The 122963-nt window shown below is 39.2% G+C and overlaps 9 protein-coding genes, 1 long non-coding RNA gene, 1 other non-coding gene and 1 pseudogene across 12 annotated transcripts; 7 read left to right on the forward strand and 5 right to left on the reverse strand.

The window, feature by feature from the left end:
• Positions 1-8002: 8002 nt before the first annotated feature.
• LOC146457311 (neuropeptide Y receptor type 2-like) lies at positions 8003-10651 on the forward strand. Its single transcript, XM_085092169.1, has one exon. It carries the CDS (start codon positions 8430-8432, stop codon positions 10059-10061), a length of 1632 nt encoding a protein of 543 aa, XP_084948295.1. The 5' UTR covers positions 8003-8429; the 3' UTR covers positions 10062-10651.
• An 8048-nt stretch (positions 10652-18699) lies between these two features.
• On the forward strand, positions 18700-22777 carry LOC146457312 (orexin/Hypocretin receptor type 1-like). Of its 2 annotated transcripts, none has more exons than XM_085092165.1 (2): positions 18700-19946; positions 20176-22775. In XM_085092165.1, exons 1-2 carry the CDS (start codon positions 19838-19840, stop codon positions 21453-21455), a joined length of 1389 nt encoding a protein of 462 aa, XP_084948291.1. In that variant the 5' UTR covers positions 18700-19837; the 3' UTR covers positions 21456-22775. The 2 variants fall into 2 exon arrangements, with proteins under 2 accessions (XP_084948291.1, XP_084948292.1); XM_085092166.1 differs by having other exon boundaries at positions 18701-19946; positions 20488-22777.
• Positions 22778-27927: 5150 nt separating this feature from the next.
• On the reverse strand, positions 27928-32448 carry LOC146457313 (galanin receptor 2a-like). Its single transcript, XM_085092058.1, has one exon. It carries the CDS (start codon positions 31983-31985, stop codon positions 30789-30791), a length of 1197 nt encoding a protein of 398 aa, XP_084948184.1. The 5' UTR covers positions 31986-32448; the 3' UTR covers positions 27928-30788.
• A 297-nt stretch (positions 32449-32745) lies between these two features.
• LOC146457314 (galanin receptor type 1-like) lies at positions 32746-36305 on the reverse strand (annotated as a pseudogene).
• A 3910-nt stretch (positions 36306-40215) lies between these two features.
• LOC146457315 (uncharacterized) lies at positions 40216-41996 on the reverse strand. Its single transcript, XR_014858500.1, has 2 exons — positions 41841-41996; positions 40216-41486 (listed from the first exon to the last, which is right to left on the reverse strand). It is a non-coding gene; the product is annotated as an uncharacterized LOC146457315 (long non-coding RNA).
• A 354-nt stretch (positions 41997-42350) lies between these two features.
• Positions 42351-44635, forward strand: LOC146457316 (galanin receptor type 1-like). The gene has a single exon (XM_085092045.1). It carries the CDS (start codon positions 43179-43181, stop codon positions 44469-44471), a length of 1293 nt encoding a protein of 430 aa, XP_084948171.1. The 5' UTR covers positions 42351-43178; the 3' UTR covers positions 44472-44635.
• A 3705-nt stretch (positions 44636-48340) lies between these two features.
• Positions 48341-50861, forward strand: LOC146457317 (galanin receptor type 1-like). The gene has a single exon (XM_085092089.1). The coding sequence runs from the start codon at positions 48565-48567 to the stop codon at positions 50065-50067; it is 1503 nt and encodes a 500-aa protein (XP_084948215.1). The 5' UTR covers positions 48341-48564; the 3' UTR covers positions 50068-50861.
• An 11333-nt stretch (positions 50862-62194) lies between these two features.
• LOC146457318 (galanin receptor type 1-like) lies at positions 62195-64404 on the forward strand. Its single transcript, XM_085092064.1, has one exon. The coding sequence runs from the start codon at positions 62685-62687 to the stop codon at positions 64149-64151; it is 1467 nt and encodes a 488-aa protein (XP_084948190.1). The 5' UTR covers positions 62195-62684; the 3' UTR covers positions 64152-64404.
• Positions 64405-69927: 5523 nt separating this feature from the next.
• On the reverse strand, positions 69928-72291 carry LOC146457319 (galanin receptor type 1-like). The gene has a single exon (XM_085092068.1). It carries the CDS (start codon positions 71648-71650, stop codon positions 70373-70375), a length of 1278 nt encoding a protein of 425 aa, XP_084948194.1. The 5' UTR covers positions 71651-72291; the 3' UTR covers positions 69928-70372.
• A 5989-nt stretch (positions 72292-78280) lies between these two features.
• On the forward strand, positions 78281-78353 carry Trnaa-agc (transfer RNA alanine (anticodon AGC)). Its single transcript has one exon. It is a non-coding gene; the product is annotated as a tRNA-Ala (tRNA).
• A 7151-nt stretch (positions 78354-85504) lies between these two features.
• LOC146457321 (uncharacterized) lies at positions 85505-88383 on the forward strand. The gene has a single exon (XM_085092059.1). It carries the CDS (start codon positions 85776-85778, stop codon positions 87918-87920), a length of 2145 nt encoding a protein of 714 aa, XP_084948185.1. The 5' UTR covers positions 85505-85775; the 3' UTR covers positions 87921-88383.
• A 5020-nt stretch (positions 88384-93403) lies between these two features.
• LOC146457322 (galanin receptor type 1-like) lies at positions 93404-97541 on the reverse strand. Its single transcript, XM_085092167.1, has one exon. The coding sequence runs from the start codon at positions 97125-97127 to the stop codon at positions 95967-95969; it is 1161 nt and encodes a 386-aa protein (XP_084948293.1). The 5' UTR covers positions 97128-97541; the 3' UTR covers positions 93404-95966.
• Positions 97542-122963: the final 25422 nt, after the last annotated feature.

Genomic DNA, 122963 nt, shown 5'->3' on the forward strand with positions numbered 1-122963 from the left:
TTAGCTTGCATTCTATCTAGATGATACGCCATGTGAACATTTCAGTGCATGTTGCTGACAGCGAGTGAACTTGATTCAGCACTAGAAAACATTGCAAACTGAAGCTGAGTGGAGTGCTGCGTTGCAAATGTTCCCTGACGTCAAATGATCACCAAATATTGTGTATTACTTAACACATTGTAACACTTGCCGCACTGAATATTCGTCGTCCGTAGTCAACAGATATCCTGCGATATACGCGCGTAATTTCGTGTGTCGGGAAGACAAAAGGCAAAATAAAGATCGCCTCCAGCTTTTCTTCAATAAGACTGTGCTTTGTTATGATGAATTGAATAATAAAAAAATTATCCAGCCAACTCGGCCTACGGCCTTGTCGGCTATAGTAGATAGTAATTTCAGAAAATATATTTCAGAGTTGATTTTGGGAGTTAAATAGTATCCACACTGAAAAGAAAGCCTCGCCAAAACGTTCATACATTGCAAGTTGTAAAACGCAACCGCTATGTGTCAGGGTCCAGAAATGCCTGGATATGCTACAGAACGCAGTAGAACTAGGGTGGAGACTCCAACCATTTACACGGAACATCTGGGGACACTGCAAATGATACGGTTTTTTTTCCCGTGAAAGCGATTTCGCTGGTCCGATTGTTATGTAACTGTACGGTTTCTCCCTCCACAGCGCGCGCATTAGTTGGCTCGTTCATGGTTACGCGTTCAGTTGAACGAAAGTGTAGATTTCAACCATGTACACTGAACATCCGGTAACACTGCGAATGATTCGAATTTTTTTTCCCGTGAAAGCTGTTCGGCTAGTCCGTTTTTTACGTAACTGAAGGTTTTTTCCTCCACAGCGCACGCGTTCATTGGCTAGTTCATGGTCACGTGTACACATATCAAACTCATTGCGACATTTGCCCTATGTGGTGTAGGGTGACGTCGCCGGACTAATCAGGACAATCAGGAGAAAATCGCTCTAAAACCCCGCTATTTTTGAAGGGGTTTGTCTTTTGGTGAAGAAAGAACAGCTTGCAAACTGCTACACCAATTTTGACGAAGGTTAAAAAGTGTTGACAGGCCAACGCGACTCCAGCAGTTCGGAATATAATGTAATAAGGCCCTTATACCTTTAGCTCTGCCGCTTAATGATCAGTTTTATCTCAAGTGATCATGAAGGAAAAAAATCAAATATACTGTCAAATTGAGGTTTTCTTAATGATCGTTCCGAGCTGTTAGGATAAGTTTTTCATATGCCATTGGGTATGCTAGCTCTGTGGCATTTGTTAAGGTTTACCGGCACGGATTAACTGCAAGATATCAGACAGGGCTAAATAAATGCTATCTATGAAGACATAGGATTTCTTAACTCGTGATTTCATGATTATATGCTGTGAGATTGCAAGATGTTCGTTTATCATGACTATCACTGAGGAAAAATTTTCTTGCAATTTTAACCCTTTTTTTAATCTAACACGGAAATACATCGTCAGGATCGTCTATTTATTTATTTATTTAATTTTAGAACGAACGAAGTGAAGATACACGAAATACATTAGAGAGATTTAGAATCGCGTATACGGCAAACATGAAATTCGCGTTTATGTTTTCCAGATCTGAGTACATAGATGAGAATCGTATAAACGAATTCTGGCCTTTCATGATAAAGGAAAACTAATCAATTTTACTTAGAAACTGAAAACACGGAGCGGCAAATGAAAGATAAACATGGTCACTTGGTCATTTCTGCTGTAAACGTAATTCTAGGGGTTGTTTACATGGAGGGAGGAAGATCCAAGCACTAGGAAGACCCTAGAAGGCGGATCATCCTAGCGCCATGTCTTCTGTATTCAATTTACACGTGAAAAGTTGTACTTGACCCTAGTGCTAGGATCTTCCTAGCTGATAGGAAGATCCTAGCACCATGTAAACTACCCTCGCTCGGAAGATCCTAGTACTATAGGGTCAAGAAAAACAAACATGGCGGTGGCCAGGCGTTCAACTGCTAAAGGCCGACATTTTCGTCTTGCTTTCCTTCTCCACTTGGTAACCACTTCGACCAAAATTTCCGTCTGCATGTAAAGCAAACGAAAAGTGTTTGCGCCTCAGTAGGATCTTCCTAGTGCTAGGACCTTCCTCCCAAAACATCTGAACTGCGGATGAAAGAATGAAAAAATTAGAGGCCGTCGCAGTTATGCTCGGAACGTTTTAGTTCCGTATATAGCAAAAGTTAATAGTTTTGTAAAAACAGTTGCAAAAAGAAAGCCTGAAAAAAGTTCCCAGTTGGTTTGCTGCGGTATCGCGGAGGCCGTGAATTTGAATCCCGTTCAAGCTAAATTTTTTTACATTTTTTTTTCAGGCCGTCTCTTCGCAATTGCAAGGGGATATGATCATACCTTTTTCCTTTTAATACAATGTGTATAGGGTCAAAGAACTCGAATAATCCTCAGAAAATGTCTGCAAAGGGAAGATGTTTACCCCTTAAGATCCCAAGACTGTTTTAAATCAGCTTAAATCTCTTGTTAATGTTAAGGTCACTACCCGACGCGTAATATTTTATAATAAGGAACAAATTAAACGGAAGATTTAATTATGAGTTGAAAATACTCAGTTCCTTATCTCCGATAAAAATTTTGGCGCTGATTTGTTAAGAGTGCCAATTGAAATTTCTGGCGTCAGATTGCCGGGTTCAAGGGAGCATTACTGAAGGACTTGCTGTCTTTAAAACGGAAGGAAGAATTATTTGTCTTTCTATGCCCTCCAACTCTTAATTAGTAGTATGTGAGTCGCCTGAGTCGTTAACCACCTTAGGGAAGATTAAGATAGACCACCAGAACTTGAATCAAGCACACAGAGGATAGTTCGTGCTGAACTAGTACTGCAATTACTAGAACTATTGCTTCGGTGGAATCGAATGGCACGTCGACGGAATTCGTCGATCTTTCGGGACGTTCAACAATCTCACGCGTTTTTGACTGGAACAAAATTGGCAGTTTTCCTCTATCTTTGGCTTTTTTAAAAATAATCTTGGGGAATCGGAAGGTTAATTCTGCAAACTAGGTTTCCTGATACTCTGATTACGATCTAATCGGAGGCTCGTGCTGATAGTAATGAAGTCGGGTTTAATCTGACAAACCGATTAGAGCTGTTGTATTGAAACTTAATCAACTCAATACGTATACACGAAACGTTGGTCACATTTACGACAAACAGATTTCACTGAGTCAAAATTAAAAACAAGCCATCGTCCCATGCGCGACCGTCCGCTTAACTTCGGAAGCCTTCGGACATCGTCGGAACTCATCGATTAATCGGGATATTCTGCCAATCTCAGGCATCTAACTTGACTGGAAAAAGTTGGCAGTTATTCCTCTGTTTTTGGCTTTATTCGGAATCAATCTTGGGAATTGAAAGGTTAATCCACTAAACAGCTTTCATTTCTCTAAATCAAGACTCTTGTGGGAAATAAGCTTAACTTTACAAGCCGATTAGAGCTGCCCAGTAGTAGCAAACCCAATACACGAAATCAGTCGGTCACGCTTATAATAAACGTTCTGGTGCGTGTGTCATTCAAGTTGTTGGGAGAGAATAGAAGAGAACTATTGGTTTGAAAACTGAGGAAAGAAGGCACGTTACTCATAACAGCAAATCGCCATCCCAAACAACTAGCAAACTGGCTTCTGAATCCTCTGCAATCGTAAAGAAGATATGATTTTTGGCCAACAACTGAGTAAGACAAAATTGATTGAAAGTAGTTTATCTCCATCCTTTTAAAGCCTTATTTGACACTTTCACTGACACCGTGATAAATATTTCAAATCTCAGAGTAGATAATAAAATATTTATTGGTTAACGTTAACCAGGAGTATTTCTCAATCTTTTCCCCTCGCATAGACGTATTCTCTTGCAGTTCTTCTCCCTTCTCGATTGAAAACCCAGCAGATCTACATATATCCCAATTCAATCTGTATATCAAAGTATGTCCTGCACCAAAGCCAATCCGTACCCCTTGTCAAAGCTTTATTTTCACTGGACCCTGATAACCTGCAGCTGCATTGCTTTTTAAGGGTTGGGAGCATTGTTCTGTTGTTCGTTCTTTTGTCCTTTTGACCAACCATGTAAGACGTTACAAACAGGGGAGATCAACCGCCCCATCAAAGGTACCTCAGCATTAACTGGACTCATCGCATTAGGTTTCTGTAGCTCCAATCTGTGTAATTGTATGAGTAAATTGTACTGAGGAATGCATCTCAGAAGTAAACTTTGTGGCAAGTTTACCATTGACATGATAAATACCCAAGAAGCCGGCGGAAACCGGCCCATGCTTAGCAAGTTCAGTGTTGTGTAGATTAAGAAGTGGAATTAAAGGTCTTCCGTAAGATTTGAGGAACGGTATAAAACTTACGGTAATCTTTTCATCGTGTTAAATTTGCTGGGAAGCTGACTTTGAACGGACCATGTCAACCATATCTTTTAAGATATAAAAGGTCTTCCGTGGGATTTGAGGAACACTATGAAAATTACGGTAATCCTTACATCGTGCTAAATTTGCTGGGAAGCTGACAAAATATATTATGGGTGACATGGTCCCTTTAGTAATACTTAAAAGTATTATACTCTAAAAACCTAAAGACACTGATATTAGAATGAAACGAAACCCAAATACAGTGTTTCAGCTTTGTTTAAGATTAGTTTAATTCTTTTCTCTTTCTACAAATAAGTTTCTATAAATATTAAAGTTAGGGATGGTCACAGGATGGAAGTTGATTGGGACTTGAATAAATTGGCCAATTTTATCAAGTACGTTTCTTGAAAAAATCGCTTAAAAACCGATTGTTGATTGTTCTCCCTTTGAGAAATCATTTGATATTTTCTCTTAGCGTTCCAGAAGAACCTCGTTCCCAAGAAGAAAATTTACCTCGTTTTAATTTCATTACGGGTTTGGCCAAAACGTGGAAAATCCCCATGAAACATGGGCAAAGTCTTTAAAAAAAGCCGGAGGCTAGCGCTAAACGGATCGTTACGGGATTTAAGAAACGAAATATAAATCACGGAAATCCTTTTATGGAGATAAATTTGCTGTAGGGGATCCTTATTTTTTATTTATTTATTTATTTATTTATTTATTTATTTATTTATTTATTTATTTCTTTGTTTCTTTATTTTTTTTGTCAGTTGAATTTGATCCTCCCCTTCTATGACTGAGTCAACACTGTCCGGTAATGAAAGTGGTTCGAAGTGGCTTAAAATGACGACCAGGTTTAACTCAGCTATAATTATACTAGTAATGCCTCCCAGCAGAGGACTTTTTATAAAGATGTGCAATGCATGCAAGCGATCGATGTTAATCCATACATTCGACGATTTAAATCAATTAAAAAGGGGTATCGTATCTCTCAGAAAACGTGCTGGATTGACCTGGATAATCTGGCACACTAAGTGGAGTGCCCGAGCTGCATTCATCATTAGTTCAATCGACTTAACTCACCCGGTGTAATGGAAAAACCGGCTTTTTTATAATTTCTATGAACCCCTTAAGCCCCCAACACCCCCACCCACCCACCAACCTCTCCTTTAACCTCATTGCTCTGTATTTGATAAATTCTGTATATAGTTTAAAAGTGCTGTTTATCCTGTGTGCTGATCAATAGGAAAAAATGAAACCGATAACGTATTGATAATGAGAAGGATTCTAAAAGTTAACCAACCGATAAACTGAAATGAAACTTGCAGTTGAAACGGGATTATATCCAAGTCACCCAAAGTACCTTGCACAGCTCAACTGCGCGGTCCGCCGCGCCATTTTCTCTTATAGTGGAAATTCAAGTTTTTCAGTTCATAGCCGGGATTGAAATCCTCAGCCAGTCCCTCTAATGCAGCCTGTTCGGGTTTTTAGTTACCATCATAAGGACACGTCGTTTTTAAGAACAATTCTTTTGCCCCTACCCTTCTAACGACACTTTTCTTAATTCTGGTATGGCACTCTATTAGAGCTTCGGCCGACTGTCCTGTAATGTAGGTAGAACTAGGATAATTTTCAGCGCACATCGTGCCATGCTAGCTCAGATTTTTTTCGAGCATTTTAGTGAAGTAAGAGCATTTTTTTAAAGCACTATTCGAAGTTTTGTGCGAGTTTCCTGGGAATTAAATCAAAGCAATTTTTTTCTGACAGAAAAAAAAAAATTCAAAATTGAAACTCAACAAACAGTTTTAAAATGCAAACCTCAAACAGCCGGGTTGATCAAGTAACGATTAACAATAAGCATGAATAATATAAATGTGATGGTATATTATTAAGCCTGGTGAATGAAATAGGATGAAGTATTATTCAAAGTGTCACTTTGAATAATACATCATTCTCGATGAATAAGCATAATTCAGCGGGCATTTCATTAACTTTCCGGGGGGGGGGGGGGGGGGGGAGGGAGGAGTGTGTGTGGAGCAGGCCGAACATTTTGCTGAGAGCATTTTATTGGAGCGTCAAGATGGAGTATCTTGGCGGACTCGAGAAAAAGCGTACTGTACAAAAGCCTAGTGCAAAGAGTGTAATAGGAAAACCCTGCTGTTAAATAGTATTCTGCGTTTGAATGGTCACACTTAAATTGATTAGCAACTAAAACAGACTTAAAAGAAACAAAACACTCGCTGAACAAACAATCAAAACAAACTGTTTACTCACAGTTGTTTTGCCTCGTTATTTAATGCGTGTACGATGAAGAGGAATGTTTGTTATTTTAGAAAATAAATCACTCGCTAATCAAATACTTTGTGTAGGTCGTGATTTGCGCTAGATGATACATGAGAGCCAGATAAATAACTTCCCCCGCCGTTTTTTTTTTTTTCAGTTTGGTTTTTGGATCGATCCGTTCTTTGCTCAGGTTACGGCTGTGCTACTCGGTCGCAAAAGGCCAGTAACTTTTGTAGCATGCATATGATTCGTATTACACCTAAAAGCCCGCTTAAAAAGGCCATATTTTGTATTTGTTTTAAACTGACCTCTCAGTAACAGAACCACGGAGCCACAGCGTAGACTCATGAATAGCTATACTTGCCATATTTTATTCAGTGTAGAATAAGCACCCGATTTACATGATTGTTATTCTAACATGTATAATACTTCACCCGGCCAATACTTCTATTAGCCCTCCGGGGATGAAGACGAGCTTGTGGGCGTTTTTTTCCCATGTAAAAAATAGTGAAAACAATAACACGCAAAACACACGAAAATACTATCCAGTCAATGGATCGGCTACAACAGTATTACACTATCGATGCAGATTGCAAGCAACCTCAACCAAAAAAAAAAAAACACCAGAACTGGAACTAAAAAATCTCAGCTTGCTATCCCGATTAAACGTAAAAACGGGGAAAGGAACGGATGTTCATTAAGTAGAAATCCTGGAGACGGAAGCCGTTCGTTCCGCAGGCTGACCTGCGCTAGCTGTTTTTAAGGAGTCATACATCATAGACCAGGACGAGACAGCGCCAACTCGTTGGGTATGGACATTCGTCTACAGCTTCGGGATGGAAGGAGGATACTAGTTCATTTTTACTGGGTCGTGGACGCTTGAGAACAGTGGGCATGCTTGCGCTTATCTTCGCTTCAAGTTACGTGTCATCTCATCGTGTTATCTTAGATTATTTGGCCAGCTGCCTCCATGCGTAAGCGTTCACATAATACCCACTTGACATCGGTGAGCTATTAGAATTTCAGTCAACAAGTAAAATACAAAACGGATGCATGCGTAGTCTATTTTTCGTTGGCTATCAAATTCAATCGTGAAAAAACGTTTGTACTTGGAAAACAAAATTTATCTTGGGTTAATCGGACTATCGCTTTTAAAATGGTTTTATTAAAGTAAAATGTACACAACGTTCGTAAATTATGCGTTAATTGCACTAATTTCAACAGATTAAAATCTGCTAAATCGTACCACCAACTTTGCATATATCAACGGTAGACAGAACCGCGCTTTCCGCTGAAACGTTTTATTGTATTTGTTTACTTTGTACGTTTAATTACGCTTCTCTTTATCAAGCTATTAAGCTTTCTCATACAGTTTATTTTTGCGTTGTTTACTCAAGAAATGAGAATTCAAAATATTCCCTTTTGTGTCGGATGAGCGGGCACCGAGATCTTATCTCAGCCGTTTTTGTCAACTCGTCTCCGTGGTTTATCAAAGCCTCAACTGCCTAGTCCATGGATTTAGATTTAATGCTAGGTTCAGCGACGAGGGTTGCGGAAGAAAGTGCGGGACCGCTGAAACCACAGGAAGTTCTGGTTTTCTTCAACATATCATTTAAGCTGCCTTTCCGTGATGACAATGCTGTCACGCCTTTTGCCGGAGTTTAGACCTTGTCAGATAAACTTGCCTGCAACTACTCCGCTTGGACATCGAACGATAGTTTTCTGTTCTCGTTTGTGATCTTCTGAAATGTTCCCCGCAACTGAAAACGCCAGTGATGTTTCAACGCGCGCCGAATCTGCGCAAGACGCAACGACGCAAACGCCTTCCACGGTAGATTTGAAAGCGGCAGGATACTGCGTCTTTGGCTCGATATTTCTGTTTAGCGTAACTGGTAACACGTTGGTTATGTTGACTGTGCTGTTACTTCGCAAGATGAAGACAGTACCCATGATCTTTATAGCGAACTTAGCGGCCTGCGATTTGACGACCACCGTGTCAAGCATCGCCTTTGATCTACCTATGGAGGAGTTAGGGTACTGGCCTTACGGCGCTGCTCTGTGCAAAGTAATTTACCCACTAGCTACGTTCTCTACCAACGCAGCCGCCTTAACTCTTGTAGCAATCTCGATCGATCGCTACATCTCGATCATTTGTCCACTTAACTTGCAGTACCGAATAACGAGGGGAAGGTGTTTGAAAATGATCCTGGCAATTTACTGCATCTCAGCGCTAGCGGTTGGGCCGTATGCCGTATTCTTATCTCTCCGGGAAGACGAGGTCGGCCCGCACTGCGAGGAAAATTGGCCCGAGGGGTACAATCTCGCCAAGATCTACACGGTTTTTTTATTTGCCCTACAGTACGGACTACCGCTTCTTGTAATGTCCGTGATTTACACGCTTATTGGGCTCAAGCTTTGTAAAAACACTGGTAAGGCGGCGGCACTTAGCTCTGGACAGAGCAGATACAACAGGCCGGCTGGTCACAAGCTAGAACATAGTGCATCTGCTGCAATGGAGATCTCGCTTCTTAAACGCAAAAGACAAAATGAAAAGACAGCGAAAATGTTTCTCTTCGTGGTTGTGATTTTCCTGATCTTTATGATGCCGCATCAGCTACTGTGGCTAAGCTATGATTATTTTGCTCACACACAAGCTTTCAAGGTCAACGAAGCTGTGATCGTGTTCGTCTGTCGAGCTTTCACTTATGCAAATTCTGTTCTAAATGCTATTATCTACGGTGTGTGTAACGGGAATTTTCGCCGAGGTTGTTTGTCGATTATAAAATGCCAGTGCAGTAAGGCTAGCCAGAGAAGCCAGGAACAACGAAAGAGGTCGGAATCTATGCATGTTGCCAAACAACGACATCTCCCTCGGCATAATTCGTCTTGCCGTAGCACAACTACGATTGACTCTGTTAGTATGATGAAAGAAAGGAGAGAGCGCAACCCGCCCTCCAAAGAAGCTTTTCAAAACACAACCACTGCAAATGCGATTAAAAACTCCGTGCCGTTTTCAAGCAATGGCGACGTCGCAGTACCGCTGATAAGGAAATCTAAAACCAGGGAAGTCTCGGAAATAAATGGCAATTGTCTCTACATGAACAAGCCACCTCAAAAAGCTTTAATCAAGCCCGACGCTTACAGATCTTTGTATGAAAACACTTCCAGTGGAGATTTGTTTCAAAGAGCCATGATGAAAGACACTACTCATTGGCTAAGTGAGACAGAAGCACTTTTGAATAGACTTTGTATGGAGCTTGACACCACGGGAGAGAAAGCTTGGCTTTTTGAACAGCAACAGGAAATTTCACCGACCATGGAGAAGAGGAATTATACGCCCAGCATCCAAGAATGCGGCGAAAAAGAAACTATTCTTTAAACAAATATAAAAAACGATATAAAGCTTTTAGTTAATTAAGCTGTCTTTGGGAGAGCTTGAGACGAGAGTATACTCACTCATATATTTTGCGTGCCCGCCCAAAGATGAATGACTAATCGGATAAAATTATCGAGCGTAAAGGTTGAAAGACAAATTGAAACGCGTGCGAATTGACACAACCTAAAAAAAAAACATTAAGGTGGCCGTTTTTGCAAATTTTCACAAAAGCAAACATTGCCGTCCGACGGCATTCTTTCAAACGGCCCGCATTTAGGGCCTCTTAATCCCCAACAGTGGATAAAAATTAGGGTAACTCAGCGTGGAGAGCATCAACAAGCTTAGCGGCTTCTCCACAGGAAAGTTCCGCTCTGAAAGTACAATTTGGCTCGCTCAAGGTTTGAGAGGCTAGCTTCATTCACAGACTGAAACTTTACAACCGCATTTTGTGCAGTGCTATGCGAAAATACGCGTTACTTACTTTGATATGGTCATTCTCTCAAAGATTTCATTCACAGACTAAAAGGTTAGTTCTTACTGCAGCCCCGGCAGTAGAATTATGAAACAGCATCGCAGGAAAACAGCTCTCAAATGCAGTTCAAACTTGTTATCTGAGGGCGAAAGGGTGAAGGTCTTATAAAAACCGAGACGTGCAGTCAAAAATGCCATCTTAGAATCTCGTTAGGTATACTATATGCTCAAAAAGCGATTCTGCGATTCAAGTCATAGACCGAGATAGCGGACAGTCATGTCAGTGATCCAAGGCACAGGATGTGTGTCAGGGTCAGCGAAGATTCTTTTACCGAGCGATGCAAGTCGGCTGAAGCGACTGCTGTTACGTTAAGCGCGCGGGTTCGGACCTTGCAAGAATTCCGTGTTAAAAATGTTACATATTTAGCACTTATCGTGTTAATACCCACTGGTATAGACTGGTTTGCGAGGAGCAAGATTATCAGAAAGCAAACATTTAAAAGCGAGCATTCAGTGCGTGTAGCAGAGAAGATGGTTTCTTCTGGTGGTGTATTCGCTCATTGCCAAGTGTTGACGGGCAATTTTTTCACAATTTGAAGTTCATTTAATTTCCGAAAGAACAGTTTATCTGTAAATTGTCCTACGTTAATTGATTCTGTTTCTGGTAGATGTCAAACTGCCAAATTACAGGTTGGTATTGGCGTCCGGTTTACAATCGTTGAAAATTATTTAAGCCATTTAAGCAATTTTTCAGCCAAGTAGGCTTTTCTGTGATCTACTGTCATATCCAGGGCTTACGTACGACATTTTAAAATATTTAAATTGAGCTAAGTCACTAAGTCTTTCCAAAGATTGTCAGATTTTAAGTTCAAGTATAAATTACAACTTTAAGAACGTAAAGTATTTAATGAACGGATCTTTATCTACAGGGACAACCCAAAAGTCAATGACAGACGTTGTAAATAGAAAGGAAGAATTTATTTTCAATCTGTCAGAGGGTTTATGCCAAGGACCTTAAGAAATTCCAAGTTTTAATTTGTCGACATGATTAGCTTTACATTAAGAAAAGAATCTTACCTCGGCTACATGAAATAAACGTTGGAGTTAAATAATAAATACCTTTTGAGGTTTATTCTGCTCTCAATGTTTATGAATCATCGATTAGCATCGCACTGTTAGGTAGCATGTTTAATAAAATTAGAGAAAGCTGAAATTAATTAAAAACGGAAAACGAAAACAAACTAAACAAAGAACTCATTGATCACGTAATAACAAGACACAATGGCATCAGATCTTATCAGATATTCTTTTCTCCACAAGACGGAGTATTGGTTATTTGAAATACGATAAAATAACAATACGTTTATCAGTTGTCTTTGCATCTTTTACCGCTGTCAAAATAACGTGTCGGCTCACTTTGCAAGAAGGGAAACGTTTTAGATCCCGTATCAACGGTTTTCGATAAGGAAAACATTAACGATAGGGGGAAAATGTTTGCTGTTTTTTAAAGAGCACCTTGCGTCACTGTTTGAAGCCTGAATTGCCTTCAAGATGAATGCTTCTACAGTAGCTAGTGTGTAAAAATAGAAAAAATTTGCCCTTGAAATGAAAGCCGGGTCCTGCTGTCTAGGGGTGGAGTGTTCTTTTCACCTTATAATTAAAAAGCTTTGTGATCGTTATATAAAAAACGCAAAACAAAAAACAAACAAAAGTTAACAAAAACATATACCTTAAGATAATTTTGAACTAAATTCCAGTATTTATTTTGGCTGTCTTGCGTGCTCGGAAAACTTTCAACAAATCTCGTCATTGCCAGTAAAACTTTGGAAGCCAGGGATTTAATGTTTCCTGCAGATGCACAGAAATTGAAACCCGAGCAATTGCTATCAGTTTTATTAGATCCAGGCTAAATGTACTATTAATAAAAAAAAAAAATTCAAAATCGATTTTTTAACTCTTTTTTCTATTGTATACAAAGGTACTTGATAAGCTGGCGCTCTGATACAAGTTGCGTGCAGAGTTTGCGAATTTGTGAAACTGATTTTATGCATCAATTTTTAGCGCATAATTGGAAACAATTACTTGGGGTCACGGTCGCGGTTTAGTTGCATCAAGATAAACATCACGTCTTTAAATATCCTGTGTTCCTTCACCGGAAGCCGCTCGGACCTTTCTCCGAAAAACAAAAATCTCGATAAGAAATAGAAACTTAGATAACAGTGAATGTTTTAATAATGGACCTGCAACCAGATGGATTCATGATATTAAAATAAAACATTTCTCTGATTAAAAATATATATGTATACAAAACCAAATGTGTTTTTTTTTTTTTAAAAAAAAACCCTAGCGTTTCTGCTAAAACTTCACTCTTCATCAGGGAGAAGTGATAAGAATTTTTTACAAAGGGCACGATGTTTTTTTTTTAAGAAAAATGCAAATTTTGCGCTAATATTTGCAAAAATCCGTTCAATCGGGACGATGGCATTCATTTGCCGCTTGAGTATTTGAATATAGCTCTAAAGGACATGAATTAATTGGCTAAAAATTTGCATTTTTCTTTATATACATCATGGTGCTCTTTGTAAGGAAAATTCGTATCACTCCCTCCTGATAAAGGCTAACGTTTTCGCCGAAATGTTTGGGTTTTTTTAAACATTTGATTTTTATACATATAGGTGGTTTGCAACCAATCCCTAGAGATCCAAAAGAGAGTGGTGTGGCAGCCATGTCGGATGACAGGACCTTTTGTTTTGTCATCCAACATGGCCCCCATATCGTTATCTTAAGGATCTCCAGAGATTGGTTGCAAACCACTTTTATAACCAGAGAAACGTTTTATTTATCGGCACAGAAAATATCGCTGCTTTGAGGGTGTGGATTCATGTGTAGGTGGCCAATCAATCCACTTCTGAACGGATGCCCACAACAATGGAAATAAAGTTATGAAGTGAAACGTAATTATATATAACGTTTCCCTATGCCCATGACACACTGTTGGGTTGGTCACTCTTGTCCTTGTCAAAACTATGGAACATAAATCAACTATCGCTACAATCGTGGACAGAAGTCCTAAAGAAAACAGGACACTTACGGGAAAAAAAAAACTTCTTTACTGCATCTCCCTTCTAAATTCTAACCACAGTTACTTCTTCCTCCCCTCCTCCACCACCTCCCCCTATGCAATGTTGATTTGGGAAGTGGTAATTGCCAGGAATCTTTTCATGAATCAGAAAACAGCATTAGTTACCGGATTTGCGAGTGAGAGCTAAATACTTTCGAACAATTTAAGTCAATCAGACTGCTGAACAAAACGATTCACAGTAAGTGAAAGTGTTAGTGAAATTTCGTTTTTTAGTAATTTGGAGAGTTGAGTTATTTTTATTTGCATGACTTAAGAACTTGTGACCGTCATGTTAATCTTATGATTCCGGCAAGGTCTAGGTTAATCTTCGCGAATGATCTATTTGATGGATTAATTTGGTATGTTAACAATAGCTCTCGAGATAGACATGTTTGGCAGTTCTTGCTGACCTTGGCTGGACCACCGTGAAAAATTCCAGTCCTTAGTGTATTGTCTTTAAACTGTTGCTCTTTCCAAGATTTTCATTGGATACTTGTTATTTCAATGTGTGGTCGTTTATTTGGGTTTTCTTAGTTGAGTGGTAAACAGGATTCTGTAAGTTCCCACGGTCAGTTAACCCAAACGTGTCTGGAAATTAGAGTATTTAATCGCGAACATTCGAGCTTGTTGTTAGAGTTATATTTAGGTGAAGGTTGTCATTTTATCAAGTCGAGTAAAGAGAAACCTAAAAATGTAATCAGAGTCTTCTCAGAGTCTTGGTACCTCTACCACTTAAAGCCAAGCGAGTGTTCAACAAAAGTAAGGCTGGAAGGTTAAGGGGGTTTATCACTGGAAACAATACGGTTCCGAGGGAAGCGGCCGGTTCAAGCCCCTAGACTACCAATCCTGTTTATTTCCGTGTGCTCAGACAGCCGCCATCTTGCTTTGGTATGTTGAGTCGCAACCTGGCCTGGAGAGATTGCCAAAACTACCGTGTCGGGTGGGGTAGGGGGAGAGGCACTCAAAACAAAAAATTAAATACAGTCGAAGATCTCCTTGCGACTACTCTCGTAAGCGACCAGCTCTAGTTGCGACCACCATTGTGAAACCCCATTTGAATTGTCACTTAAACTTTGTAATCGAAAGCTCTCGTAAGCGACCACTCTCATAAGCAACCGCGACCACTTTTGGGAATTACCAACTGGCATTTTCTTTTGTTTTTAAGCTCTCGTAAGCGACCACTCAAAGTTCTGATACGTATTACGGCAACTCTTTCATAAAAGTATACACTTCGTGATCACATTTATTGTAATACAGCACTGCCTAATAATGCGCTTAGATAAAGATCTCGAATCTAAAATTCAAGATGATTTACTTCTGGACCTGAGACCGAGGTAGACAGCTTTATGCAAAAAGCTCTGGTAAGTGACCAGCCGTCTATTGTTTCAGCTTTTGGCCGCTTTCAAGATTGTATTCTCGTTAGCGACCAGCTCTAGTTACGACCACTTTTTCCAATTCCCGAGGTGGTCGCTCACGAAGAGCTTCGACTTTATAGTAGCTCAGTAAATGGAAACGCCGGCCCGCGAACTCCCTATTTATTTTTGATACAATGGAACAGTGGTGATACAGTGACCGGCACGGTCAAGAGAGTCCCGCTCAGGTTCAAACCCAACAACGAACTTCAAAACTGTAACGTCCTCCGCCATTTTAGTCCTACAAGTTAATGTATGGCGGCAATTTATGCAACGATTTGACCGCGCGTCTTCTCCAAATGACGCATTCATGTTATTGGCTGTATCAAGGTGCACATCTCGTTGATGGTACTTGATTTGACGCACTGTTACTGAGCTGACAAATCAGTAGATGTGTAAGACCTCACGAATTTTCTTAATCAATTCCCCAATTGGTAAGCTAGCTATTTTTGTCTTCGTTACTTGTTTGTTTATCACGAACATGCAAATGTGTGACCCATTTGAGAATTTTTAAGCCTGATAAGTAAACGTGAACACGATGTCTCGTGAACACGATTTCTAATCTCATACCCAGATCTCCCTGCGGAAAGACTGTGGGAGATCTGGGTACGAGATTACACGATTTCATCAACAAAATGTGAACATCCTTTTAAAGTGAGGGTTTCTTTTTGTTAGCTATTAAGTTATTTTATTTCCCAGTCGACAACTAAGCGCGATAGCAAGCTTTGTGAGGCGACCAGCACCGTTTGCAACGTCTTTCACGGTTGGTCAAGAGGACAAAAGAACGAACAAGAGAACAATGTTACGAGCCCTAAAGAACAAGGAAGCTGCAGGTTTTAAAGGGTCCAGTGAAAATATAGCTTTTGGAAGATGCAGGTCTAGTGCGCTTTATGGACTAAAATGTCATTTGGTCTATTTAAACGTAGGGGATTGGAAACATGGTTGTCGGGTTGTATGCTACCATGAAACTAACTGAATCCCTTGAGAACAATATGGACTTAAAATTCATTTGGTCGAAACTGGGATTTGAAAATTTTTGCCCTGTTGTATATAACGAATGAGGCTTTAGATCAGTGAGAGCAGATAAAATGGCTGGTGAACTGATCATCAAATAATTTAGCTTTCAATTGTTGATCAACCATTTTTTTTTGCCCTCACTGGATAAAAGTTACAACATTATTTTGTACATTATTCCAACACCAAATGGACATTGGTCCTACATCTGTCTCTCAGTTTGCATATCATTCCAACGGCAGTTGGACATCATCATAACACCATTTGGGCTTTAACCCCTCATTACAGCACCATTTTGGGCAACATTTACTGGTATTATTGTAACTCCATTTAACTATTTGAATATCATTTCTACACCATTCTAACATCATTACATCTTTTGAACAATGCTTATCACGGCACACCATTTGGATAAATTCCCAAAATATTTGGACATCGTCCCAACAACATTTGAACACTGAACACTTGAACGTTTGTACATCTCATTTGGACATCCGTCTAAACGTTATCCTTACACCATTTGAGGATCATTTCAAGCACCGTATGGGAATCATTCCAAACACCTTTGGGACACATTTACAACAATACTTAGACATTGTCTAACAACATTTCGACATCATTCCTACACCACTTGAAAATCACTCTAATACCATTTTTAAGTTGGAAATCATCCCAACATTATTCTCTTTTCATTCATTGAAATAATAATTTTGAACCCTTTTGAGCATTTTTCATATACCTTTTTATCCCGTGATTATTGCAATAGCATTTGGCCAACGCCTTTTAGACATCCCGATGCTCAGAACATCATTTGAACCTCAATCCAAACGGTCATCATTACAACACATTTGGATATCATTCGGAATCTATTTGAACGTTCGGACATCATTCCACACCACCTGGGCATCATTGCAAATACTTTTTTATATATCATTCCAGTACATTTGGACGTATCGTTTCAACGCCTTTTGGACATCATTCTGGTATCATTCCATCTCTATTTGAATATTTGAATATCTATCAAACGACATTTCGACATCATTCAACTCCTTGTGGAACATAACTGAACGACTTTTGGAGATCGTTCCAACATAGTTTGACATCATTTATACACATTTTGGTTGTCTCAACGAAACGTGACGTTATGCAGAACAATGTGGACATCATCCCAGGAATGAATAAAAATGATGTATTTTTCAGTGAACGGACACAGGCATACTCGGAAAAAGGAAATCCGTATGTTCCTATCAAGCCTGCGAACGCAGACGTATTTCCGGCTGTCGCTTCTCTCCGCCGAGAGAGAAGCGACAGCCGGAAATACCTCTGCGTTCGTAGGCTAGCTCCTATCAGGAGTCGAACTTAAGACCTTCCGATTAGTAGTTCGGATTCTCTACCACTGAGCTACAGGAGACTCATGGGATCTAAGGCCATTAAACAAGGATCATGGGGCAAACATCCTACATAATGGAAAAAAGAAAACCCCAGTTCTCCCAACAGGAGTCGAAGTAAGACCTTCCGATTGCTAGTTCGGATGCTCCACCACTGACTAAGCTATGAGAGACTTGTGGGAGATAGGCCATTAAACTATATAGATTCACTTGACAAACATCCTGCATACCGCTAGGATGAGTGGATATGACTGAAAGAAATCTGATGTTATACAAAACGGTGTGGACACCATTCCAACATTGTTTGGACACCCTGCCTACATCAATTGAAGGCCACTCCAACACTATTAGGACATTTGGGCATCATGCCTGCACCATTTGTACATAATTTACGGATCGTTGGAGATCTTTTCAACCCCTGCCCTTTGAACATGATTACGGTGATACCAATTGAACATCATTCCAACACCAGTTGAGCATCATTGCCGTGATACCATTTTGGGAACATCATTTTAAGAATCAGATATCATTAAGTGAACATCGCAACAACATTTGCGCGCATGCCTGCACCATTTGCATATCATTTAAACATCGTTGGAGCATTATTCCAACAACAATTAAACATCATTGGAGTGATACCACTTGAACACCATTTCAACACCATTATGGCAACATTACGACATCCCACGGAGATCATCGCAACACCATCTGAATGTTTGAATAGTATTCCAACACTATTTGAACATCATCCCATGCAACACCATTTTAACTTTACCCTATACAAAAAAATTTAAGGTCACCCCATGCAACAGCATGAAACGCATACGATTACACCATTCCCACACGATTTCTACATCATCATTGGACATCTTCAATGTATCTTCAACAATGTATGTACACCACCAAACAACACTGCAGAACATCATTCCAGAATCATCTTGATGTCAATTCATTATCATCTTTGGACATCACTCCATCACTTAACAGGTTTTGCTTCGCTTCGTGACGTCCCTTCCTAATCGTGGTTGTAATCACGATGACTTCAGAGATAAATGAGGTAAATTAATAACAAAACGTCGAAAGAGCTTTCTATGTCTTCTATGGGTTGTTGAAATCCCTTGAAGTATTTAAGCGTCTATAACTGTTCACTGTGGAGTAGAGCAGAAAAAACCTCTTATTTATTTAGTTATTTATTTTGATTTGGTTTAGCCTAAATCACAAGTATGTAGGAATAAGTGTAACTTTAGCAAAATAGGACTCACATATCAATTTACCTTACTCAAAGAACAGCGGGAAAAATGTCCGTTATAATCTTATGTTTGGTTAATATATACGTAATTAATAGCCGATATTTCAGTAGAAAAACGCTACATGCCTTGTACCCATCTAGATTTCGATGTCACCGTTTTGACACCCCCACAGTGAAACAATGCTACAATTTATAAGCTAGAACTTTCTGTGGGTGATTCCCTTGTAAGTTAGTCTGGAACCTGTAACTTGAAAACAATTGCACAGGGAGGGGGCCAAACATTACTGAAATGAAAATGAGATGGTAATAGCTTGTGAACAAACAGCAAGGTCAGCCATCGATTAGAAGTTTCATGAAGACAGTTTTCTAGAGCATTGAGTTTATTAAGTATAAATTTAATTAATTCAACCATGCACTTAGAGATAGATTTAATTTAGTTATACAGAGTACAAAATAATGATGAAAGAATTGTAAATTAAAATTGTAAAGCTTGCTCAGCGATGTGCGTGTATTTAATACAAAACCCTACGGAAATATCGGACGCTTTTAAGGATAACACAGTGGTTGACCTCTTTAAAATAAACAACGATATCTTCATCATAGTGAAATGACGTTATCTGACATGATTTATAATAAGAGCCTTTATGCTAACCTTCGAACTGACCCTTTCTCTTTTTAGAAAAGACGCGATCAGTGATAACTAATAAGCGTTGCACCCTTCTAGTTTGATTGATAGAAATAATTTTCTTACGTAAATTATGAATATTTGTAAAACTCTCATTACCGATTAACGTAATGTCCACTTCCTGTTTATCTGTTGTGCTGTTATGGCACGTGAGAAAATGAAAAGAGCGCACTGTTCTGCATATCAAGATACGTCATTGGCGGATCTCAGAGACTATGTGCATGATTGCCATTTGAGTGTTGGTAAATACCAACGATCTAAAACGTACTGAATATGACACTTACGATCGGGATTGTTATATCACTAAAGCTGTTTTGATTGAGTGTGAACGTCCAAGAGAAATGATACATGGTGTACAACTTCGATTTTTATTAGCGGAGATTGCACGCCATATTAAACTGAGGGGCATCAGCACAACAGGTTTGTTTTGAGCAATTACATGCCTGCTGAGAGTTTGAGCCAGACATCTGAGATATTCTATCAAGAATATATACAGGACAATTTAACTTCGTGTTGCCACTTGAAGGATGACGAATTCAAGCGATCTGGTTAGCGAGGTAAGCTTTTACACCGAACCTTTGCCATTCAAAGTCATCAAGGTCTTCCTCTACACAACTATCCTCCTCTTTGGCACTGTCGGTAACACCGTGCTTATACTGATCATCTGTAAGTTCAAACATATGAAAAAGTACCCTGGAAATCTTTTCATCCTGAACCTCGCTGTGTGCGATCTACTAACACCATTGATAAGCATACCATTGGATTTAATGTTGGTAGAAAGAAACTACAGGTGGCATTTTGGAGCAGCGATGTGCAAAGTGTTGCCATCGGGGATAACTTTCATCGCCACATCATCCGTACTGACTCTTGCTGCAATCTCATTAGATCGCTACAGAACACTGCTACATCCATTCAAACGGCGTTTAGATTCAAGAACAGTGAAACTTCTCATAGCCTTAGTGCACATTTGTTCCGGTATACTTGTTCTTCCTCATAGTGTCACATTGGAACTATCTCCAAGTGGGTACTGTGCAGAGGTTTGGCCAAACGACATGCTGCCAAAAATCTACACTCTCGTCTTGTTTCTAGGACAGTATGCCCTGCCACTTACGTTTATGACTGTCATGTATATTTGTACTGTGAAGACGCTCCTTGTATCAACGGAGAGAGCGCGTTCAATGTCATTCAATTCAAAGACATCAACAGGCAACAGGTCCATAAATGGTTCCAGAAACAACTCATTGTCACTAAACGAGGCGAACGGCTCCCAAGTAGATAGCTCTCATGAATCTTTAGAGAGACACTTTCGTAAAGAAAGTGAACACAATGCTCAAGTCACCAGAATGTTTATTGTGATAGTAGTTGTTTTCGCCGTGTTGACTCTGCCGCTTGAAGTGCTATGGATGTGGCTGGTCTTTGGTGGAGGAGGCAATAATCGATACCATCTTATTATCGGAGTTGCATGTCGTCTATTCACGTACGCAAATAGTTGCATCAACCCTATCATTTTCTACAAGTTTAGCGGTGATATTCATAGAGGGTTCTTGGCCTTCTTCAATGGGTGCGCCCCATGTTGCGGAAATGACAGCGCGCTTAAACGCTCGCGGCTGGGTGCCACAAGTGGCAGATTCGGCACGTGGGACCACAACGACAGAAGGACCCATACATCGCGGCCGACATCGCCCTTGCTGACCCCGAAAGGGTCGTTTCATAGCACCCATTTAGCAAACTTTGCGGATCAATTGAAAATGCCTCGTGATACCCAATTGGAACATAACTTAAGCGTTCCTTGTTTTAAACACAACTCCTCCCACAGTAACTCATTAGCCGTTGAAATGTTTAATAGAATTTTAATCAACAAAGAGGACACTGATCGAAAGAGCGATATCACAAATTCCTTACAAAGTTCTCTCTTTCAAGTTCCATCCACGTGTACAGAGAACACATTGAGTAATAACTGTAACATATCAATAAATGTCTTCTTCTGTGATGGCGATGTAGAAATCGAGAAGAGTAACCTTGAATCCCTGACAGTTCTTCCACAGACTGAGTGCTAGGTCAGTCATGATCAGGTGTTACTTTAATGTCTCGTAAATTAAAACAGTAATTAGATTTTACGACGCCTGAGCTTCCGTCATCGGTTGTCTTAAAAAAAAGAAACAAACATTTTGATAGCATTTTTCATGTTCCCCTCCTAGTACTGCCAAAACCATTAATACTAATAAGTTAGTTGTTGATTGATTTGGCTTCTTAAAGTGAGCCCAAACGTCTGGAGATGTACGGAGACAAAGTCGTGAACATAGGATAAGGGGAGTTTCATGTGCAAGATCTCCGTTCTTTGGAATCAAATCGCTTTACACTTATCTCGTTGCTACTTAAAGACAGGATCTTGCTGTAATTTCAGACTGAGTGAATTGGTTGAGTGAATGGCTGACTAATTGACTTCAAGAGATCAATTTCCTGTTTTCATCTCGCTAAAATGCCTTCAGTCTAGCAACTGATTTTTCAAGGGCTCGCTTGCTCAGAATAAAAAAGACTGTACATAGTTCTACCTAGTTCTTTCCTGAGTGATTGCTAGAAAAATCAGTCTCGTTGAGGTCTAAGTAGCCCGGTATTTGAGGACTGCTCAAATGATCTGTTTAGCAACATAAATTTATTATTTATCAGTGTCAGAGGAGGCAGCTGCAACTTAAGATTAGAAATAGGACTGCAGTTCTCGAATCATCTGATGCTGCTATATATGATACGATAGGCTCGGAGCAAGCAATTAGTAAACAATCTTATCTTCTTCTGTTTTTTCTACGGTTCATATAGAAAGGATTTGCACACAAACGTTACCCACGACTGCTCGATTTCTGTCACATCGGGTCTGCATAAATTCATTCTTAAAGTATTGCTTTAAACTGTAGTCAGTGCTGTGCAGTTTTGACTATTCATCTCTATTTGGCGGCCATTTTCATACATCTTGCCTTTTGTTTTATTTGATGCCTTTTTTTATCCTGCCTTCAAAGTATAATTTTAATGATATGTACATGAGTCTCGTTACGTGCCTCTTGTAAGTGCTTAAAATAACCTGAATACTTCTAGAAACCGTTTTGCAAAACAGCCGATGCTTAATTATTTTTAATTATCAGATTAAACATGTTAAACAGGCAAATAAAAGGATGTCTTGTTAACGGCTTGTCTGTCGTCTTATATGCAAATTTGAACAAAGTTGTGGCCGACATTGTCTGTAACAACTCAAAAGGCAATAAGCAATATTGTTTTTCAGTGATGCTCTAAAGGAACAGTGTCACCTATTTTTAGTGTCCCTTTGAATTGAATAGCGGAAAAACATATTTGTATCGAAGGAAACGTTAAAGTAATGGTACAATCAGTTATTAAAACTAACGCTACTAGTGCACATAAACTAATCATTTCTGTCTGCAGATGGCTAGGGTAGAAATGGATTACAACTTGAAAAAATTGGCCAATTTTTCAAGTTCTCATGTGTATTTTGGAGAAATTGATAAATACAGATTTTAGTCATTTTCTTCCTTGGAGAAATCATTTCATAATCTTTAACAGCTATTTCACGTTAAAGAAGGGTTCTTTGTCAAATATTTGAGCTGTCTTGGCCAACATACAGCAAAATTCTCGTGACACTGCCCCTTTAATACGAAGGCAAAGTTAATATCGCGTGCTGCAGTCAAGAGGTAACCATTGAGAAGTGTCAATGCCCCGGCAGGGGGCAATCTGAAGTGATAACCGCAGTTAAGTAAACTTTCAATATACAGAATGAAAACAAAACAAATTGCTTGAGGGATAAGTCTCCCACAAATTCAATTGAAATTACACGGATTAGCGCGGGTTATGTATATTATACTCAAGATATTTGTTTGTGATTGTTTTGTTGATTGAATTGTTTAAAAACACGAAGGTAGTTTTGATTAATTTGGTTTTCACGGATCAGTGACATGATAACCAACAGTTAGGAAGATCACGAGATGTTTTCAACGTGGACTGAAGTTGTTAAAATCACGCTTGGGACTGAAATAAGCTTTTTAGGGACATAATTTGAGTGAGTGATGTAAATTTGTCAGGAGGGAATCCTTAAATGTATGAAAACAATGAATAGCATCTGTTATAAGGCGAAAGCTTTTGAGAGGCGTATTGGCCTTCCCAAGCCTCACTTCTCTTTCGACACACCCCACCCTCCCCTTCCCTCCTCTGCCTCCTTCTCGTTTGCAAGCCTTGCTTTTCATCCTGTTTCGTATAATTGCATACTAGTCAACCTTTTCCCTTTTTTTGATTTATGACTTCGGATTTCTAATTACGTGTACCGACGATCGTGATTTGAAGGCAATCAATCAAGGGACATAATCCGAGAACCCACCGAAACCGGTAATAATAAATCAGTTATAATCTGCCATGCCGCGCCAAGTTTAGATCCAAGGAAATATGTAGCCTAGCCTATTGCCTAATTAGGTCCAATTTATTGAAATGCTTGATTTCATGTTAAAACTGATGGTTTCTTTTTACATGTTAACCTAGGAAAGCCTTCGTGAATAAAACTCTTGTCGACTGAGTTCCGATTGCTTTAACAATCTTTTCCGTTTTGAAGCAATTCCAATGCAATTACGTACAAGTTGTTGAACTAGAAATACGACAATTCGGTTTTATAAATTTTAGCTGGTAAGGTAAAGCAGTTATTCGGTTCAACGGGAAAGCCAGTTACGTGAATAACATTGATCACTGCAGAGAGCTCTAGTAGGTAATCACAGACAGAAACAGGTTAACCAAGTCACAGATGATTGTGTTTACCAAGGGTGTTACCTCCAGCCAAATCGAGTTGATGACAATCGGTATTAAGCATCAAAAATCGATGTCAATCTATCGATTGATAGAAGAAAACTTACGACATGCGTCTCTTAACTGCGTGAGCCCTTTACTTGCACTAGCTATAGTCGCAGTTCGTCGAAACGTGCTCGGATTGGTAGAAACGTTGGCGACATGACGTATCTTGTTGACGCTAAGCTTACGTGTTTTTTCAAGGGTGTGTGCTGCCTTAGCTTGCGCCTTGTAGTAGATCTGACTAGGCTTATCTTTAGTTGCACGACATGTACATTTGCAGGGTACAACATTTGATCCTGCACTACACTGGACAGGTCCAGACATTTTAGTCTTCGGTCTCTTTTTCTTTAATATTTTTCAGTAACATTTTGTTTCTCCTGGCACATCGGAACTGAATGATAAGAGAGGAAAACTAAATTCCCTTCTTCCCTTCTCCTCCCCCCCCCCCCCCCTCCGTCCCCGTAGGAGGGACAAGGTTTGGGAAGGCTATTGTGATGTATAGTTGGCCATTGAAGTAAGATAAACTCGAACAGTCACGTTTTAGTGAGTGTTTACGTTTCAGCAAAACAACTGGTGGACGTCGATACGGTGGACAACGATGGAGAAGGGAGGAGGGAAAGGCTAATGCGATATTGCGATATGACTGGGCACTGATTCAAGTAACTTGAACAGTAATCTTTCCTGATGGAGATTTCTATTTTAGGCCATTGTTTGATCTGGGCGATGGGTTGACCGACCAAATTTTTTAGTACTGGCTATCAAAAACATTTCCTTAAAATGACCTAATTCTTGTATTGACAGACCAGACGCAAGCGTAATCCGATAACAAACACGATTAAAAATGAAATAACGAAAACCGAAGATAAATGAATCTGATGGTAGAAATAAATCTTTTGAACTGTGTGAAAATGTCTCGTTAATATTAGCTATCCCTGACACCTTCGGTGATGGAAAAACGAGTTGCTATAGAATGGATAAATGCTAATCAAACATGTAATAAAATTGAACAAGACATGATTGCCTGATTATGTAACCACACGATCATAAAGGTTTGAAAACAACAAACTAACTGTTGAAAGAAATGATAACGAAAGATCTGCAATATGTCAATGATCTCGAAGTAAATCTCTTTAGAGCTACGCGGGAAGCATTGAAAATTCATGCTATCTGGGCTGGAAAGAGCAAGTCTTTGTAAAAGCTCCCGGTGCTAGCTGGAAGAACTCTTACGTACTGCTCTCTTCCATCCGTACCTCCTCTCCCCCTCCTCCCCACATCTAGTGATCTGTCGAGATCTCACTTTTCTGTCCACCCTCAATCCTTACATGAGCGCACCTTGGTCAAACAAGCATATCAGTCACGTGGCATGAGCACAGGCATGTGCTGGTGACATTGACGTGTGCACTAAACTGACGTGATACGTGCTCAGCCTTTGGACCTCACTCCTTTTGCCTGGCGTACAATTAATTAACCATTTAGTTATTAAAAAATTGATTGATTTATCTGAGACTCGCCATGTCCGGACCAGAGCTGTCCATTTTTTTTTTCATTTTTCCTATTTCGTTTTCTCTACGTACTCTCGAACCAAGAGTAGTCGAAAGAGGGTAACCTTTTCTAACCCCTTTCTCTTTTTTGAAATAACGCTTTGTGACACACGGTACGATTTTGATTAATTGAGCCGATTTTTCCGGTGCGTGGAAATTAGTTTAAAGAGCCAAGAGTGTCTAAAACGGTTCCCTTAAAAATGAGTTTCTCCAAATTAAAACGGACTACCTATTTATAGAGATAAACCTTGAACAATATAGATAGAAAGCGAAGAAAACAAAATTCGACGTGATAGATTTTAGCGTGTTTCCTCTGTTTAGGAGTGGAATGTATCAGTTAATTTTTTTTTCGGCGTAGGCAATAGACCTACACCTTTCAAAAGCTCTATTTTCACTGGACCACATTTTTGTGTATGATATATATCAGAAACAAATATTTCCTTTGTTTTTCAACGCAGATTGAATATATATTTTTTAAAGCTTCACGGAACATGTTTATCCACGAAAAATTGAATTCGAGAATTTTATATCTGCTGAAAATGTACATTATTTTTAGGAGTGCATAGGGTTGTGTTAGGAGTTGGTCATTATTATTATTATTATTATTATTATTATTATTATTATTATTATTATTATTATTATTATTATTATTATTATATAATAATGAAAAATATAATCTTTATTAACATAGACCAAGCAGCTGAAATTGTTATTTACAAGTTAAAAGTTGAGAAAAGAACTATTAAAACCTATTTACAATTCATTCCGATTTCGAGACTAATTTTCGAAGCACAAACTTTTCAAAAGAAAATACAAATGTCATAATAATAAAAATATTAAAAAACAACATCTTAATCAACATATTCCAAACTATTTACAAGTTAAAAGTTCCGATTCAAAAAAAAAAAAACAATTCACAGAAAATCATTATTATTATTATTATTATTATTATTATTATTATTAGTATTATTATTAGTAGTAGTATTATTATTATTTTGCGACGTTTGACAGTGCGGGTACCGATATTCTTCGAGAAAAGAAATCGCAACAGAAAACACATGTGAAAGTGAAATATCATATTCATGAAATGAACCATCGGTTAAATCTTTCTTCCGCAAAGTCCATAAATTTCATGATATTCATACATTCTCTTTTATTTTTCATTAATCAACGGGCATATCTCAAACACACAAGATAACCAGCTGCCAGCTGGCTTGATGGTTCAGTTGATAGAACATTGCAGTGGTATGAGCAGAAACATATCCTGAAGTGGAATATTATATGAAATGTCACTTTAACGTACTGCAGAAGAACGATTGAATACTTTAGATGATCAGATCAACACAGTTACGTGTAAACGCAACTTTAAAGAAATCCTTTCATCTATTAAATACATCTTCCGTATTTCATCATTATAGGTCTTTCAGTTTTAATTCTTCATACTAAGCGAATAAATTACGAACCAACTCCCAGTAGGCTTGAAAGCTCAGTTGCATGGTAGAGCATTGTACCGGCATCGCAGATCATGGCTTCATTCACATTCATTGAGCATTAGGAGTTATTTTTAAGGCGAAGATCTTTCGGCATCTATTAAAAGAAAAAACGTAATCCGAAATAACCGATGTAGGTTTCGAATTCAAACATAGAATTAACTGAACTTAGTGTCAGGTATAGGCATTAATCCGGCTAGCTTACAATTAGAACCCTGTGCACCGTCGAGGCTAGGGTCCTCGACGAATGAATTGTTATTTGAAATTTGAAATATTTTCATCTTTAACGTAAATTTGAGTTTAAAGGCAAACCTGCGGAAATCAAGTCCATGGACTTTTCAAGGGCGATACATGCGATGGGGCTAATCTAGAATTTAAAAGTTAGTTAATATTTCTTCGCGGATTGACCTATGCAGACACAATATCAGTTATCATGATCAGGGATAGCGATTTTCTTTTTCTTTTTTTGTTTTTTTTGAAGAAAGATCTGCGCTATTTCTATCATACTAAGTATGAGTCCTGAGAAGCGCGCGAATAACTGTCGTTGACTTGGCTTGCTGTTTGTTTCTTTCTCTCAAAAAACTATCTGACGGTGAGTTCAAGTATCCGGAAACGTTTGCGGCGTAGGTGGCCGGACGTTTGAAAGCCGATTACGCTAATCTGGTAAAACTCAAGAGGTTTTTAATTAGATTTGTTTTAGTATTTCAGAACGTCAATTTTCAGGTGCGTATAAAGGGACACTGTCATGCAGATCTTGCTATCAGTGTTAATCAAAACTGCTCAAATACTTGACTAAGAACCTCTTCTCTAACATAAAATTGCTCTAAGTCAGACTCAAATTTCTGCAAGGCTGATCGGACTGCGTAGATAGCAGGACAGCGACATGATAGAGACCAAACCGAAAATCAACAGAATGCGGCAACCGTGGACAACCGTTTGCATTGGTCTCTATCATGTCGTTGTCGTGCTTAGTTTTCTGCGCTGTCCGATCAGCCTTGCAGAAATTTGAGTCATTTATATTTTTGGCTGATTAGACCTTTTACAGATCGTGCGTATGATTGCAGCATTTTCGTTTTTGCGGTCCCTTGCTTATTGTTTACTTCTAAGTCAGAGCACCTGGAGGAAAATGTAAAATGCGTTCTCTGAGCAAGAATAAACTATAGTAAGTTTTCAGCCATTTTTTCAGGATAGACAGGAGGAACTTGCAAAAATTGGCCATTTTTTCAGGTTGCAATCCATTTCCATCCTAGCCATCCGCAGCCACAGATAAATGATGCACTATAGTAGCACAGTTATTTGTAAGAAAACTGATCAGTTTCCATCGATATAGAAATGTTTTTTTGATAATTCAAAGTGTTACTGAAAAATAGGTGACACTGCCCACTTTAAGTTTTTAAAAGCAATCTACTGGCGGCATTAAAATCCCGATTAAACTTAGATCTGTCAGGGAAAGACGGAAGAGCACGATTTTGAAGGTCACGACAGGAGGCTCAAGCCCTCAACTTCATTACACATACCATTTTAAACTGAAAATATGGTTCCCCTTCCACGTTAATAAAACACGAACCATATATACCCCTTTCAATGTACCTCAAAGACAAGCCCAAGGCTCTTCCTTTTCTGGCGGCAAGCATAGTCTTGGTGCCAAGAGGAAAGGAGCCTTTCTATTGTTTTCAAATATTCGTCTGTGACCGACTCATCGCTACTAGTGTGATGTCACATGGTAACGATGTAAAATCTGCGAAAAGATTTTCTCCCTCTCTAGTACCTTTTCTCAGGCTATTTTTCCGACTCTTTAAAATACTGGGCCCAGTTGTTCAAAGCCCGATTAAGCTAATCCTGGGTTAACGTGAACTTTGATTCGAGTTTAATTACTAATAAAGTTTTGTCAAAAAGATTTAAAATTTTCGTCCCTCAGTTTTGACGTCGCCTTTTCTTTACCATTAACTTACAATTAGCTTTTAAGAATCTTCTTTGCGAGCGTGCTGAAAACCTCGGTTAACTTTTAATCGTGGATAAGAGTTAATCGATTTTCGAACAACCGGGCCCTGAAATTTCAAATTTCGCCACCCTTTCATGATCATAACACGAGGGTGAAAACTGAGGCACCCCTTACCAGTTAGCATCGTACGCGTTTGGTTTCTAATTCCAGTGGAATCTTCATAACTGTTGTTTTTATACATTCTTGTGAAGTTCAGGACCCCAAGTTGCTAGATATGCAGCGTAAATATTCCCACATGCTTTTGTCGGCAAACCACAGACAAATGGTTGTTTGACTCGTGTCAGTTTAAGCTAGCGACTGAAAAAAAAAATTATAATAAATAGAAAACATTTTCGGTCAAATCATTCCATGAATGTCACGATATTCTTAGCAAGTTGCTCACCCACTTCTAGCTTCCAGGAACAACTATCAGTTGGCAATTCGGGATGCTTCCGAAGGTAACCTAACATTCCCCTTAACAATATTACTTCATGGTGTTCATAACTAAATAAACAACCGAAGCAAATATAGAGCAGAAAAAAGGATCTACCTTTGTGACCTTGTTAATTGTGCACAGCCCTTTCAAGTATGAGCTCATTACCGATAAAATTTAACCCTTAAGGCTACGTTTAGCAAGCGTAAACAAACTATTGTAGCCTTAGAAAACGATTTTCCGAAATATACCAGCGATAAGTGCCTTAGCTTATTGAACTAACATCTAGGAATACATACAAACATACAATCTTTAAGCGGATTGTCTGTCCATGGTGGGCCTTTCCAGTGAAAGAAGTAACACAAATACTGAAATATAACCCTTGGAGTCCATGTGTCTGATACCTCTACAATGTGTGGCTGCTGAGGAGTAAGATTGTCCTGGTAGAACATCATTTTTGTCGACTGTTCATGGTCTTACTTGTTTTGAGCTAAGATTTCAGTGATTTGCATAGACCTGAATGTTACAGACTTAACTGATAACTTCCGTTAAACAGCAGCTATCACGTTGAGCAGCAAAATTGGTATTAGAAGTGTCATTTGATTTATCGCGCTGACCTAAAACTCCTTTACAAATCCGGAATTACTAAATATAATTTGCAAAGTATAAAAATATCCTCTCACAGATTTTTTTTGGTGAGTAAAAAAAACATCAGTGACATGGTGATGACGGGGGAATTGTCAAAAGGAGTGATTCAGTAGCCACAATGGCAATCTAGAATTATTGCCCTACTTTATCGTTGACTGGCAAAGCTGTGCAAAATGAGTGGATCAGCAGGATTCCTCAGGACCTTAATTGCCGTTTTCACTAATTTGATGACTGAGAGGAATTTGTCAAAAGGGCTTTTGGAGTTTTAGACGCGTCTGTCCCTTAAACCCTTGCTCTTTTAACTTGCTACCTTGCCTCGACAAATTTTAACCACTAACAAGATCAAACGACTAAAGAAGACGTTGGGATAACGTTAAAGTATTTCGTTCCGAAAAACTATTTGCTCTGACTCAGCAAGTTTTTTGTCACATGATAATACTCGTATGAAACGACAGAAGTTGACTTTAGGATCTGGAAGAAGTCTCTAAGGTTTCAAGCCGGGTTTCGTGTCCTTGCTTGCATCCACTTCTCTCTTCAAACCGATTTGCATTTACAGCTCTAAGTTCAGTTGAAAGTTTTAAAATGTCCTCTTTATCAAAAGCCTTCGCCTTGCGGACCGGTCTTTTCAATTTTTTCTTTCCAGAACGAAATTCCCGGCTGTAGAATCCATAAATGATTGGATTGAGAACGCTGTTTGAGTAGGTGAACAATCGGCAAACAACTGAAATAAGCAGGAAATGTTCGTTGTCGGCACCATGGCCAAAATCTACCCAAAGCCACAGAACTTGGTTGGGAAACATGCTCAGCGCGAAAACGGTGACCACTAAAACAAACATTTTAGTGACACGGATATTTCGCTCTTTCGTAAGGCAGAGCCTCTTCATCGATTGTAGACTTGTTGTGGATGTACTGAACAGGTTGCGTGCGTTGCTTAACACGCTTTTAGATCGGTCTCTAAGGAGGTCATCTTCGCTGGAATGGCCAAAAAGAGTCTTCAATGCCCGAGTATGAAGTGCGATCATGAGAACCAGGGGCATTCCGTATTGCACGAGAAACAGAGCCAGAGTGTAGGCTTTTCTGTAATTGGAAACAGGCGTTGGCCATTTCTCAATACATTCGCCTCCTTCCTGTCTCAGAACAACTGCATAAGGCACCATAAATATTAAGGATATCAAATGAATCGCCAAGATGCATCGCTTGATGTGTGTTTTTGTGACCCTGCGTGCTTTGAAAGGATGAACTACCGCGCGATATCTGTCATAGCAAATCATGGTCAAAGTCAAGGCCGATGAAGTGGAAAACAGTGTTTGCAAAGGCCAGAGTAGTGTACACAAGACCTTTCCAAAAATCCACTCTTGACCAAAGTCCTCGTAAGCCCAGTCGAAAGGGATGCTTAGTGTAGGTGTTATTAGATCGCAAACAGCAAGGTTAAGAACTAACAGAATGTAGGATGTCTTACGAACCTTTCTTCTGGTACGGATGATGTGTATCACTGTCGTATTGCCAACAATGCTTAAAGCCAGAATGATGCCGTACAAAACATGTTTAGCGATCTCAAAGTTGCCGGAGGCTGAATCGATTGGAGGCGCCAGAGTATTTGTCGAAGTCCAGTTGAACTTTGTTGTGGACTGATGAAGCTCCGTCCTTGTTTGATTTTCCATTTGGTCGGGAATGCTTATTCCAGTTATCGGTTTGCGTCTTGGAATCCTATAAGGTAAATAAATGTTTCAAAATGGCTCTTGAAGTCAGCGTGAGAGCTGTGTCTTGCTGAAGGTCCTCTTTCTTTGGTAAGGCTAAACATGTGATCTTATCATTCTGGGTGTGATCCAGCTTATCTTTGTCATGAACCAAAGAAAGCTCGGATGACGTGACTTGGTAGCAATCGGACTAATTAAGACCAATTAGCTCACTTTTAAAAGTTGGATTTTAGAAATGCTACGCTGTATACTGAAGTAATGGGTAAACCCGACCAGTTAAACTATCAACTGTCCATAGATCCTCATGATTATCCTCGCATGGATGTGAATCTACTTGTAGGTGATATAAGGTCACTGACTTTCTAAACAGTAACCGCAGGGTAACCGTTATCGTTCAGGAAGTGACCGCTTATTAAACTCATGAGTAGATAATTGCGTGTATGGATCCTACAGAGAAAATTATTATTTCACTTTTCTGTCTTTATTTTCTATCGTTAAGGTATCATTATTTTTCTAGAGGGATAAGGGAGGTTGAAGTGCTCTTTAAATGTTCACAAGCTGTCTTTAATCCAATAAAATTAAACCAGGCAGAATTGTCGATAATTGAGTCGGCTTTAAACAAGTCTCAGAAAGTGTTCATTCAGTGAAGATTAAACAACGTAAACTAACGCTTCAGTATCATGCATGTATACGTTTAGACATTTTATCCATCAAATAAATCTGACCCGAGTTCTCCAGTTGCGGTCAACATTGGAAATATCCGCCAAGTATGCTTGAGAAATGAGATACATAAAGTCACAATGAATGACCTGGTATCAGTTGGGCAGGATAGCAATGCGGAGCGTCTTAAAATGTAATGCAATTATTCTGTCACAAAAAAAAGAGCCGAGTGCCGAAAGCAATTTGCGTTTGTCTTGGTTTTACTTGACCATCGTTTGCTCCGTGATTGCCAGCAAAAGTCGTGCAACTTTCTCCTATTGAGAACCGACAAAACCAAAACTATTCGTAAAATTACTCGCACGCGCCAAGTTCCCGCGTTTGGCTCCAGTTCATGTATGTGCTTCTTTATATAATTCCGATTGATTTATTTCGTATTTTACGTCTGTTATGATTGACCGAGCATGTTTTAATTACTTTGGTTCTCGCTAACTGCTGCGTAGGTCCAAATTCTATGTTTCTAGCGCTATTACACCAATTTTGAAATCACTCGTGATCCTTGCAATCTGATTGGCTGTCAACAGTGCGATTTATTTACGAATCGCAATAATTTTCTACTTCAAATCGCATCCTCCCCATCAAAATGGTTTCCTGAAGTGGATAAATAAGTATAAATATTGACAAAAAGCCGCGTGATTTCAAAATGGGTGTAATGAAATGGTAATTCCTGTGGTACAATAAATCATACTTGTGATTTCAAATCGGACTGGCGCTGCGCGCTTGTTCGATTTTTAAATCACTCGTACGGTTTCAGACCAAATTGCACTCCACTTAGTTCAATTACCATTATGAATCAGCGAAGTTGTAAATTATGAAATCATGAGCAGCACTTTAGAGTGCAGTTGATTCAGTCTTGCAATTTTCCCAAGCACAATCAGTTCATATTTAACTCAGTCTTACACACCATTATGACTAAATGAAGTTTTTTGCTTTACAAATGTCAGCTGAAAAAATCCGGGATTTTTTTTTCAGTTTAAACTGATACATGAGAATATATAGGAGCCCATGAAATCGTCTAAATGAGCGACGATTAATTATCTGATAACAATAATGGGATTCCAGCATCCTCATCCAAATCCTATGTCAGTCAAATTTTTTTATTTCTCCAAAGTAGGTCAGGATTTGAAGAATTGGAAGGCAAACCGGCTAGACTTCGTGGCCAGTCTCATTGTCAACTATTATAGTTATTTTGCTTATCACATTCGATGTTTACTGATCTTAATGATAACATGACATTTTTATTTTGTCCAAGGTATCCAGCAACAAGTATCGATTATAACATTTCATTCTGTTTCATCTTAAAATTTAAAACACGAGCAAGCAGTCAACATTCAAAATTCTCCTTATTTTTTCAATCCAAAAACTCATTAACAACGCAAGAAAAACTCGAAAACGGATGAGTATTTAAAGCCTGTCATAAAGTTTAAGATACGAAAGTTTGCAGTTAGTATTGCGCCTAGAACACGTGGTTATGGAAAAATGACGTCCTCACTCTCCAGAGCCGGAACCAAACTGATCGGTCTATTGATGGATACCTACATATAGAACATAGCCATGCAAATGCAGAGTAAATAATCAGCAAATTTATGTAACAGGGACTCTCGTAAGCGTAATTGGTGAGAGCTCCTACTCCTCAGGCGATTAGTAAATAATACTGCCGTAAGAATTCATTGAATGGGGCAAATAAACAATGATTGTTTGATTGATCGGTTTGACCCTTCTACAAACGCAGCATAACTACAGCTAGATCTGTTAGATTTGAATTGTTAATATGACATTTGGTTTTTACGGTTGGAGGTCCCCAGGATATTTGTCACACACTTTGCATATTTTGTAAATCTAGTTGTTTCATATAATAAACAACGCGACTACGGTCATAACATCAGCAGAATCGATTTTGTAAACTAACACTCAGTTTCGCGAAGGTCTCCAAGCAGTCTATGCAAGGTGGGACTTAGAAGAGTCTCTTGTAAGGATGTTTCTTGGATAAGGTTCTCCATATCTTCTGCTTTGCAGCTGATACCCGGACACTTGTGAAAGTGAATCCCCTGTGTATGTTTCTCTTTTCTATCGGATGTATGAACAGAACAAGCCTGCACAGGTGGACTACTGCATGGCATAGATCGCATGGGGACAGATACGGGGCATTGTGTCGGACTTGAATGATTACTCGAAACGTTCCTGCTGTACTTCCGTGCAATTCTTCTTGTTTCGTTGCTGATCTTTCTCAAGGGCTGCATACTTGCACGGCCAATCCTAGCAAATCCAGATCTGAATTCCTTGCTCTTCAAGGCATAAATAAACGGGTTTAAAACACTGTTCGCATAAGTACAGAGCCGGCTCACGACCGACATGTAATTGAAGTGGTCGTTGTCTTCTCCATTTCCGAAATCGACCCAAAACCAGAGAACTTGATTTGGATACATACTGACTGCAAATACCACGACCACGATGATAAACATCTTTGCCAAGCGAACGTTCTGTTCCTTTCTTTTGTGTTCCACGTTGTCCTTACTTGCAGTTGATAACTGAGATGATTTGCTAACTCTCCGAGAGCTTCCTTGATGACGATCCCTCGAAACGGTAAGTCTTAACAGGTTTGAACGCAAGCTTCGATAAATAAGCAAATAGGCCATGGACATTGTTATCAAAGGTATGGCGTATTCACAAAGGAAAAGTACAATAGTGTATGCTTGTCTGTAGCTTACTCCGGGCCAAACTTCACCGCAAGAGCTTTCAATGTGGTTATATTTCAAGACCAAGAAATATGGAATGCACAAGCTAATCGAGAAAGCATGAATAGTCAACACGAACAGAAGAACTTGATTATTGGTGACGCGCCTTCCAAATGGTTTCGAAAGAGTTTTGTACCTCTCCAAACTAATAAGTGCAAGTGTTAAGGATGAAGATATTGAACAAGCCGTCTCGAACGGCCACAACACCTTACACATCGCTTTTCCAAACGGCCAAATGTATTTGCTTTCTTCCGAGCGCTAGATCAAACGGAATGCTCAAAGCTGGCGTGATGAAATCACACAGCGCAAGGTTTAAGATCAAAAAGTTTGGAGGCGTCCGCATGTCTTTTGCTCCAACGATGACAATGGCAACTAAACTATTTCCAACGCAGCTGAGAGTGAAGATCAAGACGTAAAGAGTAATCTTTGCAATACGGAACTCCATTGATTCGAAGTTCGTTTCAACCTCTGCTTGGGAGATGGAAGTGTTGTTTCCTTCCATTTTCCAAAGCCGATAACACGCCTGGAGAAACTCTTTAATGGAATACTTTCCTCTCAGTAAGCTACTTAGTCTTCTTATCCGACTTGGAAGACAATGATGGGATTTAATTGTAACCCGGTAAGCGCTACAGATCGCTGGTCAGTCGTGAAGCCGGCGATTAAATAAACAACATGTTATTCACGTTTACAGTTTCATCCGGGCTTTTGCTATCTTAAGAAATGGATATGAGCTATGAGATATACTGTAAACATGAGTTAACAGTTGGTGACATTCATAATTGCCATGACAACTGTCAAGCTCAAAGGAAAACCTCATCAGTGGTATTCTTGTCGAAACTGATTATGTATTTGGGTAACTATTCAGTAATATCATTACTTTTAATTGCTTCTAAGACCATTGAGTTTAATTGAAGAAATGACAACTGTGCTGGCTATCTGGATACCGTGTCCTTATCAAATTAGTATGGATTTTAATCCACTCTCCATATTAGCCTCCGGCAGACGCTCTTTGGGCTCGTCATGCACTCCTCCCCCAGGAATGAGGAGGATTGCGTGACGAGCCCAAAACTCTTTATATAAGCTATAAACAAAGAAACAATACAATGATTGCTTCACTCAGTCGCAGGAGTGCTCGATGCAAAAACATGCAGAGCGAAATATAAATTTAAGATAGAAAATGTAACACAGTTACTCGAGTAACTGTGTTACATTTTCTATCTTAAATTTATGTATAAGCTATACGGATATATGCAGCCTCAATGGGTATGGTGTTGGGGCCACTTTGGTATTCCTAGGGTTAATATGACATGGGTTTATTTTCTGGTCTGAACTTTGGATGGTGCGGAGGGCCGACAGAAAGTGTTAAACAGATGAACATTACAAACGTTCACGATCAAACGAAGCGGCGCGAAGGAGACTTGGAGTAGGTAGCTTCAGGTGTGAAAACTGGTATGAATGATCACTTTTGATCTGAATTTAGGCGTAACACCTCCCCCAAAAGTATACTTTTCAAGGGGTTGCTCCTGTCTTTATCTATAAGAATCTAGACTACTTCAAAATCAATTCTCATATCGGCTGTTCCTGTAATCAATCCTGATCTATTAACAACTTCCATATGAGAAGGAAATATTGAGAACACATTTTTCCTGAGTTGTGTTCTGGTATGGCGTTTCACGAAAACCCTAAAAAAAAAAAAAAACATTCAAAATGAACCTCTTAGATGTGTTATGGAATTTTCCAAATAAGTAGTTTGCTCATTATTGGTTTAATTAATCAACTCTTTGTTCCCGGGCAATGGTTAACATGCACCGTCGCATCGCCTCCTTTTACAATATTACTACTTGACCTAGAGGGAATCTGGTGAACACTGAAATGTTGAAATGATCATCAACTATGAAATGCCTTGAAGTTCAAGCAAATCCCCCAACTGGTACCACATGTAATCAGGGTGGGGAACAGTGAGTGTAACCGGCGTCGTGATGGAAAAACTATTCTGCGACCGATAACTGACTCTTGACTCACCAGAAATTAACAGTTATTTAATCATTCGCGTTTAACTAAAAAAAAAAAGAACCGTAAAATTATAACCTAGATTTGAAGACTTAATTGCAAGTATGGTAATAAATGACAAGCATAGCTTGTTCCTGTTTGGTCTGGAGGATAGCAAAGTAGGCTTCAATGCACTCGTTTTAAAGCTCTAATTTCACTAAACCATGATGACCTGCGGCTGTATTATTTTTTAGGACTAGGAGCATTCTTCTGTCGTTCATTCCATCGTCTCTCTAATTATAATGCGAAACGTTGCAAACGGGTGCCGGTTGCCCCACAGAAAGGATGCATTTCGTAAAAATAACTCTTCAGAATATCTGCGAGAGCGACTGGACAACCTACACGCTAGTAAAAAGATACGAATTTTGATTTGAAGTGGAAAATCTTCAATTTCAAGGGTAAGACGATTTTACTGTAAGGGGAGCCACTTCTAACCTTTTAAATTCAATTAGGACTTAATTAATTAAGAAACTTAAATCGGCAGCCATTTGTTGATTTCTTGACTAAAATAAACCCAGGGTTAACAAGTCATGTTGGAAAATTGTGTCGATTACTTCTCAAGATCAGCCAGACTGTGAAACGTATGTAGGTATTCTCCACTACGAGAAGACTGGTACGAGTGAGGGATTATGGGATTGTCTGGGAAGGCGGATATCGCGGATGGAAATGGCTGATGCCTTTAATTGCAGCAACTTATGGACCACCTTGCTTCAACCTGCAACGACTTTGGGCTCCCAATCAGCCTCTAGAAAACACAGGTAATGGGTCATGATGAAAATGAAGCACCTTCCATCACAAACTATGAAAGTATGAACTGGAAACCGTTCAGAGCTCGATGAACGTATTGGTAAAGCTGCAACAACCCATTGCAGGCTGAAAACGCGAGTCTGAACAACACCAAACAAGCGGATCATCCCAAGGTTGTGCCGGCACACCCTATGGCAGTGAAACATGGCTTTGCTCTCTGCAGGAAACAAGGTTCGCCGCTTTCCAACGGCGCTGTCTCAAACGCAACCCGGGCATCTCATGGAGAGACAGTGCAGCCAACAGCACAGCGCTCGGGAGAGCAGGGAGGATGGACGTAGTCCTGTATGGAGAACTAGCAGAGGGAATGAGGCTGACCGGAAGCTGTGCTTCAAGGACATTCTTAGCGTAACACCATCGAATGATGCACTTGCACTTGGAAGACAATCGCCACTGACCGAAAAACCTGGAGTCACGAGGCCCTGAAAAGACTGTCAGTTCGAGAGTGACTAAATGTGGAAGGCAGAGGGTTATTATCACCATAGGGAGACCCATCCTCTAGCCAAGAAACCTGCCTCGATCGGTCTTCACCTGTCAATTCAATTCCCGAAACTCCTTTCAACACCATTCCATTTCGACGATGCGAAGAAAAACTATTAAGAGAGTCCTCAAGGTGGGGCCAAATTCCCATTTCCCAGACCACATTGGGCCCAGTGGTGGTTGGACACGGTCCGCAAAGCATTCTGGGGCGAGTTGTCGGTTCGTCGTCAGTTGTAACAAACCTTCGTGCTGTGCGGATCTCAAGGGATGACAAATTTTCGCTTCAAAAAGGCAGAAAATCGGTTAATTCGGCAATTTATTCGATAAGTTTTCTCCGGTTACCGTTAGCACACATCGACTGACTAATTTAACGCTCAAAACGTTGGGTTTACACGGCGATCCTAGCGATCGATCGATCGAAAGCCGGTACAGCCGAAACTGCTCCATGTAATCAGTGTGCCACTTCCATACAATTGCAAAACCAATCCTGTCGTCCTTCTATGAAATCGTACCTTTTGAATTATAATGTACGATCACGGGCTCGAAAATCTGGCATTGAAATATTCAGAGTTCATAACTACTGGAGGTGGAAATAGCCGAATATTATAATACGAAATGAAGTAAACAAGGATTGTAGGGAAATGAAGATTTTCACGGCCTTACTGGATAGGAATTTCGTTTAACCATTCTGTATACTGGTTGCCAATGAGACTGGGACATGGAAAAAGGCTCTCACACAAGTTCAGCTTGCAAGAGTCATAGATTTTAGTCACACAGGAGTACTAAATATATGTTTGATATAACAAGTTCTTCAATAATAATTTGTTTTATTACATCACATGTTGCATGAGGGAAATGAAAACATCAGATTGATCTTGAATGAAATAAGTCAAAAAACCTTGTAAACAATGCCAAATACTCTACCCTCCTTTACTGGGCAGACCCTTACTTTGCACGGAAAGACAATGTATTGGATCAAGGTGAGGGGCCCTGGGTGCATGCTCCCTCTTTAATTATATATTTAAAAGAAAATAAGGCCTTTTAATACAAACATCAATACACAAAACAATGTTATGGAGATTATGTACATAAGCACCCTCAAACATAGAGAGTGTGAAAGCCAAAAGGTAAGGTGGTAAGGAATCACAAATGAACAATAAAAACTGAGAGTAAGTACAAATAGCTGCTCAAAAATGATTACTCGTGTTCACATGTTTCCATAGTCCAACAAACTATGATAGAACACAAGATAAAAATATTGACTTCACAAAAGTTTTGCCCCCCCCATCCCCCTTTCCCATTACTACAGTGGTTCAGCCTTATGAAAAACTCCAAAAAACCTGTGAGCAATATTCTCTTTGATCTTGGAAGATTTCTAGTTCAGTACTAACAAGACAGACTACCAACTATCAAATCTATGTTTTTATTTTATTTTAATAATAACAACCACATTAATAATGAAAACTGCTGTACATATTGCACATGTAATTCATAACTTGGCAAAGGGGCACAGTATTATAGTCACACTAGATGTCCTCCTCTCCTTTACAGGTACTAGTCACTTTAAATCTACAACATATCCATTATAATTATGTTATTGGATAATTTGGAGAAATATTGAAATACAAATTGAGGGGAACTCTGCTCACAAGGTATGCCCCCCACTCATAAACTAAGGGCCTGTTTACATCGAAGTGTATCTTGTACACCAATTTGAAGGTGGACGACTCGACATAGTTTGCAAAAAGAGCATACCAGAGATTTCAGCCACTGACAATAGTCAATTACAATAATTATTGACATCAAACTTGGAAAAGGGGCACAGTATTATAGTCACACCAGATGTCTCCTTCTCCTTTACATGTACTTGTCACTTTAAATCTACAACATATCCAATAATTATGAATTGGATTGGAGAAATATTGAAATACAAATTGAGGGGAACTCTGCTCACAAGGCATGCCCCCCCCACCCCCCCCCCCCACTCATAAACTAAGGGCCTGTTTACATCAAAGTGTATCTTGTACACCAATGTGAAGGTGATGACTCCACATAGTTTGCCGAGCATATCAGAGATTTCAGCTACTAACAATAGTCAAGTGCAATTGAGATCAAATTAGCATACATCTACTTTGAAGGTCATCTTGCAAATCAGCTGTCAATCCCTTTTATTAACAACACAAATTACATACAATAAAAAAATTTATACACAATTATATATTTATACAATAAGCACAGAGGTAATAAGCCAAATCATCAATAGAGATTTCATATATGCTTGACTTTTGATGTAAAATATATGCCTGAAGTGACCAATTATTTTTTTTGTATGGGAATATATGGAAATATATACAGTCAGTTAACGCATAGAGTGTATAAATATACAGCTCAGGCATGCAAATTGTTGTACAAGCATACAAGATATACTTTAAAAGTATAAGTAGAATGTAATTTCTGCACAACTGATTCTTAATTTATGGAATTAAGTCGCAAGTGTTTGCCCTTTTTAGTTATTAATTTTTCTGTGGATCTGTGCTTGTGATAATAATATTTCTGATATTTTAGTCGACATCTACCAACAGTCCATAGCCCTGAAGCCTCAACATTTTTGTCCTGAGGTGAAATAGCAGGTCATTTAGAACAGCTGGCTAGAGCTTTCACTTGAGCTTTAGTTGTAAACCTAGAGACAAATCAAGCAAAGAGGAAAACGTCACAATAAATCTTTATGTTACATCGTGACTCGCTCATTGTTTGCTCCTCACAATTGCCAAACTTTAAACGCACATGGCAGAAAAACGGCGAGAGGTGCGATGGGGTGCGATGCCTTAAAATCCAAGAGCAACTCTTTATTAAACAAATGGTGTAATTTTTTTTCTTGGAACCCTAACGATATAGCGTCAAAAAGCAAACGCGTTCATTGATCATTGCACGTGGAGAAAAGCCGCCATATTGGACAAGCTTGCGAGGAAGTCGAATATTGACGACAATAACTACGGAAATTATGAGAAAATACAATCACTGATCACCTACATACCTCGTCACTTGTTGAATCCTTTCATTTGGAAGAAAAGCCGTCTACACGGTGAATAAAACAGTAAATAAGACGAAGCAATTATTCGCGTGAAGATCCTTCCTAAAAACGCTAGTGAAAGAATACGATGATGTGATTGGCCAATTACTGCTACCATGATGCTCTTTGGACCGTGTCCAACCACCACTGACATTGGGCCCGAATACTACTTACTCCCCAGGGAAGCGTTTTCAATATCCTGGGTATTGATCAAACTATCGGCTTCAAACGCAACTATGCTTGCCATGAATGTGTCAGATCTTGGTTGTCGGGAATCCTTTTTTATTTCCGCTCGTCATGTACATGATCTGATACTCTATGCAACTGGTGAAACCTCCTATTAATGAAATGACAAAACTGAATACTTGTCATTAAACTACAATATGTTAGAAGTTTTTAAGGAGGCCGCGTGGCCCAGTGGTAAGGGCGCCGGACTTGAAATCGGCCCCGCTTGTAAATAGCCAGCTGGTTTGCCTCCTGCCAGTTTGGGTTTTTAACATGTTATGTTCGATTTGATTATTATTTGTTTCCTGTTATTCCTGAGTGCAATGCCTGTAAACAAGCTTTGGGTAGCTAAGTGCATTTCCACTATAAACAAAGGATTTATTTTATTTAGGTGTTTCTACCCTTATCGTCATCTGCTTTGGAAACACTGCCGCTTCGAATTCGTGGTATCCAGCAGTTAAGTAGTCCGGGCCCCAGTCCGGTATTTACCCAATGTCGTGACGGGGTTGTTGGCAGTTCATTAAAAATCCGGCCCCCATGTGCTCACTTGCAAAGTCACGAACATTAAAATCTTTCAAGATCAATGAAATCAATCATTAGGTACTGTCAAAAGAATTGAAAAAGATAACAAGATTCTTCATGCCTCCTTCACGCTGGTTTGTATTTCTCACTGAAGCTATTGACCGTAAAATTGCATTTTTCCCAAAGTCAACACTTCAATTCATTATTTGTTCATCATTTTAATTTAACATGTATGGACCCCCTATTGGGTTTCTCAATAAGCACGGTATGATTTTAATTTTCATAAAGAAGCTGTTTGATTTCTGTTATTTTAGTAGGCCCTTATTGATCACGCACTTGTCGCTCGGTCACATCTAAAGAAAAATAATTGCGTCAATTACTCAAACGTGTTTGTTCAATTTATAGGTCTTTAGTGCAATTTACAATGTTCGAAACACGATTGTTGATACAGATGAAAGGAATCCGCATTGAAAGACAGGCGTGGTGAAGTGGAACCTTGATAAGTAAAGCATCATTGCCTAACGCATATATGAATGACAATCGACCCACTTGATCATGGAACTGAATAGGACGAATATTACGGAACAAAGCCACGCTATTTACCTAGAAAACAGGGACTTTAGAATGGCAAAAATTGCCTTTTATTCTGCAATCTTCATTCTAAGTTGTGTGGGGAACAGTTTGGTGGCTATCATCATCGTAGGAGCCAAAGATATGCGGACGCCATCGAACTTCTTAATTCTGAACCTCGCTTTGTGCGATTTTTTAACACCAGCGGTGGGTATTCCGTTTGATTTTGCGCTTGAAGAAAGCAAGTACATCTGGCCTTTTGGAAGCGTGCTGTGCAAGGTTCTATGGCCTTTCGAGACAGCGTGCTCAACCTCTTCATCTTTGACTCTGGTGGTGATAAGTTTGGAAAGGTTCCGAACCCTATCAAAGCCGTTTGCGGGACGTATTAACATGTCTCATGTTCTCCTGTTCATATTGGCAATTCACACTCTTTCAATATGCCTGTGTATTCCCTATTATTTTGCCCTAAAATTCAACGACTCTAAAGGCTCTTGCGATGAACGTTGGCCTAGCGTGGGATCCAAGCAAGCTTATACTGTTGTGTTGTGTCTAAGTGGCTACGTTTTGCCTTTAACAACAATGTCTGTGGCATATGTGCTCATTTATCGAAGTTTGCATTTAAATCTGTTAAGGCTTATTTCCAAGGATTCGTCTCACAAAAGGCGTCGAAATGTAAGCAAAACATATGAATCGTCAACTTTAAGCAGGGACAGCATGGAACACAAAAGAAAGGAACAGAATATCCGTTTGGCAAAGATGTTTATAATTGTGGTGGTCGTATTCGCAGTGAGTATGTTTCCAAATCAAGTTCTTTGGCTCTGGGTAGACTTTGGAAATGGCAAGAAGAAAAAACTTTTTCACTACATTTCGGTCGTGAGTCGGCTCTGTACATATGCAAACAGTGTTTTAAACCCGCTTATTTACGCCTTGAAGAGCAAAGAATTCAGGTCGGGATTTGCTAGGATTGGTCGCGCAAGTATGCAGCCCTTAAGGAAGATCAGCAATGAAACCAGAAAATTTGCCCGCAAAATAAGCCGTGCTACAGACAATCAACATGCAGTTTCGACACAATCTGCTCAGGTAATGCCACCTGCTCAGGACAACCAAACTGATGACGATTTGAACAGATCAGTAATTCATAAATTCCGAGTTTCCAAGAGTGCAAAGGATCAAAACACGACTCCTATAATATTTGATGATATGTCTATGGACATATCAATCCTTGACACACTTTTATATTTAAACGTACTCGAGGAGCTTCGAGAAACGGATTGCTAAATTAATTACAAGCTGTTGACAACTTGCAAAGCATCCATCTAGACTGAACACAGCTGTTTGCAAAAGCTAAGCCTCTGGTGCGTATGGCTATTAAGTGAAACGAAGTGAGACAAAACTGACTCCTAAATCACTTTATATATCATTGGTGATATCAGCGCTTTGGCTTCAAGCCTAAATAAAATTGCGGTGCATAATTGTATTAGTAAATTCTAAAATTAATGCTAATTGGGCATTGATGTTGAATAATATTATTATATTTGCTATGGCAATTCAAAAGAATTTCAATTCCGGAAATGGGCAGTCCATGTTTCTTTTTGCCTTTACTTTGAGCGACATCATAAATCAGTATGCTCACGGGAACTGATTAAGAAAATAAAATACAAAATGCATTTCACACTGCGCCTCGTTCTATTACCATTTAACATTGCCATCTTTTTTAAAATAACTTTTGCGTATATATGTTAAGTTGTGTATGGTTTTCTTGGCGTTGAAAATGGCCTCGGAAAGGTTAAGACGTTGTTCTTTTTTATCCCTAGTTTTTGTCACAAAATAATGGGAATTTCGGAATGGGAATTTTTTTTGGTAGATTCCACGAGGTGGCTCTTCCATCCACTGTTTCCAGGTCGAATTGGAATTTGGAAATGTTCGTTTTTGTGGAGGGAGGAAAACCGGAGTACCCGGAGAAAAACCCTCGGAGCATGGACGAGGTCCAACAACAAACTCAACCCGCATATGACGCCGAGTCCGGGAATTGAACCCGGGCCACATTGGAGGGAGGCGAGTGCCCTCACTACTGCGCCATCCCTGCTCAGCCCATAATGATGATAATATTTTAAGACTGCTTAAGATTGTAGAAAGTGATTGTAATTATGAAAGACTGATTAAGCGAACGTAGGTGCAATAACATTGGCCATTGTAGCACAAATGACGTTCGGCACATCTAGTTTTCCCCAAATAAAAAGGTGCAGGTGCCTTCATCTTCTATTGGTTAACTTGATTCTATTAGGATTGTTAAAGGTGCTTTCGGATAGGACTGCGCAAGGGTGGTGGTCGTCAAGCGTTCATACAGTTGTTGTCGACCCCGATCTCGAATTATCGAACTTTCAGTGTTGAGCTTATAATTGCGCCCCGCCCTCCAACATGAGGACCTCCGGTCGCGGTTGAAAGATCAACATAAGCGAGCGACCTCCGTGGGAACAAAATCAGACACGGATCTCGTTTGATTTTCTCCGTTTAGTGTATGTTGACAACTAAAAGTGGGAGGGCCCGACGATAATGCAATTGGAGTAAACCTGCCAAGAGTAATCTGCCCCCATCAGTAAAAATATCTTTATTTCTATTTTTAGATTTTTGATTTGTTTCCCCTACACAACTGGGTGAACTCGAGGGCCATCGATGAGTCCATTCGGTTAGATAATGGGAAATTTTTAAACAGTGACGCAGTCGCAAATCTTTTAATTCAGTGCAGGTATGATTTTTTTTTCTGATCACGAGAGACTGATCGTTGACAACATTACAAAGAGCAGTTAGGAAAACGATGTTATTTCCAAGCGCGGATCGGAAAGAGCTAGTTAAGATTGTCTCGATTACGGTACTTTGGCAATTGGTGATCTTGTTCACTTGCGTTTTCATCACAGAGATGAAAGTAAAAACGGAGAGTTACATTACGAATAAAACTTCTCTATACTATATCTAGACAGTGAATAGATTACAAAGCAGTTCTTGTCCTAAGGCAAGGACTTGGCTTTTACGAAACATGCTAGATTAAGAAATTCTACAATGACGTTGACAAATTGTTTGCCAAGAGGCTGTTCTTTGTCGAATTCCATTCTATAGTTTGTCTCGATTTTGGCATGCACTGAATGCTATGAAGTTATTAGACGATTGATTCTTACTGCAAGTTGGGTCAACAGATAATTCTCAGTTTCAATCCTGCAGCCCGTCCTTCATACTTTCACCTAACCTTTACCGCACTAGTTAATTGAAGGTTAGAGGTGGAGGCACTTGGATTTTTTTGCCGGGTATGGCTGTGTCACTGACTGTTGAAATACCTCTATGTTATGAAAAACAAGAATTTGTACTGATTAGTTGAATGAAAAGCGTTTGGTGATTCTATGAAGAGTACCTTGTTCAAAGATAAATTTTAGTTCTAAATTTTTGCGGCTTTCCGTACAGATAGGAAACGCCAAAGACCACCCGCCAGGCGCTTAATGGGCTCCTGTGCTCGTTTGCTGTGCTTTTTAAAATGCCGTGATTGTGAAGATTGAAGTGTTAAGCGATTGGTTTGGATACGTATTTGCCATTTCGTAATTGCCATTCAGTTTTTCAACGTGTCACAGATGTTCGAGCGGACACTGTTGCGTTATGTCTCCTCCCTGTTTCACCTATACACAACTGAAAATAGCCAAGAGGGCGAGCTAAGAAAGTGAATGGAAGCATAGCAAGCTGGAGCAAGCATATCAGCCTGGGTGAACCATCAGCTCGCCTCAGCTCGACTTGTAAGAAAATGACAGGAAGCAAACGATCAGATGTAGCCGAAGACGGGAGGGTGTGGTGATAGAGAAATCCTTGTATAACCACTGCGTGTATACTCTAATTGCACTCTGTTTGAATTGGTTGGACAGTTGAAATTTCTTTCCACAGCTTTTTAGTATTAATCTCAATACCTTACTTATATGGCTTCCGTTTCCACCTAACTTCTGTAAGTCCGTGGGAACACGGAACGTTCAATCGGCTTTTTGAGTGAACTCCTTGTGGATTTAAACCCTGATTCAAGTAATGTGGTAAGGATTTACGATCTTGTTCGGCGAAATGAAAGCTAAACAGAACTTTCCCAGGAGCTTTGTGTAAGGTGATGACATTCTAAGGAGTCATTCTATAAATAAGAAGGTAATGGACAGCTATTCTTAGTTTTCAGTGCACAAAATGTTCATATTCCAGAAAGAGTGTCAGCGCCGTTTTTTACTGTGACTATACTGATTTTTTTATTATTTTATTCACTGCGACAATCAGTTTAGAAGAATTTAACTTCTCAAAATAATCCTCGTGTTTGGAATATAAAGGATTGATTATTTTAGAGACTACAGACAATTGCAACTCTTAGTTACTTAATCATAATCTCTCGCAGTGTACGGTTAAATTTTAAGGCACTGCAGACAAATTATCATTCCATCTCGAAACGATTAAAGATAATTTATCTCAAGAGTACGATTAAAATTCTTCCCCTCCAGAGATGCGGACACAAATGCTTAAGAATCCTTTCAGTTTTGACTTAAGCACCTCGTAGGAGTGCAAAGGTTGTGTCATTTACATTGTTGTTTGTCATAAAATTACCTTTCCCTGAGTAAAACTGCGTGCAGAAGTTCGTCAAACGTCCATTTTTGTGTTCCGCTTTAATCTCCTGTCATGGCGGAGGCGTGTTGATTGTTTATTAAAAGATACTTCTAAATTAACGACTTAATAAACGCTGCGCCACAAGCACTCCCCCTACACACTCACGGCATAGGTCACGAAAATTAAATTTCGTTAAGAGCAGTAATTTTATTTTTAAAAAGAATAATCAAACACCATTGGCACTTGTCCAAGTTTCTTTTCTTTTCGTGAGAGCTTTTCCTACTTCACTGACCCTTGCTCTGCAATCTTGTTTTGTTTATGTTTAAGCCTCGATAAGTTCTAAATTTTATTGTGTTTGTTCGGTCCACAATAGAAACCACATGATTTTATCTGACGAAAATGCGCTGTGTCGGTTTCAACAGACCCCCTAATGCTTAAGGAAACAGCTATTGGATTTAGGTCATCGTAGATAAGCTAAGCTGCGTCCGGTGACTAATCAGAGCCTAGTAAATTGTTTATTGAAATTCAGCCGGTGTTTGGCTTTTCGCTCCACGGGTAGCACTCGAAATTGGTACTCGTTGGTTTATACGAGCTTTCTCAGGACGATTGTTTTTTTTGTTTCCTTTACAAGTTCAAGTTCGTTAGCAAGTTCTAACAGATTAAAAAGTTTACGCATCGTGGACAGCCAGACGTCACTTATCTCTACGGCAAGCTTGATCCGAGGAATCCATCCGTTCATCGCATACCCTCCAGTGGAAAAATGATGGCGGCAAATAACAGTACAATACAAGAAGAAACTGCAACAATGGATTTGGAATACGTGGAGTTCAGAATTACAAGAATAACACTCTATGTTGTAATCTTGGTTCTAAGTTGTTTTGGAAACAGTTTAGTCGCTATTGTAATCGTGAAGGCGCGAAGAATGCGGGCTTCATCAAACATATTTATCCTGAACCTTGCTTTATGTGACTTTATCACACCGGCGCTCAGTATACCGTTTGATTTGGCTCTTGAAGAAAGCAACTACATATGGTCCTTCGGAAAGGCAATGTGTAAAACTTTGTGGCCATTTCAGACGGTGTTTTCAACGTCTTCCACCCTTACTCTTGCGGCAATAAGCTTGGACAGATTTAGAATTCTCGTTAAACCCTTCACTGGACATATCTCCACTGGTAAAAGTGTTATGTTTTTGTTTATAATTCACGCTTTTTCGATCGGCTTGTGCATTCCCTATTTTATTGCTTTGGATTATAATGAGTCTGAGATGTCCTGCAGCGAGAGTTGGACGAGCGTGCACTACAGACAAACTTATACCATTGTACTTTTTCTCTGTCAATACGCTTTACCTTTGATCACTATGACCATAGCATATGTACTAATTTATCACAGTTTACATTCAGATCTGACCAGGCTTTTATCAGTGGCACCTGAGCGCAGAGATCGCCGCTCTCATAGCAGAACATCGACTTTCAGCAAGGACAGCATGGAATTTAAAAGAAAGGAACAAAACATTCGCCTGGCAAAAATGTTTGTAATCGTCGTGGTAGTCTTTGCAATCAGTATGTTTCCAAATCAGGTTCTTTGGCTGTGGGTGGACTTTGGAAATGGGGCAGATCATAAGTATTTCCATTACATTTCCGTGGTTTGTCGTATCTGTACCTACGCCAACAGCGTCTTAAACCCTTTCATTTATGCACTGAAGAGCAGGGAATTCAGATCTGGGTTTGCGAGGATAGGGCGGACAACTGTGATGCAGCCCTTAAGGAAAATAAGCAGCGAGACTAGAAAATATGTGCGAAAGGTTAGTAGGAATGTACTGGACAGTGAACGACCCACTATAATTCATAACAAGCCTTCAATTTGTCGACTACCCGTAGATACTTCCGATGACTTGGAAACATTTGACGTTTCGCCCACGGAGCTGTCGCCCTTGCCAGGTGCGAAGACCCGATTTACATTTGAGCGCAAGCCGCCAGTTCCTCGTCGAAAATTTTCATGTTATGAAATGGGAGATGTTAAAGAGCTGTGTGAAAAGAGCGACTTTTCGAGTGCAGCACCAAGTCAAAACGGTCCTGTAATGCGATATAATGGTCAAGAAAGGAATGACATCGTACTTAGTAAGTGCATCAATGGAATTACGTTTCTGCATGATAGACTACCAGAAAACTCGGATGGTATCAATGTAGGCGAGTCTATTCTAGAGATACCTTTTAGTGGCAGCTCGTATCGATATTTCGCGGAACTGCGAGAAACTGACTGTTAATGTGGTTCCGCCTTCGTAGTCTCATGCCCAAATGGCCATTCCAATGTAAATAACTGATCATCGCAACACTTTCCTTTGTCGCTGTACACGAAGCTTAAGAATGAAAGATTCCATCAGGAGTATTTTGTGAAACCTTTAATGTACCTTTTTGGAGCTAAAAGTTATATTTCAATTCAGGTACTATCTCCTTATCGCTGTAGGCGATTAATTTATGTTGAAAGATGCTGCACGATTCGTCGTGGAATGTTGATAAATTACTTTCTTAAATTCTATTTGCTTTATTCAATCGAATTTCATCGCTGTAATTTAAACTTAATTGAAACAAATAGCAATTCAAGCATTTGTTGATGTAGGGGCAATCATTGTAGGTGTATAAAGTATAACATACAACATACAATGATCGTTTATGGTTAAGTTGTTGTCTTATAAACAGTTGTTAGTAACATAAGCAGACTCTAATGAAAACTTCACCCAAACTCCTCGACCCTCGATTAGTCCACAAGGTCAAACTGTTTTCCGTTCTGTTGTCCTTCAAATGACGCACCTTCTGCCACAAAACAAACAGAAAAAGGATTCCCGGGTTTACCTTTCATATTTAATTACCTGAAGTTATTTTACTATGATTTAAGACTCGGGTATGGCAGCTTATGGGTTTGCTGCTTATCGTAAAATGTTCCAGCGATTCCCACAAAAATGGAACTAAATTCGGAATTAAGCGGATCATGATAATTATCAAATACTTCAGTGTGAAATGTTCGTGGCTAATCTGACGCGGCGTTTCGTCTCGGCCAAGAGACTCTTCAGAGACCTTCAGAATTTTTAGGCAAACTCGTTGAGTATCATATCACGCCCAAAGTCAAGATATTAGCAGTCTGGCCCTCTATTGCAGAGTTGAAATTTATACAAGGGTCTCTTGGCCGAGACGAAACGCCGCGTCAGTCTAGCCACGAACATTTCACAAGTATTTGACAATTTTTCAATTCTTTATTGCATGATAATTATGTTTTCCTTTCATTGATTTCCCAATAAAGAAACATTAATGTGTTATTGGGTCAGCTACCGCTAAACAGTGTGTCCCTTGTTTTACTTCAAAAGGACAGCCTTATGCCCTGTTCAGACTATTCTCGGCACGGGCACTAGTCTGAACATGGCCTTTTTCCGGTGCCCGGGCAAAAATGTCGACACCGTGCCCCAGCACGGGCACAACCTCCAAGGATAGTAGTCAAGCACGGGCGACCGTAAAAGACAGAACAGCGGAATAAAATAAGTAAATAAATAAAGAAAGAAAGAAAGAAAGAAAGAAATAAAGAAGTAAATAGGAATTTCAGTGGAATTTACGGAGTGGCTCTTCTCTCCACTGTTTCCAGGTCGAATTGGAATTTGAAAATGTTGTTTTTTGTGGAGGGAGGAAAACCGGAGTACCCGGAGAAAAAACCCTCGGAGCAGGGACGAGAACCAACAACAAACTCAACCCACATATGACGCCGAGACCGGGAATCGAACCTGGGCCACATTGGTGGGAAGCGAGTGCTCTCACCACTGCGCCATCCCTGCTCCCACGGAATGGCGGAATGGCGGAAAATCACCCCAAAGCAAAACACAGAACGGGTTAGGGTCAGGTTTTTAGTGTATTTGGAGTCATTTTCCGCCGTTCCGTGTTTTAGAATTTGGGGTGATTTTCCGCCATTCCGCCGTTCCACCGTTCCGGCTTTTAGGGTCGTCGGTCAAGCACCGTTCCTGGGCACGGTACAGGCACTGGTCTGAACTCAACACGGACCGAGCAAGGCTGCCCAATAACGGTTTCATAATTGCAATTATTTTGCAGAAGCAATCTCTAGCAAGCGCCTGCCTGCAAAGAACAAAGTTCAGTACATTTTTCACTCCATTTTATTACACGACGTGCGTCCTGCCAAAATGGTTGACAAGGGACTCAAGAGAATACAAAAACAGTTCTGTTAGTTACAAAAACTTTAACGTAGTAAGATGAGGTTAATTCGTGAGCGGGCACTACCTCCAAGGATAGTAGTCAAGCACGGGCGACCCTAAAAGCCGGAACGGCGGAATGGCGCAAAATCACCCCAGAACAAAACACGGAACGGGTTAGGGTTAGAGTTTCAGTTTATTTTATTTATTTCCGTGTCTTAGAATTTGGGGTGATCTTCCGCCATTCCGCCGTTCCACCGTTCCTTCTTTTAGAGTCATCGGTCAAGCACCGTTTCTGGGCACGGTACAGGCACTGGTCTGAACTCAACACGGACCGAACAACGCCGCCCAATAAAGGTTTCATATAATTGCGGCTATTTTACAGAAGCAATCTCTAGCAAGCGCCTGCCAGCCCTGTAAAGACCAAAGTTCAGTGCATTTTCCATTCCATTTTATTAAACGTACGCGTCCTGCCAAAATGGTTGACAAGAGACTCAAGAGAATTCTAAGATGAGGTTAATTCGTGAGCGGCCCCGGCTCAAGTGAACGCCACGACAATAGGTTTGATGAGCAAAAACAATTGCTTTGAACGTGTGTTATTTATTTTGGTACATTTTTTGTCGTCATCTCTAAAACGCAATGTGAGAATCAGGATCAACGGCCTAAACTATTTACAGAGAACTGGAACACTCGACGGTGAATGTTTCGTTTTATTCTCAGTGCGTTTGATCTCCCGGCGTTCCTACTTCTGATTCAGTTGCTGGATACCTGTAGTCCGGCTTCATTACACAAGTCAAGAATTAATTGGAAAAATCGCGAAGAAGATCAGGTAACGTAAATTTTACTCCCGTCCTGGTGCTACCTCGTGCCCAGGGTCTCTCTTCTTCATGTCCCAGGGAGCGAGAGAGGGAGAGACTGCAGAAGAGACCCTGGGAATAAGGTTGATCCTGGTGTAAGTCTTAACTTAAGCCATGGAACTGATGACTCAGACTCTTTGCAGTCCGTTCCCAAGCTCCTGTATTCGTATGAAAGCTATGTTAATACAAATAGAAATTGAGATGTATTTTTCCCTAAATCTGTTTGTTTTTACAGATTTTACGCTTTTAATTTAAGTCGGCGTCCTCAGTAGGAATAAATACGTTAAAAATACATTTTTAAGTGCTGACAGATGCTCATTGAATATTGCATATTTTATATCCAAGGAAATAAATTTGACGTCTTCGTTGACTATGCAAGAATCTGTAAATAAAAATCAAAAGAAGACAAATTATTTTTAGCTATAGTTTGACCGTCATCGGCCAATGTATTTGTTTCGTGTCTCAGTGTTTTAAGAATAGACCAATACTCCGGAGTTGTGTTTTTTAATCCGAACTAATACCTTTCATGTCTTATTAAGAGTAATACTTTCCTTAAGCTGCATGAATGTTCTTGAAATAAAGATGTTTTTTTTTGTTTAGCGTCGTGAAAATATTCGTCGAATTTCAAGTAGTAAAAAACATCTATTTATGTTTTCGAGACAATTATCACTTACAAAAGGAAGATAGCTGAAAAGAGAGTTAGAGTTAAATTAAGCCGATTATACGAAATAATTTAAAACCATGCAACAACTGAGGTACCGCATTGGGATCAGCCGACTGTATGAAGTCCACGCACGCAAGAAACAGAATATTCGACAGTACTCGAGCTTCCTTGAGGAATTCCTTATATTGGGTGAAATGCTGTGTCAAATGATATAGTCAAATTCGTCACTAAGTGTGACGGGGGAAGTGTGGTTTTGTTTGTTTTTGCTGTGTTACAGTTGTGCTAAAATTATTTTGTCTGAACTCGCTCTTGGCGAAACAATTCGGCCCAGAATTATAGAACACATGAATTTGACACTTGAAACAACCTTGACACCATCTCAATTTTTGAGCGGTTTCCAAATGTGTAAGACGACACAGCTTAGTCAGATATCTGGAATTAGAATATAAAAGACTATTTTTCCACCATGCAGCATTTGGCAAATCCCATTAACATCTGGTTCTTTTTCAGAGTTGTGGTCTCATTCACTCAGAAGCCTTTCAGAGAATCACACACCAAACCGACCTGACATGCTGGCACTGGCTAGTGGTCACAGCTAGCGTTCGTTTCGTCCAAACTGGTTCTTTTACGTTCCCAAATTGATTTCAACTGGTCTTTCAAGCTGCGTGAAGGTCTAGAATCATTTACAGGTGTCAAAGCAAAGCCAGCACCTTCTCATCAGTTATTTTAGATCCTGACCGTTGGTCTGGCCTGGGCTCGTAGCAATCTGGCGTTCTTCACAACTGAGCTATAGCTAACCGGGCGGTTGACAAGTTGAAAAAATTAGGCCAGCTTTTTCCAGTTGCTTACGATTTGTATCCGAGTCGTGCACAGCCAACGAAGACTACAAGTGTTTCTAATTTTAAGAAAACTGCGCGATTATATGCACGCCAAGTTTTTTTCGATGCAAACTCACAGAAATGATATGTCGCTGAGTGTACACAATTCCTCTAAATTTTAACTAGCCAGAATCGTATGTTCTTAAGCAGCCCAAATATTTGCCCATCTGAGATCGTGCGACTGAACTCTAGAAAAAAGCACACATCTTTGTCACTGGGTTATTAAACCTCCCGCCTCCCATTATCAGTCCACTGCAATTCAGCATTTACTGTTGCAAATTGTTCAAAAATTTAACCACCTCAAATAAAATGGTGAAAACGTAGTGAATGATGCCAAAAGAAAGAAAGAGCTGTGGAAGTCTTCAAACGATTGAGTACTCCAAAACATGTGAAAAAAAAAAAGATCAGTCCTTCTCATATCAGTCGTAGTGCTGTTTTTCATTTGTGAAAAAGTTCACATTTGTTGACTTTTCTAAAATATTTCATCTCATGCCGGCTTCAAAGAAAAAAGATCCCGCAAAAGCATCGCAATATGAACCCATTGAATATGACCAGGCTTCTTATGCATGCGTTTATCATTTCAAGTTAAGAACATTTCCGACCGTTTAACATCTGAGGCAGTTGTGTATGTAAGCTACATAATGCCATCGAGTCACACAGATTTCTTCATTCCATGCAAGCTACGTGACCAAGTGCTTTCCTCTCATTTAATGATTTCCAATTTTGATTTACAAGCGAAAAAGGCAAGGCTATACCTGCCTGAAACTATCTGGAAGACGGACACGTCTACAATATCTCCATTTTCAGTCATTCTTTTGTTCCGTTTCCTTCAGTAAGTAATCTCCTTTTCCCATCTTCTGACCCTTTACCTTATCGTGTGAGTTGGCTTGTGTTGGCTGCTTCACTTTTCTTTGATTCTCTGGTCATGCGGGGGTGGAATCCGATTAGAAAAAGTTTTCTCTAACATTGCAAAAATCTCACCCACATGCCTACGCTAATACAAGCATCAAGAGTTTCATTTCAGTTTCCGGTTGGGTTGCAGTGTATTGTGGGATGGAAAGCGGGCACCGCCTCTGAAATATCCGCCATATTGGATTCCTCGCTGTGTGTTTCAAGGTGTCCTTCTTGATGATATTTGCTATCTGAACGGCAGAAAATCGACTGCACACTTCGACTATAGAATCGTGATTGGTAATACTATAAGCCGATTTTAACACCTGTGTCATAAAGCTGCGAAAAGCACGCAAAATTTGCGATCATTTTTAACAATGTAACATGAGCGCGACTTAACAGTCTCATTTTTCGGTACCTTTTGACAGTTCTATTTGTGGTTTTCTATTAATGAGGCTTTCGGTGATTTGAGATTTTTGATCGCCATAATGGGCTGTCCAAACAGTGGTAATACGTCAAATAATAACTGAATGCTTTACGGCCATATGTGAAGTCCACAAGTATGTTCGTGGAAAAGATGCATTTGCAGTTGTGAGAGAGCCACGACTCTCTTTAGAGACGTGGACTGTTTCTTCACCAAACGGCACGGAACGAGCACTACGGCTATTGTTAAGTCTGTAAATACCAAGATAGATGATCCGTTATTTAATAAGACTGCATGCTTTTTTTATGGTACCTTCCGACAGGAAATATTGAATTAAAATAATGGCACCAATGAAAGGGCCATAGAATTTTGATAAATTTAAAATGATTGCATCCATGCAACATGTCCGTCTGATATCTCCCCTACCTCTCTCCTGTCCCATTAAATGACAGCAAAAAATAGTAAACTAATAATGGACCATAAAAGAGTTGCAGTTAAAATGCACTTCAGCAAAAAAAAAATATATATATATATGTGCAAATATATGTAATGAATGCAATGATAATATGAGACAATTTATCGCCACCCCCAAATTGCACAACCCTCAATCAATGGCTTACCTAGGTAGGCCATTTTTGTTGAATTCATGCCCTTTATTTTCGACTCCAAAACACGGTCGTAAATTCCCATACAAACCCTTATAATTTACGCCATTGCGTAACACTCATCGCGACACTTAAATTACAAGGTTCAAACAAAGGTCTTTATTTTAACGCTCATACAGCTTGGGCTTCCTGTGGTCACAAGCATTAAAACCTACCTGACTATGCACAAGGGCCGGGGCTTAAAACCAGTTATTATTTGTCATACTGGAATCCACTCAGGCAGCTATTGGATCATTTCTAAAATTATACTGTTTTTGGATTTTGCGTACAGTAATAGCCCACGTATAAGAACCTGAATTTTTCAATTTAGCCTAAATAGGTTCTTACATAAATGGCACTTAAAGCAAATTTAGGCTACCAAGGTTCTTAAAATAGGTCCTTATATTTTTATATGAATTTCATCTGAATATGCTATATATATTATAAATATCATCTCATAATACAGTATAGACATACAACATTTTACTTAAGCTTGAAAGAAAAAAAAGTTATGTCAAGTTTCTTTCAAATAGATGATGATTTTCCACTTTAACAGCAACCCCATTGATAAGAACCTAACTTAAAATTTTAGCCTAAATAGGTTCTTATGTGGAGGGGGCTAAAAATGAGAACTTTAGCCTACCAGCTTCTTAAAACCCAGGTCCGCTTATACGCGGGCTATTACTGTACTGCCTGCACATTGTTATATATAAAAAAATAATACTACAAGGTTGTTCAGTTTTGAGAGAATTGCATTATAAAAATCCTCTTACAGTCCAACTGTCAAATTGAACTCAGCTAAACAGTGATTTGGGTAATCCTCCAATTTTTCGCATTAAGTAATTTCCAAATAGGACAACTTTTAGTTAGGAGCATTAGAAAAAAAACCTGCAAACAAGCACTCGCTGATTGGAATTTTTGGGTTGGCAGAAATTTCTCAATGAAGGAAGAGTTGTCTCCGACTAGAGACAATCTTCCACAAAGGCTTCCCTGGGGTTTCTGTCTTCATAATAAATGTAGAAATGTTTTGCTTCCCCTCAGTTTTTGATACAGATTCTCGTGTTCTCTGTGAAGGGTCCTTGTCAACAATTTCATATGCCCATCCAAGATCTAATGTCTGTCTTCCTTCTTTGTCTAAATCTCGTTTTCCTTTCTATCTCTCCCTTAGACTTTAACCCTTAAATTCATACAAAGGTTTAAGACACAGCTCTTAATTTGATACACAAAGTTACTTTGTTTACTGTTGTTTTAATTGTGTCAACTGCCCACTACCAACCATGTCTGTCCCTTGCTGTTTCATCCTCCCTAGCCTACCCTCTAACATTTGACATATACATTTTTTAATACTGTAGCTATATTGAACACCACCCCTTAGGTAAGTAGTTTGTAACAGTGGGTTATTAAACAGCAAAAATGGTGTATTTAAGTAAAAAAATTGAAAGATGTCCGATAAACTATGAAATAAAAATGAACCTTAACCAAACTTAATTATATGTTGACCACTTTTCACTGTAAAACCACAAGGACAGCCATATGTATAAGCTTACATATCTGCACATTTGCTATAGTAAAAATAAAATTTCCATTATGGAAATTTATAGGATGTTCATTCTTCCGGGATAATCGGCAATGAAGGGGAAAGTTATATTACTCGAGAATATTGGCGATAGAGTGGACTTCACCTTCCCCCATTAAAGATTTCGCTTTCCCTGACAGTCTGGATTGCAACCTTCTTGCCTAGAACTTAACCCGGTTTTCAGCTGTTGGTTCGCATGAAAGTTTTTGGAAGCAGCAAAACCCAAACAGCAGATCCAGCTTTTGACCCAACGATTTATGGATTTCACTTGTGGCAATTAGTTTTCATGTAGCTTCCATTCACCACGACTGCATCTTTTCGGAGGAAAATAAAACTCTCCTGAACTCATCGTGGCCTCACGAAAACAATGTCATCTTATGTCTTTTACGATCTCTGAAGCGGGAAAGACTTCTACCATCAAGAGATTATCTTATCCCTTTAAGATTTTGTATTCGACGCATGCATTTCGATCATTCCTTTAGCCAACAAATAATCTGTTGAAAAGATTATGGCACCCCGAGTGACGAAGCCAATATGGCGGTCCTTCCAGACTTGGTGCAATCTCCTACCCAGAGTCTTCAGGCTTTTTGGTCAGCGGGGCAACGCCGGGAAGACTCTGGGGACATCGAAAAAATTTACATCTTTTGATTGGCTGTTCCGTTACGGTTTCCATTGTTTTACCGCAGAAATCCTGGGGTAATAAAATTAGATGTCCCCAGAGTCTCTCCTGGCGACTAGCCGCTGGCCAAAGAGCCTGAGTACTCTGGGTACGAGATTGGACTTGGTGCCCACTTTCCATCCCACAATGCATTACGTTCCAACCGAAAACTGAAACTCTTGATGCTTGTATATGTTGCCACTAAGGAGCTTAAGCAACGACGATGGCAACGGCAACAATCGAAAATAAATCATTTCACATTGTTGTTTTGCTGACGGCAAAGAAATGCACCAAAATGTAAAACGCACGTGCAGAGCGATTGTTTTTGCTCATCAAACCTATTGTTTTGCGGCGTTGTCGTTGCCGTCGCCGTCGTCGTTGCTTAAGCTCCCTTCTATAGAGTGTTTTCATTCACATGACTACCGGCCATATTGGTTTACTGAAACAAAAGAAAGTATTTGCATAAAAATAGAGTTCAATGCCCGGAGGTTTAGTTTGGGACACAAACATGGCCGCCATTTCTTTGTTTAGGGACACCAACATGGCCGCCGTGACGTCATGTGAAAACATTCTATACGTTGAGCACATGAGCTGAAAACAAAATTCTTGTAGTTTCGTAAGAACTTATAAAGTACCTCTAACTGGCACGACAAAAATTTTATATCCCTTTTTTTCTCACGACCTCTGATTGCTTTTGTTCTTCGACACCAAACAATAAACTGGGGATACGGGAGAGGAAACGTCTGATAAAATAAACATAAAAAACGTATATAAAAATGAGATAGCAATCAATAACAGCCCTTATAATTTTCAGTTCACTTTAAGTATTGAACATCGCGAGGACAAAATGTCTGCTGAAGGTTCTCTCAATACAAGGCCATTGTTATGCGTTAAAACTTACGCATCCTGCTTGACATGGTACAACGAATCCTCGGATCGAGAGATCTGTTTTAAACGTTGCACGGGAAAGAAGCAATGTTGAGTTTACACCACGGTTGTTAAATAAATCTGTGAATAGCAAGAGAAGCTTAAATTTATCAGATCTCTTGTTTCGGTTAAAAGAGGTGACAATGTCAAAATAATCCCTTGCTTTCCGGCTCCGATTTTGACGACTAGTTTCCAACAAGAGAAGCTTAATCAGTATATTTCCGGGTGAAAGGGAATGACCGAGAGTGGACATAATCTCTTTGTTTTCTCACTGATAGATCTTGATGCCAACGACAAAAAAAAAACTCAAACTTCCGTCTCAACCGACAGTTATGTGTTGAATTTCCTCCACACTATCAAATAAGACGAATTCAAACAATATTTTAAGTCTCCATCTCATTTAACACTGCTGTCGTAGAAATCTGTTTATTGAGCATATTAACAAAAGCTTCGACACAATTGCTACCGTTAGTACTTTAAATTGCATACTCTGAAACGGCTGCTCTAATATGAAAAATCAACGTTAAACAGTTTGGTTTTCCACACAGAATAAATTATCGTCTTAATGAAATACGCTACTTCATTTTTTTTAGACGGTTTTCCAGTCGCCCAAGACCTCTCAGATTTTCTGTTCCAGGTCCCGCCCTTGCTAGCGAAACTGGTTGCCCTGTTTGAGAAAAGACGTGCCGTAACGACAAATGGTGTGCGCTTGCTCCCTTCCGGCTCACACAGTCTTACTGCACGTAAACTGAAGGTCCTAGTAACTATAATTTTCTGTAAAATTTACAAAATATATCAATAAAGTTGAAGTCTGAAACTTTTCCAGTTCTTATCAGAGTACCCTCATTAAACTAAAAAAAAAAAAAAAACTACACGGTACGACCGTGTAGTTTTTTTTAATTCTGTTGTTGCTGCTGTTTTTATAGGTGTTTTTGAATTAACTTTATTGCCATGGATCCTTGTTTGTCGGACAATCTTCCTTGACAAAATTCATGCGCCTACACTGACGCTTTAATCGGACAATACGTATGAATGCCGGAAGTCAGAGTAGTACCAACATAATCATGGTTTCTCTTCATTTCTCTCACCAAGCCAACAATAAAATCGATCGAAGAGGTGCTACAGATTATTCCTCTTGTCTTCGCTACATAAGTTCTGGAGTTGAGCATGAATGGATCAAAATTCTACGAACAGCAATTAGCTAGTGCATGATACATGTCTGTTTTTCAACAATTGATACTGAACCGCTGAATAGCGATTTGTCAGCTGGATATATGAGTTACCAGCGGACAGCTTTCATGAACAACTGGACCCTAATTAACAGCAAGGTAAGATCCATTTCCTAATTCTATTTTGGTCACAGTGCAGCTGGTTTTAAGATGTAAGTTAAGCTTTATGTCCCAGCCGACGCAACAGGCTAATTAATTACCTGCAGTACAATGTGCTTGGCTTTAATTTAAGACCATTCGCTCTTCAATTACTGTAAAGGTTGAGATTAGCTAAAATTTAAATTAAAAAACATATTGAGAACATTTCCGTGGCTATGCTGAGAGTCAGTTAAGCTTGGTTTACACGTACGACGCAAGCATAAGCATAAGCACAAGCACAAGGATGTTTACACGTGCGATAAGCATAAGCATAACGTGACATACGCAAGCACAGAAGCAGCCGAGATTTGATTCCAACATGGCGGAAAATGGTAACGCATGAGTAACTAGATTGTACGCTGACAACTTGTCACTGTTTTCCAGCTAATTTCCTTGCACTTGTGCTTATGCTTGCGTCGCACCGGTTTACACGTAGGTTTCTTGTGTTTATGCTTGTGCTTATGGTTATGCTTGCGTCGTACGTGTAAACCAAGCTTTAAGAACAGTTAAATTTAGGCACATATTGCTTTTTGATGGATGTCTTGGTTACCTCTTCATAGATTTAGTGATTGAAATACTATAAAAGGTAGCTTAAGAACATCTTAAGAACTTTTTCATGCTCAAAATGCCAAAAAACTAAGACCGTTTAGTATCAGCCCCCAAATTAGACGTTCTTATAAAAGAGCGTATACAGTAACCACATTTAAGGATTCCGATCCGAGAAATTAATTAAGTTTATTCATGAACAGAATGCCTACGCTAAAAATTAATAAAATTTAAGGAACTTTAAGCATTCATTTCAATTCACATTCGTTAAGTAGTGCTGGCCCAATCTCTTTCCTGCGGAAGATAAAGTTGAGATATATTCGACTTAATTGCCTATTGTTACCTGCAAGATATTTTTATTGAAGATGCTGTTTGCTATAAAAAAGGTATGGCCTGAATAAAAGGCAGAGCTCCGGTAATTTTTAAAATCTTTTCATCAGCAAAAAAAAAAAACTAAAAAAAAAAAACTAAAAATATTTTCAGAATGTTGTTAATTGATAGCTGTGAAATCATCTTAGAAATCGAGCATAAGATATTGAAATATTGGTCCAATACGTTTAAAGAAATGTTTCTTAACTAGGAAAATCCGAAGACTGCGTGTATTTAATCATCCGAAAAATGTTTGAAGTTGATACATATAGGTAACATTGCGTGAGACTCGCAGTTATATTGCCATTTCCCTTAATTGATATTGTTCAGTTTTGAAAATTGATATTGAACTAATCTGTTTGCTTTGCTTTTTAATTCAAAAAGCGATTAATGCAAGCAAAGGTTACCATCGTGTCACTACAAGAAGTGTGTTTTCACCCTGTAACATGACTCCTTGCGTGGGAAACAGCAAATGTTTTTTGTCAGAAACGGAAAATAGTTCCGTTCAGCAAATCTTGATATATGGCGCAGTGGAAGAGGTGGTCAAAACAGGTTTCCTGCTGAGTTCAGGGTAAATGGAATTCCCGCCGCGCTTAGTAATTGTAAAAGTAATAGACCATTATGTGGTCTAGACTCATCAAGCAAGGTAGGTATATCCAATTATAGCATCCATCAGCTCCACGCATTCATATCGGAGATTTGATTAGGCAGAGAAAGGTTTAAAAGATATTATTTCCTGTAAAGTGCATTATTCGGCTCTGGTTCTTGAAATCGTCAGTCAAATGAGACTCCGCCTTTATATAACAAACTTCTACGAACTAATAAACACCACGCCGCCTCGCTGAGCCGATTACATTTCAGCAAAGGAACAGTCAAGTGCACGATACATAACTATGGAGAGAAACGAAAATTCTACTGAATTCGATAATGGAAGTTCATCTCTAGAACAAGTTGAATCAGATGAAATGGTGGGCTTCAGAATCACAAAGATACTTTTCTACTTCCTAATTCTATCTGCCAGCACTTTCGGCAACAGCATGGTCGCGCGTATTATCACCAGCACCAGAAAGATGCGTACAGCTTCAAACTACCTGATCCTCAACCTGGCAGTCTGCGATCTGATCACACCGGTAATCAGTATAGTTTTTGACTTCATTGTGGAAGAAAACAACTATGTGTGGCTTTATGGCGGAGTCATGTGCAAGCTATTATGGCCTGCGCAGACATACTTTACTTGTGCCTCGTCTCTGACGCTTGCCGTTATCTCATTGGATCGTTACCGGCTAATCATGCACCCATTTAAGACACGGTTGTCGATGAAACAAATCAGCTTCTTAATTCTCTTCGTCCACGTTTTTTCTCTGGTAGCTGTGAGCCCGTACGTGTATGCTCTCGGCATCAAAGACGGCTCTTGTGAAGAAGACTGGCCGGAGTTCCAATACAGGCAAGCTTACACACTATTTTTGTTCATCGTACAGTATGGACTGCCGCTAATATTTATGACGGTTGTCTACGGACTTGCAGTTCGCGCGCTTTACAACACCTCAGCGAGAATGCGCGTTAATTCGATCAACTCTAACAAGCTTTCAGTACAGAGTCAAGGCAGCAAAGACTCCGAGAAAAAGCCACAGCGCAAGCCGGTTTCCAGAAGACAATCCGTTATGAAGAAAATCAAAGATGTAAGGGCGAAAATAGACGTTTGGAATACACCCAATGCAAAAGCAATGCAGATGTTCATTATAATTGTGGTTGTGTTCGCGATTTTTATGTTCCCAAATCAAGTTGTGTGGTTGTGGGCAGACTTTGGTGCTGGGTTAAACGACCCGGATTTTGCCAACATTTCGATCATCTGCTGGCTGTTTACCTACACAAACAGTGTGGTTAATCCCATTGTTTTTAGCATTTTCAGTAATGACTTCAACAAAGGATTTAAGAAAATTTTTAAGAGTGTGATTACCTGCTTTAAAACGCCGTCGGAGGTGAATAGAGTAAACGGAGAGGTGAAACGATTGGAGAGTTGCAATAAAACTGCGTCCGAATGTTTATCAGGTGGTGAATCACTTGGAACACAACGTTGTAGCTTGCTCGTAACTACTCAAGCCGGCCAACAGCAAACACACCCGCAGGACTTACAAGGTAATGAGCACTTGAGGTCCTCGTCTTTAGAACAATCCTTTGGCGATTATGATTTCGACCAGACGATAACGAGCAGATTGAAGAGCTCCCTGATGCCAAAGGGCAAAGTAAAGTACGACAATTTAACAGTAATCACTGGCGAAGTAGCTGTCATTATGCCAGGGTTTTTTTCGCCTACACATTATAAAGATGCTCTCAATAGTTCACCCGAAACTGACTGTTAAGGAAGGTTAAGTTTTGTTGAAACTGGTACTACTTAGTTATGCGCCATCATTTGGTCATACGCGACTTTATACACGCCCTTATAAGGTTATAAATATGAACTGAGGAATGTGGCTATTTTTTTGATCCGATGAGCCAAGCTTAGCAGTGCCGCTTTAACAAAGTCGCTAGTATTTTCTTTCTATGTAAGCGAATAATGCTTTATTCTTAATTAAGTTAGCTGTAATAAAACAATCATTCTATTAGACTATATGATATATTGTTGTGGTGATTAATACACGTTTTCTTTAAGCCCTGGTCAAACGGCGCATGATAGTCGATGATAGTTGATGATGGTCGGAAAACTATCATCCACTATTATCAACAACCATGCGCGTGGTTAAACAGGAAAAACTATCATCTGAATCTGAACACACTCGAAGTAAATGATAAATGACGATAGTCGATGATAGAGTGCACGATGGTTGCTGGTCAAACGAGTGAGCGAGTTTTAACTATTATCAACTATCATCGACTATCATGCGCCGTTTGGCCAGGGCTTTACGCTAGTATGTTAGTAAAATCTTTGGCAATGTGTTCTATAAAATTATAAAGATTTACGTTTGGAAATCAGTCAGCAAATCTCTTTACATTGTACAAATAAAATAAGTTTCGGGATGGATAAATTGTCAAGACTTTCCCGAAACTAACTGGGCATGATAACTCGAATTCAGCTTTGACTGGTCCAGTTTATCAATTCCTTGAGTCCGGGCGACATTTATTACTTTGAAGACCGGCAAATGTTTCCCAGTTTTGCCAACTGAGAAACATATGTTTTGGAAGACTTCATCGTTTTCTTTATTTACGGCCGGGTTTTTTTCACGCTGCGCTGAGGAGATGTGAGAAGAGAAATAGATTGCGGAGTGTTTATTCACCCGTCTCACTCGCCCTGATATAGGGTATAGCAAAGAATCACTGCGGTTAATCATACTTCTTAAAAAGAACCATCTACTTTTAGCTGATCAGTAATGCAAAAAACAAAAAACTGCTTACTCATCCAAGAGAAAACGTCACCAGAATGTTTCTTTTTTCTGTTTAAAAGTTATTTTTCCAACCGGATCATAAACAATACATTCATTGCGGCTTTTGTCATTATTATTTGCTAGTATTAGTAGCTTCCGGCAGATCTTTCAACTTCAATTTTGTGTTCGAAATCAAGACTCGCCTACAACTGAGAGATGTTAACGACTAAAACGCCTGGGCCCGGTTGTTCAAAAGCCGATTAACGCTAATCCCCGATTAAAAGTTAACCGAGGTTTCCAGCTCGCTCTTTAAATGTGGTTTTTAAGCCTAATTTCAAGCTAAAGGTAAAGAAAAGTCTTAGTCAAAACTGAGGGGCAAAAATCTTTTGGAAGAATCTTTATTGATTAGTAATTAAACTTGAATCAAAGCTCACGTTAATCCAGGATTAGCTTAATCGGCTTCCGAACAGCCCGGCCCTGAACGGCTAGACGTTCAGTTCATACAGCCGGCAAAGATAAAAAACATTGTCAAGTTATTGTAACATTCCCGGATTAAAACGAAAGATTACGTATTGTGGAGTGGTTTCCCTGATAGACAAAGATTAGTCCAACCTTTTCCTGTAACAGGCAAAACAGAACAACAAAGAAACATAACAGTCCTACGAATCACTTTCCCACGCTTCTTAAACTGAGCACTGAAACAAGTAGTCATTGAACTTTAAGAAATTCTACGGAATATTCGCTCTCCATTACTCTGCTCCGTCTTCAGCTATCACGCGATTTAGCTGAACCACGAGCTCACAAGCTAACTTTAAAGTAGAAGATAAGTAGCAAGATATTCTGCTTTCATGTGAGAAATTGAATGTTTTTATAACATGACTAGAGACCGTTTTGGTAGATAAAGGTACATCTGGAGTACAGTGAAATCTACACTGAGTATTCACCAAGTTGTGGTTGCCAGAAAGTAAACCGCGGCCTGTTTTTAATCTCATGATTAGCTTCTTCAAAAATAGTACTTGTGTTGTGATTGATTTCACAGGTGTTCACCTGTGAATGACGTGGATACAACATGGATACAACATCGAAAGTTTTAAATCACCTATGCAGCCGTTTTTCTTTTATTTGTTCATCTTGCCAACACGTGCACATGCACGTGTCCACAAGCAAGATTTTCTCGGCAGGGTACCTTGCATGACAAGCCTGCTTTTCTCAAGCTTAATATTCCTTTTGTATGTGTGACGATGTTTTTCAAGTTTCTCGTTGAGTCTCCTTGTTCGAAACTGTGGTTGTGATTTTTGAGCAAGTTTTTGAAACAGGAGTCCTCCTAGACTGTTCACAGTCCCCTATCAGTGCGATTTTCGAGACTCCTGCAACTTTGATCGAACTGCCGCCATGTTTGTTTGTAAATGGGGTCGCAACCTGGGGAGAGTGTCTAAACTACCGAGGGTGGCTGAAGTGGGAGAGAGAGAAAGATGCCCTTAGCTCCTACCAACACAACGTACAAAATATTAACGGCAGAGTCTTTTCTTTTTCGTTCAGCCCCCGAGGAAGGTTTGTATTGCAAACCGAAATATCGGGCAAAAATTTGTCTTTTTTAAAAAACAAATATATTTCAGTTATTCTAGTTGTTTGTTCTATCAAGCTCGTCACCTCTGCCGTTGGGATCAGTCTGCCGTTAATATTTTGTATTTGAGATAATTTGCTGATCCAGGTCTACAAGTGATCCGGCACCACTCATTGGTTTGTCGCTGTGGAATTGCAGATTTTATTGTATTCAACACAACGTACCCTGACTAGGAGTTCCCACAGTAGTTTAGACACCCTTCCCAGGTTTCCCGCGCCTTTAAAAAACCAAGCTGGTGGCAGTTCGATCGAAGCGTACGAGTCTCAAAAATCCCATGGAAAAATAGGGGACTGTGAACAGTCTAGAGTTCTTCCTTTACACACGAACAAGTCAATATTGTCAAAAGACCGGCCAAGGAAAAGTTGCTCGTGGGGAACTACCCTTCAGCCATACTAAGGGCCTCTTCATACGAGCCCGGTAACCGGCTGGCCCGGGACGAATTTTGTCTTCTGTTCATATGGGAAATTTAATCCCGGTTACCGAGATGAAAAATGTCCAAAAGGACTGCAAAATACCCGTGGAACGTACTGCGTTTCGACTTGTCAGCGACCTTACAAGCCATGCGCAGTTGAAAATGTTTCGTCCCGTACAGTCTACAGTCCCGGTATCCGGGCTGGAGTGTTCATATGGGAAAATTTTCCAGCTCGGTTACCGAGATCTCGGTCGCAAAAACCGAGATCTCGGTAACCGGGCCAGGCCGCCTTCTCATATGAAAACACCGAAATTTTTTTGTAAAGAAGAGAGTGGCGAGGCGAGATCTCGGAAACCGAGCCAGCCCGGACGACCGGGATCATATGAAGAGGCCCTTAGGGCCATGGGCAGTTGAAAATGTTTCGTCCCGGACAGTCCCGTTTTCCGGGCTGGAGTGTTCTTATGGGAAAAATTTCCAGCTCGGTTACCGAGATCTCGGTAACTTTGTAAAGAAGAGAGTGGTGAGGCGAGATCTCAGAAAACGAGCCAGCCCGGTCGACCGGGCTCATAGAAGGTCTTAATTTTGCCGACTTTTGTCGACTCTTTGAAGGTGACAGTATGGGCTCAGAGTTAACCCTTTAAACCCCAATATCAACTGTGATAATCTCCTTGTTATCCTTCTTATTTTTTCATGACAGTTGTGAAGAGAATTTGTTCACAGATCAAGACTTATCGAGGATTAGTGAGATTATTTATTCCAGCTTAATTAGTAGTCATTAAATAATTTTTTAAAAGTTTTTTGTCATTCGGTTTTAACTTAGACTTTTCTTCTGTTCTTAGTTTAAAATAATAAGCCTTCAAAGATATTTTTAAAGAGCGAGATGAAAACTTCGGTTAACTTTTAATTGTGGATTAGCGTTAATCAGCTTTCGAACAACCGGGCCGGCCCTGTATGTTTGATCAAGATTAACATTATATGGATAAATTAGATATTTATTTCTTTACAATGCTTCAGCTATTCTGAAATATTTTATAGAACAAAACGACGAAAGACAAGTATCAAAGACAAAAATAGAGGGGTGCACGACAGAGCTGGGCTCCAAATTAAGTATGCCCCGAGAGAAGACAACAATAGTTATTGAAAATTCTTAAAAATAGTTTAAAAAAGACGCTACAAAATTAAACAAACTACTACGTAGCTAATACAATCAAACCTGTATATAACGGCCCTGTATATAGCGGTCACCCTGTGTATAACGGTTACTGAACAACTTCCCAAAAATCGTCCCTTATATTTACGGCTAAGTTGACCTGCCTATAGCGGTCACCTGTATATAACGGATGCGGTCACCCTTTGACTCCCTGAATCCACAATTTTATTATCTTCTACTTGTATATAACGGTCACGAAACTGGGTTACGATTAACGAATAATGCCAGGGATAAATCGATGACTAAAAACCCAACTGGAGGGAGGCGGTCCGGAACGAGCTCTTTGATGTCGAAGATGACGAAATTGCAGCTAGCCCTCCTGAGAAGCGAAAGAGAGACAGCGATGCCACAGAGCTTGACCTTTATGAATAAGACAGTAGCACAGGCAGTAGACAGTCGGGCTTGCGAAGAAGCTGAAAGACTTTGCTCAGTACTATAGACATGAAGAACTTTCTTTCACACTGAGTAAAGTCAATAGCATACTACATGAAATCAAGCTTCGAGCTCCGAAATATCATAAAACTTTAACAGCCGATTTTTTTTTCTTGAAATCCATATTGTTACGTTAAAAGCTTTTCCTACAAGAAGAATTAGATGAAAGTATACAGTGCACGTCCCTTAAAGTACACCACGGACATTTTATGGGCATTTTGTCGTACTTATTGGGTTTGCGTTTAAAATTGTTGTCAATAAATGGGAATTGAGTGATTTTCCACATAAAAAAGCTTGTTCATTAGCTTCCAGCAGACTTTTACTGCGCCTCCCAAAAGTACACCATGGATATTTTATGGGCCTTTTTTTATCCTGGTTATTGCATTGCTGTTACTCGTTATTGTCCTTAAAACATAACATGAGTGATAATTTGCACATAAAAATGCTATTTATTGACTTCTGGGGGAGTAAGGAAACCTGTGTACAGCGGCCACCCTGTATATAACGGTCACCTGGCCATTTCCCAAGGGTGACCGTTATATACTGGTTTGACTGTACTACTAACACGAAAACTACGACTCATCGAAGTAGCATATTGTAGTCAAGGTTGGTACTAAAGGGTTAATGAGTAGGATTGTTTATAACCTACCGATTAATTTTCTCGCGTTCTCGTTGGACACTCATCACGTGGTACAACATCGGACGGCTGTTATGAGATGATAACAGCGGTCCGATTTGATTATAACAGACGCCCTATTGGTTATTCTAATCCAATCACAGTTTAATAAAATCCAGTTAGCTTGCATTGATTTAGCTACTATCACGCCGTGGCCATCACTAGCTGTTTTCTCTTTTTTACAGTAAAGCTCGCACGTTTCAGGAATTAATCGGAGACAGTAAAATAAATAAATCCCTTTCCGGCTTGCTGGTATATCGGATAATAATGCCCTCGTCCTAATAATTTCAAATTTGCCCTCGAACTTCGCCCTTCAGTCAAATGTTCATTTTTCGGACAATCTTTCAGCCATAGGAATTGTCCTACCTATTTACTAATTTGTTATAAAGCGGTTTTTAATCGAGTGTTGTAAAATCAAACAGACGTAAACAGCAATAACTGACGAATCAGAATTCCAAGCAAATACACGTAACCGACGTCAAGCGCGGGAAAACGCGTGCGACCAAGACACGATTGGTTTTGGTTTGTCTTCCCATTGGTTAAGATTATGCAGCGTACTTTGCCAACCAATCACAGAGCACATTAAAGCAAAACAAAGCAAACGCGAATTGCTTTCGGCACTTAATTAAAAACTGCTCTAACTGTAGGTAAATGTAACCTTTGCATCTATCGATACATAAATTAAAGTGCTAATGTGTGACCATTAAAGTGACAGCTATTTAAAAAAATTCAGTACCTTCCTGTGGTGTTGTTCGTTGTGCTGTACAAAGTGATTTGACAAGTTGAGTCCTTGGTAAAATCCTGGTGCCTAACCTTAACGTACTGAACGAGAGTTTACACGATTTTTTTTACGTTTCCAGTAGTAATTTCACAAACTTGAAACATAAATCATTGTTGGTCGTGTCACTACAGCAGTCTTCGTCCGTCTTTGTTTCATGTCAGCTGTGGCCACGCTTTTCAATTCCGAGGCGAGTGTAGCAACTAAACTGGAGTTCAAACCACTCTTTCGCTCGCTGCGGATGCACAACACTTGTTTCAATACTCGTCCGAAACCCCTTCTGAAATGCCGGCTGAAAAGCGCATAAATTACCGGATTACACACGCTATTAGAGTACGTGAAAAGCCAGCAAATAATAACAGCTTTTAAAAAGGCATCTGTTTTAATCGCACCGGAGAAGTCCGCCCAGATCCATAATGCTTGATTCGGAAACATGCATATAGTGAATACAACAACTATTGCGATAAACATTTTAGTTGCTCGCTTGTTCGTTTCGTTTGTTCCTCTCCGCATAGTAGACGATAACCTACGCACCAAACGGAGAGTGGATGAGACTTTTCTTAATCTTCCAGTGTCTGGTGATGCTGCTGCGCTGACCGTTTTGCTGTTATTAATGGAGGCCTTCTCTTCCTGTGTTTTCCCTCCGCTCGCCTTGTCCGACGAAGTGTACAGATTCTTTAGCGCCAAAGTGTACATCACAATCATGAATGATAGAGGAAGAAAATATCGGACCATGAAAAGCGCCAACGTATAATATCTTTTATACGACTTATTCGGCCACTTCTCGCGGCACTTCTGACCCTCTATGGACAGCATGTAAGAATATGGCGTCGCCATAAGGAAAGAAAACGCATAAATCGTCATAATAATGCGTTTGATTTTGGCTACTGTAAGTCGAGACTTAAAAGGATGCATTATCACCCGATAACGATCCAGTGAAATCGCCGCCAGGGTCAATGCAGCTGATGTAGACGTCATCGTCGTTAAAGGCCAAATAATTTTACACGTTGCTGCACCATACAACCACACATAGTTGTACTCCTCGAGTGCAAAGTCGAATGGGATGCTTAGTACAGGTGTGATGAAATCGCACACAGCAAGGTTTAGAATTAAAATGTTCGATGGTGTTCGCATACGCGCGTTGCTTGCGATGATGTAGATAACAAGACTATTTCCGAGAGAACTGCCCAACAAAATGATGCCGTAAAACACGATCTTCATGATTCGAAAGACCGTGAACTGTTCCATTTCTGGTCCGAATGTGGCTTGTGAAGAAGCGTTCGTGCTCTCCTCAATTGTACTAATATCTTGCCCAGTTTGAGAATAGTTCAAGAAGAACTGCGTTACTGCTTTGACGTCCATTATCATCAATACTTTAAAGGCTGCACATCCAAATTAAGAAGGGCTGCCAGTCTCTTGCTCTTGATCTCAAGTGATGACGCAAATCGTAAGCTTTTTTAATGTCAAGAATCTTGAGAATCTCAAATGTACAGTATTTTGAATTGAACCCTATCCGAGATCTTCATGAAAAGAGTTCTTGAAATTCCCGAGTTCCCAACTGCTGTGTTTCAATCCGTTATCGAGACATCCAAATTTCAGGCTCGATAGAACTCCTTGCTCTCAGGTGACGAGTCAGAATATTGAGATGCTGAGTGTTCTGTCAAAATCTTCAATCTCCAACTAAAGCCAGCTATTTTACCTTGTCTGTTGTTCTGATCTTTTCAGCGGGAAAAAAACACCGAGATTGCTTGCACGAGAAAGCTACTGGACCAATAGCACAAAGTTGTTCACTCTTGGAATGAATTCGCCTGAACAAAATAGTGTTCGGTTTCTTCTTTGCAGTAACTTTATCTTGCTACACAACAAGTTGTTATCTTCTCGAAAATACAAACGGTATGTGTGTATTGAGTTTGCTAAAGTCCACATGACATACAGTTAATTGCTGGCCAAGATTAGCCGGCGATTAACTAAAGTGTGCAAAACTGCTGCAATGATTTTCCTTTCCCTATATGTAATTTCCACAAAATCTGACAGAGGTAGACAACTGAATATATATAGCTGCTGTGAGTTTGATACGCCGGCCTGTCAAAATATTAAAGATGGTTCCTTTCTGCAACATAGCCGACAGAAAATCGAAACTAACGATCTGCTGAAATATGTGGTACAAATTAAATTGGGAGCTGATTAGTCGGTTAATGCTTACCACGGTATTTAAGTCTGTCAAAACGTACCTCACACTGTGGCAAATCAGACCCTCTCCCCAGTAAAGACCGGATTTCGATCGCAAAACGTTCATAAAACAACAACCTTATCGTCAAGTTTCTGTTCCGATTAAAAAACTATAAGATAAACAAACAAACAAAAGATAAAAAAATAAGTGAAAATAGCCAGTTAAATCGTGGTTAATCTGTCATTTCCTAGTAAAATTTTATAACAATTTAAAATATTTAGTTCTCAACATAACGGGTGCTTAGGTTAATTTTTATCGTACATCGTGGAGATATTTGTATTTATTGAAAACTGGATCTTTGCATGATGCGATTCCAGGGATTGGATTTGATTCGCTTAGCGCAATTAGCGGAAATGATATATGAGCCATGCCCAAGAAATAGCGACCATTAAATTGCGCTGTTCTTGCAAAGCGAAATCAACAACATCTAGCCAATACTTCTTGATTGTTTTTAATAAAAACAATTGTTCTACTAGCGCTTGTTGGATATGAGATGATTATACCCAACTCGGTGCTGCGCGCCTGGTTGGCTATCTATCATCTCATATCCAACAAGCGCTTGTAGAATAAATACCGTCTTGCAAGGGAAAGTTATTTAAAAAAGCTCGAAGTAGCCACCTCTGAGAAAAGAAAACGAGAAGTGATTGCATCTTCACGAATTTGAGGGCAGAAAGGAGTGAACTTATTGCTCGGTTTTATTGTTTCTATTTGCACGAACTAGAGCAGGGGGGAATGAACTTGTTTCTCGATTTTTGACCATTTTCAAGGGTTTTAGACCAGGGAGGAGTAAAGTTATTTATCGAATTTTGGCTATTTTTACGAATTTGAGACCAGAGAGGAATGAACTTACCTCTCCATTTTTGGGATATTTTCACGATTTTGAGACCACAAAGAATAGAACTATGTCTATAGAACTATGAACAAGTTATTTTAACGAATTTGTTTCAAAAAAAGGAGTGAAGTTATTGTCCGATTTTTTGCCTATTTTCACGAAATTGAGAGCAGAAACGAATCAACTATTTTCTCGACCTTTGGCAATTTTCACGCAATTTACATCAGCAAGGAGTGAACTTTTTTCAAGAAAGGGGTGAACTTATCACTCAATTTTTGGCAATTTTCACGAATTTGAGACCAGAAATGAGTGCACTTATTGCTCGGTTCTGGTCTATTGCGAAGAATTTGAGTCCAGAAATTGTCGCGCCCAAGCTAGTGGCATTAAAGGTTATACCGCTACAGAAATCGTTACTATATGATCCTTTAAGCTTCAAGCTGGTAGGCAGTTCAGGTTTAGTCAAGAAAATGACTTTACAGCAAACGAACACAGCTGATTTGCAATTACGTCAACACACCGGCGAACCGAATTCGCTAAGAAACCAACTTACGAAGACTGAAGCAAAAGTTGTTTCGGGTCGATTTTCCGGAGGATTGAATACTTGTCTTCCAATAGCTCATTACATCAGAAATATCTTACGCGAATCTTTCTTCTTATCTAGTGGCAGAGTTTACCAAACGCGAATATTTACGACATAATTACTGGTCTGTCTACATTCTATTTCTGTGTGTTAAGTCACTTATGTTAATCCATTTTAATTATGTAAAGTTCTTTACATTAATTATTCTATTCCTTCTGTTTCTGTTGGTTAATACGTGATGACGCTACTCGCTTCTGATTGGTTTGCCATCAAGCTATTGTTATTTGCCTATATAAGTGCGACACCACCCGGATGGTTTGGGCGGAATCAGTAAACCTAACGCACAGTATACAGAATGAACCCTTCTCTGTTGTTATTCACAGAACTCATTGTTTTCCATAATACACTACAATTCAATACGGAATACAATTCAATTCAAGTAATTGGAATACTATCCAATCACCCTTCAACAAAACCAAACACAAGACAACACAAGACAACACAAGACAACACAACACACAACAACAATACAATACAAGACAATACAAGACAAGACAAGACAAGACAAGCAAAACAACAATACAAGACAACACAAGACAACACAAGACAACACAACACAACACACAACAACAATACAAGACAATACAATACAACACAACACAACACACAACAACAATACAAGACAATACAATACAAGACAAGACAAGACAACACAACACAACACAACACAACACAACACTAGACAACAATACAATACAAGACAATACAAGACAAGACAAGACAAGACAACAATACAAGACAATACAAGACAAGACAAGACAAGACAACAATACAAGACAACACAAGACAAGACAAGACAAGACAAGACAACACAACACAACACAACACAACACTAGACAACAATACAATACAAGACAAGACAAGACAAGACAACAATACAAGACAAGACAAGACAAGACAAGACAAGACAAGACAACACAACACAACACAACACAACACAGCACTAGACAACAATACAATACAAGACAATACAAGACAAGACAAGACAAGACAACAATACAATACAAGACAATACAAGACAAGACAAGACAAGACAACAATACAAGACAACACAAGACAAGACAAGACAAGACAAGACAACACAACACAACACAACACAACACAACACAACACTAGACAACAATACAATACAAGACAATACAAGACAAGACAAGACAAGACAACAATACAAGACAAGACAAGACAAGACAAGACAACACAACACAACACAACACAACACAACACTAGACAACACAAGACAACACAACACAAAACAACAATACAATACAATACAACAGATGACAAGTAAAGACAAGACAACACAACACAACACAGAACAGGACGATAAGTTACGATGCGACGCGAAGCCATACTCAATTTAAATCCGAACACTGCTTTTCAAAATGTTTTGGATATTAAATGTTTCTTAAAAGTTTCGAAACAACTTTTGTTTCCTCGCAACAAATGTCAGTGTTTCCAGAAGATGTATTTCCTTTTCACAAATTTGAGACCATAAGGCAATGAAGTTATCGCTCGATTTTTTAACTTTTTCCGCGAATTTCAGACCATAAAGGAATAAACTTATTGCTCGATTTTTGGCTATTTTCACGAATTAAAGACCGGAAAGGAATGAACTTATTGCTAAAATTTTGGCCATTTTCACGGATTTGACACCACACCGGAGTGAACTTTTTGTCCGAGTTTTGGCTATTTTACGAATTAGAGACAAGAAAGCAATGAACTTATTGCTCTCTTTTAGGCTATTTTCACGAATTTGAGGCCAACAAGGAGTGAATTTATGACTTCATTTTCACGAATTTTAATCAAGAAAGGAATTGAGCCAAGAAAGGAATTTCCTTATTGCTCGATTTTTGTCTATTTTCACGAATTTTTGAGCAGAAGGAATTAACTTATCTCCTCTCTTCAACTTTTGACTATTTTAACGAACCTGAAACCAGAAAGTTATCAACTTAACTCTCAAACTTTGGCTAGCTTCGCTAATTTGAGACCAGGAAGGAAAAGGAATTTTTCTATCTATGGGTACTTTGCTATGACCAGTAAGGATTGAACTGATGGCTGCCTTTTAGCTATTTTCTCGAATTTGAGACCGGAAAGGTGTGATTTATAGCCTTTTGTTTCTTTTCGCCATTGTCAGGAAAGTTAAACCAGAAAACAAAATGAAGTTGTTTCTCGATTTTTGATTATTTTGACGAAATTGAGAGCAGAAAGGAATGAACTTGTTTCTCAATTTTTGGCATTTTCATGGATTTTAGTCCAGAAAAAAAAAATGAACTGATCGTTTTATTATTTTTTTTTTCACGAATTTGAGACCTAACAGGAGTAAACTTATTGCACGATTTTTCGCTATTTTCATCAACTTAGGGACAACTTAAGATCACAAAGGAATGGACTTTTCTTTGCTGATTTTTAGCTATTTTAAAGAATTTGAGAAGAGAAAAAGTAATTTATTGCCCGATTTTTGCCCATTTGCACGAGTTTGAGAGCACAACAAAATGAAACTTTTGCATGATGTTTGGCTATTTTGATCAATTTGAGACCAGACAGGAGCGAACTTATCTCTCGAGAGATTTGCCTATTTTCACGAAACAAAACCACAAGGGAAATGAACTTATTTCTCGATTATTAGTTATTTCCCGATTTCTGCATGGCTTTTTTCACGAATTTGAGAGCAAAAAAGGTATGAACTTTTTGACCGATTTTTTAGCTATTTTGACGAATTTGAGGACTAGAAAAAAGTTGACCTATTTCCCAATTTTTGCCTGTTTTCGCGAATTACAGTCCAAAAAGAGTGAACTAGTTGCTTGAGTTTTTGCTATTTTCACGAGTTTGATACCCGAAAGGAATCATGCACTTATATCTCGATTTTGGGGTATTTTCTAGAATTTCACACCAGAAATGCTTGTTGCTTGATTTTTGGCTTTATTTACTAATAAGAGACCATAAAGCAATGAACTTTTTGATCGATTTTGAACTATTCTCATGGATTTTAGACCAGAAAGGAGACTGATTTTTGGCTATTTTCACGAATTTGAGAGCAAAAGGGGTGAATTCATGGCTTGATTTTTGGCCATTTTCACGATTTTGAAAACAGCAAGGGAAGGCAGTTCAGGTTTAGTCAACAAAATGACAGCAAACGAACACAGCCGATTTGTAATTACGTAATTTCGTGGACAGGAAAGAAAAAGGGTAGAGCGCTTTAAAAAAGTAACGACCTCGCAAGCGCTGTATCACAAAACACAAAGAAAGGATTTGTAATGGTTGGTTACCTTTTTGTTTATGGACAGACAGATTATAGTTCAGAGCATAGGCGTAAGGGCAATTTTTTGCCAGGGGAAGGGAGGGGGTGAACCATTTGACCAAAAACATTTTCGGAAGTTGTTCAAATATTTACAAAAACAGTCGAAAGAAACGAGGGTCATACGATGCACTAACATAGGCCCACATACGAAGTGAAAATATTCTTACAGAATCTATCATATGAGTTCATAAAACACGTTAAAAATAGTTGTCTCTGCCATTTCGACGGCCGAAGATATCAATGATACGATCCATGTGATTGTTGACTACAGAGTTGGCTTATGCCCTTTCAATGTTAATAAGTGCGATGTTACTGACACGTTGTTGCCTCATGGTGCTGTGGAGGTAAGTTTTCAATCTGCGCAACGCACTGAATGATCGTTCTGCAGAACACGATGTAGCAGGTAACACTGCAAGGATTTGTACCACATTCGCAAACCCTGGAACCATATCAAATAGATCATTCTCGGGCATTGCTGATTTCTGAAACAGTCATGTAGCCTAATCTGTGCGCACGACGAAACTCGTGTACATTTTCTGTTTGCCTTCCAGAATCTCGCCGTCGATTTTGTAAAATTTAGCAACGCGGGAGAAGCTTTCTTTATCAGGTGTTTCACTGTGACAGTCAGTTTCCTGGTCATCTCCGCTAAACCTGAGCTCAAGCTCGGACAGCACCTTGTCGATGGACGCATAGTAAGTGTTAATACGGTGGTGCGATTCCGGTGTCAGCTGCTGTTGTCTTTGCGCGTGTTCACCTACAAGGGCTTGAATCCTTGAAGGCGGCGCGATGGCGTTTGCCTGGGTGCCTTGGCGCGGATGAAAGATCAAATAGAAGATCGCAGCTTCTTCGCAACTGCTTAAATTGCGTACTAACTGCGAGGATCTTTCTTCTATTCGATCTTTCATCCGCAGTTCAAAATATATGTTTCATATATTTACATTCATTTATTCAGCCTTCACGGGTATAATACGAACTCACAATATGGGCAGCTCCCAGCTGGCTTGATAGCTCAGTTGGTAGAGCACTGCACCAGCATCGCAGAGGTCATGGGTTCGATTCCCGTTCAAGCTTGAATTTTTTTCAGGCTTTATTTCTTTTCGCAACTTCTTAAGTTGCGTACTAACGGCGAGGATCTTTCTTCTATTTAATAACCAGAAACTCATCAAGTGCTAGGCAACAACTGTCTCGTATGAATTTAACTGGCTTTACCACTTTGAGTTCAGGTTAAAATAGAAAATGGAAACTTCTTTAAAAACTGGCTTTGCCCAAATTTGTCTTGCTGCCCAAAAAATCTGAATTGCCGAAATTTTTTTTTTTTTTTGGGGGGGGGGGGGGGGGAGGGGGGCGAGGGGCTACAATTCCCCGGCCCGTACGCCTATGGTTCAGAAAAAGGTTTTTCCGCTAGACTTTTGTATTGTCCCGTATTTTAGCAAAGGCTGGAAAATTACAAACAGTATTTTCTTAGAATGGTTCTCGCAACGATTAAACAGAAAACCACCTGAGAAAACCGAGCTCGCAAAGTACCTCGAGAAATTTAACTCTCTGATAGACAAACAGACAGAGGGAGTACAAAGCATTTACTCTCAGAAGCATAAAAGCTGGCTGAAAAAACCCGTTAAGTATCATAACAGATCCTGACTTCTTGCAAGCAACAAGGCACTAGATACAACGAGGAAAGATGGTGAGATTGCTTGCGCAGTAAACAAAGAAACACTCACCCGAGAAATCGTTGAAAAGCTTTTCCAGTCTATTTAGCTCGGCCTATCGGACACTACAAATCCTTCGCAACTTCAAAATACTGCTTGGTTTCAGCTTTTGAGGGTATAACTTTGTGAAAATGTTTGCCAGAGTGATTGGCGCACTACACGAGTACTCAATTTTGATGCAAGTTCAGCTCCAGCTTTTCTGCTATAAAACCTATGCTTTGTTATCAATGCGTTGAATAAGAAAACAATTATCCTGTTCAATCTTGCGGAATATCACCCGATTTTAGCCAACACGGCCTACGGCCTCGTCTGACTAAGTATCAAACGATTTTCCGCGCGATTTTGCAGGATAATATGGGAAGAAACACGCAGCCTTCGGGTGAGATTTTGGGGAGCTGGGATGGTGCAGTAGTGAGGGCACTGGGCCCCCACCAATGTGGCCCGGGTTAGATTCCCGGACTCCCCGGCGTCATATGTGGGTTGAGTTCGTTGTTGGTTCACGTCTTTGCTCCGAGAGGTTTTTCTCCGGGTACTCCGGTTGTCCCCTAACCTCAAACACCAACACTTCTAAATTCCAATTTGATTTGGAAAGTGTCCCCAATTAGTGCTCTGCGCTGACTGATTTTAGCCAACTCGGCCTACAGCCTCGTCCGTCTAAGTATCAAGCGATTTTCCGCGCGATTTCGCAGAGGTGAGAATAATTGTTAATTGCATCGTATGGGAAGAATCACGTAGCCTTTAGGTGTGATTCGGTGGTGACTGTTTCACACCAGGGTGTGTTTTGTTTCCATGATCTTCGCGGTAGATGCTATGTGTTGGAGCTCAGTGGTGCTCACGACCCTTGCGCTGGCAATAGTGTCAAGCTAGCTGACTGTTGCCTACTTGAAACAAACCAAAATGATAGCCGGGCTGACACTACGGCAAAGTGCTTATTTATTTGTGCAAATATTTCAAGTAGTACAACTAGTCTTCTTCAGGGCCAAAGTTACAATGATTGTAACTCATTATAACTCTGGCTCTGAAGAAGACTAGTAGTACTAGTTGAAATATTGCCGTAGTGTCAGCCCTGTTATACGTTTGGTCTATTTACACGTAACGTGATGTCTGGCACGTGCATTTCTACTACAAGAGATCCGACAACGAAACGCATACAGAACAGTTTATTTGTGCGTCGTGTGGGCCCCTGCATCCAAAAGTTTCCTATTTGCAATGTCTCCCACCATTCATTTTTTTTTTCACCAGTACGTTGGCATGCATCTCCAAGCTTGTTACGTGTAGCATTTGCTCTTCGCTCACCGACTTGGCCGAGGATCTTCTCTTTCCACGATTATATGTTGACGTCATGTGATCACAAACATTAACGCGCGCAAATGGCAGATATCCTGACCTCGTTCCCAGCTGGGTCTTTCATTAATTTCCCCACCCCGCCTGGAGAAAGGAAGTGGAGGCGCGGTAGTGTAGTGGTTAGCGCGTCGGACTTTCGATCGGACGGTCCGGAGGGTCAGTGGTTTGAGGCCAGGTGCTGTGTATTTTCCTTAGACAAGAAACTTTGCTCCACATTGTCTCTCTTCACCCAGGTGAGTAAATGGGTTCCGGTGACACACTGGTGGGGGTTACCCTGCGATGGACTAGTATCCCATCCAGGGGGGAATAGCAATACTCCTAGTTGCTTCATGCTACGGAAACTGGGCTAAGCTCCGGCCTTGTGGGCCTTTACTTTACTTGCCCGGAAGATGGAAGAGAATGGGAACGAGGTTGGGCAGATATTTTTAACTTTGCCTTAGAGCACGTAATCCAGAAAGTCAACCAGTGTTTATATGTGAATAATGCCAGAAATTCCGACGTAAAATTAAAAACAAAAGTAATCCGCATTTGCGAAATCATACGTGCAAACATTTCAAAACTCGAAGTGAACAATTTTTCTAGGTCACAACAAATTAATTAGACATAACGACAAGAGGCGCCATTATCACCTAATATGACTGATGAGAGGTCATTTTCAACTGATAAGAAAAATACGTCATTTACGGATTCTCGGATTAAGCAGCCCAACCGCTCCAGGTTGGGGTCACGGCCTTGGTACTAAATTTGCTCACGCAACCAATGCCCTTAGCACGATGGGAAGTTGATAGTCAAGTGTTGCCAAGAACACCCTGGGCGATCACGATTGACGAAAGCTCGAGAGTACTTGGAATGGATGAGTCATGGATAGTGTTCTCTATTTTAAAACACTTTTAAAATTCAAAGGGCAATGTTTTATGACTCTTATGTCATGGCAGCCGAAAAAAGTGGCCATATTTTGGGTAAAATGGCAATTCTAATGTACAGAAACTATTGATAGATGTTTTCGGTTGCAGATGGCCATGGGCAAGATCGATGTGATAGCGCCAACTTGGTAAATTCCTTGCCAGTCCGTCATGTTGTTAATAACGAGAAACATATTTTTTAAAATGAAGATTATCCACGACGTGGACATCACAGTCTAAGAGAATCCCGTGTAAAAATGACCTTCTCTAATTTAATTTGGCCATTCCAGAGTGAAGAGTGGTTCGTACTTATTTTAGAAATAGTGGAGGATTAACTCTTATCGAATTCAAAGAAATGATTAAAATGTAAGATTGCCTGGCCCAGTTTTAAAGGGATGAAAATAGCTTCATCTGATAGTGTTGGAGAGATCTTGTCTGTTGCTCATTTTGAGTACATGCAAATATGACAAACATGTTCGTTCGTCATCTTCAACAAATGACCTACAGTAGCTTGTCAAAGTGCACATTAATTTTCTCATTTTCAAGTCGCTTTTCGCACTTTTAAATAAATTGAAAAACAAATTCTGCATCATCAAAACGACAACAAAATAATGTCCAACAGCTTTCATTTGAATGTGGCTAACAACACGTTGTTAATTCAATGCAATTCAAGTAATTACCACCTATACCTGTATAGATATGAGCTGGTGTTTGTCAGTTTGTCGGCAAGAGCGCCCTACATCAAGTTTCCTTAAGTTATTTCAAAAATTATCAGTATGCATTCTGCTTATTGTAAGTACGTAATACGGGACAATCGAACGCATCCCTAACTCATATTTGCCATATCAAAACGCAAAACGTTTTACCTTAGTGGCGCCATTGAATTCATCCTCTCCGCAGTATTTGCGATAAAAGCATATCGTATTGTATAATAGGCCTTATCACGGTTTTCGACGCCATTTTGACGAGTAGGCAAACAGGCTTGAAATAACAGTGTTTGTATGGAAATCCGACGTCAAATAATTTTCATAAAACATCGCTTCTGAAAAATTCATGAATTGGAAACTTTTGGCAATAGGAAAAGGATTTTAAGAAAAAAAATTGGAGGGATGTAGCTGTGCCAGAAAGCATCCAGTAGTGTTTTGAACTTTTCATACAATTCCCTGTATTTTTTTCCCCGCGAACTATTTTTAGTAGCAGTTCACGGCTGGTTCGCTTTACAGACAAATGTATGGAAAAATCAAAACACGACTGGAAGCTTTCTGGCACAGCTACATCCCTCCAATTTTTTCCCTAAAACCTTTTTTCCTAGTGCCAAAAGTTTCCAATTCATGAATTGTTCAGAAGCGATGTTTTATGAAAATTATTTGACATCGGATTTCCATACAAACACTGTAATTTCAAGCCTGTTTGCCTACTCGTCAAAATGGCGTCGAAAACCGTGATAAGGCCTATCCCACGAGCGATGTTTTCATGTATTTATCCTTCGGTCAAGAGTAGATAGAACACAGAATATCAAACATATCAAACTCGTTTTCTGTTATTTGATGTTTGATGGATTTATGATTACGCAGAACTACATAGATATGTAAATAAAATTTTCAGAAGATGAAATTTTTTTCACACTGGGCAATCATCTGAATCAAAAGTAGCGACATACTAAGAGCTACGTGTATTTCAAGATGGGCTTATACCACTTAAAAAATTAAGAATCGAGGCCAAGGTTATTTTGGAAATAAGGTGGATGCGCAGATATTTTCCGCTGGGAATTTTTGATAAGGTGATAACAAAAAAAAAAAAGAAATATTTCACCTGTGAACTTTCGTTTTTTTTAATTGTTTCTAAACAGTTTGAACACCAACGTTGTTTGAATAGGGATTAAAGTGTTTTGCAAAAGCCTCACAATGGTATATCATAACAAATGAACGGTTTATCGCTTAATGCCATGGGATGATACATCAAGTAGATTTCTTTTGGTTAAAAACTGATTACTAAGATAGCAAATTCTATTTTGAAATGAAATTTCATAACAATACGATCACACCTGCACAAAAATCAAACAAGCTAGACATAAAACGGTTGCCGTCTTTGCGTGGTTTATCCCGGGCAGTGGGACGTGATTTCCGTCATGTTCAAGGCAGTAAACATGTTGTGGCTTAATGCAACCTATTTCTATTTATAATTAGAAAATCCTATCAGATCGAGGACAGTCACTAATACTATGTTAATACCTCCATCTTGACACTTCAGTCTCAAGATAAGAACTGCCAAGTGCAATTATTTTAAAGGAAAGGAAAACATCCAAATTTGACTTTAAAAAATCCCCCCAAAAAACAAACAGCTCTCATGAAGAATGCCTACTCAGTAGTTTTTATTCAAAAGGTTAGTTATGGTTTTATCCACGCGGAGTCAAAATGTACGGCCACAAATCCCCCCTCGATAACACGCGATATAGTGCAGCCATAATTGCACGAGTGACTCAAAAAGGTGACCCTGGCAGCAAGAAGGCAGTAAGGTTTAGGATCTCTCAGGGCATACCAGCCCTCCTCCCTCACAAGCAATCCTCTGTTTACTATTGTCATCATCACTCTGGTTATGTAAATATCCTTATCGTCATCATTAGCACAACCTCTGTTGTTATTGATATTGTTAGTGTTTTAAAAAGACGATCGCGTTTGATAAATTTTGAAACCTATATTGAGGATCTCTTCTTCGCGGCTTGTAATACGCAAAGGAAAGCCACCAAACTTTGCGACCTTTCCTGAATTTACCTGGGAAAAATTTAGTATTATGAATTGCCATTGTTCATAGAATTGGTTGTTACTATGAGAACTATGTATTTTCTTTTTTGACAAATAAGCTTTTTCTCACTTTGACTAATTTCCTGTTCTTAATGAAATTCTTTAACTTTCTTGAAGCAACTTTTTGCATCTTGAAACCATTCTTGGGTTTCTTATATATTTGTGTTGATTGATTATAATTTGTTATGGGCCAATTTCGGTGGTTTTGGGAAATTTCGAAAGCTCGAATGAATTCCAAGATGGCGGAACAAAGATGGCGTCTGTCTGGAAATCACCACATAATTCGCACGAAGATTTGATGGAACAAACTGGCAAAGTTACCGGATGCTGGAGGATCTTGGCAGCAAATTTAAGAAATATAGAACTAGTAGTGACGGATGAAAGGCTTACTGATCAGTTTCATTGCATTTTAAAGGGACTCCGAGATTATTCGGCTGTTCCGCAGGCAAGAAAATGGTATGCAAAATTTTCAAGGTACATGTATTCAACGAAAACTGATTTACAGCAAGTCGGTTTTAAAAGTTCCCGGTGCTTTTTGTTTGCAAGCAGGCAGGTTTTTTGGCAAGTAAGGTGGACGTGCAGATATGTTCCACTTGAAATTTTTGATAAGGCGATTAGAACTTGAAACATAAAGACAGAAATATTTCACTGACCTGTGCACTTTTCTTTTTCAATTGTTTCTAAACAGTTTCAACATCAACGTTGTTTATAGAGTGATTAAGGTGTTTTTCTAAAAGCCTCACAAGCAGACAGATCTGCTCGACTTGGTTCTGACAAACACTGAGGTTGAAGGGATGAACCCCTGGGGACAATATTACTTCAACTCGCGTGATTTGCTCTTGAGTGCTGCACTTATCTTGCCGCTAACATAACAGCGATACTCTTGAGACCCTTGTGTTATGAACGAACGTTAACCAAAACACTTTTTACACCTATCAAAACATCACCTCATCTTATCCACTTTAGTGTTGAGATGGAATAAGTACGCTGTTTTTCACATAGCTGTATACAAACTAAAGCATTAGGTGGTAAGCCTGAATATTGATTTTCGGCAAAAAGAATAGCCGAATATGGAATAGAATCATTTGTTGGGAGTTGAACTCTGCGCCTTATGTTCAGAGCGGATCAATTAAACAAAGGAAAAATAATTATTAAAAACAAATTCGCAAATTATTTTCTCAAAACATGACTCATTCTCCAAGAAGTTCTACCTCCTTGTTTCGTTCGCAGAAGACTTGTAATACTAGTATGTATAAAACCGAAAAGCGCACACCGAATCAATGTGTCTTTCTGCTTGCATCATACGCAGGTTGTTTTCCAGTTTGGTGAAATTATGCGAGACATACTGTGAAGAAAATCTAAACATCTCACAAGAACAAAGCGAGTCGTCGGTGTTGAATCACGGCTGGAATTTCAACAACTTTATAGCGTAATCAATACAGTTTGGTCGAGTTGTGTGCCATTTGCCCTTTTAATAAGTCATGTTGTCAAGATTCAATCTCTTATCAGATGCCAATTGGTGCATATGTTAGTCATATAAATCCATTTGCTAAGATTGATCTATCTTCGTATCACCTGTCTAAAGGCTTTGTTACGCGTGGAAAGTGACGCATTCTTTCCTCACTCGCGCGTAAGGCAATACTAGAAAACCAATCAACGCTCGTATCACTGTAAACACTATGAGGTATAACTACAACTGGAACGTAATCCATCTATGACCGCTACGTGACCAGAACCTCAATGAAGAATCAAGAGAACGAAATGGAGGGCAATACGAGCTCAGCAGATCCAGGCTTTAAGGAATCGCTGTCCTTCAAGATCTTCAAAATCACACTATATTCTATAATTCTTCTGTTATGCCTTGTTGGAAACACTATGGTTGTACTCATCGTCTGCAAAACGAAACGAAAGCGGATACCATCGAATTTGCTAATCCTTAACCTCGCGATTTGCGACCTCATCACACCGATAACGAGCATCCCGTTTGATTTCGCATTGGAAGAGAAAGATTACGTTTGGCCGTTTGGACGGGTCCTCTGCAAGACTCTTTGGCCATTAGCGACGCTCTCTGCAACGGCAGCTTCGCTTACGTTGGCGCTGATTTCCTTGGATCGCTATAGAATCATAATGCACCCTTTTAAGCAGCGACTAAGCTCGAAACAGGTGAAATTATCCATTGCATTCACACATCTTCTGGGTCTTCTATTTGTTCTTCCCTACGTTTATCACTTGGACTTGTCGGCGAAGACCCATCGATGCGAGGAAACTTGGCCAGCTTTCTCATACAGACAAGCTTATACCTTCTTTCTTTTCATCTCGCAGTATGGAATACCTTTGGCTTTCATGACGATTATGTACAGTATTACTTTACTCAACTTGCGCGCTAGTTCCAACAAGTTTGAAAATCCCGTTCGTGATAACAGCCGCCACCAAAAGATGAGCCTTCAAGTCGATGATGCTGTTGTTAATGGCAATATGAACGGTAGCCGTTTGGACATAATTCGGGACTTTCGTAAAGCAAGTCGTGTAACGATTGGACAAAAACATGATCTGGTCGGCAGAGATCAAAATGTCCGAGCAACAAAAATGTTTGTCACCGTGGTCATCGTATTTGCGACTTGCAGACTTCCAAACGAAATCTTTTGGTTGTGGTCGGATTTTGGCGAAGGACATGAAAGCCAAGACTCCAACATTGCAGGTATCGTTTGTAGAATGTTTACGTACACAAACAGTATTTTCAATCCCGTAATTTACTGGGCATTCAGCAGCGATTTCAAGAATGGATTTAAAGAACTATTGTTGAGCTTTTCGAATAGTAAAAGGAATGAAATATGGGATGATGATTTGGATCAGGACGACAGGCGATTCCGTAAACTGAGCACCTTAAGTGAAACGATTTCGTTTGTTTGGCGAAAAATGAGCAGATCGAGAAGTGAAACTTCTTACCATCAACCATCGCCAGTTGATTACAGAGGCCATGAGGACCAAGGTTCTCACTGTAAGAGGCCCTGTACTGACGGATCTATGCCAAGTTATGGTGACGCCCCGGAAAATGTAAGAAAGAAAAGTTCACTAAAAACAACTCAATTTGTTAACGACTCTTTTAATCATAGTTTATCACCTCTTCCGTCACAATCAAAACTCGCAAAGTTAAGCGAAGAGTCCTTGGGCGACATAGGTGAAGAGCTTGTCAACGGCAACGTTAGAACTCGACGGTTCGGCACCGTGCGGTCACCTGGAGAACAACGTCCGAAAGGGTGCGAAACTATCATCACAATCACCCGGCCACTATCCGAGATAGATCCATCGTTTTCCAATAGTAAAGACGCCCGCGATCAAGAGATCAATTCGAGTTTGTCTGAAAAGGAAAATTATGGAACAGTGTCCTCCCTGGAAATTACAGACACCTTTGAGAACAACAAGAAAGAGTACATTGAAAACATCGACAATGTATCCATGATGCAGTTGGAATTCGCAAAAGCCCAAAACGGAAAAGAGTGCGGTAAAGCATTTCAGCCGAAATCTGAGGGAATATTTTTATCCGTAGGAAGCAACGATATTTTTGCGGACGAAAAAGACTGTAATGAAAACATCAACAAGGAACTCATGTCTCTAGCGGAACAACATTATGAAAAAGACTGCGATCATGCAATCAGTTCGACTCCACCAGTGGAAATGGAAATTTCTCCAAGGTCTTCAAGAGGAGAAGTATCTTCCGTAAAAAACAAGAATAATTTTGCTGACAAGGAAGAGTGCGTTAAAAATACTGAAAACTCGGAGGCGTGCACGAAACAAGCGGCCGCGAATAAAGAAAACGATCATACGTTTCTTAAACAACCGATTTTAAGTTTCAGTCAACAAGGGACCAAAGAAACCAAATGTTGATGAGAGCGCCCACCTGCACTTTTAAGAATTATCCAAATGTCGGGTATCAAATGCACTTTAATTAATACGCAGAAAGTGGAACTAAAATGGGAATTTGACTAATGGAAATTTTAAACATTTTCGAGCTTTTCCTACATCTCAGCAGTTCAGGTTGGCAATCCCGTGTAAATGGCTTGTCTGGGGCCCGAACGGATACCCCACAGTGTTTTACAGACTAAACGTGCAGATGATTTGTCAATATACATGTCTTTGATATTACAAACGGATAGCAAAAAGATCTTGTGTTTCACTGGCGTTTTTGTTTAAGGTAATGGTTTGAAATCTGAACGGTTTTATGAGGTGTAACAACAAAAAAAGATTCCGCCGCTTGGAAAATCTACTGTAAGGTATTAAAAAAGCCAAAAACGAGTTGAAGATTATGTAACTTAGCAAGACTGCACAAGAATAAACCTGTCTGTTTTTATTTTGTTTGGATTTGTCTTTAACTTTGGGGTAATTATATTTTGCAGCTGTTTTAACGAATACATTACTCGCGCTGAGTCTCCTGGAAGGGTCTCGCGCGAATTCGCCTAAAGTCATAGCTTTTCAAAGGCGCTTCAACTGTTTCAATGTATTTAGCAAAAGAGGGGAACGACACGAAGTAAACAAAACGGAAGAAAATCAGCCTGAATCTGCAAAAACAAGAAATGTATTCATCCACGGCAAAACAATAATTACCTTGCGGTAAACCGTTAACCGCAGACGGTCTTTCCGTTTGACAAATTAGTCGATATTTCCTGCGTTCGTACGTGTAGATATTTTCTTTTCATTAAATAGATACGACTGAAATGTAATATTTTGTTGAGTTTAATTACATTGCATGAAGTGATTAGTTCCATGCATGATTTATTTAGGAGATGTCAGTGAAAATATCTTCTTACCGGCTTTTAAGCAAGTAGATTAAACGCCCTCACAAATGAGGAGTTTTTTTAAAATATATTTTTTTAATAAATCGTTTGGCATGTTTTTTACGAAATGACTGGACCTCACCAAGAGTAAACGAGTTGTTAACCCTAAGTGTAGTTTTGATTCTGTGTAGATGATGATTTCGTTTTGGGCCGAGTGCTGACCGAATAAGGAATTACACTGAGTTGTATGAGCCCAATATTTAAGAATTATTCCAGGAACGCATTTTGGATATGATAGCCAGCAAGGCGCGTCTAATCACCCAGAACAGTAACAACAACCAAGCTAGATCTTGCTGACTTCATTTTTCAAGAAATACCAGAAAAAAATAAACAGCTGCTAATTCTCAGGCATGGTATATATATAATTAACAATTATTCCACGAACGCGCGTTGGATGCCGGATGATAGATAGACAACGAGGCGTGTATCGGCGAGTTGGCAGCTATAGTCATCTCGTATCTAAGAAGCGCGGGTGGAATAAATGATTTATTAAAAACAACCACGAAAAATCGCTGATTTAGAGATATTTTCTTTCCCCCTGACGCATACTGTTACCATATTTGAAGAGCATGGTATAATGGCTCATGATCATGGCCGCTAAACCAATCAAAACTCTGGAACGGCGTTATCCCGGAGCCAGTTTTTAATGGTTGATATCCCATGGGTACAAGCCAATTAAAACTCTAGAATTGTATTATTCAATGATCAATGTATGGACCAGGTTCCATGAAGCAACTCAGGGTACCACTACTCCCAATCACAGGTGGGATGCTAATCGAAAGAAACATGGATTTAAATATAGTCGGGAGGTCTCTCAATATTTCAGGTCTACTCCTTCTTATTTCTAACTTGTTTTATTTAGGGGAAAGGTGGGTGGCTGTAAATATTTCATGGCACCCGCCGACGCTTATTTGGGGGCAGGCGCTTGATTGAGGGTGCGGGATACTTTAGGTCCACGATACGAAACGATTTTGTCGCAATTTCCTGTACGATTCTCATCGCGCTTGTGATGACACTTCGATTTACACGTGTAAAGTGGCTGCGATTTAAGCGCTTCATGGCAGCTTTTGCAAGTCTAAGGGTGCGTTCGATTGACTCTATTCCGGAATACGAATACATACAACGATGACAAGAAATCCCTCATAAAAGGTTTTATGAGTTACTGGAGTACGAGAGGGCTCTTAAATTATCATGTGTCAGTGAACGTTTGTAGAGATGGCTTTCCAAATTACTTCAAAAGAGAAATTTAACAACTATTCTGCTTATTCCTATTCCGGAATACGGTCAAAAGACATTCGAACGCTACATTAGAACTTGATGTAGTTTGGTGGCTTTTCTTCTCCGAAAGTGGCTTTCTTTTACAAATCTGTTAATCAGCCGTTCTAAAACAGTGATCGTAATGATCACGGCCTACAAATCATAGTGAAATCGCGCGCAATTGCAACCTGCAGTCGTATTGAAATTGCATCTGGCTTACAGATGCGCAGTTGAAGTTTCAGCGTATAAAAGTGAGCGGATTAAGATTGAATCGCGACAACAATTGCGCCAAAACTCTTATCTAAACTAACCTTAATTGAGAAAAGACTAAAAGGTTATAGTTTGCGTTGATTTCACATGCTTAGAGTTTTCGACATTTTTTTCAAAGTGAACTGAAATAATTCATATCCAGCTGACTGGAAAATAATTACAGAGGATATTTTTGTTGACGCAAGAATGAAGTGAATGAAAATTCTTGCACTTTCACTCGGGCTTCAACCAAACATATGTAAATGATCAAACAATTAATGTGACCGGAAAGAATTTTCAACCGTCGCGACGTGATTTTATTTCTCATATGCGCGATCTAACTGATAGATATTTTTATCGCTCCGTTGATAACTTGAAATGGTTTTCGTCCCCTCGCCCTCTCCACCGCGTCTCTCCAGGAGCCTGGAACAGGCTATATAGCGCTAGGCTTCGTCGATGTCAACTTTAACTTGATTTATTTTTTTTTAAATGTTAACGTTAGTTGCAGCGGACTGGACCTCAGATCTGTTATCAGTCCCGTTGTACATCCACTTGAAAAACTGAATTACTATTATTATTATTATGATTATTATTATTATGATTATTATTATTATTATTATTATTATTATTATTATTATTATTATTATTATTATTATTATTATTGCGTTCGACGTTGAAAGAACGCACTGCTAATACAGATTGGAGTCGAGATTGTATTGTTTTATAGGACCATGAATGAGTCGATCTTGGGACGCGTATCTGGCATTCCCCGCAGATTTCACAAGCCGGATGACCTAATCGCCAACTTGACAAAGGAGAGAGAGCCTGGAGTCGAGATCATCGAACGCATTCGATTCCCTAATGGTTAAAAATTAAGGCGGATTAGAGATGAGAAAACGTTTACAAGGGAAAAACCAAGAGAAATCAAAGATAGCGGATCCAAGTTACCGGCTGTGTGGCCCTTCACTCGTACTGGACTGTTGAAAAAGTATACTTATTCATTGGCGCAATGTCCAGCCAACAAGTCCCTCACCCCTCCCCCCACCGAAACGATGCCATAATCCCTCACTCGTACCAGTCTCCACACAGTTTGTGGAGAGGGGAGGTGGTCCATTTCGACCGATCTCTTTATCACTGGGGAGGGGTGGGTGGTACTGCGTATAGTGGGCTATATACAGAGGCTCCGCCCGAACCAGGTGCCTTTAAAGTCAGTGTCTGCTTTTAGGCTTTTTAGGCTCTTTTCTTTTTTGTAGGGCTCTTATTGATATTAGCATTTTATGCTGAAGAGGTCACCCTGGTTAAATAACATTTATTATTATTGTTATTATTATTATTATTATTATTATTTTCACTTTTGTATGTGGAAGTGTAGCAAAACATAGAGGGCAAACGGGTCGCCATGGTCCTTTGCCTCCAGTATTCACTTTGGGCTCATCCGGAGCCATTACTTCGTGCATTTAGTAGCATTTAGTACACAACTGACCTCGCGTTGGTTGACCATCCCACTTCTTGCTGCTACTCTCGTGCCCAGAGTTCTCAGGCTCTTTGGCCAGCGGTTTGTCGCCAGGAGAGACTCTGAGGAACTGGAATTTTATTTCCACAGGATTTTTGCGGTAAAACAATGCAAAATGTTACTGGACAGCCAATCAAAATATTTAAATTTTTTCGACTCTCCTGGCGCCCAGCCGCTGACCAAAAAGCGTGAGAACTCTGGGTACGAGATTGCGTGCTAACGAGGGCCAATCAGCTCGAAACAGCTGTCCACGGTCACATTTTTAATCTTGGTGTGCCGTTTCTATCATGTTGCTCTCGTGTTAAGTTTTCTACGTAGTCAGATCAGCCTTGCAGTTATTTCATTCACTTTCAGTTACTTTTTGACGCCAAGTTATTCATGGTAAGGTACCACATAGTCACCCACATAAACCTCATCCTAGCCCTAACCCTCCATATAGTCAGCTTTACTTTACCATGAGTGATATGCCTTTTGGACCGTCGGATATGCTGTCATGATATTTTCATATGGTATTGGCCATGTTTTAGTGCCAGGATGGTTTCCTCTATTCACACTTTAATCCCTAATATCGCGACAATGACATGATATTTTAGATTATTTGCATGTTGAGTAATAGTCACGCACTGTGGAAATGGCCAATTGGCAAGCATTTCAATTTGAGCCCATCTGAGGTCAAAACCACGTGTGAGTTTATGAACGAATGTCCTAGACTCTGCTGACGAGACCCAACCAGGTCGAAACCGCTGTCCAGATGTTGTTGTTTTTTTTTTTTGAGGGGAGGGGGGGAAGGGATTTCTGAGTTTGGGCTCAATCATGTCGTTGTCAATTTTGAAAAATTTAAAATTCAAAAGTTTTTCAGTGGGAGGCAGCGTGGTCGAGTGGTTAGGGCATCGAACTTGAAATCCGGACGTCCCGGGTTCAAGTCCCGCTCTGACCACTAGCTAGCTGGAGTTGTTTCTCAGTAGCCCCGAGTTCAACTTGAAATCCTTCAACTCCTCACTGATCTTGTAAATAGCCAGCTGGTCTGCCTCCTGTCAGTTGGGATTTTTAACCATGTTATTTTCAGTTTAATTATTTCTTTGTGTAGTTTAATGCTCGGTCCCACTAGCACTTGTGCTACCCTCTTTCAAGGGTAAATAAAGATTATTATTATTATTATTATTATTATTATTATTATTCAGTTCTACGTAATGTCGGCGTTTGTTTATTCTTTGGCTGATTAGAACTGTCATTAGCTCGCGTCCTACGCATACAGCTGTTTTGACAAAGGTTCAAAAAAGCGTAAAAGCGTACGCGACAATGCCGAAAGGTAGTCTGGGAATACCCAATAAATTTTAAAAAAAGCTCAGAATCCACAATGCCTTGACCGTACAGTGAAGACTTGAGATGGCGACCAATATGGATTCTGAGCTTTTCTTGAAATTTTTTGGGTATTTTCCAGACTACCTTTCGGCATTGTCGCGTACGCTTTACGCTGTTTTGGAATGTCGAAACAGCTGTATACCAGCAGCTTTCCGTTCACGATCCTTTGCCACCAGTATTCACAAAAAAATTGGCTGTGGATCAAAATAGCAGCAGTTGCATCCAAGTATTGGAAAGAATAGCAAAAATTAACAGAATCCTGACAGAAATTCCAACACAATGTTTAGAGTCAATAGTCCTGAGCACTGTACCAACAAGATACATACATACATGCAAACACACATACATAATCTTTATTTAAACACGATGGTTTTCAAAGCTGTTAGCTCGTGGGGGCGTGTGTTTACGCCTAAACTAACCCAATCTACATTACTTTAGAATATTTCAGGTATAGCGAATGCAATGGTTAACAGTAGACAAAATTCCGTTGTCTGTAACGTGTGGTTGATGCAGACGCACAGTCAAACTTAAAAAGGAAAAAAGATAGGGGGCATTCTTTTGTTATGACATTATAAACTTAGCAAAGACCACTACTAAAAATAGGAGCAATTTGTACCTGGAACTTCGTGTAGATAAGGATCACCAATGGACTAAATATTAAAACAACTTGAAAAAAGCAAGGCTGATCGAACACTGCTAGTATTTTAATAAGATTGCCTAATATTAATGTTATTCTTTTGTGATTGGCGTTTCCTTGAGGTATAAAAATGGGATCCACTGCTTCGTTTCATGTATGTGAAACGGGTACTATTTCGGGAAAAGTTGGTACGTACACGAACAAGGGTAAAGCTGTGGGAGGAGCGTCACTGCATGAGTCTTTATTGAGCATCTTCCCCGAGTAAAATTTAGAAGTTTCCAAGTTTAGCATACATTATTTCAAGAGACTCTATGACAATTCTTTCAATTGAAACCAATCGTGAACATAGCTATGATTTTTTAGCTTCCTTTATTAAATTTTCAATTGCTACTCTTTTCTTTGTTCAGTGAGATTAAACAAATGTGTCGGTGTGGGAAAAAGCACTGACATAAAAAAATATGGATTTCAATATGAATGCGGTATATCTCAAAGAAAAAGAGCAGGACATAGCAACGAAAGATAAAACGTTCGACAATAGCTGTAGTGAAATGTGTTTCATTCAAATGGAGACAAGGTTATCATGTTTAATCTCAATAAAGCGGTTTTCATTTGAGTGTCTTTGAACCAAAACCAAACTAATTACTCTAACCAATCACAATAGACGTAAACAGTGCAATGGACCAATCAGAGCTCAAGGCCAATACATGTAGCCGGCGCCAAAGGCGGGAAAACGCGTGTGAGCCGCGATTGAAGTCACGATTGAAAAAGTCGCCCGAGTTTTGCTAACCAATCACAGATCAAAGTAAACCAAAACCAAAGTAATTAAAAAATTACTTTTGACAATTAATTGAAAACCGCTCTATAATTTTCATAATGCAACAGTATTTACAATAAAACTCGAATCCTTAACCCTTTGCGGGTACCTCAAGAATGCATTTCTTTGCAATACTATTTTAGGAACATTGAAAGCACTTCAGGAAACACTTACCGGTAAATAATTCTTGAACTAAAACGACAGCATGAGTGATGATTAGACTACTGCGTAATTAGAAAAAAAAAAAGCTCTCTCGCAGAAGAAAGAACTCGTTACAAGTGCAAACTACGTTCTGATCAAACTACTGTAGCTATAGCCCAGTTTGACTCTCGCGTCCAACAGAGAGTTACAATGCAAAGCAAAACACCTGAATTCCTTTTAGTCAAGTATCTATGACGTACTTTGTGATTAGCGTGTTTGACCTACAAGATTGTGAGTGAGTGAAATCTTGGCCAATAAAGCTTCAACTTGTATGCCCTCTTAGTTTGCTTCATATAAGTCTTGCACAAACTGTTCCGAAGTAGACCTTTTTATAACGTTGCAAAGAAGTTTATCAATTGTTTAACAACAATGTTAAATGGTCGTTAATTGAAATACTTCACGTTGCCCTGAGGCGCAAACAGCCCTTCAAATTGTTTTTAATGATGGCTGCTGAAAGATTGCGTATAGTAGTAGCGACTGCTGTTTGCTATCTTTTGCGTTTACGAATAGTATTTGCCGACCAATTTACAGAAACGGATACATAATATGTAAGCTCGTGTGTTCGCACTTCAATCCTGGTACTTACGATGGTGGTTTTCGATGCCATTTTGTGGGATAGGCAACGCATCACTGAAAATATTGCAGAAGTTGTTTTCCATAAAATCAGATTTCTTTCAACTAATTTTCATAAAATTGGAATAAAAGGTTTTACCAGAGATATCTGGAAGGTTTGAAGCTGTGCTACAAACTCAATCACGAATTCTAATTTTTTTGAGCATTTGTTTGTTAAAATGTTTTTTTTTTTTTTTTACGGCGAACTATAACGGGATTGAAAGATCTGAAAACACGATCTACTGGGAAAGTCTTGTATGGGAAAACGAAAACGCTACTACACTCTTTTGACAAAACAAGATCCCGCAAATGTAACTAGTTAAGCTCTTACGTTTTCTATTATCTGGAGTTTGCAGCGCCGATAATTGTTCAGGATTAAACTTTAAAAATATTGTCTGACAACGAATTCCGTGTTGGTGTGCATTCAAAATTGCGGTGAATCGAAATGTCCATCCTAACGAGCTTCAGACGCTGATCTCGTGCACTGACTTTGCAACTTCTCTTTATCTCCATCCAACCCTGAGGATCTATCACAACAGCGACAAATGTACTCAAAAATTCTCTTAAAACCTTTGCGGAAGTCTTTGCTAAAAATGGCAAAAATAATCGGATTAACCACACAGTTAGTATAGGTGAACAGCCAGCAGACGATGGAAATTTTGGTGAAGTCTGGGTCGTTTATCCCGCCACCAAAATCCGCCCACAACCACACCACTTGATTGGGAAACATAAAAATCGCGAACACAACCACAACCACTATAAACATTTTCGTTGCTTTCGCGTTCGGAGTACTCCAGATGTCGACTCGCACCCGAGAGCTAACGGTGCTGAGTTTTTTCATAACAGAGTTAGCTCTGGAAACCTTGCGCTGTAGCTTTTTCGGCGATTCAGCGTCGCTTTCACGTCTAACCAAGTGCGCCATATTCGAGGAGATAGAATTGTCGCGCATTTTAGCTGAAGTGTTGCAGAGCGCGCGGACTGCTAGGCCGTACATCAGCGCCATAAAACACAGAGGTAAACCATACTGAACGAGGAACAGGAAAAAGGTGTACGCTTGCCTGTACACAAACTTTGGCCAGTTTTCTTCGCAAGAGCCGTTGTTGAGGCTCAGAAAGTAGGCGTACGGACTAACAGCTGCCAGAGAGAAAACATGGACCATACAAATCAAAATACAGATTTGTTTCATTGATAAACGCGTCTTAAACGGATGCATTATGAGTCGGTAACGGTCGAGTGAAATTGCGGCGAGCGTAAGCGAGGAGGCACAAGTGAAGTATGTTTGCGCTGGCCACAACAGCTTACACATGACTCCGCCATAGAACCACACATAGCTGTTTTCTTCCAGGATGAAATCAAACACGATACTTATGATTGGAGTCAGCAGATCACAGATTGCCAAGTTGAGAATGAGAATGTTTGAAGGAGTTCGCATTTTCCTTGTGGTACTGATTATGTGCGCCACCATGCTGTTGCCAAAAGTGCTCGCAGATAAGATGAGGATGTAAAAAACTATCTTTGTGATCTTGAAGCTTGTAGTCTCCCCTTGCGCCCCGTCTGGTTGTGAACTTGGAAAGCTTCCATTGCTGGCTTCAGTGACGGTATCGTTTCTCTCCATAACGTAGCTAGCGTATCAAAAGTCTCTCTGATGTGTTCTGTACTCGGGAATCGCCCGTATGCATTGAGATATCATCCACCTAAAAGCGCATGTTATCTATGGGGCGGAAACCCCTCCTGATTGACGATTGAGATTAATGGCAAAAATTAATATCTATCTCGCGGAAACTGTATCAGTTAACCTTGCCCCTTCTAATTTAATCTGCTTGATAGCATATCAAGATTCACGCATGCATGCGTGCAAATGTTTCTTTAATTCGCAAGTGTCGCGTAATTTATACAAATCACCGAGTGTGTTAATGGCTTCAATATTTGTACAATAGCTCGACGGGGAATCCATTTACTCAGCTATAGGGAACTGTTTTCTCTTTGGCTTCATGTCTTTACACCATAAATACGGTGATCCGTTTTCTCTACTTTGAAAATGTCTGTTCTGTTTCTCTAGATGCCGTTATAACTCGTGGCGGGGTAGAGTGATAACAGAATTCTTGGGGTAGATCGGATAAAAACACTTCTAATCCTGTCTACTCATGCATGCATTTCTCAAACTATTATAAAACAGCTACTTGGAGTATTAACAAAGCCAGAAGATTAGACCCCCGAGTTTTACATATTTCGCACGCTGAGTTACTCAATGTTACCTTGTTCTTCGCTAAATTCTCTTTCACCTCTCAGTTCGTACGTTGCGGACCCCCCACCCAACCCACCCCCTAATTATGGCCGAAGTACCTCTCCTTCGCGGCCCATACTTTGCGGACTTTGGGAACAGTGATTATTGCAATAAAAGTTTTTTAATTGTTTGAATTTTTAAGGAGCTGATAAGAGAGTCATTATTGTCTTACCTGGTTCGTTCCCGTGTGTGCTGTGATGGAACACAGGCAAGCTACAGCCCCCATTTGAGTCGGTCTCATCTTAAATTAAATGTCCATCTTTAAAGAAGTGAAAGATACTGAGCAGAAATAGGTGTAGTTCTGAGTCTGTAGCACCGAAATATGCAGTGACGTGAACATCCAAATTAAAGCAATTGAGGTGAGAAGTGCTTCCCAAGGGTGCGGTTTTTTTTTTAAATATGGGGCTTTAACGTTTGCACTGATAGCGCTGTGGTTGAAATTGTAAAGAAAAGCAATTCAAGTAAACGAAAGACTCTCTATCAGCTGAATGCCAGAAATTTGCAAAGCTATCGCTAACAGACACTTTTCCCAATACCGTTTGCTACACAAGGTCGGTAAATCTAAATTTGGAGTCTGCGAATAAAATCCTGAAGTGTGGTCAGTTTATCGGCATTTCTTCTAAGCTTGGGAGTCGAGTAGAGTGCTGCTAAGTCAGGAAAGATACTTGTAAGGCAATTAAAGCTGGAGTATTATCATAACTGAGCCGAATTGAACATTGTTTTGGCAGGCGAGATCACGCAATTTTTGTTTTCTCAATAGTCAAGTCAATATGTCCAATATCTTCAGTAGCTTTCACGACTGAAACAACGAATGACCGAAAAGTGTTTTATCAATGTTTGTTTCTTTTGAAACTAAGCCGGGGTTTCTGCTGGACTTCAGAACACGGGACGTTATAAACCCGAATTCATCCTGCGAATCTTTCGTTCAATCTCGCGGCTTATGTAAAGTAAGTACTGATAAAATAAACATCTGTCTTGCTGATCACTGCAAGCTATCTTGAAAACCTACCAATCGACGAAGATACATAACTGTTTCCAAAGTTTTTCAAATTCAATAAACGTTTAATTTATTGGTTCAAACTGTACTATTTGGTTTGATGTCCATTTGCCAAATACGTAGTTTACTTAAGGAAAACACGGTCTAGGTCGGGATGCATTAAAAAAAGATTTAGGAAAGTCAGTTCAGATCGTATCTTTTAGGTTTCAACAAATAACAAAGAGATTATTTCATGTTTCAGCGTGCAGATAACCCTTGTATCACCCCTTTTACTCGGACTTCCTGCTCGGCAAGGTAGCGGTGACAAGACCACTGAGTTAATCCATAAAACTAACAAATATTAAGGTATTTTTTTTTTTAAAACAGACTTACATTTCGTAAAGCTGATTAATTTTCTAAACTGCGAAGCTAAGTGTCCGGATTTTAAAAGTGTTCGCATTTAGTAAGGAGACCCAGTTTGTATCAATTTTAATTAGTTCTTTCTTGGGACATGTTAAGCTGTTCGTTATAGAGACACAGGGGTGCTTACAGGGCATTAAGGACAAGTTTGACTATTAATAGCTTCAACAGAAGTCTTGATGTTGAACATGCAATAAAATAGATATAATTGAAATGTTTATCTTAATCCTTACAGACATGAGCAATCAGCATGTGATATTTAATTTTGTCATCATAATGAAGCTCAAAGGCGCAGGAATTGATACATACTGTTAATAAAAGCTAGTATTAAAAGCATACAAAGATATCACTTGGCCAAAAGACTAGTGATGAGGTTGACAACTGTTTGCCGTAAAGATTCGAGGCAGCCACCCTTCAATTAAAGTTAAGGGGGTTAATTTCTAAAGAAATTGAAGTGCTGCATCGGCGGGGAGTTGAAACGAATGTCTGGTTTATCGACACCGTTGATAACTAAAGGTAACTTGGCCACTAACACTGTAAACGAAAAATTCCCAAATTTATATTTAGAGGAAAAGAAAAAGGCTCATAAGAGTGAGCTATGGACATGAACATCTGGTCGCTTAGCTACTTTAATGGAAGCTTTTAAGCACTTTAAAGAGTACAGGCATAGAGACGTGACCTTTTTACCCTTTTCTTTGGAAAAAAAAAAATCTCATCGAAACACACGGGCTGTTTTTATTAAGACGCCAAAAGCAAAATGAATTTTAATTTGTCCTCGTTTTAAACGGTTTTCCCTTGTTTTGTACCTACCGATATAAATCTGGAACAAGGGAATATAGAAAAAAAATTATAATTATAATATAGATCACTTAAACCAGAAAACAGTAACTCACGACAAGGTCTCTTTGAACTAAACACATCTTTGCCTGTTTAGCCTATCACAAAATCGGCTTATTGTGATAAGCATCGAATTTTTTTTTTTAAAAACACTTATTTGATTTAAACTGATCGCTTCCCAGAAACTCGTCTCAACCTCAAGAGTTTGAATTGATAAATTTGATAAAATTATTAACAATTTTCCCAGTTTCTCAGGAATGGAAAGTACTGACCTCTACTTTAAAAACTGGTAAACTTACACGTGAATGGTTCAGGTTTAGGATTTCGACGACAAATTTACTCTCTTATCACCTTTTCAAAGCATAAGGAAAACTTCAATGTTAATAACGTGAAGGGCATGGGATGAGTAAAATAATCCGAGTGCCCGACGCGGATCAACCCCGCCCATAACATAAACAAAAACCACAGGAAAGTGCTTTTGATAGCTTTAATCCAATGGGATGAACACATTTTTGGACTTCATCCATACACTTCAGTTCCCAAATCCGTATCAGAGCCACCTTAAATAGTTTAATCCACAATACTAAAGGCAAGTCCTACTCGGTAGCTTTCTGGGAATGGTTTGAACCCATGAGTTATGTCATAAGTACGTAAATTATGATCATCCGAGCGAGTGTTGTCCTGAGAAGAACAGTCACCTCAAACAGTCCTTCTCTAGGCTACACTCACCCGGATGATCATAATTTACATACTTATTTCAGTAGTTTTCATCTTAATGATACTACATACTACCTCAAAGGACTCTACATGCAGACTTAAAGCAAGGATCTCATTACATGACATGGCTTGCATCTTGACCCACTTTGGGAGACATTTCGGGTTTAACTTTATATGCAACAGACAGCGAGGAAGATACTTTATACCCTCAAATAAATATACACTTTGAAAAAGTGAAGCAAAAAGCTTACTTTCCTATTAAAATAATAAATTAATCCATGAATATACTATAAAATTGCCATGGGCCCTTGTGGAATTATTTCCCGTGACGTTGCGTTCATTGCCCTTAAGGCCCGTTTGAATGGTTTCAACATTTGACCAACATTCGTTCAACAAGAATGGGCAAATGTTGAATGAACGGAGTGTTCAAACCAACGCCATCCAACATTTTCAAAAACAAAAGAAATGTTGAATCGATGTTGAATGAAAGTTTAAACCAAGTTAAACTTGATTTACACCCTTTTAACAAGCTTTCAACATTTTTTTTTTTACACTGTTAACAATGTTGAACGACCTGTAGAAACGCCCCCGACATTTTGTTCAACAAAGTGTTGTGTGAGCGTATGTTGAAGCAAATGCTGAAACCGTTAAAATGGGCTTTTAATTTAGATAAAGATTTCTAAACTACATTAAAAAGCCTTTGTCGCTACCCACAAGGAGGGCCTTCAACACTTAAAGTTCACCGAAAGGAAAGTTAAAAGAAAGCCGACCTTTTTCGGTTCAGTTAACCCCATGAACTATTATCATAGCGATCAAGATGAAAACAAAAAGAGGAAAAAAACTGATTTGAGTGTTGAAGAACGATTTCAACTTTTCACCTGTCTCTTAGATCATCCCGCGTGGAGAAGACAAAAGTTATCAGCCCTGCTCGTTGTATGAGAAAAAAAAAACTAAACTTTAATTGTTATCTGCTGTTCTAGTGTTGTTATCCAGCCGACTTATTTTGTGTCCTAAGAGCCTTAAAGTTACTTGTAAATTGCTCTTTTGGGAAATACACTTTCTGTGTAAACTGCAGCACTTGGATCACATTTGACTTAGAAAACAGCTTCTCTGGTTAGTCCTGATCTCTACCAACTTATCCTCTATCGCAAGAGTCAGTACAAGAAAACGTTTCTGTTAGAGATAGCGTGATTTTTTTAGGCACTTGGCAAATGCAACGAGATGAAATATGAACTGTACAGTTTGCTACCACGCATATCTGGCGTAGGGACAACAGGCGGCGAGGTGGGAGGAGGGGGGTCAATAGTTAGTAGACTTTAATTTAGCTGGGGATGGTGAACGCCAGTTAAACCTCAAGACACTAGCAATCATGTTTTAAGTTTCAGCTTTCTGCGGGGTACGGTTTAAATAACTAGGGCATGCGCTCTACCACTGAACTACAGGAGACTTTTGAGAGTCGACTCGTCAACTAGGACATGTGATGGCAACGTTTTTGTTCAGATTGATCTCAATGGTAAGCGACCCCGGAACAAACAACATTTGTTTGACTTTTCCCTGCTCCAGTTTTGTATTTTGCTTTCTCGTTCTACTTAAATTTACCAGTCTTTACAACGTCAGTTATATTTCATACATTATATCCTTCCTTCAAAAACTCATTAAAATTCATAAGCCCATTGACCTATCAAATGGTCGATAAAACAACACGTGCAGTGGTTTGATATCCGATAAAACCTCCACTGACACCTCCACCTTATTAGTATGCGGTGTTTAATGTTTTTCTCGCATGCTAATTTCCAACGTTCACAAAAACCTCATTGTTATGAACTCTCTTGACACACGCTTTTCCAGGAATGTTTTTGAAGCCGTTCAAAAAACTTGCAGCACGCGTTTTATCGGGTCTATAAACCACTCGGCTGCGCCTCGTGGTTTTAAATCCCGATAAAACACTGCTGCTCCTTTTTTTTAACATTACGTAACCTTAATATTAGTGTTACCTTTCGTTACTTTTTACAGCTAGTGTTGTAATTAGTTACAATTTTATTAAGTACGATATCATCATTGTGATTTCTTTTCTTCTTCTCCCGCCTCGATTAGCTAGCTACATGCGAGTGGAAGAATTTTTGTATAAATTTATTTGCTTGTGATGTAATAAAGTTTCGTTTTTTATTTGTTGTTTGTCGGTTTGTTTGTTTTGTTATCAATTTTGCACGAAATACATGCCTACCGTATTTGAAAATAAACCACAATCTCGCGATGTCTCGATCCATATCTGGCAATGACCGACAGCAGTGGATCGCATACTTCGCAGCAAATCACAATTTGCTTGCCCTTTTCCAGCTCATAGAAAGTAATATATCAAACACGAGAAGCTGTCCTGATAGGAGCACTCGGATGTTTTTTTTTTCTGAGTATGCCTGTGTCGTTTAGTGATTAATACATCATCCTCATTTATTCCGCCACCAGGCTTAACATATTCCATCACATTATTTCCATTGCGCAAATGCCAGGATGTTTGTCCCATGAACCTGTACGTAGTTTAGTGGCCTTAGCTCCCACGAGTCTCCTTTAACACAGTGGTAGAACATCCGAACTAGTGATCGGAAGGTCTTAGGTTCGACTCCTAATAGGAGCACTCGGTTTTTTTTTCCGAGTATGCCTGTGTCATTTACTGATTAATACATCATTCACGAGAAGGCGCGTTTCATCAGATATCCAAACACTGAGAAGTAGGTTGAAAAAACGAGGCGCAGCCTTATGGTGGATTGAGTCCTACAATCCTGCCTCTTCCTTTTTCATGATCATGATAAGATAACATTCTCGTAACGTGTTTTATCTCGTTTCAATTTTATGAACTTTGCACGCGTCTTCCCACTGTGCCCCTGACGAGAATGGCAGATCTTCTCTGCAGACTCAAGTTTTCAAACTCATTAATTACTGATTATCGTCAGTCTAGGATGATTTCCAAGTAATCACAGAGTGATCAGCATCAAATTTCTCCTTGTAACATCAATACTTATTCAACTCCTGAGGTAATGAGAATTAATGATATGATCACCCAAGGTGATTTTTCTTGAAATTTTAGTAACTTCTCCATAGTACTTTAATGAGAAAAGAATGAGGACAAGATAGGAGAATTTGTTCTTTGATATTAGGGGTCAGAGGGTTAAAGGCTTAAAAGATAGTGTTGTAGAAAATAATGCGGTAATGATCTATTTATTCGAAGCAAAATCTCCCCATACCATATTTGAGATTGGTCCGAGCGCGCGAGCAAACGTTCAAGAGAGTAGTTTGTCGACAGTACTTTTTTGATGTTATTGTAAAAACGACGACAAAGAAACACCAGTGAGAACAGTGCAAACAATTCTGGCCTTTCACTCGGACGCAAAACTACTCAATTTCAATGAGAAACTGAAAACAGCGAGTGGCAAATGAAGGATAAACATGGTCACGTGGGCATTTCTGCCGTTTGGCGTTTGCCTTAAACATTCTAAATCTCTCCAATACCCAAGTCTTCCAACGGCAGAAATGTCCGGCGATAGTGAACGATAATATATAAAACACACTCAACCCTCAGACCCCATCTCGTTCCCAGTCTTTCTCGAATACAACGAATCACCTAGAACTGATGACGTCATCAATAAACTTATTGGTACAAAATAGAGCAAGTGCAATATCTAAGTTTTAAATTGGATATTTAAATAAGATAAGATCTTGGTAAACAAACTGTTAAAATAGATCTGGAGTGCTATAAATAGTCTTTTTTAATTAATAGTCTAGTTTACAACCAATATACTTCATGTGCGATATTGTTACGCGTCGTTTTACAAGAATGCACGCTTGTATTGATTTGCTATCAAAACTGAAATGTTTTTAATTGCAGTGAAAAAGTGATTAGGTTTTCCGTTTCGAAAACAAAAAAAAGGACACTTAACGATTCGTCTTGATGAAATATCTCTCCGGAAGGCCTTACCAATTCTAACCTCAGAAATTCGGACTAAATTGTGATGGAAAACTTGAATTGTCTTTGGCAAAATGTCACTTTAAACTTTCGTAGAACTGAAAGAAATATTTCATTTTGTTTTCGGATGGATATAATTATTATTCTACTGGGTTGGGATACATTGGAAAAAAGGCGAAGATCTCATCGCCTATTTTTAGTTTTTAAGTCCTTGAATGGTTTGATTGATTGGAATTTTAATTTTAATCATTTTAAAGACATCCATGATTACAACACTCGTTTTAGTAATAACATCTGTAAACCACAATCAAAGCGCTCATGGGGACAGCATCGTTTTATTTGTCATGCGGTAGATGACTGGAACGCTCTCCCAGACGGCATTAGGAACATTTCCAATTTTTTAGTTTTTAGACGTCTTATTAGAAACATGTAGACTTTTTTATCGATCTTATCCTTTTTACTTTTTATTTTTTAGATAGCTATATTTGTAATTTTTTTTGTATTCTTACGTTAGATTTATGCAGGGCCTCACTGAAAACCACATTTTGTGACGTGGGCTCCCTGTTAAAATATCTTATTTATTATTTATTATTATTATTAGCCAGCTACATTTTCGGAAAGCCAACAGCGGCTAGAAAATTCGATTCCAGCGTTCCTTTAATCTTTGAACGGATTAAACTGTTAAGCTTACACAGATGAGCGTTCAAAAAGCTCATAAAACGAACTGGGGACAAAAAAGAGAACAATTTAAGTAATTTCCATAAATGTTCTTGTTGGGAGCCCCTGAACCTGAAACTGGGGAGAACAAAATACATACTCAAGCAAAAACTGTTGTTGTGTAACATTTGGATAGTTTTATACCCTAGCGAGTAAATTACTGCTGAAACCTCTGTTTCACTTTAGCAACGTTTGGACTTCCTAGACATACCGTGAGGTGATATGTCTCGACGGAAACTAGGAAATGCCGTGCTACAACCGGAAAGTTCTGCTCAATAGCTTTCACTTTCTGTGTTCGTATGTAAAAGCTTCAAGCTGGGGGGTCAAAAGTTACGTAACTCCCCTGTTCATCTTTTTAACCACCACATTATGAAAACGTCCAACCCATTGTAGGACTCAAAACTTAGAGCAAATTACGATTGTCAAGATTTTATGCTCTAACTTTAAAACGTGGCTTTGACAATCGCCATGCTATCCTAAACTGTTTAATAGTTTGCAAGTTTCAAATTCCAAGCATCAAATTTCTCCTTGTAATATCAATGCTTATTCAAGCCCTGAGGTCATGAGAATTAAGGAATTGATCACCCAAGGTGATTTTTCTTGAAATTTTAGTAACTTCTCCCCAGTACTTTAATAAGAAAAGAATGAGGACAAGATAGGAGAATTTGTTCTTTGATATTAGGGGTCAGAGGGTTAACGGCTTAAAAGATAGTGTTGTAGAAAATAATGCAGTAATGATCTATTCATTCGAAGCAAAATCTTCCAATACCATATTTGAGATTTGTCCGAGCAAACGTTCAGAAGAATACTTTGTCGAAAGTACTTTTCTTTATGTTATTGTAAAAACGACGACATAGAAACACCAGTGAGAATAATGCAAAACAATTCTGGCCTTTCATGCTAAAGCAAAGCTACTCAATTTTACTGAGGAACTGAAAATAGTGAGCGGCAAATGAAGGATAAACATGGTCACTTGGTCATTTCTGCCTTTTGAAGGAATTCTAAACCTCTCCAATACCTTAGTCTTTCTAACAGCAGAAATTTCGTGCTAAAGTGAACGATTGTATACTAGTAATAATCAAAGATTAAGGAATGCGTTCGATGATCTCGATCCCAGGCTCTTCTACCTCTGCCAAGTTGGTGATGATGTCATCCGCCCCTGCAAAATCTGCGGGGGATGCCAGATACGCGTCCCAAGATCCATACAATCTCGACTCTAATCTGTATTTGGAGTGTGTTCTTTCTACGTCGAACGCAACAAACCAGATTCAAGCCTCACTCCTCATCACTTTTCTTTCATCTCGTTCCCAGTCTTTCTCGAATACAACGAATCTCCGAGAATGAGGTCATCAACAAACTTATTTGCGCAAAATAGAGCAAGTGCAATATTTAAGTTTTAATTTGGATATTTAAATAAGATAAGATCTTGGTAAACAAACTGTTAAAATAGAACTGGAGTGCTATAAATAGTCTTTTTAATTAATAGTCTGGTTTACAACCAATATACTTCATGTGCGATATTGTTACGCGTCGTTTTACAAGAATGCACGCTTGTATTGATTTGCTATCAAAACTGAAATGTTTTTAATTGCAGTGAAAAAGTGATTAGGTTTTCCGTTTCGAAAACAGAAAAAAAGGACACTTAACGATTCGTCTCGATGAAATATCTCTCCGGAAGGCCTTAGCAATTCTAACCTCAGAAATCCGGACTAAATTGTGATGGAAACCTTGAATTTTCTTTGGCAAAATGTCACTTTAAACTTTCGTAGAACTGAAAGAAATATTTCATTTTGATTTCGGATGGATATAATGATTAGGCCAGCTACATTTTCGGAAAGCCAACAGCGGCTAGAAAATTCGATTCCGGCGTTCCTTTAATCTTTGAACGGATTAATCTGTTTAGCTTACACAGATGAGCGTTTAAAAAGCTCATAAAACGAACTGGGAACAAAAAAGAGAACAATTTAAGTAATTTCCATAAATGTTCTTGTTGGGAGCCCCTGAACCTGAAACTGGGGAGAACAAAATACATACTCAAGCAAAAACTGTTGTTGTGTAACATTTGGATAGTTTTATACCCTAGCGAGTAAATTACTGCTGAAACCTCTGTTTCACTTTAGCAACGTTTGGACTTCCTAGACATACAGTGAGGTGATATGTCTCGACGGAAACTAGGAAATGCCGTGCTACAACCGGAAAGTTCTGCTCAATAGCTTTCACTTTCTGTGTTCGTATGTAAAAGCTTCAAGCTGGGGGGTCAAAAGTTACGTAACTCCCCTGTTCATCTTTTTAACCACCACAATATGAAAACGTCCAACCCCTTGTAGGACTCAAAACTTAGAACAAATTACGATTGTCAAGATTTTTACGCTCTAACTTTAAAACGTGGCTTTGACAATCGCCATGCTATCCTAAATTGTTTAATAATTTGCAAGTTTCAAATTCCAAGCATCAAACTTCTCCTAGTAATATCAATGCTTATTCAAGCCCTGAGGTCATGAGAATTAAGGATTTGATCACCCAAGGTGATTTTTCTTGAACTTTTAGTAAATTCTCCCCAGTACTTTAATAAGAAAAGAATGAGGACAAGATAGGAGAATTTGTTCTTTGATATTAGGGGTCAGAGGGTTAAAGGCTTAAAAGATAGTGTTGTAGAAAATAATGCAGTAATGATCTATTCATTCGAAGCAAAATCTTCCCATACCATATTTGAGATTTGTCCGAGCAAACGTTCAGAAGAGTACTTTGTTGAAAGAACTTTTTTTATGTTATTGTAAAAACGACGACATAGAAACACCAGTGAGAATAGTGCAAAACAATTCTGGCCTTTCATGCTAAAGCAAAGCTACTCAATTTTACTGAGGAACTGAAAATAGTGAGCGGCAAATGAAGGATAAACATGGTCACTTGGTCATTTCTGCCTTTTGCCGTTTGCCGTAAACAGAATTCTAAACCTCTCCAATACCTCAGTCTTTCTAACAGCAGAAATCTCGTGCTAAAGTGAACGATTATATACTAGTAATAATCAAAGATTAAGGAATGCGTTCGATGATCTCGATCCCAGGCTCTTCTACCTCTGCCAAGTTGGTGATGATGTCATCCGCCCCTGCAAAATCTGCGGGGGATGCCAGATGTACGCGTCCTGAGATCAATTCATTCGCTCAACGTTGTCCCATACAATCTCGACTCCGATCTGTATTTGGAGTGTGTTCTTTCTACGTCGAACGCAACAAACCAGATTCAAGCCTCACTCCTCATCATTTTTCTTTCATCTCGTTCCCAGTCTTTCTCGAATTCAACGAATCACCGAGAACTGATGACGTCATCAACAAACTTATTTAGAGCAAGTGCAATATCTAAGTTTTAATTTGGATATTTAAATAAGATAAGATCTTGGTAAACAAACTGTTAAAATAGAACTGGAGTGCTATAAATAGTCTTTTTTAATTAATAGTCTAGTTTACAACCAATATACTTCATGTGCGATATTGTTACGCGTCGTTTTACAAGAATGCACGCTTGTATTGATTTGCTATCAAAACTGAAATGTTTTTAATTGCAGTGAAAAAGTGATTAGGTTTTCCGTTTCGAAAACAGAAAAAAAGGACACTTAACGATTCGTCTCGATGAAATATCTCTCCGGAAGGCCTTAGCAATTCTAACTTCAGAAATTCGGACTAAATTGTGATGGAAAACTTGAATTTTCTTTGGCAAAATGTCACTTTAAACTTTCGTAGAACTGAAAGAAATATTTCATTTTGATTTCGGATGGATATAATGATTAGGCCAGCTACATTTTCGGAAAGCCAACAGCGGCTAGAAAATTCGATTCCGGCGTTCCTTTAATCTTTGAACGGATTAAACTGTTTAGCTTACACAGATGAGCGTTTTAAAAGCTCATAAAACGAACTGGGAACAAAAAAGAGAACAATTTAAGTACTATCCATAAATGTTCTCGTTGGGAGCCTCTGAACCTGAAACTGGGGAGAACAAAATACATACTCAAGCAAAAACTGTTGTTGTGTAACATTTGGATAGTTTTATACCCTAGTGAGCAAATTACTGATGAAACCTCTGTTTAACGTGGACTTTCTAGACATACCGTGAGGCGATATGTCTCGACGAAAACTAGAAAATGCCGTGCTACAACAGAAAAGTACTGCTCAATAGCTTTCGCTTTCTGTGTTCGTATGTAAAAGCTTCAAGCTGGGTGTCAAAAGTTACGTAACTCCCCCGTTCATCTTTTTTAACCACCACAACATGAAAACGTCCAACCCATCGTAGGACTCAAAACTTAGAACAAATCACGACTGTCAAGATTTTATGCTCCAACTTTAAAACGTGGCTTTGACAATCGCCACGCTTTCCTGAACAGTTTAATAGTTTTCATAATTTTAATTTGTCGTGAGAAACCGAGAACAAAGAAAGGAGTCCAACCGTGCGGCGAGTAGACAGGCCAGATGAAATGAGTGAGCCTGACAGGATTGCATGTCTGAAGGCTTCATTATTGAAGGACAGAGTTGTTTACAGATAAGGGCGGTCAAATATACTGCTAACAAGATGGAACAAAACTCCCACGAGGCCGTAAAATATCATATATGTTATAAATAGCGGGTGGAATAACCGTACTTGATCGCTGGACTACCAAGGGGACACCCCTGGAAATGACGGGAGAAAGGTCTGAGGTTCCAGGGCCCGGTTGTTCGAAAGCCGATTAAATAAATACCAATCCCCAAAGTTAACCGAGGTTTTCATCTAGCTCGATGAAAATGCTTTTAATGGTACAGAAAAGTCTAAGTCAAAACTAAGAGACAACATCTTTTTCAAGAATCTTTATTGATTACTTTTAAATTAACCCAGGATTAGCTTAATCGGGTTTTGAACAACTGGGCCTAGAAGTATAAACTCCAAAGGTGCAACGATTTCAGAGCACAGTATGTGAATTGTCATTCTACGTACATTTTTCAGAGGAAGACAGAGGCAACGTAAAGAGAAACAAAATTAATCAGCAGCCATGGTATGTTCAATATTTCGGCTTGAAAGAAAGCTTCAGCGGAGGAACAAAATTGAATTTTTACCTAAAGAGTTGTTTATTCTTGCATAAAAGTACTAAGAGATCATGCAACAACCCCGCACCCTTAAAGAACACGCGTGGTACGGCAGTCGTGCATTTCCGCCGTCCATAAATTTTACCTCGACGCGCTGTTACGATTTTTAACGCAACATAGAGCGCGGACAACTTTAAACGCAATTGTTTTTTGCGGCAATGCGTTGCGTGGTTTTGAAGGCTGGTAAACTGAAAATTGCAATGTGTTCCGGCAGCATAACTGCGTCGTTAAAAGTTGTCCCGGCGCGCTGTTAAACGGCGGGAAACAACTTATAACTGAGGCAACAATGTTGCGTTTAAAATTGTCCCATGCAACATCACCTTTATAAATCACCGAAATGTTTTGCACGTTTCGACTTTGTACACTAAAGAATGCAAGCAAATGGGGTACTTTGATATTTCAGCCACGAAAATGCTGTGATTGTTTGTTGGAACAGTAAAAAAAGCTGGAAAAGTTTGTAGTGTCCGTGACGAAGCCATTATTTTCGCGCCAAAACACGACAGCGGACGCGAACAACATGGTGGGGAATGACTCTTAGTCGGAACCTATCCCCTCCCCCAATATATCAACTTTTGCAATGACAAATCTTGCTTGAAAACATAAAAATTGAAACTGGTACCACGTTGAAACGTTCCAATTATTGTTTTCTATCTTTTCCTACATTGGATCTAAGGCTTGACGGTCGATTTGATCATTGTTGACAACAGAGATAAAACACATTCGAATGTGCGTGTAAAATCGCCGATTATTCATGTTGTATTAGAAATTGAACTGATGGGGTTACGCAATATGCCTTTAAAAGGATTTTCTCGTGATCTCTTTATGATTTGTCCTTGCCTCAGTAAACCCTCTTTTCACTTTTAGTCTCGGAGTTTCGGAGACAGCCACATATACAAAGTCTGTACGGGATTAATAGACCTCCAGCTACTGACAGGCATCAAGTACTTGGACCATTTCGACGTGAAATAACTGTGTTTGTCTCAGGGTAATGAAGAATTTCCAGCACTCCCCCCCCCCCCCCCCCCTATTTCATGTCTTGTGTTATAATCTACCTCAGTCACGGCAGCTATATGACAGTGCGTAGCTCTATGTTTTTCCTTATTGATTTATTTATTTCTATTAATTTATTTAACTGTATTGGGAAAACATGTCCGATACTGACTGACAGGAAGATAACTTACAGTTTCAATACAATGACATACCACCTAGGCATTATATGGTTTACAATACACATGACCGCGCTAGTTCCCTGGAACTAATGCATGCAATCACGAATGCAAGTTGGTTGATATGATAACTCGAAGCTGGATTTCATGACAAAAAATATCTTCTGTTTGGTATACTATAAACGTTTTATAAACTGGAATTTATCAGGACCACTTTAGACTGGCTAAAACATTTGAAAAAGACGTGAGAAAAGTCAGGCTAGTTTTGTGTATTGAAACAAAGGGGATAACATCTTTAAGCTGATTTCCTAAGCCACTCGATAATTAGACAGTGGGAGTGCCGGTTTCGGTAAAGGCATCGCTAATTTGGTTGGTCATCATGGCTGTCCAACTCTTGTCTTTAAAGCCGTGATAAACATCTCGTTTTGACAACATAAAGAATTGGAGATTACAGTTAATTCGGGAAAGGCGAAGTTGTTTCGCCTTCACTTGTTTAAGCTTGGCAAAGCCGTGTCTTGATCGGATTGTACTCCTACTTAACACGTCAAGTAACAAGTGGTCAACATTTAGTGATGAGAGTAAAGTGAACATGTCTTTTTGAGAAGATTCAACACTTAAGAGTCACCTTGTACATGACATTAACAATAAACAATACCAGAGGAAAGAGTGTTGCTCAGAAGCTTTCATTGACGATTTCATGCACAGACTCAAAAGGTAGAACCACCTTGTATGGCACGATAAACAGAACCACAGGAAAGTACTGCTCAGCTAATAGCTTTCATTTGTATGGTCATACTTTAGAAACACCTTGTACTGCATAATAAACAGCACCAAATGAAAGTACTGCTCAGTAGCTTTCATTTGAATGGTCACACTTTAGGGTTTCATCCACGAACTCAAGAGTTAGAACCACCTTGTACTGCATGATAAACAGCACCACAGGAAAGTACTGCTCAGTAGCTTTTATTTGAAATGTCACAATCTTGCTTGTCAAAATCTTTCTCCGTGTTCTACCAAGAGGACAAGGTCATTCTTGTGTGTTGGCATATTGAGCTCACATTGCGTGTTGTTTACTACACTGGCGCAGAACAATATATGAATTCATCGCTTTAAAGCCGCCTCGCGCTCAGACAAGTTATGAGGAAGGTAAACCGCGTCGATATTTGTCCGAGCGGCAAGTTGTAAGGCTGGAAATGTTATTTTCGTTTTTACCTCTAACAAGACGTGCCTTAACTGCTTGCCGGAAGACTTCACAAACGTTGAAGATTTTAAAAGCAGGAGTTGACACATGATTAGCGACCTTCGCCAAGTTTAACTCTCCTCTCCGACGCCATCTCTGCTTTTTGAGAACTCAGTCCCGCTTTTGCCAGAGTGCACGAAAACATCACAGTCCCTATGAAAGCTTGTTTTCTGAGTCTCTTCAGTTGCCAAAGCAGGCAGCCCGACTCCCTTATTTTTAGAGCCAACGTAACGAAATAATTGCAAAATAATGCGACTTGAAATGAAAAGTGTCTTTGTTGCTTTAATACAACATGAATTCCAACTGAAAATGCCCAAGTCTGGATCGGATCAAAATTTCTTAGGTGATCAGTCTGCAATTATATGAAATGTTTTCGTTATCAGTCTGGTAGATATACTCTGAAGGATTCACTCAGGTTGCACACAACGTGATAAAAAATTGTATAGCGAGACAATACTAATAGTTTTGGAAAGGAAATCAACAACGAAAGATATCGTTACTGGTTATTTTTGGAGTATCTTATAACAAGTGCTAAGTTAAATTAAAGGACAAATCAATTCATTAAAAAAACAAGAAAACAAAGGGCCATTTATTAACATTCAAAAACATCAAACGAAAAACCCGAAGTGAAAACGTATAAATTTCTAAAACGAAAAAATAATGTCTGTATTACCCTGATCACTGCCTACAAAAAACTGGTCTCTTTTTCAAATGTGACAAAAAGAAATGAACAATGAAGTGCGTATTTTGAGGCTGACAAAGCATATTTCTCTTGAGAATAATAAAATCAGTGTCGGTGTCTCAACTTAATATCCTGGCGAAGTTGATCCATATCTTAACAGTCGTAACTTCGTTTCTTTTATTAAAACTTTGATTAATGTCGTGCACTTGATTTCGTGCGGACAGAAAACTTCGCAAGTTTAGTACGTGTCGATAGCGGTGCTTAGCTCTAAGTCTGGTTTTCATATGTCGGTATAAAATCCCAGACGGTCGGAGAGTTCGCTATTTCCCACCCATCCCAGATGTCACGACTTATAAAAACACGAAATCGTTGACATCTCTGATCATCTGAGACGGTCGGGGATAAATCCGCAAAATCGTTAGCGTGCGGAGAGACAGTCAGTTCTAGTACGCCAGTACCTCGGCGTACCGACGCAAAAATCGTTCGATCACGTTTGCATTGCCTCCTGACTAGACGAATAAATAGTCTCACGATGGAACCACCGGTTATTTATTCAGTTGATAATTTTTATCAACTTCCCCTGATTTTTTATAACCTAACTGAGGACCTTTTTCACCCACCAGGTTGTGTGCATGCCGTGTATAAAATCTGCCGTCAACAGTTGCCTTATTTTAACACTGACTCAGACGGCGTCCTGGCGGTGTCAGTGAAACCAGCCTCTGTAAAGGGCGCATAAAACAAATAGCTTATTGCTCTTTAGATTAGTTCCTTAAAAAAAAGGGGAAACTAACACTAAGAAATCTTTTCAGTCTCGGCAAGTAGCATTGCTTCCAACATAACAAACCTCGGCTGCGGACAAAAATGCAAAATGACTGAGAAGTTTGAATTTATTTACAAACGCAAAAGCGAAGAACTATACACGAGTCGTTTCTTCGTTAGCCTACTAGTCAACTGACACTACATGATCAACTCCTACAAAGCGTCATTTTGAATTTTCCGGGCGATGTTTCACAGTACTGATTCCACTTGCTATAATTGTGTCAAAGAAACTTTGAAAAAACTAACGGCAAGCCTTCCAGCATCAAGTTGATTCTTGAATTTGACCGATAATAATTTTTTGCCTGGCACTTTCAATTAGCAGACTATGAATAAATTGGAGTTTCATCTCTCTTCATCGATGCAATGCTCGCCTGATTTCAAACATGGCGGTGGTCAAGTCCGCTATAAAACACACAGCACCGTATTTTTAATCACGTTGCCGAGTGGTATTGTATTATATATTGATCTAATCCTTGCTGGCAGATTAAAAATCGAATGGAACCAAACCGAGAACAGGACCAAAGATATACCTAGCGTGAAAACAGTTATTTGCGAGTTATTAAAACTTCTACAAACACTCATTCAATAGCTGGCAGGACACTGTATCGCAAATTTTCTTTTCTGTGTTGATTAATTAAAAGCGAGCCTATGTCTATTCCCTATGACAACAGTTTCGTTCAAAATCGCGTGACAACGTTGTAAACAACCCAACACAAAAACACGCAAGCAGGTTATTTTCTAGGTTTCGTAGGGCTTTGAGGTTTCCAAACATACAAACCCACGCACGGAAACAGTTATTTTTTAAACATGTTAAAGAAGAGATTATCGATATTTTTGTCAGATACAGAACATATTAGCATAGAAAAATCTCTGTCATGGTACATGATAACAGGATTTCATATTTTCCTTACTCAGCAGGTAGCGCTAGCTGGCGCGATGCTCTGCTCTCGTGCGTGCTTTTTGCCATGCATATATTGTTTTCTTTCGCACAAATAACGGAATGGAGGTCACGGGTCGCGCGAAGTTCGTGCTACGAAAGGCGTGTGAATTTGAATAACTGTTAAAATTTCTTCGGGCAATTTCCGTTTTCTTTAAGAGTTCTCTTCGACAAGCAAATTTATTTTTAAAAAAGGAACTGACAGCATGCTGTGTTTTGAACGAAAAAAAATTTTAACCACGGGCGTCTAAAGGGGATTAATTTACGTCTTGTTTTGTTGTTTTGACGTCCACGGCGGCGTACATGACGCACATCATGAAATATGCGAGACTGATCGTTTTTGGCAAACACGCATGGACGTCGGTCGTGATAAACTATGGGGCATTTTCATTCCATAATTTTCATAATAGCTCAGTTCAGCTTAGTGATAAATGCACCAAAACAGTTTTCTTAATTAGATTTTTTGTATTTGTTTATTTAGTACGTTTTTGATAAAATTTCAAACCTTCGGTTGTTGTAACTGGTCTATTAAGAACTAAATTTTCCGGCTAAAGGGAAGAAATCCTTAAGTGTGAATCCTTAACGTACGTGAAGGCTATTAACAGTAATTTCCTTCGGAGCTATTATCTCTCTTGTTGGGGTATGAACTTTCAAGTTTTCTTTTTTATTTTTATCCTTCGTGAAAACACTTCTGTTTTCAAAACATCACGTAGGAGGAACTAGAAATCTGCTATACTTGGAACCTTGTAATCGCGGGCGAGATGCCATCTTGCTTTTTGGACATCAAAGGAATTTTGCCAAAAAAAAAAAAAAATTCCCTTCGTTGCATGCAAGTAGCAGTTCCCACTGCACGAGTCATCTCTGACTGGGAGCCTTTTAATATTTTCAATTGTTTTGATCAACGGGGAAATATACTTGAACTTCGAAAACTAGAAATATGTGACGGAAATAATTTGTAATTCTTTTTATTCGGCATTCCTAGCTCCATAACCTGATTTTCTAAACGGTTTATTATTTATTTATATATGTTATGTTTATGCTTGAAAAGCAGTCAAAATGAACGCTTCACATATTTTCTTACTTAGTAATCGCAGAAAGAAAAAAGCTTCACCTTGGGCACAACAATATTTTATTAATTTGGACCCTTTTGCTCATTACCTGACAGAGACTTGTAAAAAAAAAAAAAAAAACAAGTTAGTTTAATTTTGGCCATTCTGTTTCTTTTGTCAGGGTTTCAGATGAAATTTTGAACCGTTGGTTTGAAGCTAATTGAGCTGGCTAACTCGCCATGAGTCTTCTAGTCCAGTGACTCTATTTTTGATCATGAACACCTGTGACTGATTCAGAGGAAGGTAACGGTTGGACTTCCTCCGGTACTTCCAAGTTCTTTTCTTTGTAGTTAAATGCTTGTGATTAACTGAAAAAAGGTTCACGATATACCTGGTGAAAAGCAAGAGAAGGTAAACGCAAGATCTCGCCAGTCAGCGATGAAAATTTCAGCTCATAAATCTTTCATTTCGAGTCACCCAAAAACGAAAACGAAAGAAACACTAGGTATACCCGAAGAGTTATTTATAAATACACCTTCTTCTGCATATTAAAAAATGGACAATTGGGTGCTTTGTCTGGACAAAATCCCCAGTGCACTGTTTTTTTTCTTTTCTCCTCTTTTCTCTGCCCAATATTGCATAGAAATGTAAGTGGAAAATATCAATTCATCAACATTTGCAAATGAGTACTGCCGCGAAGCAAGATCTCCTGACAAAAAGCTTTCGCGCTAAATGTTGGGCATTTTAAAAGGTTGAAACTGAAAGACTGAGTCACAATAACAAAACAGCAACAAAAGCCTTAGTACAGCAATATAACGTTTAATTAATAAGCTTCCGGTGTTTATTGAAAAGAAACAATAGCTTTGCCTTGTCAAGGTCAGTCCTTACAATTAAGCAAAGGTAATCGCTTTTTTTAGGACACCAGGCTGGGGTTTTGAAATCAAATAAATAACTGGCACCAAAATTGGCATTCAGTTCCTTTCGTTCAAAATTTTTTTTAGGGCAACGACACGATACCACAGAGTAAAATTTTGGGTGCTACGCCATGCGTCAATCGTGATTAGTCCAAAGTGCAACAAAAGCGTATCAAAACAACATTACAAAAACATGTAAACAACTTTTGTATTCTGGGCAGTCATCTGCAAAAGCTCGTGATCGAAATTTTTCGATAATATCCATAAAGCTTATTATCAAACGGGTCCCTTTCTTTAAGACAAACAATCCAATATTCAACTTTACTCAGCTCTTTATTAAGCTATCGCAAGATGCACTGCAAGTTTGTTTAGCCAAGACAAAGGAAAAGGATATATATAGCAGTTTCAGCAAATTTCGCACAATATATTTGGCAAGATTCGATCGTATGCTAATAAAGACGATTAGTTTTTGCCTCGTACAGGCATACATTAGTAGAGTAAGCGCTTTTAGCACAATATATTTGGCAAGGTCCGATAGTATGCTGAAATAAAGATGTTTTGTTTATCCAAAAGGCGGTTTTACTGTAGCAATAACCAACCTCACTAGTATTAGTTCAAACTTGCCTCCTACAGACAAACATTAGAAGAGAAAGCGCTTGATATTTAGTCAAACGGCCAGTGGCCAGTGAATTAAGGCGAACAATGGGGCCATTTAAATAGTCAAAACTATTCTATTTTAGCTGTACTTTTTTCTGTTGCTCTGTATGCTGTAGAATGTGGTTCTACCTCAGCACGGTTGGTGCTTTAAATCGGCATAAGTGTAACCAGGTTCAAATGCCATTTGGAAAGCTCTTAACTTGAGAAGCAGTTGACTGCGGTTATTGTTCAAATGCCGCACAAGCTGGTTCTATACCTTTCAGAGCTCTCGAAAACAAGTGGACTGGCTTGGTATTGAGGGTTGAAATGAAAGCTTGCAGTTGAGTAACTCCTTTGCGGTGCCGTTAATTACACTATAATGTGGTTGTAACATCATGCATTTGTTTTTTGTAGATGAAATTCTAAAGTGTGACCATTCAGATGAAACTACTATGTACTACTTCCCTTTATGCTGTACAAGGTGATTCTAACTTTGGAGTCTGTGGGTGAAATCCTAAAATGTGACCATTCAAATGAAAGCTGCAGAGCAGTACTTTCCTGTGGTGCAGTTTGTTATTCTGTTCAAGGTGGTTCTAATGTTTGAGTCTGGATAAAATCCTAAAGTGTGATCATTCAAATGAAAGCTACTGAGCACTGAGTACTTTCCTGTGGTGCTGTTTATTATGCTGTACAAGGTGGTTTTAATGTTTGAGTCTGGGGGTGAAATCCTAAAATGTGACCATTCAAATGAAAGCTACCGAGCAGTACTTTCCTGTGGCGCTGATTGTTATGCTGTACAAGGTTGTTCTAACTTTTGAGTCTGTGGGTGAAATCCTAAGGTGTGATGATTTAAAACTGATGAAAGTTGTTTATCATAACATTTGTTTGGAAAGGTTCATTATTTTAGACGTTGCAATACAAAATTTCATCGTCCGCTTGTTGTCTTCTTTATTGTGACCCAGTTAAATATTCTCAATAGTCTAATACCAATTTTCCAGTGGTCATCTATCGTGAACAATCAGTTTAAACTAACTGGCTTACGACAACAAAATAATCATTTCTTAATCTGAAATTGCGCACTTGATTCGAGACAAGTCGACTCCAATGTTTATATTGGTTAACAAGATACCACACTTGGCCATAAGTAATGTATTCAACTCCCCCCTCCAAACAATTAAATCCCTCCATCATTTTAGCTCCTTCAGTGTCGACATTCCGTAACGACATTTTCTTTTCGTCTTCACCCATCTGAGAAGCTCATTTACCTGGCTGCAGTCACCGATTTTATTTAATCGAGAAACAAACTTAAATTTTAAAAGGTCGAGTTACACCAAAGCTGGTATCATCACTGCCTTTTTATTACATTCACGCGTTTGTTGACAAACTGGATACAAGCCCCACGTTTTACAGATATCAAGAGAAATATTCAACATCCTTTAAACCTGACAAGTACAAGCATTATTTATGAAGATGAAGAACTTTAGAGTTTAAGACATTTGTTTTGCGTCATATGAAAACAAAAAAAACAGCATGCTCACAGCGTGAGACGTTTTTTTTTTTTCGCCCACGAACGTACTGATGTTTTTCATGTGATTTTTGCCTAGTACATTTTAACATAACAACGGAACGATATTGCCTTCCTTTTAACGGCAACACTCCTTGAATATCAAAACACTTCAAAGTAAATGAAAACACTTTGATTGCGCGCGCCAGGTTTTCCAAGCGAATGAACGGCTCTCGAAAGGTTGGTTATGAGGCCACGGAAACTCACAGGAAACTGTGTGTTCCCTCCAAATTTCTCCACGCCCCCATCTTTGTTGAGCACAATACAAAACATAAGAGCTCTTTCTACATGTGTTCCTGGTTCCACCTACGTTCTCAATTGCGCACGCTTTTTAAATTAGCGCAGAGACTTCTAACGCCCTTTTAATGAATCAAACCCACTTGTCGATGCGTTTCAATGGTTCATAAGCTTTTCTAGAATCATTTGTGAAGAAAATGGCACGCGCCTGTCTGAACAGACAGGAAATCTTGTAGACCACAGATATAGCTTTTGCATAATTACAGGAAAAAACAATCGGAAGCCAAAAACGCTGAGCTGTTTTGTGTGGTGGTACCACTTATTTTGTATATACATAATACACACATTCTGGCCATATTAAAATGTGCAACAATCCAAATAGGTTCTCGGTATTAAGCAGTATAATTTTTTAGTTACTATTTTATTATGCTATACAACATGATTCAAACTATTGATTCTGTGATTGCAACCCTCAGCGGTGCCACCACTGAAGCGGAAAACTACTGAGCAGAACTTAATTTCTCGACAAAATGTTTATAATGATTATAAAGTGACCCTGCCTTACTTGTGGTATATGGATGAAATCCTAAATCTGTTGACCACATTGAAGTGTCATGTGAAGCTATTCAAAGGAAAATTAATGTATAGGTTTTTTTAGCAAGATCTTCCCTTTGTTTTGATCTCGGTTTGTTTGTTTGTGTGTTTGTATTTTTTGCAACGAGAAGTTATGTCAAACTAGACAAAACTTTGTTTGACAGCTAGAAATAAATAATATAGATGATCTTTCAAATATCATTGTAGAATTTTTACCGTCAAAAATGCATTTTCTTGTGCGTGATTTGTTTTTTGTCACGAGACCTGCTCCATTGCTCCATTTGGTTTGCTTCTGACTGTGAGACTAAACAAGCTTAAACATTTCTTAATAGCTTGCTCTGCACCATTTAACGTCAGTTTGAGTCTATACTGAATGCATGAAACCCTTAAGTGTCATCACTCAATGATACCCAACGAGAATATTTAAGCAAAATACTTTTAATATTGTCTGGTTTTGTAACCCTTTTTTTTTTTGGTTTTGTAACCTTGTGTAAGCTTATATAGTTTGATTTGTTCAAATGCTTTAACTGAAAATTTAAGTTGCGGAAAGTTAAGGTTTAGGGAACGGCTTCTTGTTCCCCAAATTTACGAGTACTTGTTGGCTTTACGAAACTGCTAGCAGATTTTTATTTATTTCTTTTTTTTGCATTTTTTAAGACATACTTACCCCTTCGAAAACGAGAGGAATTAGTTATCCAGTCTTACGAAATTTTGAACTGACATTTTGCCGAAGAAAATTAAGATTTTGTTCACAACCAAGTCCGAATTTCAGGGGCGATTAGTTGAGACCCTCAGAACAGATATTCACCGACATGAACCGTTGCGTGCCTCTGATCATTCATGATCAAATGAATGTTCTTAAGTAGCTCTTTCCTGTAGTGTTGATAATTTGTTTTTCAGCTATTAAAAGAAAATGAAAATTTGTTATTGTTATTGAATTTTGAATTGGGGCTCTTTTAGGAGCGAAAAGGTTTTAGAGTATCTGCAATAGGCATCTCAATTTTTTAATGAGAAAAACTAGATGTTCAAAAGTGTCTAATGAAGTGAAAAAAAAAATCAAATGAAGAAAATAATAACTTATGGTTGACTTAAAATTGATAAATAAAGTAAACATTTAATCCTCGCAAACGCCAGTGAAAGAAGATGAATTTACTTTAAATTTCTAGTTAAAAAAGTAAAAAAAAAAAAACAACAGAATCACAGTGCTTAATAATTTTGGACTGAAAATAAATTAATGAAAAACTGTACAACTTCACCCACAAAAGTCGAAATTGAAAACCACTTCCCATCTGAACAGTGAAACACAGCTGATTAGCGCTTTTTGGAGTGATTGTACTCAAGGATTTCCTCCAGCCTCAAACTCTTTAGCATCTATAATAAATAGCCCAGCACGGTGCAAATTGGTTCGGAGCCTAACTTGACAGCAGATCTGCACCCTTACAAAGCTCTAATTTAACCTGCAGCTGCATTGTTTTTTAGGGTTGGAAGCATTGTTCTGTTGTTCGTTTTTTTTTTTGTCCTCTCGACCAACCATGCATGTAAGATGTTGCAAACAGTGCAGATCACCCCAAGCTTCAACCCGGCGTCGCGTTGTTTTTAGACAAGAAATTTGCTCGACACTGACTGCGAGCATTCTTCACCCGGGTCATGAGTCTGCCCGGATGTAAAAATCACGGTCGGCGTACCGGTGACATGTTGCTGGAGGCTGGAGGTACCCGTGCGATGGATTTTCATCTCACCAAGGAGGGAACAGCGAGGGTTTAATTCTGGCCATGTTGTCCAGCTGTGGCTCGCGCGCGTCTTTTAATACCTTAACAAAGAAATAAAGTAAAATAGACAAAGGAGAGTATTTTACTTGCAGATATTAATCAGAACGTTAAATTCCGTGTCACAATAAAGGTTTGACCCCGAGAAGGGACGGGGTTAAAAACCTTACTTCTTTCGTTTCAATTCTGTTCATTGAAACGAAATTGCTGCGTCACAAGCTAAATAAGGGACTTGGTGAATATTGCTGACACACTATCGGTTGTAATAGCTTTCACAAAATTGCTCGCGCAAGTTGAGTCTGCAAGTTGTGATATTACTTTGCTATAAAGCTGAAAACTCCGGAAATTATCAACTTCGCAGGTGTACCATCTCGAGATGTCGTGCGAAGTTTTACGTCGTTCCCGGCACGAAGCGGAGCGTCGATCACGTCTAAGATCTTAAATCATTCATTAAGCTGCACAAAGCTCTTTCGCATTTAGCTGCGCGCGTATTATTCTAAACGATTACATAACTACAAAAACAAATTTTGCTCACAGAAATGCGACTAAATAAATTGGAATCATGCCACTATTATCAACTCGCAACAAATGTTACCATGGCGGTAGGAAAACTAATTAAAAAGCTAATGTTTTCGATTTTATAAACACACGACTAACAAACTTTTTCATTAAGTAAACCGCGCCACATTTAAAGCCGCTGGGTCATTTTACTCAAGATTTTAAGCTAAATCAGTGTGAAATCGTTCTGGGGTCACACACGGTTTTTATTCTGAATTCCTAGCGTTGCGGTCATGTTTGTTGTTTCACGTCCTCTGTGGATTGCGAAACAG

This window comes from Pavona decussata, unplaced genomic scaffold (genome assembly GCF_977016875.1).
Source record: "Pavona decussata unplaced genomic scaffold, jaPavDecu1.1 SCAFFOLD_244, whole genome shotgun sequence".
Taxonomy (NCBI): domain Eukaryota; kingdom Metazoa; phylum Cnidaria; class Anthozoa; order Scleractinia; family Agariciidae; genus Pavona; species Pavona decussata.

Coding starts and splice junctions, on each gene's coding strand:
- LOC146457321 (XM_085092059.1), top strand. CDS start 85,776: ATGAAGAATCAAGAGAACGAAATGGAGGGCAATACGAGCTCAGCAGAT.
- LOC146457313 (XM_085092058.1), bottom strand. CDS start 31,985: ATGGAAAATCAAACAAGGACGGAGCTTCATCAGTCCACAACAAAGTTC.
- LOC146457322 (XM_085092167.1), bottom strand. CDS start 97,127: ATGGAGAGAAACGATACCGTCACTGAAGCCAGCAATGGAAGCTTTCCA.
- LOC146457317 (XM_085092089.1), top strand. CDS start 48,565: ATGATGGCGGCAAATAACAGTACAATACAAGAAGAAACTGCAACAATG.
- LOC146457319 (XM_085092068.1), bottom strand. CDS start 71,650: ATGATAATGGACGTCAAAGCAGTAACGCAGTTCTTCTTGAACTATTCT.
- LOC146457312 (XM_085092165.1), top strand. CDS start 19,838: ATGCCTGCTGAGAGTTTGAGCCAGACATCTGAGATATTCTATCAAGAA. Junction 19,947..20,175: donor TGACGAATTCAAGCGATCTG/GTTAGCGAGGTA, acceptor TAATGTTGGTAG/AAAGAAACTACAGGTGGCAT.
- LOC146457316 (XM_085092045.1), top strand. CDS start 43,179: ATGGAACTGAATAGGACGAATATTACGGAACAAAGCCACGCTATTTAC.
- LOC146457318 (XM_085092064.1), top strand. CDS start 62,685: ATGGAGAGAAACGAAAATTCTACTGAATTCGATAATGGAAGTTCATCT.
- LOC146457311 (XM_085092169.1), top strand. CDS start 8,430: ATGTTCCCCGCAACTGAAAACGCCAGTGATGTTTCAACGCGCGCCGAA.